Source organism: Ictidomys tridecemlineatus, chromosome 2, assembly GCF_052094955.1.
Source record: "Ictidomys tridecemlineatus isolate mIctTri1 chromosome 2, mIctTri1.hap1, whole genome shotgun sequence".
NCBI lineage: Eukaryota > Metazoa > Chordata > Mammalia > Rodentia > Sciuridae > Ictidomys > Ictidomys tridecemlineatus.
In genome coordinates, this window is record NC_135478.1 from 207625647 (window position 1) to 207769825 (window position 144179).

The following is a 144179-nucleotide window of genomic DNA, read 5'->3' on the forward strand; positions in this document are numbered from 1 at the left end:
GGAACTAGGGGAGAGTGATATTGACCAAATTATATTGTTATATTGTGTATTGTGTGTATGTACAAATATGTAACAACAAATCCTGTCACTATGTACAACTATAATGCACCAATAAAAAATGTGGGAAAGAGAAAAAAAAGACTGGGGATGTAGTTCAGTGGTAGAGGACCCAAAAAAGAAATTTAGTGTTGGAATTTCCAATATTGTCATTAATGCTTTTTCCTCAGTTGATGTGAATCAGGATTCCTATAAGGCCCACTACAGCACTTGGTTGTTATGTTTTTAAGTCTCTTTTTTTTTGACAAGTTTACTTATTAATTTTATTTCTTCTTTTTAAATATACATGATAGAATGTATTTTGACATATTATACACACATGGAATACAACTTATTCTAACAAGGATTCCATTTTTGTGGTTTGTTAGAGTCTGTGAACAAGTCAGGATGGCGCCTGGCATTTTGCCAGGGGGAGTGGTTTGTGAGGTGGTGCCATCCAGCCATTAAGTGTGGAGGTTCCTTATTGGTTGACTGGTTGACTGCTGTATCTAGTTTATGTTAATTAAGATAAGCTGTGTGGAATGTATATATACCCTCCTGTCCTACAATAAATGGCTCCCACTCCTGCTGTATCAATGTACACAAGTTGCTCATCAACCCCCCGCCACTTATTTTGCTGTAGCCGGACTGGGGCAGTGGTTGAACATGATGTGGAGTTTTACTGGTCATGTATAACTCAGTGGATGCGATTGATAAGGAACATAGGATCTTGACAACTTTATTGAGATGTAATTCACATACATAATTCAAGATTTAAAGTGAAATCAATCTTGTTTCATCTATTTTGCCATCCACTTCACCCTTCTCATATTACTTAAAATTTCTTTAAGATATAATTCATATACCATATAATTCATCTTTTTAAAGTGTACATTATTTGGTGGTTTTTAATATATTTACAAAGTTTTTAATATATTTACCATTGTTATTCAGTGATTTTTAGCATATTCACAAGGTGGAACACCCATCAGAAGTCTCTTTAATTTGTAGATTTCCTCCTCTAAATTTCTTTTTTTCTTTCAATTTATTTATTGAAGAAACATGCATGTTGTTGAATTTTTGTAGTCAACTTTGCTGTAGCATCTTTTAACATTCCTTTGTATTTCCTATAAATAGGTGTTGTATCTAGATGTCTTATGAGACTCAGGTTTAATTCTTTTCTGCAAGATTTTCATAGTCATGTTTGTGTTCTTTTTTATTTTTTGGTAAAGGGGATTGAACCAGAGGCACTGAACCACTGATCCACATTTCCAGCCCTTTTTAATATTTTATTTAGAGACAGGGTCTCACTGAGTTGCCTAGGGCTTTGCTGAGTTGCTAGGGCTGGCTTTGAGCTCCCCACCCTCCTGCCACAGCCTCCTGAGCCTCTGAGATCACAGGTGTGTGCCACCACAACCTGCTATGGCTCACCTCTCATTATTACTGTTTGGAATATTCCTATAAAAAGAACAATGTTATTCAGCTACACTTTGGTTATTGAGCGGTATAATTTCTTAATTTTGGTTTTCCTATCTCAGAGCCATAGGTCTATTTCTTTCAGGTCTCAAACATTTTCCTAAGCCGTGCTATGGGGAAATGTTCATGGTAACTTAATGGTTACAGTACCTCTCTTTCCTGCAGACACTGAACGTAGGAAAGTAACTACGCGGCGCCTGAAGGTGGCGATCTAAAACTTGTATATCAGGGTGTAAGGGTATTTGCCCTCAGCTTTGGCAGAGTTTCTCCCTTTTTCTCTGCCACACGTAAGGTTTCCTGATGTGAAACACCACGGGAGAAAAATCCATCAGATCCAAGAACCTCAAAAAGTTTTGTTTGCCTTAAGGAATTTATATGCTTTTTCCTTATTCGAAACATGAGTCTGTGTTTTCCCACTTGGAATTGCGCCCCCTAAATTCAAAGCCAAATTTTCTGTTCAATTTTGGAACAATAGGAATTTCTGATCTGCTTATCTACATCTTTCTTCGATCTTGGTCATCCGTACCTGTTCCTGTCATTTATTTCACATTCTAATTCTTATTGTACACATTCTAAGCCGATTAACATTTTCTGCGAGCAAGAAGGGGTTGATTGAACAAAAACATTTACATGGCCATCAGTCATCTATGAGGATATCTTTTTCTTGGCACAGACCGCCGGGTGTCATTTCAAAAAGCCTTTCCAATGTGATAAACCAGAACATGTTTCTCATCAGGGTTTTAATTGTTTCTATCATTACTGGTAAGACTAAACATTTTCCCATGTTTGTTAAAAGGTTTAAAGCTGTTTGCTTGGGATGTGGCTTATATCGGGATTAGTTCAGCTAGTCCCACGGAAAGACAAGGCAAACGATGAAACCCAGGAATATCTCGTTTTTACATTCAAGCTTCGACTCCGCCCTGAGTTTTCCTCCCTTCCCCAGCGAGCCCTTTGTGTGTGCCAACAGTCATGGGATGGGCTCTTCATCTGAAAACCTGGCAGCAAAGTGTATCGCCCACAAATATGTGCATTATGTGCATTGCCTGCTTCTGAATGCAAGGTTTATGGCAAAGAGTTCCCGAGTCCTAAACATGTCTGGAGTACAGCGGTCTCCGGGAGTCTTTCGGCAGGCGTGGCCTCGTTCATTCGGGCTTCGATTGGCCCGCCTGACCAGCAGGAGTCGAGGCTACGCGGGTTTGCTCAGCGCGGTGGATGCGATTGATAAGTGGCTGCTTCTGTCTTTCTCTCCCCACACTTTTTTTTTAGCCATAGCTATGGTTACCACGTCTCTCTCCGCCTCCCTCCACCTACCAAGAAGACGACTACCCATTGGCGCTCTGTCACCAAGGTCGTTAGTCATTGGTCCCTGGTGAGACCGGGCGCTCCCCCTTTCCCTGTCTCCCCGGTCTCTTGAGGAGCCCAGGAAGAAGGCTCCGCTGGTGCCGCCGGGTCAGGGACTGCCGGGACCAGGCTGCGGCAGTCGTTAGCGGGTCATGTCGGCCGCCCAGGGATGGGACAGGAACCGCCGGAGGGGAGGAGGAGCGGTCGGCGGTGGCGGCGGAGGTAGCGGGGCCGGCGGGGGCAGTGGGGGCAGCGGGGGTCGGGGGACTGGCCAGCTCAACCGCTTCGTGCAACTCTCCGGGCGGCCGCACCTGCCAGGTGAGTCGTGGGACTGGGTCGTGACAGCTTGCGGGTGCGGCGGGAAGGTGACTGCTCCCTTGTCTTTTCCTTGGGAGAAGGAAAGGGAGGCCCCCACGCAAAGCAGAGAGAATGGGAATCAAAGAAAAGCAAAGGTGTCTTTGAGGTCAGGGAGGGAACCGGAGCACCACGAAGAAAAGTATTTTTTGCCCTGTCGAAAGCTTTCTGCGGAGAGTTCTGTCTCCTTCCCAAAGAGAGATCACTGTCTCGTTGACATTCCCAAATGTTTCGCTTACTCGGTTCCCAATCTCTTCCCCTTCCGCAGTTTGATCTTGTGAAAGAAAGACTTTGGCGCCTAGCTGTGGAATATTATGTCAAAAAAGAGTGTTAATTAAGGAAAAGAGACGGAAGAGCATTCCAAGGAGCGGTTTTGTTACACACACACACACAAAAAAAAACAAAAAACCACCCATGTGTGTAAGAGTTGGGTATCTGAAACAGAAGAAAAGAGTATATGTGTGGTGGGGGCGGGAGGGGGCTTGTTGTCTGGGGAATGTATGGGAAAGAGAACCAAGGGGATTAGGGAAAACTAGTTGAATTCTTAATATTTAGAAATGCCCAGAGATAGAACGGATAATAGTGTGTAGATTTTAAAGGAGGAAAACGAAAATCAAGAATATACTTGGTGACAAAATTTTGCTTTGTCTGCGGTATAAAAACAACTGAGAATTGGAAAAATGTACCCAATACAATAATTTCGCGTTCTGGCCTGTAGTGCCTTATCTTTGAATTGAAATGTCTTAAAAAACAAAACCAGATCAAGTTATTGCATGTGTGTAGACAGTTTTAAAGAGATCCATTTGTAAAAGAGTATTCCGCATAATAGTAAGAAGGTATGGAATTGAATAATCACAGACTGTCAAATGTGATATCGGGCAAGCTTATTTTTACCAAGAGAACTGTTAGGAATGATGTTGTTAATCATTCACCATGTTTTTTTGTGAATCATGTTGAAATTTATTATATCAGTGATATGTTTGTTTTGCTGATGAGTTTTGAGAACAGGATGGTTTTTTATTTGTTTGTTACTGTGCCTTGTATTTCAGTGTAGTTAATGATTAATTTGAAGATAACAAAGGAAATTTCACACATTTCAAAAGACAATTGCCGGTGTTTATGATAGTGTTATTGATGTGTTCTAGAAATGTACATTTTTCCATTTCTTTGTGCCATTAAAATTAAATTGAGGCATTGGTAAATAGTCAAATATATAAAATACCAGGAGTTGGGCTGGAAGTGTTAGTATCAGATGGGGCATCCAGAATTGCCACATATGCAATCTTTAACATGGAGAAGAAGAAAGAAGTAATCTTTTTTCTTATTCCAAATTAATAACAAAACCTGAATTTTGAGTGTTGTAGAGAAGAAGATAAATATCGTGGCAAGGACTATTACCAGCTTGCCCTCTACCACTGCAATTTGTATTTCTTGGGTCATGGATTAATTATTATACAGTGGGTTTAATGTGGGCATCAGGACTCTTAGAACCTGGTTGGTGCGCTTCCCCACTGCCACCACCTGAGGGCAGTGGAAGCCATGATTTCAGATAAGGCCTTAGGTGTGGAACTGTTTCTGCATTCTCTTAGCACACAAGGCCAAAAACAGCTATTTGTCTAGAGGTAAAGATAAAACGTGTCTAAACTGTGAAAATTAGGAAAGTGGGGTCATCAGTCTCTTCTTTCTGCTTGCTTTTTCCTAACTGATACTTCATTTCTCCTTCCCTGTGGCCGTTTTTCCTTCATTCTCAAAATTGGGGAAATATCTGATATCTCAATATACACCTTGAAATTCTTTCATATTAATTCTTATTCTCCAAGGTACTACATTTTTCAACCTTCTTACTTTTTCTTTGTATTCTATTTTGAGGTATTTCAAAAGATTTTGGGTGGTGGGGAAGAATAGGAATGTCTAGGCTTATTTTAGGGCCGACCCTGGAGGTATAGCTTTTTTTTTTTTTTTTAAATCACTGTAGGTAACTTTCTGTCTCCTTTAATTTCTAGTCCCATTTGACATTACTCATCCTTCTTTACCAAGATTTGTACACATTGGAGAAACCCTTTCTCTTCTTTTTTGCATCTCTACCCTATATCCAGCTCTCCGTGAAACAAAACAGCATGGTCTTCATGGCGTGTACTTACCCCTTTTCAGTAATACCCTCTTTGTCCATCCAATTATGCAAACCTGAAACTTGGGCAGCCCTGCTAATATTTTCCTCTCCCTCGCATTTCAAGTGTCATTACTCAAATTCCCTCATTTTAGATCTCCCATAAAGTAGATTTCTAAGCAATCTCCCTGCTTTCTACTTTTGCCTTCCAGTTCAAATAGCATATCAATATCTTCACACATACACAAACACACACACACACACACACACACATGCACGCACTCACACACGCGCACGCTTGCGCTATTTATGTAAAAAATACAGTTTTATACATGCAAATACGTCACACTCATATAGATTTAAAAATTCTAAGTACATTGGCATTATATATAAGACATTGGTGACTAGTGAATTTGATCTATTAGTTTGGTTCAGTTCCTATAGCCCCACTAACTCTGGACAAGCAGATAAAGTCAAGTTTTTTAGTGTGTAAAGTTGTGTCGACTCTGCATCCATTGTGAAAGCACAAACAATATTTTGTGAAGCTGATCACCCTCCTTGCCTTTCTGCTCATATATTAAATACAGTGGTTGATGTATTTGCCCCGTAGACTAAGAAATTCATAGCTTCTGGATAATTAGAAATCTCTGTGCACCCAGTAAGGAACAGGGAACAGTGCTTTTGTAGAAGAGTATGCGGAGAACAAGCAAGCTCAGAAGCAAGAAAATCGTGGGCTAATTGAATCCATATTGCTATTATAATTTAACTGTGTGGGTTTGATTAAATGAAATATATTAGTTGAGAAAACAATTAAAAACATAATGGCAAACACAGGAAATGGAATACTAGCAAAGAGGAAGAAAATATAACAATTTGTAAAGCTGTGAGAAAATAACACCAAAATCATAAGTAATGTCTAAAATTCAAATGGTACAAATCAGCATATGGTAAGAGGCAAGTTTCTTTCTACATTTGACCTTAGCTAATTGGCTTCCTTCCCTAGAAACAAGCAATGATAAATTTCCTGTGTATTTTCCGGAATGGATGTGTGTGTGCCCGCGCGCGTAGATAGGAAGACTAAGATTTCTTTGTTTGGATGGGCATTTAAAATGTTAACAGTCTTGCTAAGACAGACAGTGATACAATGAATGTGCCTGTATGTATAGAATTTTGTACATAGTCTGAGTCTATGTTTAGGATAAATTCCTAGAAGTACAATTGCTGGGTCAAAATATAGTGTGTACTTTGATAAGATACCATCAAATTGCCCTCCATATAGGTTGTGCCAGTTTATGTTCCACTGTCAATTTTAAGAATTCTGGTGGCTTCCTTGTTTCCTTGGTAATGGAGTGGTTGTTAAACCTTTCCCTTTTTTAAAAAAAAATAACCAGTTTAATAGTTTTCCTATCCATATTTTCAACAAGTATAAGAGCCATATTTGCCTTTATTTATAACATCTCTTTATATTTTCTTATCCATTTTTCTTTTTTTGTTTTAAATGGGAATTTTACTTATTGTTTGATTGAAATGAGGTCTTGCTGTGTTGCCCAGGCTGTCTCCAACTCATGGACTCAAGTGATCTTCTGCTGTAGCTTCCTGAATAGCTGGTACTGCAGGCGCGTGCCACCATGCCCAGTTTTTTATTCATTTTTTTTTCTTTTACTGAAATGTTTTCTGTTGCTTATAGGAATTCTTATGTTTTGAGGAAATTAGTTCTCAGTTTTTAATATAGGTTGCAGATATTATACACAAGTTTTTTCATTTGTGTTTTAACCTTGTTTGTGTATATTTTCAGCAGAAATTTTAAAATGTAGTTTTTTTTAATATTTATTTTTTAGTTTTAGAGGCACACAATATCTTTATTTTATTTTTATGTAGTGTTGGGGACCGAACCCAGTGCCTCATGCATGCTAGGCAAGCACTCTACCACTGAGCCACAACACTGCCCCAAAATGTAGTTAAATTTATCAGTGTTTTTTACTTTCTAAAGTTTTGTATCATAAGAAAGACTTTTCCTATTCCAATATTATTTCTAAAAATTAAAATGAATATTCTTATTTTTTTCCCTTGGTACTTAGATAATTTTATTTTTAAGTTAGATGTATTATCTGTACAAATATAAGTTAAGTATTGGGATAGGAATCCAATCTTTTTTTCAGGTAGCTACCTAGTTATCCCAGTATCCTGTATTAAATGATCTCACTTTTTCCTACTGATTTGAAATCTTGACTATAGGGGTACTTTATTCCTACATGTAATTTGAAGTTACTATTGGACTTTTATCTACTTCTCAGAATTCTAGAAGTTTTTCTTATTTTCCAGGAAAACAGAATTAGCTAATCATGCCCCTCATATCCTGATTTTTTTATTTCCTTGAGATGGTATCTCACTAGGTTGCTCAGGCTGGATCTGTCTTGTTTGGGCTCAAATAATCTCCCCAAGTGCTGGGACCACAGGCACAAGTTACACTTGGTTACTCTGTGGGTATATTGTTGATGGCACATTATGTTTATAGACTGATTTAGAAATAGTTGATATTGTTTTGAGGTCCAAGTTCAAGGACAGAGTATATATTCATTTTTTTCTCTCCAAGTTTTTAGCATTCCTCAATAACTTTTTTGTTTTTAATTTTAAGAGGCATCTTATTAGGTTGCCCAGGCAGGTCTGGAATCCTCCCAGACTCAAATGAGCCTTTTGCCTCAGCCTCCTGAGTGCTAGGAGTACAGGCCTGTGCACTATACCCGTCTCCTCAATGACATTTAATGTTTCTTTTTTTCTCCACATATTTATACATTTACTTTTCCTCCATACATTTATGCATTTATTCTTTGGTACTTAATCTTTTTTGTTATTATTATTATTATTTGGTGTGTGTGTGTGAGTTGGGGGAACAGGATCTCACCAAGTTGCTGAGGATGGCCTTGAACTAGTGATCCTCAAGTCTTTGAAGTCACTGGGATTACAGGTGTATAGTACCACACTCAGCCTTTTTTGTTGTTGTTATTGTAAGTGGAGTTTCTACTTCTGTTATCTTTTATATGATTGTTGGAATATGGGAAGGCTACCAATTTTTTTTAAGGCTACCAATATCTGAGTATTAATTTTATACAGTTGGAATTCTAATATTATGTGTAATTGTTTTTCTAGATAAAAACAATGACAGTTAAGTAATCATATCATATCAAATAATGATAATTTATGTTTTCCTTTGCAGTTTTTATATTTATTTCCCTTTGTCAAATTGGTTTGGCTATTACATTTCAAATATATTAAATAAGATACTAGTAGACCTTTTTCCTGACTTCAGTAGGATGTTTTTAGTGCTTCTATATTAATATTAGATCTAGCTTTGGATTGAAGTACATGTATTTTATGCATTAAAGTATTCAATTGTTATCATTTAAAAAGTTTTCTTTTTTAAAATAAATGGGAATAAATTTTTCCAGTGCCTTTTCAGAATTTATGGGAATTAATGTATAATTTCTCTCTCTCTTTTTTTTTTTTTTTTGTTTTTGCAATGAATTGTTCTAATGAATTTACTGTTATTGAACTATATCCTTGCATTCCTGAATCAACTGCATTGTCAGGGTGTTTTACTATTTTAAATGTACTGCTGGGTTCCCTTTGCTAAACTTAGAAATTTTATGTCACTCCTTGTAAGCTAAATTGCTATTTTTAGTTTTATTTTTGTTGGGTTATGCTTTTTTCATGGAAATTATTTCAGAGCTTTCTTTTTCTGTGTGTGTGTGTGTGTGTGTGTGTGTGTGTGTGTGTTTTCCCCGTTTGGTTAAATGTTATTAAAGTTAAAGGTTTGGACCTTGCGTTTTTTTGTAGAATGCTGTAGTAGCTGTTGGATAATTATATCTACTTCTATGATAATTTGGCTGCTAACGATTTATATGTTTGGGGGAATCTTTGATAATTTATATTATCCTAGAAAACTGTCCATTCCATTCAAATTTTCAAAATTGTGTGAAGTGAAGCAAGATATTCTTTTATGATTTAAAAAAAAAATGTTTTCCTGGGACTGAGGTTGTAACTCAGTGGTAGAGTGCTTGCCTTGCATGGCTGAGGCACTGGGTTCAATCCTTAGCACCACATAAAAATATTTAAAAAAAAAAATTCTTTCCCGGCAGGGCTCTACTCATTTAAACAATTTTTTCCCATATCTGATATTTACTTATTATCACTTCTTATCTTATATATGTGAGGCTTGGCCCTTTTCTTTCTATAACCAGAGTTCAGATTTCTAAAAATATGTTTTCTTTTATTAATATTTTTCTTTCATTGTTTTAAATCCTTCCTTTAGTTTTTAATAGATTTCTTTTGTGGTGGTTTCCCTTTGTGGTACTAGGTATCTAACCAGGGCCTCATGCGTTCGAGGCAAGCATTCTACCACCAAGCTATATTCCCAACCCTCATTGTGGTTTTTGATTTGTGTTTTTCTTGTGGCTAATGATATTAAGCATTTTTTCATATATTTGCTGGTTATTTGTATGTATGGGTGATTTCCTTTTGGAAAAATATTCATTGAGATCCTGTGTCTTAAGTTTTAATTGGGTTATTTATTTTGTTGTTTATATATTTAGGTACAAGTTCCTTATCATATATATGGTTTGTAAATATTTTCTACAGTTCTGTGGTTGTCTTTTTACAAAGGATTTTAATTTTTGTGAAGTCTAGTATATCATTTTATTCTTTTGTTGCTCATGTTTTTGGTGTCCTATCTAATAGTCCTTTGCCAAATACAAGGTCATGAAGACATCTTTATGTTTTTCTCTAAGAGTTTTATAGTTTTGCTGTTACATTTATGTTTTTGATCCATTTTGGATTAGCTTTTATATTTGGTGTGATGTGTAAGGGTTATCTCAACTGCCTATCTAATTGTCCTAGCAACATTTGTTTAAAAGAGCTTCTTTCTCTTCTAATGGTCTTGCCACCCTTGTGAAAAATCAGTTGACTTTAAAAGCATTTGTTTATTTCTGGATTCTCAATTTTATTCCATTTTCTATATGTATACTCATGTGCCTGTAGCACACTGCCTCAATTATTATTGCTTTGTAGTAAGTTTTAAAATATCAGTCTTACTGTTTTACTCTTCTTTTTTTAAAAAAAAAAAATATATAATTTTTTTTAAGTTGTAGTTGGACATAATACCTTTATTTCATTTATTTATTTTATGTGGTGCTGAGGCTCTAACTCAGCACCTTGCAAATGCTAGGTCAGCGCTCTACCATGAGCCACAATCCCAGCCCCTTTACTCTTCTTTTAAAGCGTCATTTTAGCTATTCTGGGTACTTTGCAATTCCACATAAATTTAAGAATCATGTTGACAGTTTGTACAAAGAAGTCATTTGGGATCCTGATTGAAATTGCATTGAATCTTTAGATCAGTTTGGAAAATATTGCCATTTTGATAATGTTGTCTTCCAATCCATGAACATAAGATAGTTCCCCATTTATTTAGCTCTTCTTTAATTTCTTCAACGATGTTTTGTGGTTTTCAGAGTCCATTGATATTTTGCTTGCTTTTTTCAATCCTACTGTCTGTATCTCTTACTGTTTTCAGCAGTGTCGGTGCTTCCTTTGTGTTATTTCTGATAAAAGATTTCATTTCTGTATTGATTGAAGTTTTACATTTCCTTTCTGTTGCTCTGACTGCTTGTATTTCTTTTCTTTTTTACTTTTTCTTTTTCTTTTTTCCCCCCAAAGGGAAGCCTGGGAATTGAACCCTGGGGTGCTTTACCTCTCAGCTATACCCCCAGTCCCTTTTTTGTTTCTATTTTGAGACATGATCTGACAAAGTTGCTTAGGATCTCATTAAGTTGCTGAGGTTGGCCTCAAATTTGTGATGCTCCTTCCTCAGCCTGGGTCCCTGGGATTAAAACATGCCTAATTTCTTTCTCTTGTCTATCTTCCTTGAGTTAAAATCTCTTTAAGTAATTTCTGCACTTGAGCTATTACTAATTTTGGTGAAGCTTATTGTCTGCCACTTCCTGTCACCACTGTTATAAAAGGAATATAAAATCATTACTAAATCTGAAAAATATAGAAAAATTGAAACCAGTGGAAATCATCCATAGTATATCAACATGTTAATATTTTATTTTCCTTTTAGTTCTTTATTAGTAAATTACTGAATACTATAAATAATTAAATATCACATTAGGAGCTTGAGATTCTCCTAAAACTGTTCAATATATAAATATTTTACTCACGAGGCTTGTTTATGTTTTCTGCTATTTTATTGATGGAATTTGTTTCTTCTCAGTTTTCTGTATGAATGTCCTTTTTTTTTTTTTTTTTTTTTCCGGCCTATTTTACTTCTCTCTTCATAGCCAAGCTTTCAGAAAGAATAGACTTTGATGTGTTTGTTTTTTTTTTTAATTTCTTTGATTTCTTCTCTTCAACAGAGAAGATTATAGGCTTACTTTAAGTCTTCATCTCTCCACTCAGGAACTCTTGTTAAAAATCCAGTAGATGCTTCGTCTTCATCCCAACCAGCTTTTCTAATATTTGATTTTAACTACTTTTTATTCTAGACCCTGGAAGCACATTGTAATTAGACAAAATCCCTACTCATAAAGAGCTCTTAGTTATATTTTTGTTAATTGTGTGGGTTTAATTTAATTTAATTTAATTACATTAATTAAATTTATTTTTGGTACTGGGGATTGAACCCAGGGGCGCTCAACCACTAAGCCACATCCCCAGCCCTTTTTATTATTATTTTACACAGAGTCTCATTAAGTTGCTGAGTGCCTCACTGGATTGGTAGGCACTCAACTTGTGATCCTCCTGCCTCAGCCTTCTGAACTGCTGGGATTACAGGCTTGCATTACTGCACCTAGCTTCTTAGTTACCTTTTTATCTCTTGAACTTCCCAATAGTTTTCCTTTACATATCCCTTCATAATGGTATCCAAGAGTATATCTTTTTCATTTGTTATTTTTGCCTTCTTACTCTTTTATTTTTCCTGATAATGCACAAATGTGTCTCCAACTCAGATTTCTCTTCTGGCTTCTTGGCCAATGGCTACTAGACATTTCCACCAAAAGACTGATAAGTACCTTAAATCCAGCATGTCCAGAAAACAGTTTCATCATCTTTCTTGTCAAACCTGTTCTTCCTGTGCTTCTTATCCTGACTAATGTTTTATGAGAAACCTGGGAATCATATTAGATTCCTTCCTTTTTCTCACCCCTTATCCAGCTTAGCCAAAAAACTTGTTGATTTTTTTCATTCCTACCTTCTTATCTTTGACCTTTCTATCTTTCCAACCTTATCATTTATGTTTTTGTTTTCTGCAATACTGGGGATTGAGCCCTGGACAATACTAGACAAGCACTTACCACTGAGCTACATCCCCCACCCTTTTAATTTTCTTTTTTTCTTTTTTTTTTTTAAGAGAGAGTGAGAGAGGAGAGAGAGAGAGAGAATTTTTAATATTTATTTTTTTAGTTCTCGGCGGACACAACATCTTTGTTGGTATGTGGTGCTGGGGATCGAACCCGGGCCACACGCATTCCAGGCGAGCGCGCTACTGCTTGAGCCACATCCCCAGCCCCATCCACAGACAGCCTTTTAATTTTCATTGAGAGTAGATCTGGCTGTTTCCAAGGTTGGCCTCAAACTTGGGATCCTCTTGTCTTAGCTTTCCAAGTACTTGGAGTTAATAGGTGTGTCACTATACTTGGCCTATGTCTTTCATTTTACATTTCATCTATATAGAAGAACTTGCAATTAGAGTACCATCCTCATAATCGTCCTCCAAGTCTTACCCACATGTCCTTTCAATTAATACATTTTTGGGGGGTCATTTCTCTTTTAGTGCAAATAGTTTATTGAGTGGTTACTCTGGCTCTATTTTAAAGTATTTCATAAAAATTAACTTCCTTAATCCTCATTATTTTGTGAGGTAAATAACTCTTACCTTTTTATGAAGAGGAAACTGAGACTTAGAGAATCTCCCTAACTTGCTCAAAGTCTTTATTGCTGATCTATAGATGTCAGAATCAGGAATCACACCCAGTCCACTAGACTTTAAAGCCCCTGCTAGGAGCTGGGGGAGTAGCTTAGTGGTAGAGCTCTTTTCTAGCATGCACAAGGCCCTGGGTTCAATTCCTGCCACTGCAAAAGAAAAGAAAAGAAAAGAAAGAAAACCCATGTATTCTTCCTCGTTTTGGGCCACCATTTTGTTTTGTTTATAAAAAGGATCACAGTAGTTACCCTGAGTTACAATTATTTGGTTTTGGGCTTGTGTGCTTACTATTTATGGGCTCCTTAAAGGCAAAAAGTAATGTCTTCCTATCTGTGAATACCACCTGACTTGTAGCAGACTTTTATTAATTGTTAATTGGATGAGTTAGTAATTGTCAGTATTTATAGTTATCCCTGCAAGAGAATGGAGCTTAGGTTATTTGACATTACATAAATCTATTTTATTTTTTACCTTGAAATTTAGCACATACAGTGTTTGTATTTTAGGGACTGAGGGTATAACTTAATGGTACAGCATGTGCTTAAAGGGTGTGAGACCCTGAGTTCAATCTCTATCACTAAAAAAAGGTGTGATTTTATGTTGAATATTATCAGAAATGGCTGTACCATTCTTCCATCTTTTTTAAAAAAATATTTTTAGTTGTATATGGATACAATACATTTATTTATTTCTCTTTATGTGGTGCTGAGGAATGAACCAGGGCTGCACACATACTAGGTGAGTGCTCTACCACTGAGCCACAAGCCCAGCCCCCCATCCTTCTATCTTGCCTTGATTTTATCTCCTCCTGCCTTTTCAAAAAATTTATATTATGATGACTTTTCTGTTCTATGTGTTCATCTTCTTTATTTTTATTGAATTTTTCCTATAGCATTTGAACTTGCTTAAGTTTTCTCTCTGATCTCTTTCTTGTGTAGCCGAGTTCAGGAAAGCATTGCCCAGAATTACCGTCTTCATTTGTCATACCCTTCCCATCACTTGTGTGAAAGACTCCCACTAAAGTCACAAATAACTTATGTGTGTCAAATCAAGTGGATGCTTTAACATCTCCATCTGACTTATCTCTCTTCATTTTGTCCTTTCCCTTGGTTTCCCCAGTATCAGGTCTGGTTTTCTTTATATGTGACTGACCTCACCTCCTTGGTCTTCTTTGTTACCTCTTGCTCTTCTACCAGATTTTTATGAATTAGAGTCTCAAATCTTGGTCCTGTGTCCTCACTATTCTCTTTTCAGCTTATTTGAGGTGTTCTCTTCCAAATCCAAAATTTGAAATTTCATTCATATACCATGTCCCTTTTTAACTTCTGCCAAAATCCCTCTTTTGGGCCATGCACTTATTATACCACTTGTGTTCAGTTTGCTGAAACTGAAATGTGTGGTCTTTCTTTATTGTAAGGTTTGTGTCCTTTGATATCTCTTTTGCCTTTCTTGATCCTGTGGTCTGTATCCCTTGCTTTGTTTTCAGCAATGTCTGTGCCTCTATTGAGTTACTTGTCATGAAGTTAGCTATTGGATAATTTTAGGCAGGGGAATGATGCAATATGATTTACATTTTTAAAAACTCCCTCTGGCTGCTAAATGGAGAATTGATTGTAGCAAATGGTGAACATGAAGCATGGAGGCCATTTAGGAGACTGTTGCGGGTTTCTAAAAAGACATGGTCATTTGGATTAAGATACAGTGTATAGGTGGTGAGAAGAGGTTGGATATGAAATATATTTTGAAAGTAGCATTAGCAGGATTTTCTGTGAGATATGAATGAGAAGAATCATGATGATTCCCAAGGTTTGTCGTGAGCAATTAGATGGGTGATAGTGTTCTTGTATGAGATGGAAAAGACTGAATGGAACAGGATTATGGGAGTAAATCAAGATTTTTGTTTTAGTTTTGTTAAGCTTGAGATGTCTACTTGACCTCCAAGTAGAGGATATTGGGTAGCAATTTTCATATAATTTAGACTCAAGGGAAATGTGGAGGCTTGAATGTAAAAATTTGTTATTATTAGCATACAATGATATTTCAAACCATTGGATTGGATGAGATCATCAAAGGTAATTTTTTAGAAAAAATTGTGTAGAAAATTGTAACACTTGAAATTGAGAAGGAAAGGAAAAGCAGCAAAAGAGTTAAATTAAAGATAGGAGGAAGGCCGGAACTCCTTGGTTTCACAGATGATAAGAGAAGAAAGTGTTTCAGGAAGGAGGGAGAGGTTACTTTGTCTGATATTGCCTGAGAACTTGAGGAAGATAAAGTTCTAAAATGGTGGACACTATTACTAATAGTACAGTACTGTAGGCTATTACTATGGGTTTTGTAGGCTTTGTGGATTGACTCAGGAACATTAACTATTTACAGCATGGGAAAATATGTTCAGATTTTCAAAATAACAACTGACATATTAATTTACAATTTAGAAATGCAGCCTAATTTTTAATAGCCTGTATACTTTGCTTTTTTTTTTTTTTAATATTGGGAATTGAATCTAAGGCCTCACGAATGGTAGGCAAGTGTTCTACTACTGAGCTACAGTTCTTTTTAATTTTTATTTATTTATTTATTTATATATTTATTTATTAAAGAGAGAGTGAGAGAGAGAATTTTTTAATATTTATTTTTTAGTTATCGTTGGACACAACATCGTTGTTTGTATGTGGTGCTGAGGATCGAACCCGGGCCGCACGCATGCTAGGCGAGCGTGCTACCGCTTGAGCCACATTCCCAGCCCTTAATTTTTATTTTGAGACAAGGTCTTACTAAATTGCCCAGGCTGGCCTCCTGCGTACCTGGCCTCCCTCATCTTTTTTTTTCTTTTCGGGATACTAGGACGCTTTGAATTCAAAGGTGCTTAACCACTGAGCAATATCCCCAGCCATTTTTATTTTTTATTCTGAGATAGGGTCTTGCTAAGATGCTTAGGGACTTGCTAAATTGCTGAGGCTGGCTTTGAACTTGCTTCTCCTGCCTTAGCCTCCTGAGCCACTGGGATTCCACATGTGCACTACTGCATTCGGCTTCCCTCATCTATTTTTAAGGCCACTTCCCCTTCTTTTTAAAAATGACCTTAATGGTTTTGAAACCTTAGTATCATTAGACTTTTACCTGTATAATGGGCAACTTGTAAAACATAAAGGTAATGCTTTTTTAAACATGTAAATATGACTTCCTGTTATTGAACTCATCTGTTTACACCCTAAAATTTTTTCATTGTTTTTTAAAACTGAAAGACATTGTGTAAACATAGTAAAATCTTATAGTATGTAAGGAGGGATGTGTTCCATTTGAGATCCTTTGTTCTCGGAGTCTTTGTCCCTAGAAGTGTCATCTGTTAGAATCTTTGGTCTGTCTTTCCAAAAATATAATTTATATATGTATTCATATGCATGTGTTACCTTTATTTTTAAACAAATTAGAGTGCAACATTAGGTATTCTTTCTGCATCTATTTTTTTTAAACTTAAAAATGTATTTTGGGAAAATTGTTCTGCATTAGCACATTTATATTTATCACATTCTTCTTCATGGCTGAAAGTATTATGTTGTATGGATGTACTATAATTTACCAGCCACCCAGTTGATAGATATTTAGATTTTTTCTGATTTCTGCTATGTAAAAACATCGCTGCAGTGCAAGGTGATAACTATTGACAACTTGCCCTTTGATATCTGTGTTTTAAAAGTGTACTTTAGATTATAGAGCTTTAAAACATATGCATCCCTTTGTTTTGCACAACCTTTCCCATCCAGCTTCTCTTTTAAGTCCTTATGTTTTATTCCCTTAATAATACTAGTTAGGCACTTTCATATTTACTTATAACCTATTAAGGGCTAGATACTATTTCTGTCCCTGTTGTTTATAGGTAAAGAAGTCTAGGCAAAGGGTAAGTCTTTGTCCAATGACATGTAGCAAGCAAGGGACAGAAACCAGGCAGAATGTGGTTCTAAAATCCTTGCTCTTTACCACTCTGCTGTCCTCTTCTCTGTACCCTTTTCTTTCTTTTTTTTTTCTTTTTGTATTGGGGATTGAATAGGGCACTTTAACACTGAGCTACATCCCCAATATTTTTTTTTTTTTTAAAAGAGAGTGAGAGAGGAGAGAGAGAGAATTTTTTAAATATTTATTTTTTAGTTCTCGGCGGACACAACATCTTTGTTGGTATGTGGTGCTGAGGATCGAACCCGGGCCGCACGCATGCCAGGCGAGCACGCTACCGCTTGAGCCACATCCCCAGCCCCCCCAATATTTTTTTTATGTTTTATTTTGAGAAAAGCTCTCATTAAGTTGCTGGGAGTCACATCAAGTTGCTGAGGCTCTGGCCTTGAACTTAGGGCCTCAGCCTCCTGAGTTGCTGGGATTTCAGGTATGTGCCATCTTGCCTGGTTTTGTTCCCTTTCCTTCTCCGTTCTTTCTGTTACCATCACATTTAGGCTTTTATTACCTTAAACTGAACTATACTGATAATGTTTTTTGCCATTCTCAGGTTTTCTTTCCTGATCCATCTTGTAAGTAAGGGACTGTAGTATTGCTTTCCAGATCAAAATCCTTCAGTGGCTTCCCGCCTCATTTAGAATCCAGCCCAATCTCATTCTCTTCCCTTTTATATTCTCTAGTCCTCATTAAATTTGTGTCTTGCTTTATTTAAGATATAAACATTGAGGTTGGGGGTTTTAGCTCAGTGGAAGAGTGCTTGCCTAGCATGTGTGAGGCCCTGGGTTCAATTCTCAGCACCACACAAAATAACTAAAATAAGGGTCCATCACCAACTAAAAAGTATTTTTAAAAAAGATATAAACATTGACTTCTCTGTAAGACTAGAAAGCAAAGAAAGAGAAGCTTGAAATTATAAATAATCTTTGGAGTTGAATAATGCTGTTTCTTGAGTTGTTTCCCTTTTTACACATAGTAGCTCCTTGCCATATGGTTTCATTAACAAACTGTCAACTCAATTAATTTGAACCAGATGTGTAATTGATCAAATGCTAACCACAAATATTTTGGTGTCACATAAAACAAATTACTTAAAAACATGTACAAACCCGAATATGAAATTTCTAATGTGTACTCTGAACTTGAGGTAAAATATATTTAGCTTTTACACACATATATGAAGCCTTGAAAATCATTCAAGAATATAGCATCTTAAAGTTAAATAAAAATTGGTGGGGGGCAGGTGTGGAGGTATACAACCTGTAAACTTAGTGATTTGCGAGTGGGAGCCAGGAGGCCAGCCTTGCAACTGAGTGAGACACTGTCTCAAAAAATAAAAAGGGCTGGAGATGTGGCTCAGTTGTTAAGCACCCCTGGGTTCAAAACCCAGTACCAACACCAAAAATATCTTTTTGGACTTTCTGGGCATGGTGGAAAATTTTTTTGTACCTAAATTATGATTTTAAGTCAAACTTACCTGTGACTTTATAGAAAAAACACTTCAATGCAGAATAAATAAATAAAATAAATATTTTTAAAAAAAGTAATAAATAACACTTGTAGATACAATCATTTATCTGTTGGAATTTGCAGATTTTCTTTTGCTTAGTTCTGTAGTCTCACTTGCAGAAATAGGGAGGGGGATCCAGTGGCTCTAGAGAGGTAGGCATCTTTGGTGTTCTTTAAAAGGAGGGAGGTTGCAAATTTTTAGTTCAAAAGATATTATCATAATATATCAATTTAAAAATCCAGATTTCCTGTTTAGTATCCTACACCTACACTCCTTAGCACAAAGTCTTTTCTTCAATGATTTTTTTTGGGGGAGAAAGGTGATCCTCTGGACACTCAAGTATCCAGAAGCAACTGAAGACCAAATAATGTATTCTGAACATTTTTGAAATATTTATATTTTTTTAGTTGTAGGTGGACACAGGGTCTTGCTGGATGCTGAGGCTGCCCATGAACTTTCGATCCTCCTGCCTCAGCCTCCTAAGCCAGTAGGATTATAGGTGTGAGCTACCTTGTCCTCTTCGTTTTTTAAAACCTGGGGTCCATCAGTTCATGAGTTTATGGATGTTCTTCAAGAGATTATATTATATGTAAAAATTTATGAATATATCTGCATTTTTCTATGAAGAGAGCTAATGAGAGATACATGTATTTTATATATATACATATACATATATATATATATATATATATATATATATATATATATATACACACACACACATACACACACACACATTTTTTTTTTTTGTATATATACACTTTTATTTTTTAGTTTCAATGGAGACCAATGCCATCCTCCCAAAAGTTAATATACCAGTCCTGCTGGGGTGGGCCTGGCACTTTTTGTTTTTGTTTTTATGTTATATATTTATTTTTAAAAATAAGCTCACAACAAGTCAGCTAATCTGGTGTCTTAGAAACCATTACAAATAGGTAGTTATAAGGATCTTGGTATATTTGTGATTCCTTTAAGGATTATAGAATTTTTAGTGCTTTGGAGACCATCTAGTGTATATATGGTTCATAAGCCATATATAGTTAATTCTTCCTAACAAAAGATTACACTGAGCCAAAGGATGGAGTTTTTATTTCAAAATGTATTTCAAAGCCTTAGCAACCATTCATAAACATTAAGAATGTGATGACACTATTTTAAATCAGAGTGCTCCCAGGAATTTTATGTTTATTAGATTCAGATTTAATATTTTAATCTAGCACAGGTTTATGAATTATAATACTTTCTGATTAATATATGTAAATATGTAAAAGTTCAGCTTGTTTCTTCAGAAGAAGAGTCTGAGAATTCAGTCATTCCTAAAGATAAGTAGTTTCAATATCACATCTGCCTGTGACCCTTTGCTCCCCTAAAGACAAAAACTCAACTAATGAGACTATTTTTTCAGCAAAGGGATATTTGAATAACAAATATTATAAATCAAAATGACAAAGAATAATTTAAGATTTGAAGATATTGCTCAATGTGCTGTGATTGCTTCGTATGTGTAGAAGAAGTTCTATGACAGGCCTACCTTTTTATATAAAAACTGAATAGTGTTGGAGGAGGCAAGAGAATGAAGTGAAAGAAGCAAGATTGCAGCATGATGGGAAGGAGTTCAGTCAGCTGTGAGACTTTTCGTGAACAACAGAAATAAATAGCAAGCAACAGAGAAGGCAAGAACCAGCAGTTTCTATTCATTAATCAATTGGTTTCTCTCTTAAGAATAAAATTTTTTGAGATGATTTATAAACTGATACCTATGAAAATAGAATGTTTAAAATAAATATCTATAGTGTGGCTAAAGGTGGAAGAGATTATAGCATGTCTGATGTCTAGGGGCAAATAGTCACTTTGCCTCAATAACTTCTTCTTTTTTTTTTTTTTAAAGAGTGAGAGAAGAGAGTGAGAGAGAGAGAGAATTTTTAATATTTATTTTTTAGTTCTCGGCGGACACAACATCTTTGTTGGTATGTGGTGCTGAGGATCGAACCTGAGCCGCACGCATGCCAGGCGAGCGTGCTACCGCTTGAGCCACATCCCCAGCCCAACAGTTGTTCTTAATCTATTTTTTAACTTCTAAAAACCCAAGGGATGGGAAATATTACCATTATTCTGTTAGTTACAATGACTTACTATGGTTTTGGTTTTTAATGAGGAAGTGACATAGTATAATGGGGATAATACTAGAATCCTAGAAGAGAAGAGCAACTTCTTTGAGGTTTAGGGAGACTGTACCTACATTCTTGTTGAGAATCGTTGCCTTAATATTCATTATTTAACAAGTATTAAGTGCCTCTATTAGATGTATCTTTTCAGTTCCCCAAATTGCATTAACTAAGAGCGTTATAGTGGTTAAGAGTAATTTAGGTTCAAAATGCATGAGTTTGAATTCCAAATTTTTCATTTGCTACCTAAGTGTACAAAATACTTTAATCTTATTGTGCCTTAGTTTCTTCATATGTAAATTGGGAATTATAACAGTATCTTTCTCATAGAATTAATGGAGAGGTAAGTTCTCTTAACAGTACTATTAAAGTTTGCACTTGTGACTAATCAAATCAGAACACAGGGCAATATAGCTTTCTAATTTGTATTTTAGTTTGCACTTTTTTGGATAGCATTTTGTTTTAAAAATGACTTTGAGATGTAACTGTAGCCTCTAAGGAAGATTATACATGAAAGAAGCTCAACAGAGTTAAGATATGGGTTCAGATTTTCTTGTGTTGAAAGGTGAAAGGTAGAAATTTAAAAATAAGTATATGTAAGTGCTAGGCACAGGTACTCAATAAATGTTGATTCTTCTAAAATTTAAAAGAATGCTACTGGGGCTGGGGTTGTGGTTCAGTGGTAGAGCGTTGCCAATCAAGTGTGAGGCACTGGGTTGTATTCTCAGCACCTTATATAAATAAGTAAAAAATAAAGGTATTGTACCCATCTACAGCTAAAAATATTTTTTTTAAAAAAGAATGCTAGTTATTTAACAGGTAGGTCATGCTAGCCCAAAGTTTGCCATTATTAAATTTTTAAAAAGATGTTTCTTCTCAATAGACCTTGTCCCATGGGTGCACTTGGGTAAAGTGAAGACTGGGTTTTAGACGCGTAGTCTGGAGCTCTTATACAGTGAGCAACCAGTGCAACTCTGCAGTAATTCTGAATGTTATTAATTTATTTCCCTTTTGATTTTTTTTTTTTTTGTGGTGCTGGGGATTGAACCCAGGGACTTGTGCTTGCAAGGCAAGCACTCTACCAGCTGAGCTATATCCCCAGCCCTGCTTTTGAAATTCTTTATAGATGCTGGATTGTATAGTTATACCACATGGCATAGCCTCCTAAGAAAGAATTTCTAGATCGTGTTCTCTATCAATAGTTTAATTATTATAATGTTTATGATGTTTTAGATAAATGATTTTAAACATCATCTATCCTATATCCACTTCAATGCTTTTTAAATTCATATTTGTTTCTACTTGATTTTTATATTTTTTATTTTAAGATAATACAGGTTCCCGTGAAGTTTTAAGAAACAATACTGAGAGATCCTTATATCCTTCATCCAGTTTCCCAGAATAATAGCATTTGTTAGTATTATACATTAATAAAGCAAGCAAATTGAAATTGATACAGCCCACTAACCTAACTCAGATTTCATAGTTTTACATGCACTTCTTTGTGTGTGTTTGTGTTGAGTCTACATTTTTTTCCTGTGTAGATTTGTGTGACCACCACAGTCAAGACATGGAGCAATTCCATCACAAGCCTCCCTCTTGTTACCCTTTTATAGTCATAGCCACTTCCCTTAGCAAACCCTTGGTGACTATTGATCTATTCCCCATCTGTATAATTGTGTTATTTCAAGAATGTTGTATAAATAAAATCATATGATTCTGTAACCTTTTCACATTGACTTTTTTCATTCAGTATATCCACTTAAGAGCCTCCAAGTTATTCACATATCAGTAGTTCAGAGAGGTAGCACAGTTTATTTAATTCATTTGCGGAAGGTCATTGGGTTCTTTTCATATTTTGGTTATTAGGAATAAAGTTGTTATGAACATTTGTATATATATTTTTGTGTGAACATAAATTTTCACTTCTCTGGGATAAGCCTAATAATGTAATTGCTGAGTTGTGTGGTAAGCACATTTAGTTTTGTAGGAAACTGCCATACCCTTTTCAGAGTGGCTATACCATTCTGTTCCTACCAGCAATGTTAAGCCATCCAGTTTCTGTATGCTCACCAACATTTAGTGTTACTACTCTTTTAAAATTTTACCCATTCTGATGAATATATGGTCCCTAATCAGTTTTGATAAAACTGTATTTGGGCAAAAAAGAACAATTTTGCTGGTTTTAAGAAACTCCAGATTAGCTGATGTTTGCGTGCCTTCATGTTACCATAGAATGAAACCTTTTAGTAACTCAGGTCAATTGACTTAGAAATTGGCCCCCCAAAGTGTAGTCCTTTTGAATATTAGCATCACTGTCATCCACAAACCAAAGTCATCTTCATATTTTTATGTCCACAGGCATTTTTGTTTTGCACATAAAAGGCACTTAAGATATATTTACAGAATAAATTTATATTGAGGAATGGATATACTCATCTGTGAACATAGCAGTTACTATAAGGATGTTATAAAGTCCAACTATGTAGGAAGGATGGTTGCCAACTCAGCTAGCCACAGGATTTTAGAGACTGAAAGAATGGTCCTTAAAAGGAAAAGGGCAATCAAAATCTCTCCTCTTCTGTATAGAGGCACCGTTTACTTAGATCTTCAGCTTCTCCAAGCAAGATTTTTAAATTTTCAACTAGGTGCAGTGGCAAAAACCTGTAATCCCAGCAGCTCTGGTGGCTGAGGCAGGCGGATCATAAATTCAAGGCTAACCTCAGCAATTAAGGGATGCCCTAAGCAACTCAGTGAGACCCTTTCTCTAAATAAAAGATAAAATGGGGGACTGGAGTTGTGGCTCAGTGGTAGAGCACTTGCCTTGCACATGTGAGGCACTGGCTTCGATCCTTAGCACCACATATAAATAAATAAAGATATTGTGTTCATTTAAAACTAAAGAAGAAAAGAAAAAAGAAAAAAGAAAAAGGACTGGAGATGTTGCTCAGTGGTTAAGGCCCCTGAGTTCAATCCCCATTCTCGCCCCCCCCTTTAAAAAAAAAAAAGAATTTGTAATTTTCAGTGTAAAGATCTTACACATTATTTGTTAAATATACTCATAGGTATTTTATGGCACTTTTTACTATTTGGTAACTTTTGATGCTATTATAAATAACACTTTAAATTTTTCATTTCATGATTATTTGTTGATAATTTAGAGGAATACACTTTTATCTTTGGATATTAACTTTGTATCCAGCAACTTTCTAAATTTACTTCTTGGTTCTAATTGTTGATTCTTTGGGATTTCTACTTAAGGAACCATGTCATCTATAAATAACAATTTTACTTCTTTCATTTCAGTCTCTAGTCCTTTTATTTTTGCTTTTCTTGTCTTATAACTCTAGCTTGAATTTTCAGTACTTTTTATGGAGAGAACTGAGCATGCTTGTCTGGTTTCTGATGTCCAGTGAAAGTGTTCAGTATTAAGTATAATATCAACTATAGGTTAATGATGTTCTTCTTCTTCTTTTTTTTAATGAGGTTGAAGAAATTTTTTTTCTTATTTTACTTAGTATTGAATTTTATTGAAAGCATTTTCTGAATCCATAGAGATTATCATATGTTTTTTTCTTATTCCATTAAGGTGTTGAATTACGTTGATTCATTTTGGGGTGTTAAATCAACCTTACATTCTTGGAATAAATTTTATTTGCTCATGACATTTTAACCTTTTTATTTAACTTCAGTTTGATTTACTAATTTTTTTTTAGAATTTTTGAGAAATATTTATAAAGATATTGACCTATAATTTTTAATGTTCTTAACAGGTTTTGATATAAGGATTCTAATCTCATAAATGACTTTTTTTTATTCTTTGAAAATGTTTGTGTCTTACTTAAATACTTAGAGGAACTCACCATTGCAATGTTTGATACGATTCTAAAATTTATATCTATCTAAAACCTGTATTATCACTTTCTATATCCTTTTCTGAACACAAAGTCTTTAACATTCTTCTGCTTTCCCTTCTCAAAACTCCTCTTTGTATTCCTGCAGGTACTTCTGTTGATATCATCTGAATCAGAGTTTTTGAATGTTAATAGTAAAGTTTTGTCCTTCTTTTTTCCCCCTTATCTGTGTTTATTTAGACTTGAAGGTTCTTCTGTTTACTCTTTTCTTATGCCTTGTTATTCTTAGATTATTATTTATTATTTTATTCCATATATATATATATATCTTTGAACTCCCCCCAAACCCCCCACAGTACTGGAGATTGAACCCAGGAACCTTCAGCCTTTGAGCTACATCCCCAGCTCTTTATTATATTTTAAGACAAAGTCTCACTAAGTTTCCTAGCCTGGTCTTGAACTTGAGATCCATCTGCCTTGGTGCTCTGCTCCCCTCTATGTAGTTAAGTTACAAATGTGTACTATTGTGACTGGCATTTTTTAGTAAAGATTCTGAGAGAAGCAAACTTTTGTGTACTTGCACATCCATAGTATCTTTTTCTTCTATCTTTGAATAAGAGTTTGGGTAGGTTTAGAATTCTAGATTTAAAAGTGTATTTGATCCCAAGTCCTACAGAAAACACAAACAAAAAATTAAAATAAAACAAAAAAGGAAAATTAAAAATCAATAGCCAAATGCATGGTGCACTCCTGTGATCCCAATTACATAGGGAGGCTAATGCAGGAGGATTGCAAGTTTGAGGCCAGCCTGGGCAATTTAGTAAGACCCAGTCTCAAGATAAAAACTTAAAAAGGGATGGGGAATGTAATCTTGGGTTCAGTCCCTAATACTGGAGGGAAAAACCAATAGACATGGTGTCTGAGTTTACTTCTGAACCCTCATTTCTGTTTTATTGATCTGTATTTCTGCCTTTATGCTATTACTACAGTTTTGAATGCAGTTATCTTTGTAGTAAGTTTGAAATCAGGAAGTACAAGGTCTTCCAACTTCAAAATTGTTTTGGTATTCTGGGTTCCTTGCATTTTCACATGAAGTTGAGGATTAATCTGTTCATTCAGCAAAGAAAAAAAAATAGCATGACAGTGCTCCATTCTCCATTCTCTTTAGTATCTTAACTTTTAAAATATTTTCTACTTTTTCACATTTGGATCTTAGGTTTATGCTCACTCATCCTTATTGGAGAGTCCTTGTTAGCCTTCCTGTGAATGTCACATCTATCTATTGTAACAGGTCCCCACTGATACTGGGAAGAGATGAGAGGGCAATGGCACTGAACGTGTGATGAGATGAAGTGTACCAGTATGCCAGTCCTCTTTAGCATAGCTGTCCTTTATTCTGCCTAATTGTTAATATTCACACTGACAGGGCTCTGTTCTGTCTGTCCAAGTGTTCACACTCATTGTTCCTTCCCACACAGGACTCTTGTTGTCTGTTGCCACTATTCCCATCTGGGAGCAAATACCTCTATTCCACAACTCTTTTGACTTAAACAGGTGAATGGGTGGAAGAGGTTAATCTGCTGTGTAACTTCTTTGTCACCCTCAACTAGTTGTACTGTAAATTTTGTAAATTGTTTCAATTTTTCCTGCTGTCTTCCATCTTTGGGCTTATTTTACCCTGGGAACTTCTACTTGTCCTAGCCCTTTATTCTGGGAGTATAGTACTCTAGTTTCCTCCTTCAGTCTGATTTTATCAGCTTTTCATCTTATAGTGATTCCTCGTAGTATTAGTCTTGCTTTCTTTTCTTTTCTTTTTTTTTTTAACGTGTGTAAAAGCTTTTTTTTTCCCTTGCTTTCTTTTGATTATGGATTTTTTTAATGGCTTTGTGTTATTAATGAGATGTTGGAAGCTGAGTTTGCTTGCAGTGTGTTTAGCTACCACCTTGATCCACTCAGTGACTCTGGATGTTGTCTTTATGGTGAAGTAAACGTACTAAAAGAAGAAAAAAAAATTTGAAAACTTCCAAAAAATATTGATGAAATAATTGAAGAAATTATGTTTTTTATTTTGATGAAGATTGCAAGCAATCACAAATACACTTTGGCAGTTTGAATGCATAAAATGAAAACTTTCATGAACAAAAGTTAAGACTAGGAATGTATATGAAATTTAACAGGCATGTGTTTCTTAAAAAAAAAAAAAGAGTAAATACACGTTTGTTAGTGCTAACCTGCTATTTGCTGGTTTACCTTTTTTCCTGCTTTTTGAGAAAGAAGAAAGGTGGGTTCCGAAGTTAGTGTGCACCTTGCCTGAATAACCTCCATAGAGACAACTTTAGAACTTGCCCATGACGGTCATGTTGGTTGTGAGAGAGAAATATGCCAAAAGTGTTTGAAAGAAACTCTGAGAAAACATTTAAAAAAGGATCTTTTTTTTTTTTTTTCTTTGCAGTGCTGGAGATTGAACTCAGGGTCTTGCACATGCTGGGCAAGAGTTCTACCACTGAGCTACACCCAGCCCAAAAAAGGATCTTTGATTACAGCTTTGGTTCATTAATTTTCAGTGTCATTTCCTCAGTGGTATTCTAAAGTAGTTTTAGATTTCAAATGGCAAATAAAATAATATATTATAAAGCTTTCAGGTAACACATAAGGCGATGATTATCCCAACCCAATCATAACCACTATTAACACTTTTTTGTATGTTTCTTTCCAGTATTTTTTAAATCATACTTTAAAAAAATTACAGTAGTGTTGTATTGTTTTTCTTCTAGTCCAAAATAATGCCTATTCAGTGAGAGAGCTTAGAAAATAAAGACTAGCACAAAGGGGAAAAAATAGAAATCATTCCTAATAACCACCCAAAGATAACCACAATTAAAATTTGATGTATATTCTTCCAGTACTTTTTTTATAAATATACACACTTTTTTTCTGTACTAAAATATCACACTCTAATACAATTTTATAACTTGTTCATTTGCAATAGATTGTGAATGTCTTGTCATGTTAATAAACAGACATATATACTATTTTTAAGTGGTGTATAGAATATGAACATATTTAAGTATGTTTATTTAGCATACTTACGTAACCATCTCCCTATCATTGGACATTGAAAGTGTTTCTAATTTGTTACCATTATAAGTAATACCATAGTTAATATCTTTGTCCATACATCTTTCTATGCATCTATGATTGTTTCTTTAGGAATAGATTCCTAGAAGTGGAATAGCTGGGTCAAAGGGTATGTACATTTTAACACTTTTGATACATAAAATGTCAAATTTTAAGCTGATCACTTGTTAATAATCTGTCTTGTATTGCTACCTAATTGTTTTATGTGTGTCTTGTCTCCCTGATTAGAACATAAGCTTCTAGAGGGTAAGGGAAGTTTCTTACAGTGTGGCTTACAGTGTTGGATTCAGAAGCCATCAACACATATCTTATTGATTGAAAGCAGTGTTTCTCCAGACTTTTGGATGTCATAAACTTATAAACTCAAACATATATTTATTTATTTTAAAGTAGATATAACCTTGCAAGTATTCTATTTTTCTAAGAAAGAGTATTAAAAAACAAAACCAATTACCATTTTATGTCACTATTATCCCATAAAATACAAAATATTGAATAAGAAAAAGTTTCAGATCTGTGAGAAATGGATAGGACTTAAAGCAACATTTTAGCTTTTTGAAAAACTTATTTCCTTGTCCATATTTTTCTCATTTTATGTTGGTTTGGGGATCTTCATCTTAGCCTAGTGGTAGACTGTAGACCAACATTTGGGAACCACTGATTTAAAGATTTAGAGAATTAAAAGATAAACCCTTTGAAAGATAAGTAAGTCTCCCCTTTACCCACAAATCCATTTCTCCACAATATTAAGGGCTTGTATGCAGGTAATGGCATTTCATTACACAGAATTTGTGTATCTCCATGTATAAATTCTTTAGTAAGCAAACTAGACCTCACTGATGGACATTGAAATATACCTCCAATTGCCAAAAACAAAGACTATTCTTTTTCTAGGGAATTTGAGACAGGGTAAGTGTGGTATAGTACAAGAAGGCAGGTTTTAGACTCAGAATGCCTAGGTTTGAGTTGTGATTCTGGCATTCATTTACTTAATTTTTCTTTGGCTTTCTTACTTATAAAATGATGATAATATCTTGCTCAGAGTGTTTTGACAGTTTCCGTTACAGCATTTACTTGATTATAATGTTGTTATTTGCTTATACATCTGCCTTCCTCACCAGAGCCTATGCTCTTAAGGGTAGGAGTCATATCCATCTTTTGCAACCCTGGATTGTAGCACAGGGATCTAGGCTTAGCAGGTGCTTGATAAAATGACTATTGAATCAGTACAGAATTGTTGTGAGAATTATATGAGGAAATATATGTGAAAGTTCTTTTTAGCTTTATTCACGATACAAACATTAATTGTTGTTATTGTCAGTAAGAGCTATCTTTGGGAGCTCTCAACTTTGGGAAGAGAGAAAAATCACCCCATTTAATAGTTTCATAAATGCATTGCATTTTTTTCTGTTCTATAAAAAACAAGTTTTAATTGGGGTTAATAACAAGCTAATGCGTTTCCTGAGAAGGCAGATGAACTTCCTCCACTCCCTGGAAATGCCAAGATAGTAAATGTTTGTTCTGTTTGGTTGCTATCATATAATTTTAATTATAAGATCAACTTACTTTGTGCTTAAAAGATGGTGACCATCGATTTATAACTAATAAAATAAGGGTACCGAGCCGTGAAGACAACAGGAGCCTATGTTATGCCCAGTTAGTGTGGGGTAGGGCTCCTTTTTTGACATTCACTGACTTAGAAAAATATGTTGTTTCTAATCTGTTTGCAAAGCTTCTGGTAAATTTTTGCCACAAGATGGCATTGGTGATTACTGAGTGCACGTACTAACTGAACCAATCCCCCAGAAAGGTGCACACAATTGTTTACATTCTTGTGGGGATAAGAGTTTAAAATTTTCATCACTGCTTATATATTAATTTAATTTTGACTTCCAAAACAGAATTAAATGCTACTGTACATCACTTTCTTTCTGTATTCAAGTATTGTTTTGTTTCCTGTTTTTCTGTCTTTATAACTACAGTAACTGTATTATTTGCCATGTGTTGTATGTGTCTGACTTATTGCTGATAATTGTGGTAACAGGTAAGAAGAAAATACGATGGGACCCAGTTAGGAGGCGCTTCATTCAGTCCTGTCCCATCATAAGGATCCCTAACAGGTTTTTGAGAGGTGGGTGATAACTAGCAAGAGATCTGTGCTTCATATGGGTTAAAGGGGACTTTGAATGAATTTTCTAAATCCAAAACTGTTTTCTTAAAAAATTGTCTTGAATAGCTAAATTTGAAGTAAGACAAGTCTAGAACTTAGTTTTAAACCTGTGCTTCATATTGTTCACTGTTGGAACTGTAATTATAAGTTTTGAGAAGTTAGAATCTCTTAATGTATATTAGATGGTAGAAATAAATCATCTCATTGATTGATATCAGTGGTGTTCCACTGTAACTATATTAGAACTTTGAGTAAATAATCCATAAAATATGAATGTAGGAACAATTTTATAGATATGATTCCAAGGAAAAAATAAAAGATTAATTTATGTGATAGTATAAAATATCCCTTTTATGTTAGATCCCATCAATAAAAAGATAAGGGGGAAATATTTGTATCAAATAGTTAATATCATGAGTATATAAAGAGTTCTTATAAATCAATGTTAAAAGCAAATGCCCACAAGAAAAATAGGTAAAGAAATGTGAATAATTAATTCATAAAAAAGAAATGCCAATATATATTGATATATATCAATATATATATTTATTTTCACTGTTGTAAACGTGACAACTAAAAAAATAAGATGTTTTTATTTGCTAGGGTTGGCATACACTAATTATATGGGAAAACAAAGCTCAGATGGAAGAAGTATAAATTTTATGCAGCCTTTCTGGATTCAGTTTGGCAAAATGTATCAGAAACCTTAAAAATGTTTATACCCTTTGACTTGCAGTTCTTAGATTTACACATGTCACATTCCTTTTACTTTTTATTTTTTCCACCAAAATGTATCCAATAATTATGGAAAAAAAATCTGGGGAGTTGGGGTTGTGGCTCAGGGGTAGAGCATACACCTAACAGGTGTGAGGCACTGGGTTCCATCCTCAGTACCACGTAAAAATAAAATAAAGGGCTGAGGTTGTGGCTCAGTGGTAGATTACTTGCCTAGCATATGTGAGGCACTGGGTTTGATTCTCAGCACTGCATATAACTTAATAAAAAATAAAGGTCCATTGACAACTAAAAAAATTTTTTAAAAAATAAAATAAAAGTATTATCCACCTACAACTAAAAAGTATATTTAATTTTTCTTTTTTTAAAAAAGAAAGAAAATCTCAGGACTGAAAATTCTAGTTCACACTGTTTTTCCAGATATAACAAATTGTCAGACAAGCATGTTGTAATTTAGACTTCATTAAATTATTTATAAACCAGTATATCTAATTTTAACTGAAGAGATTAAAACAAAAACCTAAGAAAAAATCCTGCAGCTGCTATAGAAGTTTCTATATCTAGTGCCTAACCTATTTTTAGCAGCCAAGCTCCAGAGCATGAAAAGAATAAAACCAGGCCTAAATGGATCAAGATATGATTAAATAGTGTAGCATGCCACATTTTAGAGTAAAATAATGTTATTGATAAAAATTAAGAGGTAATTTTAGCAGCATGTGATAGAAAAACCATTGTATACTTGTGGCCAAGCAGGCATCTAATTCTATAAAATATTTTTTTAATTTATAAATTGGAATGCTAATTTATTGATTCACAGTGCGAAATCTAACTTGGGCTGAATGAAGCATAAATTAAACTTTATTATTTAAATATATTATTTATGTTTAATCTTATTATTATAATTATGCTTACTAAATATAAGCATAATCAGTTTAATTAGGATATAGAATTCAGTATAATAATATAAAAACATAAACATAAAAAAAGGGGATAGCGAAATCACTGTTATATTCGGATGGTGGGATTTTATTTTGTATAGTCTCTGTTTTTCCAATTTTTTAATCATGGAAAAAAAGATTGCACAGGTAAGTTTCATATTTTTGGTTATTTGTAATCCCTAAATGCAAACAATGGCTGAGAAAGCTGGTCTTAGACAGTTCTGAGAAGAGTGAGGAGTAGTAAACAGCAGTAGCAGTCAAGATCATCAAGGACCTCCTTTAAATCAGTGGCCTTGTCTTAGTGCTCACTTTCTTTGAGCTGTTTGTAGTATTTGATGCTATGAACCAACTGCACTTTCTTAAATTTTTCTCTTCTTTTGGGTTGCATTGCTATAGGGTCCTAGATGTTTTCTTCTACCCTTTGGTTATTCATTCTGTTTCCTGCACTAGCTTCTTTCTTCCTGCCCACTGAAGGTGGGTATTGGCTCCGTGTTCTGTCCTTTCCATGATCTCCTTTGGTTGTCTCATCAACTTCCTCAGGTTTAACTATCTTCATTTGTTCATTTGTTCATTCTTTCGTTCTTTCTCAGTTGCTTCCTGTATGTCAGGCACTGTCGTAGCTTGATGATGTATAGACGTAGAGAATCAGGTAAACAGACAATTACAAAGGAATTTGAGCATAATTCTTTGTGATAAGTATTGCAGTGAGGCATTGTGGCAAAAGGGTACACAGAAGAGGTTCCTGGCCCAGCTTCAGGGGAGGAGGCGGAGAAAGGAGTGGCCCTCAGGATAACTTTTCAGAATGATTGTGCTTATAGACTGGGTGTTAGCAAGGAAAGGTTGGAGTGTTCCTAACCACTGGGACCAGCAAGTTGCTTGAGTAAAGGCATTTACTCAATTAGCATAGTAGGAAAGGGGTGGGCAGAAGCTGGAGAGGGCCTGGCTCTAGTGAACACCAGTCAAGGAAAGTTCACGATCAGATTTGTTTCTTTAGCCAGAAGAGAGATTTAATTGAAAGCCCAGTTACAAAATTATCACAGTTATCAAGGTGAGAAATGACAAAGACTGATTTAAGGTAGTTATAGTAGGAATGGAGGGTAGGGGATTGATTTTGGGGGGTGAATTAGATAAGATTTAGTGATTAATTGAAGAGGAGGGAAGAATCAAAAAAGACACCATAGTGTCTTCACTAGGTGTTATGTAGGTAGACAAGGGGGTCAGGGTTAGGAAACACATGATAATTCAGGTTCATCTCTGCAAACTAACAGTAGTTTATCATTTAAACATTTAGTTTAAAAGTTTTTTGTTTTTCCCAGAAAAACCTCTTTGGTAGGCCCATTTCCACTTTGATTCTCTAACACTTAGTCTTAAGGATTATTTCCAGGGAAACTTCCCTGGCAAACCTGACCCCTCTTTGTTCTTGTGGTACCCTGTGTACCTACCTGTATTAACATTTATCTCATGGAATTATAGTTATTTCTTGTCTGGGTCTCCCATTAGACTGTAAGCTCTGTAAGGGCAGGGACGGTGGGACAGTGCCTCTCATTTCTTTATCTCTAGTTTGTAGCATAGTGCATGTGTGTTTGAGTTGAATTATTTAAAAGGCTGCTGTCAGGGCATAGGATGGGTCTAAAATTTTAGTATGTTCTCAACTTCTCTCTGGTGGTTGTAACAGTGAACTAATGAACTGCTAAGAATATGAAAATGCTATTGTTTAATTTTTCATTAGGTTTTTTTCTTTTTAACTTATCTACACTTTGGAAATAGCCACTTTTAAGCCTCTCATTTTGGGAATCCTTTACCTTACTTCTTTTGGTGATTGAAGAGTTTCATTTGGCCTACTTTCTGTCACTAAATTTCTTCACTAGATCCCGCATCTTCTCAAAATATATTTCTACCATTAAAAGTGAACAGTTCTGATGGAGTAAAAATGGTGTGTTTCCATCATGAAATAATGAACTGAAAGTACCCATTTACCTCCTCTACTTCTTAGGTATCACTAAAAATGGCAAAACAAATATAAAACAATGAATAAATCACAATTATATTAAACAAAAGTGGGGGGGCTTTAAAGCCAGATTATTTGTGTCTGAATCCAGGCTCTGCTGTTTGCCAATTGTGTGACGTTGGGCAAATTGCTTATTCTTATTTTTTTATTGCCTCCGTTTTCTTATCTATAAAATTAGGATGATGATAGGTGATGATAATAGTTTGTATCTCTTAAAATTATGAAAATCAAGAGAAATAATGTATATAAAACACTTGGAATTTTTTACATTTAGCAAATGTGGAATTGATGTTAGCTGCTATCATTATTTTTATTGTTATAATACCAGGAATTTGGGGGTTAAGGCTGTGGCTCAGTGGTAGAGCACTTGCCTCACACATGTGAAGCACTGGGTTCGATCCTCAGCACCACATAAAAAATAAATGAATGAATAAAGATATTGTGTCCATCTGCAGCTAAAAAAATTTTTTTTTAAATAATACCAGGAATTTTAAGGAATTTCCGGGTAATCAAAAGTAATTGGAATTATTTTGATTAGGAAAACAGCACCAAATAAAATGCAATCCAAAATAGATTCTCCTGCTGCATGATGAAGTCAGAGAATCTCTTAGTAGGTCTCTTTCCCTAAACTCTAAACATAAAGTTAACAAGTTTAAGAAGAGGGATCAGGTTTGGGGATGATAAAACAATAGGGTAAATAAGTAAAGAACTGTCTACAAAACAGCTGCTTCTCCTACTTCCTCTCTCCCTCCTTTGCTATGAAAGAGCTCTAGCGATGGCATTGGTTCCTAAGATGAGGCGTAAGAACAGCTTTTCAAGCAAAGAAGGGGGTTTACCTTGAGGTGGGTTGAGGGTAGACATTCTAAGCAGGATCTGGAACTAGAAAAAGTGCACAACACAGATCTTTAAATAATGAACTTCCACCATAGATTGGGTGAGAAGGGTGGGACCGTACAATATAAATACAGTCTACCTTATTTTGGCAGCAAAAAGGAAAACTGCTTTCTTTTTCTAAACTTCTAAAGGGAAACCTGTCTGTTCACATACTGCTTACCTGCAGAGACCCACAAAAATTTCATTTGCATGTTTTGAAGACAGATAAACATAGCTGTTGAGAAAAAATGCTTATTTCTTATAAGTACTAAGTAGTATATGGTCCTTTCATTTATTAATATGAATAGGTGATCAAGGCTCACCAGAACTTTGGAGGAAAACTAAATTTGGAAGAGGGTGACTAAGATGAACAATTACAACAACCACCTCATGGTACTGTGATGATAATATGATAGTAGAATGTAACTTTAGGAAATCCTAATCACAAAAGATATCCTCACAGAGCCAAGAAGTGAATTGCATCTGTAAATAAAAAGTCAGCTGTTGGGAACTTGGATTGTGGCTCAGTGGCAAAGCGCTTGGCTGGTGCCTGTGAGGCACTGGGTTTGATCCTCAGCACCACATAAAAATAAATAGATAAAATAAAGGTATTGTGTGCATCTACAACATATATATATAAAAGTCAACTGCCATAGATAAGAAGTAAAAGCTGGATGCACTGGTATGTGTGCCTGTGGTCCTAACTACTTGGAAGCCTGAGGCAGGAGGATCACTTGAGCCCCAGAGTTCAAGGCCAGACTGGGCAACGTAGTAAGATCCCATCTCAAACAAAATAGAACAGTTAGTTCTGTATTGAAAAACTGAAATATTTTATTGCTGAAATAAAAATTAGAAGTTAAATAATAGTCATGCTTAAATCCAGTCATTTTCATGAAATTAAAATAAAATATGCAGACCATAAAGTAAGAAAACCAATACATGAGGAAATTTCATGCTTTAAGGATAGATCTAAATGATAATAATCCATTTCATAGGAAATTGAAAGTAAAGATCAGACTCTTGAAGGAAGAAAATACAGAAAAAATATTTTCCTATACTAAAGAAAGACTGAGTTTTCAAGTATGAAGGTTGTACCAAAGTCCAAGCTGGAAAATACAAGAACAAACCAACAAAAAGCACCGTTCTGTATGTTACTGAACTGCTTATGATTCCAGAGGTAGAAAACAAGTTACATAGAAAGATAATCAGACTGGCATTGGTTTTCTTACCTACAGTATCAACTGCTAAAAGATAAGTATCTTAAGTGTTCTAAGTGGAAATTATTTAGGAGATCAATTTTTTACCTAGCCTCACTAATATTTTAGTGCAGGTCAGATCAAAGTAAATAAGAACTCTGAAAGTTTATGACATATACACATTTTGGGAAAAAAATATTTGAAGAGATACAGTAAAGTGAAAAAAAGATGTGGATATAAATAGCACTAGTGGGTATTAAAACAGTACAATTTAGAATTGCATCTGAATAAAGATACCATGAAGCCTAGTACAATAGTTAAAGAGATATCTAAGAATATAGAGGAATAATACAAATGTGTGTGTGTGTGTGTGTGTGTGTGTGTGAGAGAGAGAGAGAGAGAGAGAGAGAGAGAGAGAGAGAGAGAGAGAATATATATGATATTTTGTAACTAAAACAAATTTGGATTATCAATATTAAAGATCTTATACTTGGGGCTGGGGTTGTGGTTCAGCAGTAGAGTGTTTGCCTGACACGTGTAAGGCACTGGGTTCGATCCTCAGCACCACATAAAAATAAATAAAGTAAAAGTATTTTGTCCATCTACAACTAAAAGAATATTTTCTAAAAAAAGATCTTAGACTTTTGGTTTTAAAATATACAAATGGGGCTGGGATTGTAGCTTGGTGGTAGAGCTCTTGCCTAGCACATGTGAGGCACTGGGTTTGATCTTCAGCACTACATAAAAATAAATAAAGGAATTGTGTCCATGTATAACTTTAAAAGTTTTTAAATAAATAGATAAATATACAAGTGTAATATCTACTTATTAAAATTTCAAATAATATGGAAAGAGGGTAAAAGCAGGCATCCTTATTGCAAGTATGTGCGCGCGCACACACACACACACAGACACACACACACACACACAATGAATTTGTACAAATCAGTGGGAAAAAAAAAAAAACTCTTAAGAATACCGAAGAGATTTGAGCAGACAGTTACCCAAAAGGAAAAATCTAAAAGGCCAATAAAAAGACTGCCATGACAATAACAGGTATTGGCATGGGTGTAGAGCAGCAGGAGTAGAACAGCAGGAATTCTCACATGCTACTGCTGGGTGTATAAATTCATACAACCATATTGACCTTATCAAGTAAAATACAGATTTCCATTAAGATTCAATTCTATTTCTAGGTTAATAGCTAAGAGAAATGTGGGCCTATGTACCTGAAAATATGTACAAAAATGTTTATAGCAACATTATAAGCCAAAAACTTAAAATTATCCAAATGTCCATTCACAAAACTTAGACTGAAAAAGTAAATTGTAAAAGATATTCATATTAAGAAATAATATTTGCAATGGAAATTAACAGACCATCTATACTATTCTTAACATTGATGAATCTCAAAAAATTGTGTACCAGGCCTGGTGGTGCTCACCTACAATTTCAGCAACTCAGGAGGCTGAGGCAGGAGGATTGAAAATTTCAGGCCAGCCTCAGCAACTTAGTAAGACCCTGTATCAAAACAAGAAATAAAAGATCTAAGGATATACTCAGTAACGCATCCCTGGGTTCAATCCCTGGTACCCAAATCCCCAAACCCCATAATCACAAATTTAAAAACCCAAAAGAATACATATTCTATCATTCCATTCAAATACACTTCAAAACAAGGCCAAAATAAGAAGTATTATTTAGAGATGCATATCTAGGTTGAATAAAGCTATAAGGAGCTTGACACAGTGATATATGCCTGTAATTCCAGCTACTCAGAAGGCTGAGGCACGAAGATAAAGGGCCAGTTATGGCAATTTAGAAAGATCCTGTATCAAAATGAAAGAGAAAAGGGGCTGGGGATGCAGTTCAGTGGTAGAATCACCAGCACCCCCCTCCCCCCCCACACACAAAGTTTTATGATAAAAATCTCCTTTAAAAGTTACCTCCAGGGCTGGGGATGTGGCTCAAGCGGTAATGCGCTCGCCTGGCATGCGCGGGGCACTGGGTTCAATCCTTAGCACCACATAAAATAAAAAATAAAGATGTTGTGTCCACCGAAAACTGAAAAATAGATATTAAAAAATTCTCTCTCTCTTAAAAAAGTTACCTCTAGTAGTGAAGGGGGTGAGTCAGTGAGTGTTCATATCAAGAAGGGCAGGCAAGGGGTTCCAGGTGCTGTCAGTAGTCTGTTTCTTGATCTCAAGGATGTTTACATGTTCCCTTTTTAGTGATTTATTAAACTCTACATTTATGTGTTTTTCTATTTCTTGACCTAAGTGATGATTACATGTTCCTTTTTAAATAATATGTTAAATACTACATTTATATATATGTACATTTCTATTCATGTGTTATATTTCACAGTAAAAAGGAACTAAATAATAAAAGCAAGGTCTTTTTCCTGTGCGCACAACTTACTCCCCTTTTCAGAGGTAACCACCATTAATAGGCCTGTTTCTTTGCAGACATGGTTTATTCTAAACGTTAATAGAAAATAAAACTTTTGTCTTCCAGAATGCATTAAGATACATATAAGATGTCAAGGATACATTTAAATAAAAAATAAATAAAAATCAAATGGAGTTTATCTGTGGATTATATTTAAAGGAAAAAGTGTGATTTTTCTGATATCAAAAAGGCATTTAATTAAGTTTGATATTCTGTGTTCATTGTTGAAATAAAGCTAGGCCCTTATATATGCACTCTTCAAAACAAATTTTATTTTTATTATATATATATATATATGTATGTGTATATATATATATATGCATACATTATATATATGATACAATACCTTTATTTTATTTATTTACTTTTATGTGGTGCTGAGAATCAACCCAGAGCTTCACATGTGCTAGGCAAGTGCTGTATCACTGAGCTACAACCACAGCACCAAATTTTATTTTATTTATTTTTATTTTTATTTTAAAATATTTTTTAGTTGTAGATGGACACAATTCCTTTCTTTCTTTCTTTCTTTCTTTCTTTCTTTCTTTCTTTCTTTCTTTCTTTCTTTCTTTCTTTCTTTCTTTCTTTCTTTCTTTATTTAATGTGATGCTGAGAATGGAACCCAGTGCCTCACACATGCTAGGCAAGTGCTCTACCATTGAGCCACAACCCCAGCAAAATTTTATTTTTTAAATAACCATACCCTTGGTCTGGCATGGTGGCACACACCTATAATCTAGCTACTGGGGAGCCTAAGGGGGGAGGACCACAAGTTTAAGACCAGCCTCAGCAATGTAAGATCCTGTCTCAAAATAAAAAGAACTGAGGATGTAGCTTACTGGTAAAGTGCCTCTGGATTTAATCCTATGTATGTGTATATAAATTAATTATAAATTGATAATTTAAAATCAGTTTATACATATGTTTGTAAATTGATAAAAATGCTGGGGATGTAGTTCAGTGGTAGACCACTTGCCCTAGCATACATGAGACCCTGGGATCAATCCTCAGTTCTGCAGACAATAACAACAACAAAACAAACATACCTTTTCTGGTAAGGAAAAAAATTCATAGTTATTTAGGTATTGAAAAAAAATATTGTATTGTTAACATGTTTATAAGAAACCAATAGCCAACATCATATCTAACAGTGAAACCTGCCAATATCTATCCTCATTTGAAAAAAGAGACAGAAATGCTCATTGTCATCTCCACTATTCAGCTAGAGGTTTCAGCTAAAATAACAGAAGAAACCAAAAGGGGAAAAAAAAGTAAAAAGGTCCATATATTGGAGAGAAAGGGCTGAAAATCATGATTAATAGTAATCTGATTTGATTTTCTACCTATAAAATTTGAGATAATTAATGATTGCCACTAGAGTTCAGAAAATAAAACATTTTTAATTAATTAATTAATTTATTTTTTTTAAAGAGAGAGTGAGAGGGGGGACAGAGAGAGAGAGAGAGAATTTTAACCTTTATTTTTTCTTAGTTCTCGGCGGACACAACATCTTTGTTGGTATGTGGTGCTGCTGAGGATCGAACCCGGGTCGCACGCATGCTAGGCGAGCGCGCTACCGCTTGAGCCACATCTCCAGCCCCTTTAATTTAATTTTTATTCCATAAATTGTAATAAAAATTACAATTTCAAAATGGAAGAAAGATCAGTGGAGTAGAGAAAAAGGTGGTTGAGGGGGAGGGAGGATGGATGGGATATGGAAGAAGAGTGGAATAAATCTGACCTAACTTGCCTGTGTACATATATGAATATACCACTGTGAATCTCACCATTATGTATATCACTAAGTTTTTAAAAATAGTAAATAGCAGAAGGATCCATAGAGTAGAGGGAAGGGGATGGGGTGGGAGGAGGGAAGTAGTACTAGGGACTGAATTAGAGCAAATGATATTCCATGCTTTTATAATTTAGGTCAAAATGAATTCTAATGTTATATATAACTAAAAAGAACCAATAAAAAACTGCAAGAATCATAAAAAATTTCTGTATCCTTCATCCAGACTTCCCAAATGTTAACATTTTATCTCATTTGCTTTATCCTGTTCCTTCTTTCCCCTTATGCATAACTCATAGGAACATAAACAGGCATATATGTATTGTTTTTCTGTTTAAGCTATTTGGGAGTGAGCTGCAGTTTCTTAGGCTTTGTCTTCATGTGTGTGTGTGTGTGTGTGTGTGTGTGTGTGTGTATGATTGGGGGTTGAACCCAGGGTCTCAAGCATGCTAGGCAAGCACTCTACCACTGAGCTGTATCTCCAGCCTTTTCTTTCTTCCTTCCTATTTTTTCCTCTCTCCTTCTCTTCCTTCCTCTCTCACTTTCTCTCTCTCTCCCTCCCTCTCTCTCTTCTCTTCTCCTTCCTCCCTCTCTCCCTCCCTCTCTCCCTCCCTCTCTCCCTCTCTCCCTCTCTCCCTCTTTCCCTTTCTTTTTCTTGATAAGTTACCCAGCTGGCCTCAAACTTGCCATAGAACTGCCTCAGCCCATTGAGGAGCTGGGATTACAGGTGTAGACAATGTATTGAACTCTGACTTAGTCTTTTTTGACATTGATATTTTTGAACAATTATAGAATAGTCTATATACTGGTTATAGACTCTGTTCCTTAGTTTGGGCTTGTCTGTTTTATCATGATTACATTCTCCTCATGCATTTTGGGCAGGACTACCCCTGAAGTAATGCTGTGCTCATCTTATTGAAGTGATGTTGACTGATTTGTCCCATTACTGGTGATGTTAACTTTGATCACCTGGATAAGATGCTGTCTGCCCAAGGCACTTTTTATAGATTTAACAAACTGAAATTCATTGCAAGAGTAAATGGAGAAAAATAGCCAAGAAGCTTTTGAAAAAAGTAATAGGAAATTTTGTCCTCCCCAGTATTGAAAGATACTTCAAAGATATAATAATTAGAACGGTAGTTTAATGCTATAGGAATAGGTAAATGGACAGTGAAACTGAATAGAGCCCAGAAGCCAATGTATATATATGCATCATTTTAGTAAAGGTGCACCTAGAGCATGACAGCTATCTCAAGGATGCTTTGCTCAGCACTTGAAACTAATTTATCCTAACACTACAGTTTGTGATAGCAAGTTTCTTTTATTGCTGCTGTCATAGACAATAAGATAACCGTATCCTAAGAAGCCAAGAGCTCTTTGTATATGCATCTCATACTGGATGTGGAGCTCCTGTGGTAGGAGATGCTTACATAACTAATAAGTAATATTGTGGGCTAGCATGAATGGATTGCTTTGGTCTTGAGCTGCCTGGGCTCTGGGAGCAGTAAAAAATTCTGCCCACTGATTGAGGCAGGAGTCCACTGGACCAGGCTTTCTTGGCTTTCCTGTGCAGGCTTCCAGGGGCACAACTGAAGACATGTCTTTTATTGGAGAGATAATGGTTATTTTGTATTTGGAAATAAGTGACCAATTATATATCTTTAAGCCATTTTGTATGTATGTATTTATGTATTTATTTATTTATTTTTAATTAGTTGTTGATGGACCTTTATTTTATTTATTTGTAGGTGGTGCTGAGAATCGAACCCAGTGCCTCACACATTCTAGGCAAGCGTGCTACACTGAGCCACAACCCCATCCCAATATTTTGTATTTATAATTAGTACTTTTAGCAACAGAAGTTTTTTTTTATTTTTATTTTTTTAAAATGGCCTCAGCACAAACGGTGAATGGCACATTTGGAGGTGGCTATATCTTTTAAGTAACAGACTTATTAAGCAATAAGTGTTATGTGCTACTTTATCTGTAAGCTTCTACATTTAAGATTGTGATGTGGCCTTATACTCATTATATATATATATATGTGTATTTATATATAATTTAGATTATATATACATGTACATTCTTTAAGAGCAGTGAATTTTGTGCCCATGCTGATTAGACTTGAATATTAGGAGTTTCCTAATTCTACTCTAGAACCGTCAATTTATGTGGGATAGGGATGGCATTTCAAGTGAGTGTAGTAGAGATGGCTATCCTTAAGTTGTTTGAGGACAATAGCCTATCCATTTTTTTGGATAGGGCCCTACCTCATGTAATACTAAAAAAAAGTTCTGAGTGTAAATTTAAATTCTGAATATAAAATCAAAACTATGAAATAACTGGAAATAAATAACTATTTTATAATGGTGCATATATAAATAAAATATTAAAGCAAGGGAGCTATAAAAAATGGAGGGATTCAATGACACAAAACCTCTGTATGCTAAAAAATACCATAAACAAAATTAAAAGACAAGAAGTAAGCTGGAAGAAAAAAAATAATTTCTTAAAATCTGTGAGAAGATGACCTAATAGAAAAAGTGGGCAAAAGATATGATAAGGCAATTCCTAAAAGAAAAAATATAAATGGGCCAATAAACATGTGAACTAGTAAAATCAGGGAAATGCAAATTAACCTGGCATCAATTTGTGCTCATCAGATTGGCACAAATGAAAAGGTTAAAGAGGGCGTGAATAAATAGATATTTCCATACACATTGCTGGGAGTATAAATTGGTCATCTTTTTGAGAGCAGTGTGGCTCTATAACAATATTGTGTCTGTAATAATTTCAAATGAGTATTCCCTTAACCCAGAAATTCGACTTCCAGGAACACTCATGCATTTGCATATGAATATGTAGAGAAAGCTTCGCAATAATGAAAACATTGAGAACAACCTAATCATCTGTCATATTATCTCAGACAGCTAGTTTCATTCTGCCTCTGGGCTAGAAATTAAAACCTATTTCCCTGGTTACCATAAGTTCCTGCTTTCTCCCTGGGGTTAAGAACAGTGCCTGCGAATGGAAAGAGAATATGACTCAGATAACCCAGGTACACAACCCTGCAACTGCCTGGTCTCCTCTAGCTAGTGAGTTTACCTCTGACCCTGGTGTGGTGTCACATGCCTGTAATCCCAGCAACTCAGGAGGCTGAGGCAGGAGGATAGATAGTTCCAGGCCAGCTTCAGCAACTTAATGAGAATCTGTTTCAAAATTAAAAAGGCTAGGGATGTAGCGCAGTGGTAAAGCATCCCTAGGTTCAATCCCCAGTAATCCTCCCAACTAAAAAAAAAGTTTATCTCTGTGTATAGATAATTTTTTTCATTTTGTTGGTGCTGGGTTTGGAACCCAGGGTCTCACACATTCCAGCCAAGTACTCAACCACTAAACCATGTCCCAGCACACACATACCCCCTAGCCTCTGAGGATTGAACTCAGGGGTGCTCTAGTACTGAGCTACTTTCCCACCCTTTTTCCTTTTTTTTTTTTTTTTTTTTAATTTAAAACAGGATCTAAGTTGGTAAGGCTGGCTTTAAACTTGTGATCCTCCTGCCTCAGATTCCTGTGTCACTGAGATTACTGGTATGTGCCACAATACAGGGCTCTAGCCCCATTTTTTTTTTACTTCTGCTTTTTTTTTTTTTTTAATTTTTTAGGTGTAGTTGTACAAAATGACTTTATTTATTTATTTTTGTGTGGTGCTGAGGATTGAACCCAGGTCCACACATGTGCTAGGTGAGTGCTCTACAGCTAAGCCACAGCCCCAGCCCCTACTTCTGCATTTTTTAATAGGCATTCCCAAACCAAGTAACCTAATTCTATGGGTGATTTTATTAGCAGCAAGGTAGTTTTTAAGAAAGGGATTTGTACATGGAGAATTTGGGAGAGCATTCAGAGAGCTACGTTAGACTCTAAAACCCAGTTTCATTTTTGTCAATGTTGAGGAGCATATGCTGTATTCCATATAATGAAAATTAATGCTTAATATCCATGGTATTCACCCTGACAAACATCTTTGATTTATTAAAAATGAAATGGCTCTCTAATATGTTAATCGCTCTTGGCTATAAATATGAGAAAGAAATCTAGTTTCTGACTAGAAAAAGAGGAGTGAGCCACCTGTGTATGCCCAGCTGTGAAACTCCTTGACAGGATGGTTAACATTTATCAAACATAGATCAGATGCTCTTTACTCAGTAGTTTAATTTGCATAGATCATGAAATTATTAACAGAGGCCAATAATAATTGGTTTAGACTTGCACTGTGCAATAGAAATATTATGTGGGTCAAAAAGTTTTGTAAGTAGCCACATGAACAGTAAAAAAGAAAGTGATATATTTTTGAAATATTATTTCAACATGCAATCAACATAAAAACTAGAATTTCATTTTCTTTTTGGAGGTCTTTGAAATCCAGTAGGTTTAACGTAGTCTCAGTTGGACTAGCCACATTTCAAGTGTCTAATAGCCATATGTGGCCAGTGGCTGGCTATGGCATTGACCAACGAAGGGCCAGACTGTAAGCTCTAGAGGACATAGATAGTAATTGGTTTATCATTGTATACCAGGAGCTGGTATACCATAGTACATAGCTGGTGTCCAATAACATTTTTTAAATTATTTTTTATTTGTAGTTGGACACATACCTTTATTTATTTTTATGTGGTGCTAAGGATCGAACCCAGGGCTTCACACATTCTAGATGAGTGCTCTACCTCTGAACCACAACCCCAGCCCCCAATAACATTTTTGACTCAATGAGTGGATGAATGAACAAACATAAAATCATTATCTCATTGACTCAACTGTAATCCATGTGACTGAGTCATGTTTGTTACAGAAATAATTGGTAGTAAACTTATAATACCTTTCTTGCTGAATGGTCATTTAGAGAAAAATCTAGAATGTTGTATTTCTTTTCATATTTGCTCAAAAATAGCTTTAAAAATTATCTACTGGCTGTAGATAATAGAACAAATAACAGAGTTCTTTGAGTTCCTATCTGTGTAATTGTGATTGTCTTGATATTAGTTCTTGGAAGCATTGCTGTCTTTTTTTCCCTGCGAGACTGAGGATTGAACTCAGGGCTTTATACGTGTTAGGCAAGCACTTCATCACTGAGCTACATCCCTAGCCCATTATAAAATTTTATTTTGAGACAGGGTCTCACTAAATTGGCAAGACTGGCCTCAAACTTGCCCTTCTCTTGCCCCGGCCTTCCAAGTAGCTGGGATTATAGGCATGAGCTACTACACCTGATTTGCATTGTGTCTTGAGAAGACCATTTCATAATCCAATACCTATCCCCTAGATCATATCTTTCTCTCCCTTCCCCCTTCTCACCTTCTCTTTCTCCCTCTCTTCCTTTTTGGTTTGGTGGGGGAGATTGACCCTATGGCCTCACACAAACCAAGCACATAATCTACCACTGAGCCCCATCATCTGTCTCTTAAGCGTAATAATATCAAAGTCCACAGAGAGTGGGACACTGTTTTGATGATCCCTGTCACTGTTGACTTTTACCAGAATTGAAGTCAACCAAACTTTGGACCTGTTAATATATCTCCAACTATTTTAGGTGTTGTGGGTGATATAGGATAATTATTACACATGATCTTTGTCTTTGAGCTTATTCTCTATTTGGAGAGGAAAACAAGCTGATTAAATGAGTAGAGTAGAATTAAATGCAAATTAGCTGGCTCCTAACTTTGATCAGTGTTTTTCTTTGTGCCTAGGCTTGGTTATAGGAAGGTGAGTACAGATACTTTCCTCTTCCCTCAAATAGTTCACAGCCTCCTAGAAAGATGCATATTTAAACCAATACACATTTTAACATAAATAAATCTGTGAAGTACAGTAATTATATCCTCACATATAGATGAGGAGGCTGAGGCTCAGTAAAGGTCAGTGACTTGCTCAAGGTAACAGACAGAAAGAACCTGGATTCAGACCTAGATATGAGGAGGGTACTTGGCTCTTTCTTCCATACCACATTCTTCTGTTTTCAGAGCCCTAAAAAGAGAAACTGAATTCTTCATTTAAGGTAAATTGTGGCTCATTGGTAAATACACCAACTGATTTTAGTTTACTGCATGTTATATTAATGTATTTACATGGTTATCATACAATCATCTTTTTAATTGTATACATCTACCTTAGAATATGAGGAGTATGGACCCAAATCAGAAGGGCCCTAGGTTCTTAATGAGAAAGGGCTGCAAGGGATATTTGGAGGCATTTTATCTACTAGGGACTGAAGGGCCAGGCCAGGAATAAGGGAAGGACTCTGGGTTTCCCAAAAAGAGGGGCAAGAGAGAAAAAATAGGCTTTAAAATCCTGGGCCAAGGTCTTGGTCTTTGAGCAGTAAGGAACCATCAAATTTTTAGTTGCTCTAGATCTGTGCAAAATTTCTTTTCAGTTCTTATATAAAAGCATACCATAGAAAGTGGGATTTTGATTTTTAAAAAATAATGTAAGGCCTGTGATGTCTATCAAATGTCTAACAGTACCCTATATATTAATTAATATTATACTAGAATCTATTACTAACACGTGAAAGTATGTTAATCTTTAGGATAATAGACAGCTACAGTAGTGTCTTGTTCTATCCCATATATATTTAAGGATCTTTGTTCTATAGTTCTTTAAGGGTTTATGTGAATTAGTATAAAAATTTGTAAGGGTAATAGAAATAATATAAAGTTTTAGGGTTTTTTTTAACTCTAAAATAACCTTAAAGTATATTTTAGTGAACTAGTTGATATAATTTAAACCTCAGAGAGTTTTCAAATATAAATTATAGAAATATCTTTTCTTAATCTTACTTTTAATAGAATTAAAAATATTATTTGAGATACTTGTAAGGATATTCTTTGTTAAATATCTGGAACTGTATTTAAATTTAAAATTTTTCTTTGACCCCTTGAAAGCCAGTTTTCTTTTAAAGTATATAAGTATATATTGTGGAAAAATCATAGATTTATGTGTGTGTATTTTTATTTATACATGACTCATTCACATTTGTGGTTATATTTATGTAGTTCTCTAATATTCACAGTTTAGTTTTCCTGTGTTTTTTTCTCTAAGGAAATAAGAAATTTATCCTGTTAGTTTTTAGGTTACCAAGCCTCATTTTTTTCTTTTCTTGAAAATTCCAAGTTGTCAGCCATTTTCTTGAGTTTATCATGCTATGCAACCTTCCTTGGGAAATATCTTTTTACAGTTACTAAAATTAAAAAGTAGTCATATGAAATAAAAATGGAGACTAGCTCCTTAAATCTTAAGTAGTATGTGCGAATGTATAAAATAACCTAAACAAATGAAAAGTACATCCACGTTATAAATCTTACCTGATTCCCTTTTAAAGCTCAAATGGTTGTTATCCAGTTTTGTTTGTGCTTTCTATCTGGTGGGACACTTGTGGAAAAGGGTCTTCTTCTCTCCTAGGCCACAGACCTCCACCAGCACGCAGTGGACATCGTTGTGTGGCAGATAATACCAATCTGTATGTGTTTGGAGGTTATAACCCAGACTATGATGAATCAGGAGGGCCAGATAATGAAGACTATCCTCTCTTCAGGGAGCTTTGGAGGTATCATTTTGCAACAGGAGTATGGCACCAGATGGGCACAGATGGCTACATGCCCCGGGAATTGGCATCTATGTCACGTGAGTGCAAACAGTTTTGAATTTTTTATTTTATGAAATATCTGAGAGTCCAGGTTCACTATCTACATGTTCCTTTTTAATAATTTATAACATTGTAATATGTTAAACCTTTTTAATATGCATTTTACTCTGGTAATAATATAGCATGGTGATTTAGAATTAAGTCCTGAGTTTGAATCCATTTATATATCATTTTACTGCCAGATGTTTTAGCTTTAATTTCCTTACCTGTAAAATTGGATTAACAATATCTCAGAGGTTTTAATAAAAAGCATCATAATATGCAAGGCAAAATGTTTTCAGAGATCAATAAATGGGGTTATAATGATGAGAGTAAATAGCTATTGAAATACTTAACACACATTATCTGTTTAATCCTTACAGCATCCCTGTGATGCAGTTACTACAGTGATTGCCATTTGTACAAATGAAGAAACTGAGACTTTTAGAGTCCCTAAGGTTAATGGTTAAGAGTGAAGGTTCTGGAGTCAAACTGCCTGGGATTAAATCCCAGCTTGGCAAGGTTCTTTTTAGGAAACCCTCAACAAGTTATTTGAACTGCTGTCCACCTCTGTTTAATCATCTATAAAAAAGGGAGAGATAATAATAGTTCCTGCCTTGTAAAATTGCTGTGAAAATAAAGTTAAGTTAGGGACGTTAAATATCTTCTGAAAGTCACAGCCAATTCTTGCTGGCTCTAGAGCCCAGCTGTTGACCACTATAGTGTATCAGTTTAAAATATGGTTTTTTAAAATAGCCACTGAAATAATACAGTGGTACTATTTTGAGAGATGGAGAAAACAGGCATGAGAGAGAGAGAGAAAGGAGAACGTGTGTGTTGGTGGGGTGGCAGGAACAGAAGAGAGAGTGTTCCCTATAGGATATTAGTATGCAGTATATTAGTATAGTAGTATTTGATAAGGGATTAAGATGTCAGAAACCACAATTTAAATGTGGAGATCATTTCTCTGACACACACTGAATGATCCTGTACTCTCTTCATCCTGAGTCCCCTGGGGTTTATGATATTTTTGGTTTCCTCTACTTTATCACATACTTGAACTGTCTTGAGCAACAGTGGCATATTATAGTTCATAGAACTCAGCATTGCTGTATACATGGCATTTAATAGATTTCATAGATACATACTGACTGTGTATCATACTCCTAATGGTGAAACTATATGATATAGTCCACACAGTATGAATTATACCTTTTTCTGCAGAGCTTTATAGTAGTTAGATGTTGGGTTGCTAATTAGATAAAATAGCCAATGGTTGGGCTAGCTTATAAGATCACTAGACATTTTTTAGTTTTTCAGCTATTCTGAGTTTGTGTGGGAACACATTCCAGGTAGCCAGTACATAAATGGAATTTGTGCTTCCTTCTCAGTTGTGCTGCATGGAAACAACCTGTTAGTGTTTGGAGGTACAGGCATTCCGTTTGGTGAGAGCAACGGCAATGATGTCCATGTCTGTAATGTGAAGTACAAGAGATGGGCTTTACTCAGCTGTCGGGGAAAGAAACCCAGTCGAATATATGGACAGGTAACAGTCTGTGGCCAGTTACTGTGGTTGTATGTTCATATTTTTCTAGCCGTGTCAGGATATTTATATTGCTACTTTTTTAAGGGGGATGGTTACTGAGGATTGAACCTGGGGTGCTCTACCACGGAGCTACATCCCTAGTCCTTTTTTGTTTTGTTTTTAATTTCCAATTTTGAGACAGGATCATGCTAAATTATTGAGGCTGGCCTTGAACTTGCAATCCTTCTGCTCCAGACTTCCGAGTTTGTAGGATTACAGGCACGAAACATGCTGCTGGTCTTTTTTAAAAATGGAGAATGAATTCAGTGTGATTAATATTTGATTTTTCAGTTCTGATGTGAAACTTTAATTTTATCATTTCTCTCCTTTTTCCTTCACTTTTTGTTTCTAATCCAGTTTAGGGCTATCATCTAGGCCTGTTTAGAAGTTTCTTTAAATGTTAGAACCTCACCTCATCTCCACTCTCCACACCAAATGAGAGACTGGGCTCTAGGACAGTCTACAACCTGTCATTTTTAGAATGATGGGCGAGAAGGCTCTTCATAGAATCCTAAGTAGTACAGTAGATGATCCCTATACTTGGCTAAGAGGCTTTTACATGAGCTTAAACATTGTGCAGGTTAGTTTAGGTTCCAGTGTTTCAACCTTAGATTTGCAAAGTTATATCCAGAAAGATAGGGAGCTGCCCACTCTACACTAGAGACTCTTTGAAAATAATGGACTAAGTTAAAATACCATGGTTTGATTTCTTTATTGACTAACTGGCACTGGTACTGATAAACAGCTTGTGAACTTTAACTTTGAAAGGGGCACATACTGGACCATACTCTCTATCTGACCACAGTGATAACGATAGCTGAATTTATATTGAAGAAGAGATTGATGGATGCTATTGTGTTCCTGAGACTGCCAACTCTAGCCTTCCTATCTACAGAATTCTCATGGCTTATTTTCATCTCTGCTGTTGCTTCTTGAGATCATTTTTCTTCAGATTGCTTAGAAAGAGAAGTAGCTTTCAGTGGAAATGTTCATGTCATGATCGGTACATTCTTGACTAGGACTCTAAGAATCATTTCTCCTTGCCTTTCTAGGTAGAATTCACAAAACTTTACCATTCTAAAGGGAATCTCCAGGCTCTAAAAATATTACCTAGATTCCTCAAAATCTTTCTTTGAGAGTCTGATATTTATTTTTTATTATTCTGAGACAAGGTGTCTTGCTGTATTGCCCAGACTGGCCTCTGTTTCTTGGGCTTAAGCAATTGGCCTGCCTCAGCTTTCTAAGTAACTGGGACTACAGGCATGTACCACCGACCCAGCTTTAGGGTCTGGTATTTTTTTTAAAAATATATTTTTGTTGGAGATGAGCACAATACCTTTATTTATTTTTATGTGGTGCTGAGGATCGAACACAGTGCCTCATAACTGTGAGGCAAGTGCTCTACCCCTGAGCCACAATCCCAGCCCTGGGTCTGATATTTTTAATGGTTAAAAAGTACAAGAGATCTGGGTGCAGCAGCGCACACCTATAATCCCAGGTGCTCCGGAAGCTGAGGCAGGAGGATTGCAAGTTCAAAGCCAGCCTCAGCAACTTAAGGCTGAGCAACTTAGCGAGACCCTGTCTCTAAATAAAAAACAAAACAGACAAACAAAAAAGGGTTAGAGATGTAGCTCAGTGGTTGAGTGCCCCTGGGTTTAATCCCCAGTACACAAACAAACAAAGTTCAAGAGAATTTCATAAAACCTGATTTGGGGCATTTAACAAGTTTACATTTTGTAATCAAGTGTTAAGTCATTCTTGGGCTGGGGTTGTGGCTTAGTAGTAGAGCACTTGCCTCACATGCATGAGTCACTGGGTTCCATCCTCAGCACCACATAAAAATAAAAAAAAGATATTGTGTCCATCTATAACTAAAAAGATATATATATACTTTTAAAAAGTGTTAACAAGTCATTCTTGTCTATTTTTCCTTATTACCCAGGCAATGGCTATCATCAATGGCTCCCTTTATGTCTTTGGAGGGACAACTGGCTATATTTACAGCACAGACCTGCACAAGTTAGATCTCAATACCAGAGAGTGGACACAACTGAAACCAAACAACCTGTCCTGTGACCTGCCGGAAGAGAGGTAAGCTTCTAATATTAAAGCATACTAAGATTGGATCTCTTTTAGAATATTGGTAATGTGAAGAAAATCCAATGATCCTGATTACAATAGCTAATTGGCTGTGAGATCTCAGGTCAGCAGTAAAGAAAGGTATTCTAGTGAGAATATGACATTTCCCCCTGAACTGTAAAATGTTTTCATGTTATTTCCTCTTACACTTTTTAATCTTTCTGTAATACTTTGAAGAAGAAACCAATGGTAGCAAAAGTTCATATTGGTGATCAATGAATGTTGATTGGATGGGTGGATGGGTGAAAAAGATTATTTGTTTTAAATGCTCTGTTAAACATTCCAATGTCACATAGTTCTCTCTAGTGGCTTTCTACTAGTAGTCCTAGACCTTTCACTTTCCTAATAGTAGTTGCCTCTTAGAATTCCTTAAAAAACTTGAAATTATTTCCCCTCAAGTTTAAAAGAAAGACAGCAAATAATTTTTTTATTCATTGTTTAGACTATCCAGTGTCTTTTTCTTTTTTTTTTTTGCTTTTAAACAAAATGGCTATGGATGCTAAGGAAGCACCTATAATATTTACCTTTTGTATGGTATATTAGTGGTCTGATTATCGCAAAACTCTCATGAGAAGACTTGGGAGACAGCCTGATACTGGAATGATTTCAATGAAATTTATTTTATCCGCACTAGATTTTTTAGGGAAAGAAGGAAGTAGATTTCAAAGTAGTTTCACCTGGTTGCCTTCTTTGAATCATTTTATGGACATATTTTAAATTATTTCAGCTTTTAGCTAGACTAGACTGCCTGGATAAAAATCCTGGTAGGTATTTCATATCACAGTTCTATATAGCATAGTTTTCTGCAAAATAAGGGTTCTAATTTGAAAACTCACAGTCTAGGGTCTCTAATTAAATGTAGGTAGATCACTTTTTAAAACTCCATAAAAAGACTGAGCTCAGGGGTGATTGCTTGCCTAGCATATATGAGGCCCTGAGTTCAGTCCTCAGCACTGCAAAAATAAAACTGTAACCATTTCCCCCTTATGCAAAGTTATCACAAAAAGATGTTAGAAAATACAAATAAGCAAAAATGAAAAAAATTTAAAAATTAAATTTAGAGATTACTAGGATTAACATTTTAGGTTATATTTTATAGTCATTTTCTATGTGTATTGCATATCTATACATTTTTAATGAGATTATGGCCTATCTACTTTGGTGTAACTGCTTTTTTTTCCAGTAAATATCATGAAAAGAGGTTGTCAATATAATAATCTCCTTGGTACCTACATTCTTATTGATTGTATATTAACCCATTTCTATGTATTCTATAATTCATTTAACCAGTTTTCACTGTGGTTAAACAATTAGATTATTCCCAGTAATTTTTATTATAAATAATGATGAAATAAAAATATTATAGCTAAACCTTAGTTAGATCATTTTTTACTTAATTATAAATATTTTGGGGGGTATATTTTCAGGTACAGACATGAAATTGCTCATGATGGGCAGAGGATTTACATCTTGGGAGGTGGTACTTCCTGGACAGCTTATTCCTTAAACAAGGTACATTTTAAAAAAAAAAAGAAAAAAAAAAAGGATAGGGAGAAGAGTAGACAGAGGCATGTGTCTTACTAAGCGAAATAATTCTATTGCTTTAGGTATTTTAATTTTCAAGCATCCTCCTCATCAACACCTGCTTTGTGGTAGATGCTTTTTATAATATAAGGCTGAATTCTGCTCCCGATACTCTTCAGTTGACAGTTGCATTTATCATACACTGAGAGTATATTATGAAAATTATCCCTTTATGCTGGATGAGGAAAATGACTAGAAGAGAAGTATAGTAGCTTGAATGGGGCAATGAATTAGAATCAGAATCAGGATTCTCACAATGTCACATCCCTCTCATCGTCGATGCTAAAAAGAATAGACATTTTTAGGAATACACATGACTAATTTTAGAAAGCTGAGTTCTGAAGAGCTTTTATTCACCCATCCTTGTGGCATTTCTGAAATGTCATGGTTACATATCCCAAGGGAAATCTCAATTAGGCAACAGAGTTCTTGGTGTGCTTTGAAACATTATTGAACTTTTCAAATTTTGTCAAAGCTATCTTCCCATATTTCCTTACCAAAGCTTGCTTTAAAATGATACATATTCACTGTAGAAAATGTGGAAGTTACAGAGCAGATAGCACACAGAAGAAAATCAAGTGTCGTGTGCACTTCTACTTTTTATTCCACTTTTTTCCCCTGTGAATTTAAAAAATTATTATCATATATGTGCTTAATTTTCAACTGCCCTATTTTATTTAATATGAAAAGATCAGAAGCTGGGTGTGATGGTACATGCTAGTAATCCTAGCTGCTAGAAAAACTGAGTCAGGAGGATCCCAAATTCAGGGCTAGCCTGGGCAGTTTATCAAGACGTTATCTTAAAATAAAAAATAAGGGCTGGGGCTGTAGCTCAGTGGTAGAGTGCTTGCCTAGCATGCATGAGGCACTGGGTTCCATCCTCAGCACCACATAAAAAAAATTAAATAAAGATATTGTGTCCACCTAAAACTAAAAAATAAATATTAAAAAAAAAAACGCAAAATAAAAGGTGGTGGGAATGTAGTTCAGTGGTAAAGTAGCCCAGGTTTAATCTTCAGTATTATGGGGTGGGGTGGGGTGAGGAGGAAAAAAAAAAAAAAAAGGAAAGACCAGAGAAAAGCAAAGGAAAAGAAGAATTTTTTTCAACCCAGAATATTTGCGCAGGCTATTGTTAAAACTTTAGTATTCTGGGGCTGGAGATTAAATAAACATATTGTGTCTACCTATTGGTAGAGTGTTTGCCTAGCATGTTGTATACAAGGTCCTGGGTTCAATCCTCAGCACCACAAAAAAAAGAAAAAATAATAAGTTATTCTAATGGGAAATCTCTGTTCCTTGTGCTCAGTTTTTTAAAAAACTGCTCTAAAAATTATGTCTTTTTTAAAAAAAAATTTCAGGCTAACTAAAATTGCAAGTTATTTATCTGTATATATGTTCTTTTTTTCCCGCCCAAGATACATGCATACAACCTTGAAACCAATGCATGGGAAGAAATTGCAACAAAACCTCATGAAAAAATAGGTAAATTAAAAGTATTAATTCATTTAACAAATTTATTTTATACTTTTACTTGTGTTTTTTTGGGGGGGAGGGGGGAGGTAATTTTCTTGAGTTACATGGCAAGTAAAATATCTGTTGAACTGATATTAGAAATCACTTCTTCCTTAACACAATAATTCTTAGCAATTGAGCAAAGAATTTTACCAGGGATTATTGAATTCTGTGGCAGAAGTGGGTAAATGTGGGTGGGAAGAGAAATCAAGATCTCCCTAACTCTTTATGAGTAAAAGGGTTGGGGAAAGCCACTAGTAACCCCTGTCCCTGCACCCCACTTTGTTCCCGTGGCATCTTAGCATTGTGCTGCTATAAAGAGAGAAGTTTTGATGGCTTTTGAAATATGGAAGGATTGGAAGGACTAGTCAATGTTTGCTTAATACAAAAAAGGGATTGTTTTGAGTTATTTACAAATATACCTTTCACTGTGTCATATCAACATCATTCCTTATCTTTCTGGGAATAATGGAATTTCTGTTTTTATGTGTGTTTGGCAGGTTTTCCTGCAGCCCGAAGATGTCACAGTTGTGTTCAAATAAAAAATGGTAAGGATTCTAAATAATATTTTGATCCATTTCTGTAATTGTATCTGCCGAGAAGGACTTATTTCCTAATGATAATTTCTCAAAAGAGGTTCATAACTTTGGGAAGAATCTATTTCTGATAGTTTAAACTTAAAGGGAAAACTATAGAGTTGTGCCTCTCTTAGCAATTGTTATGATGTAAACTAAACTAGTGTCTGGATTCCTTCAGTTATCAGAGAACTCAAAAATTGGCAATAAATAAGCTTTTATTGTATACCTAATCTTTCATTTCACAGTCAGATATCTGTGGTTATGTTTATAACACAAATAAGGGTGATTGCTTATATAGTGGAAACCTTGGTAGACATTATATTAAAATGATAGTAACTCCTTCAAAGTATTATTTCATAAAGCTTATCCTGTTCTCTGACTAATGTCAAATAGAACTAGTTCATTCTTTGGCCATATTATAACAAAGGCATTATATGGCTTCAGAAAGCAGTAGCAGCTCCTTTTTCTGAGTGTGATAATGACTCTTTGGGATACTTCCTGTCTTTTCATTTACAGTTTATTTTATTCTTTGATATACTTCCTCAAGTGCTTCCCCCACTCCAGGAAGGTGTGTATAAACGAGCTGGATAGACTGTATCTTTTCAACAACTTAGTTCATATTTAACCAGAATTATTCTACCATTTCTAGTACAGAGGGGCTTTTTTTATGCTCTGCTTTGGGGATAGGATATATAGATACTGTCATTGTTTAGCTTTGCCTCTCTGAGAATGGAGCTGTTCTTAAAAGTTTTCCTTGAATCCTAACCAAAAAAAATTGTGATGTATTTTATAGTTTAATTAATTATTGGCTTAAACTTGATTTAGACCTGAATTAAGATATTTATCCATTTGATTCTTTGAAGCCAAGCACCATACAAATGGAATTCAGCCTTAATTCTGGGCATTTAGTTAGACTATTCACATAGTCTTTATTACAAGTTGACTAACTAGTTAGAACTAACTGGTTTTACAAAAACAAAATTAAAATTCCACCTTTCCTTTGGGGAAAATTGTGTTTCTGACAAAGAGCTGTACAGATCAAATAGAGCTTCAGAATATCTTCTTTCAACTAAAGAAAGCCTAGAAGAACTTCTTTTGTGTCCCCAAGCTGCACATTGCACTGAGTGCTTCTCAGGTTAAATGTCTACAGGGAAACTGAGCGCAGCAGTGTACACCTGTAACCCCAGTGATTACAGAGGCTGAGGGGGGAAGATTGCAAGTTCCAGGCCAGGCTCAGCAACTTAGAGAGACCCTCAACAACTTTACGAGACCCTGTTTCAAAAAATAAAAAGGACTGGAGATGTGGCTCAGAGGTAAACTGCTCCTGGGTTCAATCCCCAGTATGAGAAAGGGGGAATCCATATGGAGGACATTAGTCTCTGTGGGCAAATAAATGTACGTACTTTCCAGAACATTATTTAAAAGAAGAACTTGCAACCGGTGATCTATAGATGTGTTTTGTTTGGCTCCTACATGCATTAAATTTCTTTTGAATTAGTGGCCAATACTTATAATCAAAATACTTCATTAGAAAAAAAAATCCAGTTTTTCATCTTCTCTTGAAAAAATGGAAGATCTGATAGTTACTAATCATAGCCAGCTCTCTTTAGAACATGAGTACGCCTATATATTGTACTGAGACTTCCTGTCATTTATTTTCCCTCAACCCCTTGCCTGGAACTTAGAGGTATTTGAATTTGAAAGGCTTGATATGAAACTTCCTAAAAAGCTTTAGCCCCTGCCCCCCAAAGACTCTTCCAACACAGTTTCCCAATTCTGTTGAAGGACAAGCCAGTAGCGTGACGGACCACACAGCTGAAGTCCTCTCTCTTATGGGGCAATCCCCTTAACTGTCAGCCAGCCTTGTGATCTATTGTAAATCACTCTGTAGCTTTGGCCCTTTTCCTTTGTGTGATATTGGCCTTCTCTTTTTTTGATAGATGTATTCATTTGTGGGGGCTATAATGGAGAAGTGATCCTGGGAGATATCTGGAAGTTGAATCTGCAGACATTTCAATGGGTGAAGCTTCCTGCAACCATGCCAGAGCCAGTTTATTTCCACTGTGCAGCTGTTACACCAGTAAGTTCTTATTTTTGTATCTTCCTTATGTAATTGTAGATGATAAGAAAATCTTTTAGAAAAAAAATGCCGATATTGGCAAACCTTGAATTAAGAATTGTTTTTAAAAGTTCCTTTTGAAGCTAGCCCTTCCTCTGAGAAAAGGGGAGGAAAATATCAACATACCCAAGTTTAAACAAACAACATAAATGTAAAAGAAACACTACATATGGCATTTAGGTCCTGGCAGTGATATCAAAGGTGTTTCCTGAGAGGGTAAAATAACTTTATTCTCCTGTACCATATTATTGAAGATATCACTGCAGGGACCTTTATTTTCAATTTTGTATTCCCAACATTTAGCATTTGGGGTACTTAGAATAGTGAAAATTTAATGGCTGGGGTTGTGGCTTAGTGGTAGAGCGCTTGCCTAGCATGTGTGAGGCACTGGGTTCAATTCTCAACACTTCGTGTAAATAAATGAATAAAATAAAGGTCCATCAACATCTAAAAAACAAAAAGTTTTTAAAAATTTAATGTTAGTTAATAGTGAAGTTTTTTGTTGTTGAAGTAAAACACACACACACACACACACACACACACACACACATACACAACAAACACCTATAGTTTTTTTCTTAGTAACCCATTCATTTTTTTAAACTCTGTTGATTTCTGTATATGTTGGGATCAGTGAAAACTACTTCTTTTTTTTTTTTTTTTTTTTAATTTTTTCTTAGACCTGGGATCCAGCCCAGGGCCTTTTACATGCTAGGCAAGTGCTCTACCATTGAGCTAGCTACATGCACAGCCTGAGAAATTCTGTTTCAACTCATTGGATTTAATTTGCAATGGTTTATTTGTTTTGTTAATTTTTTTCTTGCTGAGTCTTCAGCACTGGTATCTATTTCTCTTCCGTTTGAATTTGTCCTCTTTTGATTGCCATTTGTTCATAGGCTGGTTGCATGTACATTCATGGAGGAGTGGTGAACATCCACGAAAACAAGCGGACTGGGTCTTTGTTTAAGATCTGGCTGGTGGTACCTAGCTTGCTGGAACTGGCATGGGAGAAGCTGCTCGCGGCCTTCCCCAACCTAGCAAACCTCTCCCAAATACAGCTTCTGCACCTTGGACTAACACAGGGACTCATCGAGCGCTTGAAATGAGGATATCTGGACTGTTCATTGATGCTGGAAATGTTAATTTAAAGAGACTCCTTTATTTATGGGCAGTGTAGGATGTGCTACAAAGAGAATTGGTTACCCTGATCAAGGCCTTATTCAGAAAATACATCAGATGCCTTTCTGTAAATTGGTTTTTAAGTTTATGGACATCTCACTTTACCATGTGCTTTCTTCTTTGCTTCTCTTCCTCCTGCCTCAATACATACCCACATACTCACATACTTTCTCTTTCTTGATGGAGTTGAGGGAAAGTTTAAAAGTACTTTAATAATGTCATTGATCAAGATAAGATAAAGAAATTTTTTAAAAGGAATTCTGGGCATAATGACCATGTCAACCAATGCTCTACAGATTAAAACATCATCAACAAAAACAAAAATAAAAACGTAGTAACAGCTACAAGTAGTTTGGGGGATAGATTGAGAAAACTAACCTTGAGAATCTTGCAGGTTATTCTTAAAAACCAGGATGTTTAACTTGGTATTTTCAAGGTGTGTCTGAGTAGTTGGATTGCATGGCAGCAGTGATTGACATCTTGCTGCATGTATACCTAAGCTTAACCTTTGACTTTGGAGGAAAGTTAAGCAGCGCAGCAACTCCTGGTTAAAGATATCTTTTCTCTTCCTTACGGTGCCAGCAGTTGTTAGATTGGTTTGTCCAGGAGACTTCTATGTGAGTTGTGGTCTTTGTTGTTGCTCTTAGAAATTATGGCACCAAGAATATTTTAAATTGAGAAATTTAATGTTGTTCAAGTTCTTCTCTCTAGGCAGTTTTGAAATTCTCCTGTGCTTATCTCTCTGACTTCTTCATGGGGAAGAAATGTGTGGTGTAAATGGCCACAGAACAGGAGAGCAGGCAAAGAGCACCTTCAGATTTGATAACTTGGCTTCTGTTCAGAATGATGGCCTTTGACTGTCACACTGGCCATTTCCTTTTCAAAACTTGCTTCTTTTCTAATCTGTGGACCATGTACCTGCCATTTCCTTAGGCAGTTGGTCCTCAATTTTCCCCAAAGCTTGCTGTCTCCTTTTCTGTCTGCTTTAATGCGCATGGTGCTGAAATTGTGTAATAATTGGATAAGTAGTCTTGAGGGAAAAGCCACAGGTCATCCTTCCTGAAACCCAAGTATCAGATACTTAGCGCAAGGAAGGAATTTGCTTTCTCGTGTGTGAAATTTTAGTTCTGATTTGTTAGTTTTAAAAAGAAAAATGACATGAGTTTTCACTTGTTTTGCCAGCAGGCTGCTAGAGAGGTTGAGCAGTCGCTTGCCATGAGCATTTGGATGTGCACAGATGTTCTCAAAGGTGCTGAAGGCATGCAAGAAGGCACAGTGCTGACCCTCCCACCATCCCCTCACAGAGGGAGATTCATGTGGGAGATGTGGGACACATTTTTCTTTAAGTGCCTCTTTTTCACTTAGCTTTTAAAGTGATTCTTTTTTCCCCCCATTACCCCAGAAGGGATCTCTTTAGCTTATGTGTGGATTTAAAAATCACCTTTAACTTATTATGGCTAAAAAGATACCATCTAGTGTTCAGTTCTGGGGAAGAGACAACTGCGGCCTATAGACTTGGACTCTTAACTTTTAGGCCTTATTGTATCCCATTCTTGTTGGGTTGTGTCAGAGGAACCTGTATTCTGCAGTCTTGTAGTAAGCACTTATCTGTGAATCTGGGTCCTTCCTGGGGAGTGAGGAATGTGAGGGAGAGGCAGGAAAAGGACAGCTCCTCTAGGGATCCCCTGCCCCCACCTCTTGCCATTCCCAATCAGTAAGGCATTTAACCTCTTACCACCCACTGCTAGGCTTGTTCCTCAGAGGAGCTCTCTCCAGAGCTTTGATGCATGACGTCAGCCTGCCTCTGGGCATTTGTTGGGATTACATCCAAAACCAACCAAGTCATGCTGTCTAGGGTGGCCAAAGGATTTTTTCCATTGATTTTTGCAGGGACCAAAGACTGAATGCTTAGCTTCTATGCTTAGACTTCCCTGGTCCTTGGAACATTAGCAGGTCTCTGGCTCTGCTGCACCAGAAAGCTGGAGAGAGAGGGGATCTGAGACAGTCCACACTTGCCAGCATCCTTTTTAAGCCTTCCGAGGGCAGTTTTCTTTGAGATAGATCTTGGAGGCCTGACATTGAAGACCTTGCATGTGACATTTTCATGAAAGTGCACATCCTTGGTCTACGGTGTCTTCTTTGAATATAACACTTGTGAAAATTATGTAGTATGACCAGCTCTGAGTGCTATTCACATGCACAAGTTCTGAATGCCAAATGAGACTGTGTGTATGGTGATTTAAATGAAGATGACTGGACTTTTATGTAACAGTCACCAGGCATTTTAGTATACCTATAACCAGCACTTGGAATTCCCGACACCATTACTTGATGTGGGAAAGCTTGTGCCTGATGCTCCTCTGCCTCTTTGAGGTATTCCCAGTCATCTTCCTACAGTCTGGAAATTGAAGTGCAATATATAGAAACACATATGGATATATACAGATTATATAGAGGATGTGACTATAAAGCAGCTACACTACTTTTTTGTATCTGTCTTGGCGAAGCCAGCTCATTGCTTTAGAGTAAAATTATGCCTAGAATTTTTGATGTGATCAGCTGGCTTAAGCTAAATCTTGGTAAAGCTGGATTTTCAAGTCCATATTTTCTTACTCCAGGTCATAGAGACTTATTGTTCCCTGGGTTTGTTAGAGTTGAGAAATTTTTTCCCCAGTCACCTCTTTATACTATCTCATGTTTGTGTGTTTTGCCCAGGAACAAGGAAGTCACTGGTAAGGTGTTTCCTACATGGGGAATCAAAACCTAATATTTGGCACTATCAGTTTTTTCACGTATACACTATTTATCTGGGAATGTAATACCTTATTAAATGATGAAAAAGATGCTTTTTTTTTTCATTTAATAAAGTATTTTCCACACCCTGGAGAAACTACAGACTGATAAAGGTTAGAATAAAATGTTAACTGTTCTTCAGGAGCCAAATAAAATCCTTTCCATTGGCAGATTCTTCTTTTTTCAGGGTCTTAATGACATGATGTAAAAATTTGCTCTATACCATTCCTGTCCATTACATAACTAGATTTAAAAAGTATAATAATAAACATATTAACATTTCTAAGCAAAAGGTACACTGACAGTGACCTTTGGTTACCCACAGTAGCAAGAGTAAAGCACAGATAATTGAAATCCATAGATAATAATCAATGTTTCAACTTTTCTATCAAACAATTGATTCCTTTGTATTTCTTCTCCCTCCCGTCCCTGTGCCACACGCACCTCCTTTTCAGTGGAATGAGTAGTTAGAAAAGGGAAAGGAAGACCCCCAGAGGGGCTGGCAAGCAGCGTACACAAGAGCAGCCTGGTTAGCTACACTTGGTCCACCTGGCACTGCTGAACACTGAGCGGAGGAGCCACAGGTGCAATCCCGAATTTAGCTGTCACTCTTCAGCATCATCTCCTGCCCTGAGTTCTAGGCTGTCGCTCTTAAATTACCAAAGAACTCAGCACCTGTGGGAAGAAAAAAGCTGTGTATGACAGGAAATTCCATCATTTGAACACATTGCTTTGACTCTTGACGAGTCCTTGCTTTTTTTTGTTGTTGTTTTTTGTTTTCCTTTGGAGATACCTTCTCCAGTTATATCTCCCGATTGCCTGGCATATAGGAAAGGTTGGACTGTCCTTTCCGACTATGTTGGTCTTTATATCCTATAATACCAGTTTATTTTTATGTGGTCTTACAGATGTTTAGAAAGTAGCACAGGTTACTGAATTGTTTATCTGCCAGCATTCTGATGTAGCACAAAAAGCCATTTTTGCTTCTTTTTGGTTTTTTTCGTCCCATTTTTCTGGCATTGAGTTCCGGGGTAGATGAGGGTTTATGGTCTTATGACCATAAGTTCCAAAAACTGGTCACCGTTGGTTTAAATTGCTTTGGTTCCTCAAATATCTTGGGACTCTAGGAGCTTTGGCAGGGCCTGAGGTAGGCTCAGTAGAGTTCTGGAACCTCCATATGTCGCCACCAGATTATATCCAGCAATGAAATTTCCCTTCTATCGTCGTGAAATTTGGTGGAAAGTGACCTCTTCCCTTGTCTGGTGTTATAAACAGAAGTTCTGAGTTGTGCTTCAAAAGTGGTACCATCTTTTGGTGTAATTTTTATGTTTTCAATTTTTACTTTTTGAGATGTTTTTTAAAGGCCCTGCTTAGTCAATGTACAGGGTGAGTCAGAGACAGTTTTCAGAGAAATAGCAAGTTCACCAGGTAGTAGTAATTGCTATTTTACTAGTTACACGTATAGAATACAAAGGAAGCGTCAGGAGACACACTGACTCTCTAAAGCCACTTCCTGGTGCAGAGTCTATGCAGGGAGAGCCCAGGCATCTCCCAGTAAAGATACTTGCCAGTGACAAGTCACTGACTGGAAGAATCCAGGCAAGAAAGGGAAGCCTGTCTCTGAAACTGTCTCTGAGGGGTGAGCCTAGGCTGAGCTCCTCTGCAGGGTATGCTTAGGCCACACACAATGCTTGCCTTACTTTAAAGCTTTTGCCACAGTCTTGTTAAATAGTGTGAAAGTCCTTTTGCAGTCTGGTGTGCATGCCTTATGACCAGGACAGCTTTTCCACCTTCCCTGGTTTCCTACAATCACGTGGGAAATGTAGTGAATTTACCCTGAAATGTCCAATATGTATTTATGTACCTTGTCAGTGTTTTGCTGTTGGTTTTCTAAAACAATCTGATCAATAAATCTTATCCAAATCTATTTGGTTCAAGTCCACCTTGATTGTCTGACAGTCATTTGTATGTATATGGACTCACCTGTTTGACATAAGCATCAATCCCACCATCTCCATCAATCCCCTTACCATCTCCCTGTGGGTTAGCTTTTTTCTGTAATACCTGAGAGTCATCTGCCTCCTGGGGGTCCTTCTGTCTGCTCACCATCTGGAACTCCTGGACATGTAGTAGTTCGCTCAGTAGAAAGTTACTCCCTCCACAAGGACCTCAGCAAAGAAGCACCTGCCCCATCCTGTATTCCCCAAACAACTGCTGGGAAAGTTTGTATGGGTACATCGAGAGTTTTTCGAAGGGTTGGGGGAGATTCAGAGAATTTGAAAGGAAAATGGAAATCTCTACATAGAGAGTCATAGGACTTTATAGTCCAAGAGAAAAGCCATCACAGGAGGAGAGCCCCGTGCAGGGGGCTTTTCAGGGGATGAAACCATAGTTCCTACCTCTGGCCTTAGTCTTCCAGATGCTGCTTCTCCAAAACTTCACCCTCTAACCTTTCTGCCAGCAGTGTGTCACCCCAAATCCACTAAGTCCAGAGTAGGCAAGGACATTCCAAGTCTGGTCACTTTTAAGGTCTCCCTTCCAGAATTGCAAATATACCTCTTAATTTTCAGTGTTTCTATTGGCTAATTATGGATCAAACATACCTTCCAAGGATAAGTAAGCTTAGATACTACAATGTAAATCTACAAGGAAAAAGAAACAATTTCTTCCTATTCACCCACCTTACAGTTAATACTTGATATCTATCACAAGTTGTCTTCTCCCCCACCACCTCTTCAAAAGTGTACTCCCCTCAGATCTACCAGAATTAAGAAGTAAGTCCCCCTGTACCTTTAGATTTCAATCAGTCAGAGCTTTGAAATGGACTCTTATTTGCTTCTGACTGGGTTCTTAGACATCTAGCCCCATCTTGGCCTAGGGGAAGAGGTTTCAGTGGGGTGTTTTTTTTTCTTCCAGTTACATTTATAATTCTAGTTTGTCAGGCTGCTATTACTCAGCTATCATGATTGAACAGTACAACACATTGTCTTGCAGGTAATCTTCCTCAGTTGTTGCTTGAAGGGAGAGGACACTGGCAAAACCACCCAGTTTCTGTAGTGCTTTCAGATGAAAGGCCTAGGTTGTGAACCAGTAGTGCTTTCTGCAGTGATGGAAATGTTCAGTATCTGCACCATCCACTGGGGTGGTGGCCACTAGCCACATGTAACTATTGTGGCTGAGGAACTAAATTTTGAATTTGGTAATTTAAATTTTTTAAAATGTAAATAACCACGTGTGGTTACCTATTAGTGCAATTCTAGAAAGAGATGACCTAGGGATTGGGACACCAAGGCTCTGCTCTTGGCCCAGTTCATAATAGTCCTGTTTTGAATGCAGCTCATTTTACTTTGGGCCTTGATTAACTCATTGGTCAAAGAGGAGGTTTGCTAGATAATTCCCCACATCCCTTTCAGATTCAACATTTTGCCATTAGGATGCTTGGCCAAAGGCCTGGAGCATCCATCTATACAGCGCTAGGCCTGGACTAGAGTTACTTCTGCACCTTGATTTGATACTAAGATAGTTGGTTCCACTGTGGTGCTTGGTGGCCTGCAGCACAGGCCAGGCAGTTCCTTCATGAGTGCTACAGTCTGGATCCCCACTTGTGAGGTGCAGGCTCTGAGTATGAGTGCTGTGGACAGAGTAGGAAATAGAACAAGATATAGCTCCGGTACAGGAAGCCTGGGTTAAATCCCCAGTACCTAACAAAACAGGCCCACCCGTGACCCACTGTTTCCAAAATGTGGTGCATGGTTGTTAAAAATACAGATTCCTGGGCCCAAATCAGAGAGATTCAGTATAGTAGATGTGTTGTTTTAACAAACTCAGTTGATTTGGATTTAGCTGGCTTAAGACATTTGGGAATCCTGTCATAATTTTCCAGCATGGAACTCTAGAGCCAAGAGTGAATATCACCAGCCCTTGCCCTGTCAGAACTCAGCGTCAAGATGACACACTGGCCACACATATTTATCTCTTCCCCTTCTTGGAGAGCCAATGAAATGGCTTTAGTTTCCTCCTAAAATGGAACTAATAATAATAATATCCTATCTCTTGACATTCTTGTGGGGCTTAAATGAGTAGCTGTGTACACATTACATGGTTTTTGACCTACTGCTGCTCTTGGTAGCTGATGAAAGTGAAATATTTACTATAAAGTAGAAAATTAACCAATAAGGAAACTAAACATAGGATGAGGAGGAGAGATGGGGATATAAAGGAGTCAAGTCCTCCATTCCACCCCAAAACGGGATACCTGGAATGTCTCAAATTGAAGCAATGAGTAGGACATGGTTGTACAAGCCTGTGTTCCCAGAGATTTGGGAGACTAAGGCAGGAGGATAGCAAGTTTGAGATCACTGTAGGCAACTTAGTCCCTGTCTGAAAAAATTTTAAAGAAAGTTAAAAGGGGCTGGGAGTGTAGTTTGGTAGAAGAGTGTCTCTAGGTTAAGTCACTGGTACTGTGAAAAGGGGGGGGGTGTTGGGGGGTAGAGGGAAAGAGAAAGAATGAAAGAAACAAATGAGCTGTATGTAATACTATGAATGTGGGTTTCTTCTAAGTGAGACTTTCAGATTGGGTGACTCAAAGAGTATTAGTCTCTCATTATTCAGATTCAGCTCCACTGGCATTTGAGAATCTTTAACTTAATAACCAATCCTGGAGGTTAGTGAGAGGAAAAAACAGAGCAAGGGAGGGGCTTTTTAAAAATACACGGTTAGGGTCACCATGGCACAAGCCTGTAATTCCAGTGCTTGGGAGGCTGAGGCAGGAGAATCACAAGTTTGAGGCCAGCCCCAGCAACTTAGCAAAATCCTGTCTCAAAATAAAAAATAAAATGCCTGGAGATATAGCCCCGGTACAGGGAGCCTGGGTTAAATCCCCAGTACCTAACAAAACAAAAACAAAAATCACAAACTGGCTAGGTGCCGAGGCAGCTCAGGAGCCTGAGGCAGGAGGATCGTGAGTTCAAAGCCAGCCTCAGCAATTTAGTGAGGCCCTAAGCAACTCAATGAGACTGTCTCTAAATAAAGTATAAAAAGAGTGGGGATGTGGCTCAGTGGTTAAGCACCCTGGATTCAATCCCTGGTCTCCCCCTCCCCCCCCAAAAAAAGAAAGAAAAATCACAATTTGTCAGTTTAAGCGTGGTCCTATCCTGTTGCCCAGTCTGTTCCTTACCATCCGTTTATTCAAGAACAAGGGCAGAGTTTTTTTGTTCTTTGATACACTCCATAGCCAGGTAAGAGAAGGACCGTGGGGGATTCTTGAGTGGCATACCAAGCATACCCAGTGATTTGCTCATTTTGCCCAGGGTCCTGCCAATGAAACCTTGAATGCAAAAAGTGAGACAGCTCAACTGGGAGGCGCAGGCAGCCTGGCAGGAAGGCACGGCAAGACCTGAGTCAAAGGGCAAGAAGCCCTGCAGCCCAGCTCCAGCCCCAGGAAAAAGAAGACTAGAGATGACTGGGAGTGTGGCCATTTACTGTTTGGGGACTCCACACTAGGCCGGGATCTTTAGAACAGTCTTTATTGCAAATGGCATCTGTGAGAAGAGAAAACAGCTGTCATTCAGTTTGTCACCTCAGAGGCCCACAGACAGATCTGTTTATCCTTCTTATACTAAAGCTGCTTGGCTTCTGGAGCTGAGGAGGCTCTTACCATGACTGCCAAGGGTGTGTCCCCAAATCTCCTCCACCCCTTGTAAGGAAGCAAACTTACCTAGTGCACAACCCCGAAGAAATACGTTCAGACTATCCAGGCATCTTTTGTGTTTGTGTTTTTTGGTACTGGGGATTGATCCCTGGGACGCTTATCCACTCACTGAGCTACATCTCAATCCCCAACCCTTTTTACAAAATTTGAGACGGGTCTCAAGCTCAATTGCTCTGGCTGGCCTCGAACTTGCAAATCTCCTGCCTCAGGCTTCTGAGTCGCTGGGATTACAGGTGGTCAGCACCACACCCAGCATGCATCTGGCTCTTAATTTATCACCAGAACCAGGTCATCCTGAAGACAACCAAGATCAGAATATGGTTCAGGGTGTCAGCATCTGTCCCTTGCTCATCCTGCACTACCCACAAAGACATGATCCCTAAGAACGATGACCATGGAGGCTGTACAGAGCTACTTGCACAATGGGACGTTCAGGCCTAGATCGTCCACTTTCCATCTGCTTCTGCACCCCACCACACCCGCAAGCTGTGCCTTGGTAGCCCAGCATTCTCTTCTCAGCCAATCTGTAGAGGAACGTATGCCTGGAGATCCTAGCCCCATTTCACAGATTGGTAGGCTAAGGCTAGCCAAGGTAAGTGGTTTGCCAAGGGAGTTCCCTGGCCCTCAAAGCCCAGAGAAAGGATGAGAAGCCTGTGATCCTAAGAAGGCCCATGCTTAAGAAATCGCATCCTTCCTGCACCCTCCCCGCCGGCTTGCCGATTAACCTGCATCGCCACCAACTGGGCTCTTAAAAAGGGACACTTCCCGGGGTGGGCGGAGCTCACGGCGGAGCAGCCTAGCAGCACCGTGAAGCCCGGGACTGGTCGGTGAAGCTGTGCTGCTAGCGGTGCGCGGGGAGTCCCCAAAGCGCCACCTTGCCCGCAGCCGCCCACCTGCCCCCGATCCCTGCCAGCTGGGGCAGGACTCCCGCCGTACACATAGCTGGAGAGCAAAAGTCGCGGTTTTCAGGTCGCAACAAGATGGCCTCGTGCTCGCGCCAAGTGGTCTCCAAAAAGCCTTGCGGGGTGGCTTCTCTGCCGCCCCCTAGCGAGCAGCGGAGCCCGGCGGTGCTCCGCCAGGAGGTGGCCACCGCTTCGGGGAAGCTAAGCAGTGGCCCTCTTTTGGGCCGCTGCTAACTGAGCACATGATACTGCCCTGCCCCGGGCAGGGCTGGATGCACCCGGGACACGGCGCTGCCTTCAGGGAGCTTCCATGGGAGGAGGGGAGGAGGCTGACCAGGAGCTGTGCGGAAAGTTCTCGAAAGCCTCCGAGGACCGAGCCAGCGTACTCGAGAGTGCTGGAAAGTGGCACACTCCATCTGTTTCCAGACACAGTACCCAGCTCCAAGTGCCTTCAGGTGCCGCGTCCCAGGGGAAGCCCAGGAAGGGGCGTGGGAAGTGAGGAAGGAGAGGCAGCGGGCAGCGGTGGCATCGCTGGTCACCTCGCCTAACAGCACGGGAAGCTTTCAGCCCAACAGCCACACCCAAGGGCCCCTCTGGCGCCACAGGGAGCGTGCCAGCAGGAGGCAAGCCCCTGGTCCCGGCCGCTTTAGGCCTGGGCACCCGGGGTGCTCAGTCACCCACCCTGAGCACGGACTCTTGAGTAGTGACATCCTTCAGGACAAACAGCCCACAACCTGGGGCAACTCCTGTAGAAGCTGCCCAGAGCCAGGCCCTGGCAGGAAGGGAGACAAGGACCCTGTGTGGAACTGGGGCAGGGGCTTGGCACGGAAGTCTCCGACCCTCTCCATTAAAGCTGCTCAGGGACCAGAGCCACTCTTCGGAGCTTACGCAGCCCCCGCCACCAGACTGCAGAGGGCGGCTCCCAGTGCGGGAGGGGGAGCCACTCCGAACCGGAATGATCTGGTTTAGGGCGGGCTGGCTCTCCCTCCTCCTCTTTGCCGCCCACCCCTTCTCCCGCGACAGGCTGATTTCTGCCGCAGTCCCTGACCAAGGTAAACAGGGGGGAGGTGGGGAGGAAAGAACGCTCTGTTTCCATGGCAACCCAGAGGGCGGTCGACATGGCTCTCGGATGTGTGCGTGTAATTTCAGGGAAGAAAAAGATTCACTGCAAAAGCCTTTGCCGTTGTCGCGGTGGGAGTCATTCTGGAACACTACATGGGCCTGGTGTTGGGGGAAGAGGGGACCTTGGGCACCCTTAGTGGAGTGGCAGATGAGCCAGGGCCTGGGGACAGAGACACCCCAGGAGTGGGTTTGCACCAAAAATGCAGTCATCCACCCAAGAAACAGAAAACAGATACCAAAGGTCCCAGACCTTCCCACTCCCACCTCACTGCCCTTTTCCAGAAAGCCCTTCCAAGGGGCAGCCACGGAGCTGGGACCAAGAGACCCAGGGACTCAGGCCCGAACAAGAGTCTGTGTGAAACAGAGATCCCTAGTTCCCCGTCTCAGAGAGCTGGCAGGACACTACTCCCCTGGGAGCACCAGGCTGGCCCCATCTTTCTCCTCAAGACCTGTCCTGTTTTTCTGGAGCCTGATCCCTCAGTATGGGATCAATGGCTGCTCAAACAGGTGAACCTCAGGGAACAATGGAATAACTCCTGCTTGGAATTGTGGGTGTGTGTCTCAGGGGTTACCCCCTCCCGTCCTGAAGGCCAAGACTGTCACCATGTCACTCTCCAGTAGTTGAATGAAGTCTCCACTGACGGAAGCCATATCACCAAAGCCCTTCTCTCAGGAGCAACCTGAAGGGGGTCAGAAACCTCTTGAGACTTCCTGTCAGATTCCTCAGAAACTCATTCCATTCCTGGGGTGCCAGCAGCTGGCTTTATCCTTCAGCTCTCACCTCTGTGGGAGAGAGGGAGATGTGGGTGGGTAAGCTTCCTGTCCCAGCAAAGCTGAGTGAACCTGAGTAGCTTCCACCCACTGCCCCTGACGCAGCAGCAGGGATGCTGGCTGGAAGCTGGATTCTTCTGGCTCAGTTTCCCCTGGCTAGCCAACAACCCCCTCTGGCAGTGAGGCTTCTAGGCCCAGGAAATCCAGGCCTCCTCTCTTAACATAAGACCTCAGATGCTTGTGGTCTTCCTGGGAGATACCTTCAGGAAAGAACCAAGGGCAAAGACAAGAAAAGGCAAATAGGCCTGCTTTTCCCTTGCAAAAATCCCGAAATGCCACATCTCAGATCTTTCCATGGCCCACAGATTCCAAACTTCCCTAATTTGAACACCTACCTCGTCCCTTGGCTCACTCCAGCCACAGAGGTGTCCCTGCTGCTCCTTAGTCAGGCACACTCCCTCTTGAGGCCTAGGCACTGGTGGCTGGCTCTGCCTGGAATGCTGTCCTCCATACTAACACCATCAGTTCTTTATTTCCTCAACTTCAGTTCTTTATTCAAATGTCATCTCAGTGAGGCAGAGCCTCGGCTAGGGTATCACCATGAGGCCACCAGACCTTGGTGCCTTGATTTTAAGTTGTATCTATACCCTCTCCTCCCCTAGCCCTGTCCTCTTCCCATCTCACTTTGTGATCATCTTGTTGTCTGACTCCCTCTGTAAAATGGAAGTGCTGTGAGGACCGGAATCATCTGCCTTGTTCTTGTGTTATCTGGAGCCTCGCTCTTGGATGGATGGATGGATGGTGGATTAGTCAACTTTTCATCACAGTGACCAAAATCCCTGACAAGAACAACTTGGAAGAGGAAATGATTATTTTGAGCTGACAATTTCAGAGATTTAGTCCATAGAGGGCCAACTCCGTTGCTCTGGGACCAAGGTAAGAAAGCGCATCATGGTAGAAAGCCTAGCAGTGGAGCACTGCTCACCTTGTGGCAGCAGGAAACCAGAGAAAAGAAGGAGTGGCAGGGAAGATGCACCCTTCCAGGGCACACCCCCAGTGACCACCTCCTCCATCCATGCCTTACCTACCTACAGTTACCACCCGGTTAATCCATTCAAACTAGGATGGGCTAATTAGATCACAGCTCTCATCTGATCATTCCACCTCCACTCCTGTAGTAACAGGAGCTTTGGGGGGAACTTCATATCAAAACTATAACAGTAGATAAATGGGACCACAGGTTCAGCAGGTTTTGTCCTCCAGACAAGTGAGACCTGTGCCTTAAGATAGGCATACACAGAGATGTACAAGGGTTACTACTAAATCAAAAAAGCAGCAAACTAGCTTTAACAAAAAGACTAAAAGTCGATACTGCTACTTCTACCAAGCTTGGTAGCTCCGGCCCGGCTTTAAGGTCCTATGCAACAGTATCTCTAGCACCATTGGAGTGCCAGGGTCCTGTCCACTGGGTTCAGCAGGGTGGAAGACAATAGCTCAGGTATGCTCCTGCCCCATGCCAAAGAATTTTGGGGATTGCACAGAGTTAGTGGCAGTGAGAGAGACCCAGCCCTGTGCATTGGGCGGAGATGCAGGGGTGAGGGAGAAGGGGAGGGGACCATCTCTCAGACTCATGCTGGCTTTCTCTCAGGGATATCTGCAACCAGGGGCTGCCCGTGCTCCTCTGCTTCATGAGGCTCCTATCTAACCAGTAACAGCAGGTTCTAACAGTTCCATCAGTCGAAACTTCCACTTGCAGCATGAGTCACCTTCAATTTCCTGCCTGCCTCCTTCTTTTCTGATTGACCTGATAAATTCAGGACAGCTTTTATTGCTTTTGGCAAAAAAAAAAAAAAAAAAAACTGCCATTAAGATTTACAGAGCCCAAAGCTGGTACAATGTAATCTTCAGAGTAATTTACACAGTGAGTTTCAAAAGATGAAAAGTTAGCATTTCAGAGGTAATTTCATAAAAAGGATTATCAGATTAATCACTATGTCAATTTAATAGTGGTGTCTAAAATAATTAATTAGCTTTTCTTGAAGTCAGCAATGCAAAAATGGACTTAGAAGGAATACAAATGGCCATGCCAAACGTAAGTATGTTTTGGGCAATAGATCTTGAGAAAATTCTTGCTGGAATTGCCTGCTTGGCAGAGTGTCGGGCGTGGGTGCACTGGCACAGAGTAAGAAATTGAAAGCTACTGGAGCATCCGGGTCTCCAGGACAGCCTCTGCATTTGACTGCAGGAGGCTTGTCCCTGCTGCTGAGCGAAGGCTGACCTGCCACATGTTGAATGGTCCTGCGACACCTGGAAATTGTGTCTAACCAAGTCGACAGGCGTGTTGACAGGTTGCTGTGATGGAACATGGAGGTGTGAATTGCATCTGACTTGTGAAATTACCTGTGAGCGCTCCAAGATGGGATACAGTCAACTCTGCCCAGGCTAGTTATCAACGCTGTCCTCAAGGCTCCATGGCGGCCACGTGTCAGGGCAAGTTAGGTCCTTAGTGGTGTGGTGGGCTGAATGATATCCCTTCCAAAACAGATATGTTCGAGTCCTAAACTACAGCACCTTATTTGGAAATAGGGTCTCCGCAAAGATGATCAAATTAAAATGAAGTCATTAGAATGAGCCCTAACCCAACATGAATGTTATCCTTACAAAATGGGTAAATTTGGACACACACACACACACAGGCAGAGCAATATGCAAATGTGAAGGCAGAGTTTGGGGTAATATGTCTACAAGCTGATGAACATCAAAGATTGCCAGCAAACCTCTAGAAGTGAGGAGGGAAGCATGGACCCAGCTGCCCCTCACAAGGAACTAACCCTGCTGACACCTCCATTTTGGACTTCAAGCATCTAGAATATGGGAGAATAAATGTCTCTCGTTTAACTCAGCCAGGGAACTATACAATGGGGCATCATGCAAAGTCAAGACCTGGGTGGTAGTGTTTTTGATGTTTTGGTATTTCTTTAATAAAACTTTCTCATTAAAAAAATTTAAGCACAGATTTTACATAATGGGATGATGTGACAATTCTGGGTGGGAGGTACAAGTGTTGTCTATGCTATTCTCTAGGTTTTCTTTCAAAGAATTAAGTCAAAAAGAGCTTCTGGGGTTGCTGAACTCATAGGCTCTGAGCCTGAAACTGTGGGGGGCCATGTCCTGAGAACAGCCCAGCAGGCAGAAGGGTTCTGATGACCACCTGGGCCCCACTGAAAAGGTTGTGAAGATCAAGTACAAGAATTATAAAAGGGTGACCAGAAAAGTGTTTGGTAGGAGTCTTGTGAGACACTGCTAGGACCACAAAGCCACATTTAAGAGCCTGTGGAACATGTGGTTCCAGCCACATGAGCTGCCCTACACACTCACATGCCTTGAGCCAATGCCAACGTCAGGAGGGCTCTTCCCGGGATCACTACTCACCTTCAGGGAGATATCTTCCTCACCACTTCACACCTCAGATGGATCTCCCCAATCTGAGTGGGCCAGAGTGCTACCCAGGGTGGTAATGGCCAGTTCCTCCAAAAGGGCACCATTGGTCAAGAGGCCTTAGTACTCAACAAGTACCAGGGGGTAGTTTCCACAGCTGGTAAAGAGCCCAGGGTGGAGCAGTGAGATGAAAGGAGAGCCAGCCAAGTGGCTCAGTCTGCAAGAGTATCATTTGGTGGGAAGATTGACCTCAAACTGCTTCCTCAACAGCCCTTTTGGGGAAAGTAGATCCCAAGCTGCCTCCTCACAGTGCTTCCAAGGCCGGCTCCAGTTTCCATCCTGCCTCCCAAAGATTCCCCTTTTTCTCTTTTTCCTGGGGACACAAAAGTTGGGGCACCATTGCCAGAGGAGCATGTGTGGGAATCTTCCACTGTAGGTTGCGCTCCCAGGTCTAGACGTTTAGGCTCCCTCTCTGTGGCTCCTAGAGAAGGGGCAGGCCAGTTTGTGCCACTAGAGTGCTCCCAGACTGTTGGGCAGTTTGCCTCTTCATCTTTCTTCCACAGATTTAGTATGAGGTTCTTCCCCTTGAGAGAAAGGTGGCTTCAGGAAGAGCAGTGGTACGTCCTAGATTCAGGCTTGGGGGAAGAATGAGGTGAACTCTCTTGTTTCATCTACCAAGGTAATTTATTTTCTCCTTTTAGACTTTTCCATACTGTTCCTCTGAGGGCCTTCTTTGAGGGCCTAGAAATGCCAACACTTCCTGACAAGGGCATGTTGGAATTTTTGACCTGGAATAGGAAACTGAAGGGGGCTGGCTTAGGGTGGGTACAGTGGGATGAAGAAAGCCAGTGATGTTTTGGATATAAGTTGTTCAGAGGCATAAATTTTCTGCATTTGGGAAGTCATTTTGGGGTAAATTTGGAACCTGAAATGGTGCCCTTGCTCACTCTTCCCTGAGAGGAAAGGCAGGCCCATGTGGTGCCATTCACTCCCCATCCACTCTGGCAAGGTCACTTTGTAAGGGCCAGCTGGTAGCTTCCTTGTTATTGCAAAGTGATTTAATTCTTTAATGTTCTATGGATTAAAGTCCTCCTTACATTTCAAAAGACCAGATGGGAGCCAAATAATATGGCTGGCTTTGTTTTTCAGTTCTGGGGATGGAACTCAGGGTCTTACACATGCCAGGCAAGCGCTCTGCCACTGAGCTACACCCCCAGCTCCAATATGGCCCTTTTGGTTTTCTTTTAATGAGACCATGAATAGGATAGCACTGAGATGGCAAAGATGGCTGCTGGGTGCCCTGGGACTTGTTGCCCAGAGGGCTTAGTAAGCCCTGAATTACTTTCATCCTCATCCCTGCAGGGAGTGCTGTCAATCCCTATTTTCCAGAAGATTCTTGTAATGATTTCTGCAAGACTTTGCACTTTACAGGTTTTAGTTAAAATCTGATTCACCATGAGGGTAGGGGGAGGTGAAAGGCTTGAGAAACCTTAGATCATGAAAGCCCTCAAGACCTCTTGCTCCCACCAGGGGCTGCTTGGCTTTGAAGACATGCTATCCCTCTCCCAGACCCTGCTCTCTGAAGTCTCATGGTGAGTCGCAGCACCAGGGTCTCTCCCTGCAGAAGGGTGCTCTCACTGCTGCTGGGCTTGACAGGAAGCAGGGGGGTAAGGGCTGGGAGGGCTGAGCACTGAGGCAACGCTAAGTGACCAGACTCATGAGCCCCCATCCACCCACCTAGAAGATGAAGACATGGGTGCTACCTGCTGCTGCCTCTGCTGTGTCTTTTGCTCTGGATCTGCCGGAAGGAGCCTGGCCCTCATCTTACATGGGGAGGGCAGGTGGGCCAGACAAGGCAGGTCACCCCAGGAAGGGGTGGCTGTTGAACAGGCAGCTGAAGGTATGTGGTCCATTGCAAAGAGGGCTTCCTCCACACATGGCTCTGAGGGTCCTCCAGGCCCTCTCTAAGTGACCATTTTGTTTCAGCAAATAGTTTAGCACAGGCTGAGGGCAAAACTCCCATACCAGGGGCTGGGGTGTGGTGTAGTGGTACAGCATATGCTAAGTACATATGAATCTTGGCCCAGCGCGCGTGCACACACACACACACACACACACACACACACACACACACACACTCTATACCCACATTAGATACTGGGAAAAGGAAACAAGAAAAAAAAAACAGGAAATGGGTCTACTCTCAAGGATATAAAATGATTAAGAAACAAATCCACTCACAAAATGGTGCAATGTGATGCAGGCTAATCAGAGACGATGTTAAAAAGTTCAAGAATGGGCCAGGTGCAGTGGCACATGCCTGTAATTTCAGCAGCTTGGGAGACTGAGGCAGGAGGATTGCAAGTTCAAAGCCAGCCTCAGCAAAAGTGAGGTGCTAAGCAACTCAGTGAGACCCTGTCTCTAAATAAAATACAAAATAGGGCTGGGGATGTGGCTCAGTGGTCAAGTGCCCCTGAGTTCAATTCCTGGTTAACCCTCTACCCCACCCTACCCCCCAAAAAGTTCAAGAATGTTAGCACACAAGGATGACAGTAACCCATAGAGGTGACTGCTGCCACCCCTGAAAATACACACTGGCAAGTGGTGACCCACACAGAGTAGGCAGGGGTCTGTGTGAACCCAATCGGCTGCAGCCGTGGTGCTCAGGCCTGAGTGTGCTGAAGAGCTATCGGGATCTTGTGGAAAGGTGCAGGTGGTGAGGCGTCAACCTAGGGGTTCTCAGTCAGTAAACTGAACCTGCACTTTACATAAAACCCACAGATGGGTTCCGCTCTAAGCCAGGCTGCAAACCACACTTTAAGAACCACAATCAGGAATTCAAACCAAAGCCCCTCCCTAGAGCAGTCCCAGGGGGCAAAATAAATGGGGATATTTCCCATGGTTTGACTTCAGCTACCGGGCAGCACCCCCGGTGGCTCAGTACCACACATATACACTTCCTACTACACACACCCACCCCGCACAACCCACCGCACACACCACAAACCACACCCCCCACACCCCACAAACTACACACACCTCACACCACACACACCACAAACCAGAACAGACACACCTTACACACCATAAATACCACACACACACTCACAAACCTCCATACACCTCACAAACCACATGCATACCACACCAATATATTCCCCCCCCACCCCCACCAAATATACCAGGAGCCCATTCACTCCTGGCCTCCAGTGAATCTGTGACTTGAACAGGCCAAGTTTGTCACCCACGCCATGAGGCAGCAAGGAGACAAGGGTCCTGACCATGACTCACTCTCTGCACGTCTTTGCCATTAGAGAGAAACTGCGTCATTGCCTCACACTGGCTCAGGCTGCGCAGAAGAGTGAAGGCCCTTGGCTATTGTTCCTTCACCAGCTCTGCTGTTAAGGGGCCTCGTACCTCAGCACTGAGATTTATTGATCTCATTTTGCAGACGGAGAAAATGGATACAGGGAAAGAAAGTGATCAGCCAAAGGTGAAGCAGACAGGGCCCTGAGCAGATTAACTGTTCAATAAATCCGCAGACTGACGCAGAGGGCAGGGGAGGGATGCTGAGTGCCAGAGGCCAGATCCCCTCCTGCAGTGTCTAGCAGCGGGGAAAGATGGGGCGTGCAGCACCCCTGGCTCTTCCCTGTCCTGGGGCTAGCTGAGGAGAGGGGTGGCCTCCAGCTTCCCAACCCCCTCTCCCCACCCTGTTTCTGGCAGGAGAGGGCAAACATAAGGGATCACCACAAGGGCATGTAAAACTTCCTGGTCCTTTGGGGCTGTTGGCACAACTTGAAAGGCTACACCTGGCATGTGGCACCTGACTTACTGCCCACATCCAAAGGGTACCTCAGAAGAGCCAGCAGCACCTTGCCTGAACAGCAACAAGGGTCAGGATGGCACGATCACTGTGGCCCTTCATCCCTCTCCTTGCCCAGGTCCTATGCAGGGGGTAGCATTAGGAGCAGAAGCTCCTAAGAAATGGCAGCTCCAGGGAAGTGCTGGCTCATCCTGAGGCCTCTTGTGGCAGGTTCCCTCTCTACAGTTGGGGTCTTCTCTGCCCATGGCCACCCTGTCCCCACTCCTACCCTTTCAGGGACCTCTAACTAGAATTCAGTGAAATGTCAACCTGGGTTTCATGTGGGTGAGGAAGAGAGGTCAGTCAGCTCTGGAAAACACTGGCCAGGAGTGCAGCCGCAGGATGAGAGACCTGGCCACCTGAGAACCACTGCAGCTCTCAGCCCATGGTAGGGAATGAAAACCAGCTGTTTCTTTTGCCCACAACTCAACGTATCATGGAAAACTAGTGACCTAAATGTCATCAGAGAGGCAGCATGGCTGTGTTGTCTCTCTGGGTCTCTGTCCTGCCAGATTCTCCCCGTTGCAGTAGGTGGGCCTGGGCCTTGCTGTCCTCCTCAGGGCTGGCCCAGGTGAAAGGAGTGCTGTGGGGGGACACTGGTTGCTCCTGCTTCCCTCACAGCTCAAAGAGCCTAGAAACCAGAAGCCTTCAGTCTATGGAGGTGGCCAGGGCAGTGGGGAGCAATACTGCCTGTTAGCTCAGGGTCTGCTCAGAGCCATGAAAAGAAAAGCAAGCAAGGCCCAGAGGCAGAGCTGCCACGCGACTCTGAATTCAAGCCAGGAGCAGGTGGCCATTAGAAGCCAGGTTCCAGGCTCATCTTCTAGAGGCCCCATGGGAGCCCTGGCCCCCTTTCTGTACCAGCTGTGCAGCCTGGCATGGAGCCATACCCAGGAGGGCGCACAGCGCATGGGGCTGCCAGGGGACTGGATGCGTGACTCACTCTCCACTTGCTAATCACTCCCTTCTCCTCCGCCTCAGTTCTCGCACAACCTGCCTGCCCCTGGAGGAAAGCGTGCCCATCTGACACCTCACCCGCCTGCCCCTGGCTCCCTGTGGCACATTCATCTGTCCTTGTCGCTCTTCTGCTCTATATTAACCCCAGGGCCTAGTCCGTCCCCCCCTGCTCCTGCCTTTCCCAGGATGAAGGTCTGTTGCCTGCCCCCCAGCTCCATCCCAGTGAGCCTGCACCCAGGCTAGGTCCAGCCAGGAAGGCCTCCTGCAGCCTCTCCAGCCATCTTGGGGTAGACTCTGAGTGGTTCAAAGGGAGCTAGAATCAGCACCGTGATCCACTCTCCTTTCTCAGCCACCATGAGGTCTTCCCATCACTTCCACTCAAGAGAGGCAAGGATTGGGCAGCCTCTTGTCTCTTTGACCAGAAGCTGAAAGAACAGTCTGACCCAAGGAGGCAATGGGAGGTCCCAGCAGTGTCAGACCAGATTGGTGACCCGGCACCAGAGAGCAGCATGATGGGGAAGGGAAAGGAGAGGAGAAAAGAGCACAGCAGCCTGGTTCCTCAGATGCCAGGATCAAGCAGGGCGGGGGCACTCCAGGCCTTCTGTGGGCTTCCAGGCCTTTTGTAAAACGACAGTCCAACTGCTTGATCTCTAAAACCACTTCTAAGTTTTCCTGAGCCATGACAAGAAGAAAAAACATCTCAACTAAAAGCTGAAGCAGCAGAAAAGCCAACACTACCTGCTTGTGATACTCCTGCCTCAGCCTTCTGAACTACTGGGACTGCAGGTGTTTGCCACTGTGCCCATATGGGTTGTAATTTTGACCTATAACATAGCAGGAAAAATATAAACCCTTGAACTAAAGGAGTCAGAAAAACATGCTGTTTGTTGCATAAATTCACAGTAGAAATTTGTGGAGTTGCTTTTTGTGTGTGCATGCGTGTGTTTCTGGGGATTGAATCCAGAGGCACTCTAACACTGCGCTATATTCCCAATCCTTTTAATTTCAAGACAAAATTGGTTGATCACAGTGGCTTTGAATTTGTGATCCTCCTGCCTCAGCCTCCTGAATTAGTGGGATTACAAACATCCATCATGGTGTCTGGCTACATAGTTAGTGTTCAGTTCCTCTGACAGGAGGATGAAGTCAGGGTTCCATTCTACAGGGGTTGTTAGTTGGGGCATTTAGGTATGTGCAATGAAGGGTTGGAAAGGGTGAGGTGATGGCATGTCACATGCCATGAAAATGAATGCAGAAGTGATATTTCGACAGAGATCTTTTTGCCCCAGTGCTGGGGATGGAACCCAGGGCCCTCTGCTGGCTAGGCAAGTACTCTACCACTGAATCACACTCCCAGCCCAGAGATTTTTTTTTTTTTTTTTGATAGAGATCTTAATGAAGACAGGAAGGAATTGGTAAAGATAGCCAAAGGAAGAACATTCTGAGGATGGGTTACATCCAAGGTGTTCTGCCTAAGGTAAGGATCTCCTACTTAAGATTCAGATTTCTAACAATCCATTGTCATCTTCACATGGATGTTCCAATAGCAGCTCAAGGGTGACATGGTTAAAATTTCTCTCTGCTCCACTCCTTTTCCTTCCTCATTGCTATTATTTGTGCCACCATCTTTTCAACCACTGAGACTGAAAACTCGAGTTGTGTGCACTGGTTGTGGTCATCCTTCAACTAATGCTCTCTCTTCTTTGCCACCTCAGGAAGCCAGGCCCTGGGTTACTACAGTAGCCTCCTCAAAGAAAGCCCCTCTCTCATCAGCTGTTCTAGCTCTGGTCCACCTGCAGGACTGTGGGCAGAGCCACCCTCCTTCAGCACTGCTTTGAGTTTCTGCTCCACAAGCTTCAGGGTATCTCCTAATAACATTTGTGATCCTTCCTATAGTACTTCAGACCCCGTTTTCCATTCAGTCCCATCATCCCGTGGGCCCCTAAACCCAGCTCAGGTTGGCTTCTCTATAGTTTTCTACAGACATCTTTTCCTGTTTTCATGTCTTGACTCCTACTTCTTCCTTCTACTAAAATCCAGATGCCACCTCTTGCATGAATTCTCTCCCATTAGATTCTCACGAGAACTTTCCCTTCTCTTTATCTATAAAATTTTATTTGTACCCCTTTTCTTCTTATCTAGATTTTTTTTCAATTTTTAAAGGCAATATAACATTGAAAAGTACTTTAGGGGGGAAAAAAACCCTGAAAACAGAAAAACAATCTTCCATATTCCCACTTCAACAAGTGAGTTCACATTTGGATATTTTCTTCTAGTTCTTGGTGATATGCGTGCATATTTTTAAAAAATATTTTATTTTTTATTTATAGGTGGACACAACGTCTTTATTTTACTTTATGTGGTGCTGAGGATTGAACCCAGTGCCTCACACATGCTAGGCACGCACTCTACTTCTGAGCCTCAACCCCAGCCCTGCATGAATATTTTTACATAATTGTTATCATGGTAGACACACAACTTTGATTTTTCATTTCTTTTTTTTTAATATTTATTTTTTAGTTTTAGGTGGACACAATACATTTTAATTTTTGTGTGGTCCTGAGGATCGAACCTAGTGCCTCATGCATGCCAAGGCAAGCGTCCTACCACTGAGCTACAACCCCAGCCCCCCCCCCCCCCCCGTTTTCAGTTCTATCCAACATTTCTACCATCATTCTACATAGTCTTTCAAAGCCATTTTTTTTAAAGATCAAAATAAAAGTCTACTAATGTTTCATTATGTTGTCTCAAGCTTGTATCTCATAGAATTGTGTACTGTGATTTATTAAATCATTTTATCACTGGGCATTAGGATGGGTCGCATTAAACTATTACACACTAGAAGTTTATTTAAGAGGAAAAAGGCTACCTTATGTTCTCTTTGTATTCCTAGCACCTAGCAAGTACTTCAATCAGTATTTACTGGATAGATGGATAAATAATAAATACACACAATAAATACCTTAGGCATAACTATTTTTTTTCTGTTGAATAGAAGAAAATTTCCTGGGATCAATGAATTAAAGCATACAAAAACACATTTTTTGCATTTCATATTGACACTGTATTTTCTAAAAATGGGCATGTATACATATGTGTATATATCCCATGCTACCTTCACACTGGGTGTTGGGGCATTTCTCCATTGAGTAGTGGTGGTGGTGGGAGTCTATGTTTCCTCCCTTTAAGATTGGGCAGTTCTTGGGCTGGGGCCGTGACTCAGCAGTAGAGTACTCGCCTAGCATGTGTAAGGCCCTGGGTTTGATCCTTAGCACCACATAAAAATAAATAACATAAAGGTATTGTGTCCAACTACAACTAAAAAAATAAATATTAAAAAAAATTGGGCAGTTCTTGGGCTTGGGCTGTATGTAGCTCACTGGTAGAGTGCCTGCCTTGCATGTGTGAGGCACTGGGTTTGATCCTCAGCACCACATAAAAATATAAATCTACAACTAAAAAGAAAATATTTTTTAAAAGTATGTTTAAAAAAAAAAAAAAAGATTGGGCAGCTCTTTGTAGCTGCCTTGATTGACAGAAGCAGAAGAAACACTGTGGAACTTCTAAGGATGTTTGTTATTAGCTCCTTCCCTCTTGTTTTCTCTCACTTAGGACATTTGCTCTGGGAACCCAGCCACCATGTTATGAGGAAGCCCAGGTCACACATGGAGGCCAAAGTGCTCTGTTTATATCCTGTTAGGACCCTCATAAACAGAGTATAAATAGGCCTTATGATGATTCAGTCTTCCAGCCAAAGACATTGTGGAGGCAGAAAGGGACCAACCCCTTTTGAGGCCTGTCTGAATTCCTGATCCATAGGAAAATACTAAATGGCTATTTTATTGTTGTTTTGTGATAATTTGTTATGGAGTTGGAGTGATTGGAATACACATGTAGTTTCACTTTACCCTGATGGTTGTACTAGTTTGCACTGACTACAGAAGAGGGATGTGGCAGATTCACCACAATCTCATGCACTGGCTTGGTTTCTTTGGGGATACCTCTCTCACGAGATCTCATCTTTACTTCTAAACTGTCAGTTCCTTGAGGGGGATATATCATTACATTCTTGCTTATAGTCCTTGGGGAGTTCATGGTTGGCAGTTGGTATATGCTTGTACATTTGTTCAAAATATAGGTAAATGAGAGCAAGCATTTGTGAGATTATTCTGACCAGGGGACTCAGCCTATGACTAGATTGGACTGCAGATGGCCGATAAATAGCTCACAACAAACAAACAAAAAACTCACTAGTCCAATTAGAAATGTACTTGGAGGTAATTCTCCAGTGTTTCAAGAAAAAGAATCAGGGTATCCTGTGACTAGGTCAGAATATTTCCAGCCATCAGGAAATATTCAACCTACATTTCAACCTGATCCAGTTCTCAGAGGGCTTTGTAAGATGTCACCAATTTTGCACATTGCAGAGAAACTACCAGTAGATATCTTAAGATGCCTTTTTCTTTCCAGTCAATTATACATCTTTTTTTAAAAAATATTTTTTTAGTTGTTGATGGACACAATATATTTTTTTTTTATTTGTTTTTATGTGGTGCTGAGGATCGAACCCAGGGCCTCATGCGTATGAGACAAGCGCTCTATCACTGAGCCACAACCCCAACCCTAGATCCTGTTTTTTTTTTTTTTTTTAATTATTTACTTTTATGTGGTGCTAAGGATGGAACCTAGTGCATCACACATGCCAGGCAAGTGCTCTACCACTGAGCTACAACCACAGCCCCATTTATAGATCCTTTACTACTGAATCAATTTCCATATAGCCTCATCAATAGGAGGGCATGGAACTGGAGTGGACCCTTTGGTCTTCTTTTCAGAGTTTAGCTCCTACTGCCAATTGTCAGTTCCTTGCTTCTTTTCTCTTCACCCTTCTACCTACTAGGCAGAGAACTCTTCATGGTCTTCAACAGAGAAGACACATTCATCCAAATTCCAGTTCAAGAAAAGGAAAGTTCTGCTTTTCAAGTGAATTGTTTATTTAGCCAAATTATTAACTCAACAAATACTTACTGAGCACCTTGCATGCACTTTCCCTCAAAGACCTCTAGTTTTCTTCAGAGATTTGTTTTTGCAGTGCTCCAACACTGCACTTGCCAGGGGAGGGGCAGGAGGAGCACATCAGAAATGCCTGTATGTTCTCATCAACACAAACTACTAGGAGTGGGGAAGTGGGGAAATAAAGATGGGGTAGGGGGAAGAAGCAATTTTTTCTGATACGGCAACCAAGCAGTTTAAATTCAAGATAATTTTTCTAACCACACAGAAAATATCTAGCGTCTTACTTAAGAGACATCATATTGTAGGATGTAGATTTGCCTCCAAGTTTTTTTTAAATTTTATTTATTCTAATTTATTATATGACAGCAGAATGCAATTCAATTCATATTACATGAATAGAGCACAATTTTTCACATCTCTTGTTGTACACAAAGTAGAGTCACACAATTTGTGTTTTCATATATGTACTTAGGGTAATGATGCCTGTCTCATTCCATTGTCTTTTCTATCCCCGGTCCCCTCCCTTTCCTATGCTTCCCTTTGCCCTATCTAAAGTTCCTCTATTTCTCCCACACACACACCCCCGCCCCCATCCTCATTATGAATCAGCATCCTTATATCAGAGACGACATTCAGCATTTGGTTTTCTGGGATTTGTCTCGGTGTTTGATCAAAGCCACTTGGCCTAAGCAGAGTCTAACCACTACTTTAAGGTCCTTAACTTTCAGAATTTCCAAGATGGGCATAAGAAGAACATGAAGAACTCATGCAGAACACTGAACTGACAGCAGAGCATTGCACTGAATTTTATTTTTAAGGGTTGTCAGCTAATTTGCGATGGAAGCCTTGTAACACCTCCAGCCACCAGGTTTCAGGGCTGATGATTTCAGTATCTCTTACAGGAGGCAGCAGGACCCCTCCAGCCGCAGGCTGTCCTGCCACAACACCCCTCCCTGTCAGAAACACAGGGGCCTTTCTTCAGAGCTGGAGTTCAGTAAACTGGTGCCTGTATTCTGGGCCAAAACCATCACAGGGCTGCCTGATTCCAGTCTACATGCCATGTGTTTGAGGAAGAGTTACACCCGGCTGCTGCTCCTGGAAAAACAAGTTTTGCCCCCACTAGAGTAGATTGTCACCTTCTGACTTTCCTCCTATGGGATGCAGTTCATGAAAGCAGAGTCTGATTCTGAGTTGTTATTTTTTTCCTTCTAGTTTAGAAGTGGGATAGGAAGGAGGCATTTCTTGGTATACCATAAAGTCCAGCCTTCAGGACACAAGGGTGGTTCTGTCTGTGTGGGGCCAAGTCTGAGGTGGGGAGGCAGAGAGGGAGCAGAAGGTAGACACAGCTGGGCTGAGCCAGCTGGGGTGGGGTGTAAGTTTTAAAGTCATGAATATCTCCATCTCAGCACGATCCAAGAATGAGAGTTACTTTCCAATGCCAAAGGGGCCATTCCCTAGATTTACACTAACTTGTTATTTTGAAAAATTTTTCAAAGTAATTTTCTTTACTTGCTTTTAGGCACTATCATTCATTATTATGCCTGTATGTTTTCACCAACACTTCCTGATTATCTCTGAGGTATAGAGTATTTGTATCTCTCTCAGAAATTCCTAACGTGAAAGTTTAGTTCCCTGCCCCAATTAGTGACAGAGCTCAGTCCCTACCTGTCCATTCAGGCCAGCAGCTCTTCTAGGCAGAATAATTTAGGGATATTGACTTTGGCCTGGGGTGGGGGCAGGAATTTCATCCATATCAGTGTCTGGTATAGTCTGGATGTGAACTGTTAAGAAATACCTTTGGGTATTTCTGTCCCTCTGTGGTATACCTGGGCCATCTCCATCCTGCTGTTGGGCTGCTTCTTCCTAACCCTGTCAGAGTGCCCCTTCTGTGGAAGCCATAATCTGTCCCACCCCAGGTCACTGAAGTTCATTCAATGTGGAAATTAAATTACTGATGACTGTCCAGGGATCAAATGAGGGAGGTGGCAAAGAGCTGATACCTAATAATCCTGCAGACATGACAGAAAGTGCTGGCAGACCCAGTGACTTAGGCAGTGTTGCAGGGGCCGAAGAACAGAAGGTGCTGGCTGTGCAAACTGCTCATATTTTACTGGGCAGACAAGGCCCTATATGGATCCTTCCCAGAAGCCTTCTGCCAGAGCCTGCTTATGTTCCAACACTTTTGCCCCAACTCTTAGTCCAGGGGCAGCAATGATTAGTGATATCTAGAGGGATGGGTAGGCTCTCCTGGGACCTCACAGCAATCCCTGTAGTTTCTGGAACAATGTACTGCTGTGAATAGGTGCAGGGACTTCACCCCCATCACTGAGGAAGACATGGCTCAGCTGCATCAATTACCTAACGCTTTACTTTTCAAGCAGTGCTGCTGCTTTCCCTTGCCAGGCCGGGAATGCTTCCTCCTCCTCAGGCCTTGCCTCACCACAAAAGGAAAGATAGCATGCTTGGCTGGCTCACAGGTGTGCTTCAGAAAGGAGGATGCACACCTTTTCCAAAAGGTAGCTTTACCCATCAAGTATTCTCGAACAGCAGCGTTTATAGCTCCAACTAGTAAAAACTCAGTTCTGTGTGAAGAGGAGATGTGATCTGATACCTACTGTTGTACTAAAAGTCATTTTTGAGTCCATTTGTATGGCTGCTGAGTGCCAAAAAAGGGGCACAGATTCTGCCCTTGGGGAGAATGCGTGCCAGCTGGTGCAGTTAGGATGAGGTCCAAACAGCAGGTTTAATCAGAGAGAGTCTCAAGGCAGGGGGAGAGTGTGCAATGGGAGGGAAATCCCCAGAGAGTTGATGAGGATGAGCAGGAGGGAGCAGGCAGAGAACCCAGCAAGCAGGGAGCAGCCTGCACTGGCTGAAGCCAAGGATTTGGTTGCTGAAGGCCAGGTTGGGGCCAGATTGTGGAGGGCTTTAAATGTCAAGCTAAGGAATTTATCAGGGGAATGAAATGATCAAACAGGTGTTTCAGGAAGATAAATTTGAAGAGAATGTGTAGGATGAATTGGAAAATCTGGAAGCATGGCAACAATTAGGAGGCTGTGAGATTAATTAGGCTGTTGCAGTAGTCCTGTGTGAGTTGATAAGTGTGTAAATGAGCAGAGTGGTGGCAGAAATGGAAGGGGACAGCTGCAAGAGACATTGTTAAGAAAGAATGGATGAGGTTTGCTGCCTGATTGGATTGGGGACCCAGGGAGCTCAAGGAATCAAAGATGACACCAGAGTTTTGAGGATGGGCAACTGGTAGTACAAAGAACAGAGAAAGGGATGATAGAAGAGGGAGCGAGTTTTGGCAGATGTGAATTCAGTTCCAGACGTAGACAGTCTACACAATCCCCAACTGGAAATGTCTGACAGGTAACAGGAAATGTAACACCAGAGCTCAGGAGAGATGCGGTGCCTGGTGATGATCTCAGGAATCAGGGAGAGAAATGATAAATGAAGCTGTGGAATGAATGAGATCGCTAAGGAAAAGCATATATAGTGAAACAGTACCAAAGACTGCCCTTTGAGCAATGTTCACATGTAAATGATTTATATTACAAGGCTAAGTTTAGAAAATGTCCCCTTCCATGTTACACGTTTTCACTATCAAAATATCAGTTTAAAGTATGCATGAGCTTGAGAAAGCAAAGCAACATAGTATTGTTATGTCTCAGGAGGAATTGAATTATAAATGAAGTATGCTCAAGAACAAATGTGGTTTAAGTAAAGGCTGGTACTGACAGAGGAAGAAAAGATAAATGACATAGTGCACATAATCTAAATTAGTGGATCTGACCTCACAAGGATTCAAGCAATTAAAAAAACTTGTGACATATATCCTAGAAATAACATTTACTTAGAGATATTAGTAGATACTGATTCATTTTAACACAAGGACCAAAACATTTGCTATCTTTGGGGCTGGGGTTATAGTTCAGGAAGAGAGTGTGTGTTTAGCATGCATGAGGCTCTGGATTCAATCCTCAGTAGCAGCAGCAGCAGTAGCAACAACAATACCACCCACCCACCCAAAAAGAGGAAGGAAACAAGACAAATACAAACTGGCTAAAACATTTGCAAAGAAAAGTTAATATAAGAAAGCTATACCTACAGTCTAGCCACATTGCAGACAAAATACCTTTTTTTTTTTTTTTTTTAAAAACATAGTCTTATGTATTATTAAAAATTTTCTTTGGACTGCTTTTAATAAAGTATACACAACAGCACCGTAGATTAACAGCATAGCAGTTGCTATTCCATGACATCCGGATAACTTTTGAAAACATATTTAAATTTTAACATGTTCTTATATTTAACATAATTAAATATTATTTTCCTTTAAAATGTTATACTAAATATACTGATCATATTGAAAACAGTTAAAAGTTCCTTTCTATTTGAGATCAACTTTTAAAAACAGAAACAGCTTTTTTGAAAAACAATTTACAAATTATACAAAAGGGTACGCATATATAATACTTTAGAAGATATTGGTTTAAGCCACTTTCAGGTTTGCAGAAAGGTCATGGAAGCAGCAGTCTCTAATAAAATGTCAATCAAGAAAAGCATATGCCACTGCTGGCAATGTCATATACACGCAGAAAATAAAGATGGAGAGTCAAGCAAAACTTAAAACTCGGTATCTTCTCATTCTAGATATTCTAAAATATTGTATCTAAATACTTTAAATGAATAGGATATCACTATAATCTTAAAGAACAGAACTAACAGCAAAATACTGTTAAAAACAGTGAAACTGAGTTGCTAAAACCAAAGCAGTCAACAGTTTTCTTAATGTCTCAAACTCTTAACTAAAATCCAAATAGTTAGTTCTACCAACTAAATTTAATCTTAGTGCTGACATTTTAAAATGCCAACACTGTCAAGCCTCTTTTAATAATATTTTGAAAACACACATGGATTAATTAAAACATAACTTAGAAACTAATTTCATTTCTTTGAATACGAGCTTTAGACTGATTTGCAGAACACTGGGAAAACAGATAAAACAAACTACATTAGCAATTTTCTTTTTTAAGTACTTATACTACCAAATAACATAACTAAAAAACATGTTTGTGGTGGAAGAATGAGGTAGATCATTCTTATTACAAAGAAAAAGGGTTCTTAAATTTATTTAATTAAAGGAACTGCTCTACTTTGTGTCAACAAAAATCCAAAGGGTTACAGTTTTATAGTCAATTCAAATTTCTGAAATGCAACATAAAATCGAAGATAATGTTTTTAAAGTAGAAGATATAGAGTATATTTTCACAAGAAAGTTTCACAATACCTATTTTTTTTGGTTAAATCTAAGGAATCTATAACGTACACACATATGTATCTTATTTCAGGAGAGGGAGTGACTCAAAGATGCTTAGATTCAGCTTGGTTCAATAAAATAAAAGTCCAAATGTTTGGAATTAAATAACCAACTACTCGCCAAAAATCCATAAGATATTCACACCAGATAGACCAAGATTAACTCTCCTATAAAGAGAAAAAACAAAACAAGTTTTAGCAGAACTGCTTACCAAGCATTTAAGGTCTTTAACTAACAACAAAAACAAGAATCCTTATAAGGAATATATGTTTAATTGATGACATTTAATGCTACTTGGCAATGAACCATGTCACACATGGCTTATCAGGTAAATTCTAGTAACAGTAATTACTTTCTTAACTGTGCTTAAAACCCAAGTTTACAATAAATAGATTTATGGAGCGTTGCAAATTAATTTTTCAGTGGACTTTGAGAACTATTATACCAGATAATAAAGAGAGCTAACAGAATAACTTCAGTAAATAAGATTAAAGAGTCAATTAAATTTTAAAAAGTGGAGTCTATAGAGATGAAGCCTCTTAGAGACTTTTATTTGCTTGACTTGAATTAGGAATTTACTAATTATTAGGGAGAAATGCTTTGGTAAGTTTGCATGTTTATTATTAATAGACTTTAAAAATTTTTTTTTTTAGATATTGATGAACCTTTATTTTATCCATTTATTTATATGTGGTGCTGAGAATTGAACCCATTGCCTCACACATGCTAGGCAAGCACTCCACCACTGAGCCACAACGCCAGCTCCTATTAATTGATCTTAAACTAAACCATATTTCATATAATACAAATACAAATCTACGATAGAGAGTGATATAAATATATTGGAAGTACAAGGGGAATAGAAAATAGAAGGACTACAAAAGAGATAAATCACTCATCTAACAAAACAAGAAATCAACAGAGAATGTCTAAAAGTGAAGACTGAAGAAAGTGCTGTATACCTTTATTGTTTGGAACTATGAGAGTCATGAACTTTTAGCACTATATGACTTTAGAAATTATGAGAATGTATTAAGTGATAAAAATTAAAAACATAGCTATATTACCAAAAATACCTTTCAAGCTGGGCATAGTGGTGCAAACCTGTAATCCAAACTACAGGAGACTGAGGTAGAAGGATTGTAACTCAGTAAGACTCTGTCCCAAAATACAAATTAAAAGTGGAGATGTAGCTCAGTGGTAGAGCAACACTGAGTTCAAGCCCAAAAAGTAAATAAATACAAAATCAAAATTAAAAATTGGCTTAGAAATGTAGCTCAGTGTTAAAGCACTCCTGGGTTCAATCCCTGGTCTCCCCAGCCCTACTTCACTGCCCACCGACTCCTGGCCAAAAAAAAAAGGGAGGATTGAGGATGTAGTTTACTAGCAGAACATCCCTGGCCTCAATCTCCACTACAGCAAAACAAAACAAAACAATGCTTCAAAATAGGTAATTTGTCAAATGTGATGCCCTATTTTTTCATAACCTGATAATGCAAACAATTAAATTTCATTTGCTAGGAAGAAATATTCTAATTTAGACTTGATTGTTTATGAAGTTAAGCATCTTTTGGTAGTTATTAGGCATGTGCACAATACTTTTCTGCAAAAAAAGTCTTTGATATTGTTGCTATTTTTCTATATTTTAATTTTCTACTTAATTATATGCATTCTTTATATGTGATGGATATTAACTTGGGTTTGCTGTATGTAATGCAGTATGTAATGCCTTGTCTCAGGTTGTCATTTATCACTAAATTTTATTTATGATGTCTTTTGCTAAACAGAACATTTAAGTTACTGTGCAATTTTTTCTCCCTCTTTTGGAAGTAAAACATTTATCTATTTCCAGGAACTGCACAAATATCTGGCACTGAACTGATAATATATTTGGATTATCTGAAGCTTTAAGATCATGATTCCAAATAGACTTTATTTGAGCTATTCAACTGCCTTTAAGTTATAGGATGGTAGTTTTTAACTACTCAAATGATTTAGAAATAATAAAAGATATGTCAAGCACATTAAAAAGTTTTTTTTTTAAATGTTTATTTTTTTAGGTATAGATGGATACAACACAATACCTTTTATTTTTATGTGGTGCTGAGGATGGAACCTGGGCCCCTCCTGTGCTAGGCAAGTGTTCTACTGCTGAGCTACAATCCCAGCCCATAAAAAGGTTTTTAATTTCAAAGTTTTCCCCCCTTTGTTAAAAATAAATAAACAAACAAACAAACAAATTAAAACAAACAGCTAGGCATGGTAGCATATGCCTGTAATCCCAGCAGCTGGAAAAGCTGAGGCAGGAGTATGGTGAGTTCAAAGCTAGCCTTGGCAACTCACCAAGATCCTGTCTCAAAATAATATAAAAAGGGCTGAGGATATGGCTCAGTGGTTAAGTGCCCTATAATCCCTGGTACCCTCCCAAAATAATAATAATAATAATAATAATAATAATAATAAAAAGAATGAAGAAGGTTTGGGTTGTGGCTCAGGGGTACAGTGCTCGCCTAGCATGTGTGAGGCACTGGGTTCGATCCTCAGCACCAGATAAAAATAAATAAATAAAATTATTGTATCCATCTACAACTAAAAAGAATAAAGAAGAATGAAGAGCTGTGTTAGTTTACATGCCCTGCAAAAGTTATTTTCCTGTCTTATACTAAAAATATGTATTTACTTTTATTTTATTGGTTCATTTTTATGTGGTGTTGAAGATCGAAAGTGCCTCACACATGCCAGGCGAGTGCTCTACCACTGGGCCACAACCCCAGTCCTCATATCTGTCTTAAATCTTTTGCATCTAATATATTTAAGGACAGGAGCTTTGCTTCTCTACAGTATTGTTGTTCAACAGAAATGCAATATGATGTAAGCCTCAAATGCAGGCCATAAATAATTTGAAATTCTTGGGCTGGGGATGTGGCTCAAGTGGTAGCACGCTCGCCTGGCATGTGTGCGGCCTGGGTTCGATCCTCAGCACCACACACAACAAAGATGTTGTGTCTGCCGAAAACTAAAAAATAAATATTAAAAAATTTTAAAAAAATTGAAATTCTCTAGTAGAAACCTAAGTAAAAAGAAATTATCATTACCATGGTAGTAGGAATTGAACCCAGGCCTCGTGCATGCTACGGAAGGGCTCTACCACTGAGCTGTATCCCCAGCCCTTTTTACTTTGAGTTTGGGTACTGCTAAGTTGTCCAGGATGGCCCCAAACTTTGATCCTTTTGCCTCAGCCTCCGAACTAGAATTACAGGCATGTACCTCTGTACCTGGCATAATTTTAAGAGTATATTTTATTTAACTCAATACATCCAAAGTTGTATTTCATATAACTACTATACAAAATTACTAAGATGATACTCTCTTTGGTAGTCTTTGAAATCTGGTATACATTTTACACTAGCATCTCAATTTATACCAGCTATGTTCCAAGTGCTCAATGCAGTTTAGTTCTGGAACATGAGTAACCTCTAAATTATGAACAGGATGCTTAAACAAAATCTTTTTAAACAAAGGCATGCCTATCAGAAGCAGAGCTGGCCAGATACCTTTTGGTTGAAGCCCTTCCCTTTACATTTCATCTGCCTTCGATGGCAGAACTAGGCTCAGAATCCAGGTCTTCAGGCTTAATCTTTCGATTCCCAGATCAGCAGGGGTCAACTTATTTCAAATATTGTTTGATATACTAAAATTCTGAATCATTAAAATGCCAATACCACAGTGTAATACTATGTGAGCTCCATTACCAAGCTAAAAACTTTAATGCAGTGGCGGGGAGCCGCGGCACATGCTTATAATCCCAATGGCTTGTGAGGCTGAGTCAGGAGGTTCACAAGTTCAAAGCCAGCTTCAGCAAAAGTAATACACTAAGGAACTCAGTGAGACCCTGACTCTAAATAAAATACCAAACAGGGCTGGGGATGTGGCTCACTGGTTGAGTGTCCCTGAATTCAATCCCCAGTACCCTCCCAAAAAACCCCCCAAAACTTCAATGGACTAGTTTGTCTATCCCAGTTAACAATACTTTGGAGTGGGTACCAACTTAGTTCTCTGCAAGTACAAACATTTTACGGAATACTCTGTGTCTGAGAGGAAATAGCTTGGAAATAATGGACTCCCAAGTTTTTTTTTCCCCCTAGTTTTCAAGTAGCAAAAGCCTGATTCCAACTCCTATCCCCTGTACTGGGGAGAATCCCTGGGGTGCCTTACCACAGAACTACATCCCTCAGCCCTTTAAATTTTTATTTTTTAATTTTTAAAATTCCAAGACCCACTTTGGCCTTGAAACTGTGAGCCTCCTGCCTCCGTCTCCTTAATAGTCACTGTGCTGGCTATAAGCCCAATTTTTATCTATCTCAGAGGTATTCCTCCAGGAGACACAAGTGTAAAGCCAATGATGTGGTCCAGTTGCCTTTCACCAATTAACAAATGGAGGTTCTGAGGAGTTAATGGACTTGCCCAAGATGGGATAGTTTGTGAATGACAGGGCTGAGCTAGTAACAAAAACTGCACTGAAGGTTCAGTTCACTAATCAGGTGATGTTGACGCCTACAGAATCTTAATATAAGAAGAAAAACAGTAAATAAATTAAGTACTTATGTTTAAATACCTACCCAAGCATTCCTGACTCTTTGGTCTTTATGATGTAGAGGAACATTAACAAAGTATGAAACATATTATTTCTGCCCTAGAACCAAGACAAAAAAGAAAATTTAAATTAATCTAAAAAGATTGTCTGGCAGATAAATGCAGATCTTATCAATTCATATCCTACCATTCAGAATTCCACATAATTCAGATTTTCCTTCCTTCATTAAATAAAACGTCTACACTTTGTGTGAGGAAATGGGAATATCTGTGGCAAGTTAAGACAGAAAGGGTACATATAATTCAGGAGCTTTAATATCAAGTAGGAAAAACAGACAGAAAATGAAGAGATACAACAGAGTGTGAGGAAATATTATGAGGGTTGTATGATAGATACTATGGGAACACTAGAAGGCATCTACCCTAGACCAGCAAGGCAGAGACCTCCTTAAGGGAAAGATTTAAAAGCCGAGACCCAAAACATAAACAAAAAGTTGACATTTTGAGAGTTCCATGCATAGTAACAGCACTGAGAGAGGCCTGGAGAGTTACTCTGAAACGGGTGCCCCTGTATGCTACACACAAAAAGTGCTCTATGCCCTAAACTCATACATGAACAAGTGTGAGATTTTAAAAAGCTTTTAGTCATTCTTCAAAACACATTACATCATGCCTTAATATGCAAATAACAGGTTAAATATAAATTTATTTTATCTACAAGGGACTACTAGGCAATTTTGCTAGCTCTAAAAACAAACTATTATTTTGTAATTGTTGGTCTATAAAAATAGTAAATTTACATTTTCAACTTACAGATTAACTTTTTTTATTTACTTTTTATTTTTTAGTTGTAGTTGGACACAATACCTTTATTTCACTCATTTATTTTTTATGTGGTGCTGAGGATCGAACCCAGGGTCTCATGCGTGCAAGATGAGCGCTCTACCGCTGAGCCACAACCCCTGCCCCTACTTTTATCTACTTATCCTGATTTTGGTTGTTTTTACTCAAGAAACTGAAGATGTGTAATCACATCTTTTTTTTTTTTTTGTACTGAGGATTTAACCCACAGGTGTTTTAACATTGAGTCACATCCCAAGCTATTTTTTTTTTGAGACAGGGTTTCACTAAGTTGCTGTAGGTAGCCTCAAACTTGGATCCTCCTGATTCAGTCTCCCAAGTTGCTGGGATTACACATGTGCACCACCATGCTTGGCTAATGTTTTTTATAGCTATTAAGCAGTATTTCTATGGAATAGGAAATTATAATATAAAGTTAATTTTAAAAGCAGAACAATGATTTTTAACCCACAAAAAATACACAAAAAGATCAAAATGAAAATTTCTAAAAGGTAATACACTAAAATGTTAACTATAGCTGCCTCTGAATGAGTAGTTTTTCTTACTTTTATAGTCAAAAAGAAAAGAATAATATAAAGAAACACATTTCCCCTAACTTAAAACTCTTACTGGGGCTGGGGATGTGGCTCAAGCGGTAGCGTGCTTGCCTGGCATGCGCAGGGTGCTGGGTTCAATCTTCAGCACCACATAAAAATAAAGATGTTGTGTCTACTAAAAACTAAAAAATAAATATTAAAAAAATAATTTAAAAAAACTCTTACTATTCTCCAGATACTAATTTTAAAACATTATCAAAATAAGTCACCCATGACCTTCTGTAACAGTGACTTCTCTATATGTAGAAATACCTTTGGAAGATTGTAGACATGACGCTGGTAGATTAGCTCATAATGTGGAGGATTGATAGCACTCTGATAAATGCAAAAAACATTCTCATTTGTAACATCTGTAAAGAAAAATGTTACATTAAAAAACTAAACACCAGACATATTTCATGCGAAAATCTCAACACATTCTTTTAGGAGAGGTCTATACCTGGTTTATTTGGTGTCTGAACAAAGTGCTGAGAAGTAAATGTTTTTCCATCAGGGTACTTGGGATGTGGAGGTAATCTGGAATCAAGGTAGGTGCAAAATACATGCATGATGATCTGAAGATGAGAAAACAATTGTTCAAAGTTAACATGAAATCTAGTATGGATGTATCCCTTACAAAGTTTTCCCTCAAGAGAGAATTAGCAAAATTGCTTTGAAGAAGTTAGGCTTAAGATAAAATTTATAAAATGAAAAGATAAAAAAGTCATAATTCAGGTAGCATATCTACTCTTTAATAAAAGTATTATTTTCAATAAAGATAAGGATTTCACTAATAGAATCATTTCCTCTTTAATCGTACACTATGTTTAAGAAGGGAGGCTAGGCTTAGTTCAAATAATCCACTAAAAATTTAAAATAAAAAATGTATTTACCATCATTAAGTGTAAATTTTGATGTAAAGGTTTCCTTTTCAAATTAAAAAAACATGAAATATTCTAGCCTACAAAGGTACCATTATCTCATTAACTGTGTGTTAGGGAGTGGGGGTCATATAAGGTAGGGACAGTTTAAACACCAAACTTCTCTACCCTAAATATTAAAGTTTTTTTTTTTTAATATTTTTTTTAGCTGTAGGTGGACACATTACCTTTTTATTTTATTTATGTGGTGCTGAGGATCGAACCAAGGGCCTCACACATGCGAGACGAGTGCTCTACCGCTGACCCACAACCCTAGATCCTTTTTTTTTCATAAAACCAAAAGCATCCAGAAAACAAAACAAAATGAAATAAAGCCTCCCAGAAAAGCAGGATATTTCTTGTTTTTTTGTTCAGTGGATCATTCATACTCATTAACTCAGCAAAACCAAAATAAAATGCACATATATCCAATTCTCAACTTGAATATCAACATTTAAAACTTAATTTTCACATATAATTATTAGATAAAAAGAAAAGGAAAAAGGATTTTGATAAACTCTTTTAAGTGTAACAAAAATTTATATGCTCTTCAATCTGGAAAATTTGATGCTAGAAATCTTTCTTAAAGTGTTGATCCCAGGTAAGAAAGAAATAAGCACGATAATATTCCTTGCAACATTAAGATAGAAAAACAAAAATTCTTTCCCCACCACAAGTTTCCTATGACCAAAATAGAACAGTTAAATGACAGTGTGTAAAAACAAAAAAATTCTTACATATTGCAAAAAATGAAAAAAAAAATCAGGCTACATAATTTTATGTACAGGAATGATTACAGTATGATAAAAACATTAAAAAATAGGACCACCTAAGTACATGGGAAAAAAATGTACAAAGTATTAACCATTGGGTTGAGAAACTGGGCCTACCATAATTCATTAAGTTTCAAAATTCTTCTCTTTTTAAACATTTTTTTCAGTTGTTTATGGACTTTTATTTTATTCATTTATTTATATGTGGTGCTGAGAATCAAACCCAGTGCCTTATACATGCTAGGCAAGTGTTCTACCACTGAGCCACAACCCCAGCCCTCAAAATTCTTTTTTTTTTTTTAATATTTATTTTTTACTTTTAGGTGGACACAATATCTTTAATTTTTTTTTATGTGGTGCTGAGGATCGAACCCAGTGCCTCACGCATGCCACGCGAGTGCGCTACCACTTGAGCCACATCCCGAGCCCTCAAAATTCTTTTTAAGTACCTATTTTTACAATGAAAAAACAAAACTACCAGTCTAGTATCCAAAATATTAAACTGAAAAAAAAAATTCAATTAAGGTCTTACAGCAGAATCAGTGGGCAGATCTGTATCCCATTTTCGTCCTTTGAAGTCTCCACCTCTATTCCATCTAAACGAGCTCATACAGCCTCCCTGAGAAAGTTCTGTGTAAACAAAGACAACATTAAAAAAGTTAAAGAGTTCAATTCACAATAGCTAAACTGTGGAACCAACCTAGATGACCTTCAATAGATGAATGGATAGAGAAACTGTGGTATATATATACACAATGGAATATTCAGCCTTAAAGAAGAATGAAATTATGGCATTTGCAAATAAATGAATGGAATTGGAGAATACCATGCCAAGCGAAAATAATAAACCAATCCCCCCAAAACAAAGGCCAAATGTTTTCTATGGTAAGTGGACGGGGACAAGGGAAGAATGGAGGAACTCTGGATTGAGCAGAGGGGAGAGAAAGGAGAGGAGGGGAAAGATGGTGGAATGAGATCGACATTATTACTCTATGTATGGGTATGTTCACACAAATGGTGTGATTCTACATCATATACAACCAGAGAAATGAAAAGCTGTGCTCCATTTGTGTAAAAAAAAAAAAAAAAAAAAAGCTAGAGGATGGAGATATAGCTTAGAGGTATGGTGCTTCCCTAGCATGCCCAACACTTAAAACAAAAGATAAAATTAAAAAGCTAAAGATATGCCAAACAAAAAAGGCTAAAGGATTACAATAAGCACATCATCTTAAAAACCTGAACAAAACATCCAAAATAAACACAGAATATGAAAGATCAAATTAAACATCACTATGAAAAAATCTAAAATGTGGGATAAGAACCCTGGATTCCTCAAAAGTCATTGAACAACTGGGAAATCTAAATATGGACTTTAGATTAGATGGTATTATAGAACTGTTAGTTTTTAAAGTGTGATAACTATTATCATGACTACATAAAAGTTACATTCTTTTATCTATGTAGGTTTTGTGGTGCTGGGGAATGACCCAAGGGCCTTATACTGGAGAGGCAAGTGCTCTTATCACCAAGCTGCACCCACAGCCCTAAAAGCTTATTTTTAGCAAAATGCATGCTGAAAAAGTAAATGTAAAGATATCTGCAATGTTACTTCTAAATGGTACAGGAAAAAAAAATAAAAAGTATATGCACCAGAGAAAGACAATAAGACAATCAAAGGTGGCAAAATGTTTCTAAATGTTCAATCCTGGTGGTACAGTGTTCATCACATTCTTTTAAAATTCTTTGTATATTTGATATGTCATATTGTATATATACACATATATTTACCTTACATGTATATACATATGTGTGTGTCTGTATGAATATATTTACACATTGTTTTTGGATATACAAACACCCTACCATCTATGAGGCAATCTTGCCAAAATCTCTGAACCCAAGTTGACAGGAACCACAGAAAACGGAGAGAGGGTCATGTAAAATTATACCATGGATATGCTCAATAAAACCCAGACCAAGGGCAATTCTATAGGGCAAACAATCTAGTCTTTCAACAAATACACTGCAAGGGGCTTGAGGGGAGAATGAACAGGAACCCTAAAGCCTAAAAGAAATTTTATTTGGGGCTAGGGTTGTGGCTTAGCAGTAGAGCACTCACCTAGCACATGCATGGCCCTGAGTTTGATCCTCAGCACCATATCAAAATAAATAAAATAAAGGTATTGTGTCCAACCAACTACAACTAAAAAATAATATTACAAAAAAGAAATTTTATTTGAACTTATACAGACTGGACAGTTCATGAAATAAAGGAAATGTTAAAAATATTAGGTGTGATAACTATGTTGTACTAGGTGTAGCTGAGTGGTTTTTGGTTTTGTTTTTTAATTTTTATAATACTGGGGATTGAACCCAGGGGTACTTTACACTGAACTACACCCCCATCCCTTCTTATATTTTACTTTGAGATAGGATTTTGCTAATCAGTTGCTCAGGTTGGCCTTGAATTTATGATCCTTCTGCCTTAGCTTCTGGAGTAACTGGGATTAAGACTGTGTCACCATGCCTCCCTGAATGATGGTATTTTAAAGTCTTCATCTTTTAGAGATACATTAGGAAATATTTATAGGTAACTGGTAAGGATATATAGAATTTGCTTTAAAGGCAAAAAGTAGGTGGGGGGAATATGTATGGATGGGGTAAGGGTTGCCCAGAGATTTGTGGATGGTATTAAGGCAGGGTGATGTGTACAAAAGGGCTGTGCAGATTATTCTTCCTAGATTTGTATGACTGAAATTCTTCATATGTGAAAAAGTTCTTACAAAGTCATGAAAAATGCTTATTCCTGAACCCCAAATTCAAATGCAAGGCAAAGGGAAAACACTGCAACATTTTCAAATTAAGATTTATGATAGGGCTGGGATGTGGCTCAAGCGGTAGCATGCTCGCCTGGCATGCGTGTGGCCCGGGTACGATCCTTAGCACCACATTACAAATAAAGATGTTGTATCTGCCGAGAACTAAAAAAAAATAAAAATTAAAAAAAAAAAGATTTATGATAAATATGAATAATAAAATACTATTTTTAATACTTATTTTAGGGATGAGAACATTTTACAAAGTTTATCCAAATTACAAAGAATTCATAAGAATACAACAGAAACATAAGGTAGCAAATATTAAATAGGAATGATAAAAATTAAGAAAGATAAAGGTTAGCTTGTTGATATTATATAAATAATGTTGTAATGGCACCCATTCTTGATATCTAAGAGTAGAAAATAAGTGAAATATTAACTTGACCCCATTTGGCTCATATTTAAGGTTCCTATTCAAAATAAAATTATTATTAACACATTCAAGGCTTTTATTTTGACAATTCTTAGCACATAAGATAAAGGATCCAAGAGTTTTTCAGGCATAAGCCTTCATTTAGCCTTAATTAAATATATATTCAAAACATAAGATCATGGTTGCACTTAATTTTTTCTAAAAAATGTTTCTCTTTATTTTTCTTCATTTATAAAATCCCAATGTCATGAAGAAGCTCTCATTTTTCCCCATTCAAGTTAATAGTTACCTTTGATTCTCTCAAACAAATATTCCTGATTTGGTGTTAGGTCTAGATACTGCACAATTGTATTCAGAGTTGGAATGAGAGGGGCTTTGACCAGGGCAGCCTGTTTCAAGCTGGTGATACTGGCCTCTGTTAAAAACAAAATACAGAGAACACAGATTATTCTTCACGGGCTCTCAAAATGCTCTTCTTCATGTGTTCAAAACAGCTGATTCCTCACTACTTTCAGGTCTTCACACAAGTCAATAATGTCTTCTATGACATTCTATTGCAGGTTTTGACTGTCCTCTGTAAACAATAACAACAGTAATATCCTCCTGTATGGTTTTTCCTTTTTAGCACTAATCATTTTATTTTTATTGCCTGTCTTACCTAATAAAGAAAGTTTAAAGAGGGAAGGGATTTGGGCCGTTTTTTGTCAAATGTATTCCCAGTGCATATGAGTATCAATTACACAAGTACTCAAAAGATGTTGAAGGATAAATAAAAGCAATAATAATTTATCTTAATTTGTGTTATGCACTTTACCTACAATTTATCATTTCAGGCAAAAAGGCCTGGTTAAGGACCCCCCTGCCCCAGCAAAGAAGCAAACAAAATCCATTTTGACAAATCTATAAACAAGTAATATGTAGAAGATTTTCATGGTATATGTATAAATAGACACATGACAGCTTTCAAAATAAACTGCATTAGAAGTTGGTTGTTATGCCAGGATCAGCAGACTTTATGATAATCATTTCTCTTATATAATAAAAGACAACTAAGAAAAGAAATTAAAAAGTCAAAAAAATTCGAAAATGTCCAACCTTACTAGTAATACCTGATGTTGGGAAAAGGCATTCTTATATATATATATATATATATATATATATATATATATATATAAAACACATAAACTGGTATATGCTTTTTGAAAGGAATACTCATTTTGTTAAACAACTCTAAAGAAATTATCTTAAGGAAATGATTTTAAATGTACACCAAAATTTAGGTAAAAGGAAATTCACTACAGTATTACTAATAATAGTAAAACTCTCCTAAATTTTAGATAACAGAGATTTGCTAAATACAATAGATAACGTAAATAAGAAATACAGTCTAGGCATAAAAATAATGCTGGAGAATATTTAACAAAATGGAAAAATATGACAAAACAACATAATCTCTATTTAATTAAAAATATGTTCATATGTATTATACACACATATTTCTCAGTTTCTAAATATATACTTTTCACATTTCTTAAATTATAATACAAATTACAATTGTTATATACAGGTAATATAGTTCCTTCAAACATAATAATTGGTTGTGACATAAAAAAACATTTTTTTATTTTTTGTAGTTATAGATGGACAGAATGCCTTTACTTTGTTTATTTTTATGTGGTGCTGAGGATCGAACCCAGTGCCTCACACATGCTAGGCAAGTGCTCTGCCACTGAGCTACAGCCCCAGGTCCCATATATATCTTTTGTAGTCATCAACCAAAGTATTTTTATTTTTTTAATTTTTTTTTTTTGAGAGAGAGAGAGAGAGAGAGAGAGAGATTTTTAATATTTATTTTTTAGTTTTCAGTGGATACAACATCTTTGTTTGTATGTGGTGCTGAGGATCGAACCCGGGCCGCCAGGCGAGCGTGCTACTGTTTGAGCCACATCTCCGCCCGTAATTTTATTTTTTAACAAGCCCATCACAGTAGTAACATATTGTGATACATATCTATCTTTATAACTCATAAAGAAAGCTCCAGCGGGGCCTGGAGGCAAATATCTGTAATCCTAGCAGCTTAGGAGGCTGAGACAGGAGGATGGCAAGTTCAAAGACAGCCTCAGCAACTTAGTGAGACTCTGAGCAACTCAGCAAGACCCTGTCTCTAAATAAAATATAAAAAAGAGCTGAGGATGTGGCTCAGTGGTTAAGTGCCCCTGGTTTAATCCCCAGTACCTCTGCCCACCCACCAAAAAGGATTAAGCATAGATTCACTAACATTACCAAAACTAAGAAATTATTCAATCTGGCCTTGGAGCCAGAGAGGTCTGACCCCAAATCACTGCTCTGTGTGCTGGGTAATTTATTTAACCTCTCTGGGTCTCAGTAGCCTCATCCAGAAAATGGAGCAATACCAGCTTCCAAGCAATAAGAACATGTGTTAATTACATATGAAATATCTGGATACTGAATAAATACTTCAGGAATGCACATTTCTATTTTTAGTCCAAAGAATAAAGACTGAATAAAAGATGTTCAGTATAAATGAGTGCTAATGCATAATCCTAAATACTATATTTCAAGGAGAAATTTAATCTATAGAAGGAGCTGGCTAAAATATTCATTTTTCATTTTGAAATCTAGTTGCTTAAAGGTAAATAAGTGTAATATATATATATATATATATATATATATATATATATATATATATATATATATATATATATATATATATATATATATATCACAAAGTACCTTAGTTTGTTATCTATTTATTTATTTAGGTACTGGGGATTGGACCCAGGGATGTTTTACCCCTGAGCTACATCCCCAGCCCTTTTTATTTTTTATTTTCAGACAGGGTCTTTCTAAATTGCCGAGGCTGTTCTCAAACTTGTGATCCTCTTGACTAAGCCCTCTGAGTCACTGGGATTACAGGTGTGTGCTATAATACCCAGAGAGTTTTATTTTTTTGGAACTGGGAATCAAACCCAGATGCTTTACCACTGAGCTACATTCCCAGTCACTTTTTATTTTGAGACAGTGTCTCACTAAATTGCTTAGGACCTTACTAAGTTGTTGAGGTTGGTCTTGAATTTGCCACCCTCCTGCCTTAGCCTTCCTAGCTGCTGGGATTACCAGTATGCACCACAGCACTCAGCCTACTTTTTAAGTAGTGACTTATGTCCACATAAACACTTGCACAGGGCTGTTCACAACAGCGTTATTCATAGTAGGCAAAATGGAAACAATCCAAATACCTATCAACTAATGAATGAATAAATAAAATATGGAAGATGCATTTTGAATACCACTTGGCCACATGAAGAAATGAAGTACTGATAAATACAACCACATATATAAACATTGAGAACATAAGAACATATGTGAAAGAAACCAGTCACAAAGAACCACACATTGTATGACACCATTTAAATAAAATATCCCAAACAGGCCTACCCATAGACAGAAAATAGACTGATACTTGCAAAAGGCTGGAGAAAATGTACAAAGTAGGGGTGACTGCTATTGGGGTGTGGAATTTCTTTTTTGGGTAATAAAATGTTCTAAAATTGATAGTGGAGATAGTTGTATAACCCAAACTGCTGGACTGCACATTTAAAATGTGCTAACTATATGGTAGTCAAATTATATAAAGCTGTTACATTTTTAAAAAATCATATTATAGTAATTTAGTTTTCTTCACCTGAAGATAACAAAGGAAGTTTTCAATAGGCCATTATAAGAAGGTAGTTTCCACTTGGCTGATTTATTGAAAGTAAATTAAATGCTGAACTCTACTGCACATACCTCCTATTTGTAGCTCCGGACAACCCATTCGTCTCATCTGGGTGCTGACAGACTCAATCTCTTGTACAAGTGGCACCAATATTGTCTCATTGATCCACTAAGAAGAAATAAGGTATATATTTTTTATACATAATTCAAAAATATTTCTCCAATAATTATTTTCACTTTTACAAGCAAGAATTTTTTATTGGTTTGAATATTAACAGAACCATAAAGTACAGTGAAAAAGAATGAGAGTAGCTGCTACCTGAAGTCTAGAGTTAAATATGCAAATGGATGGGGTTGTGGCTCAGTGGGAGAGTGCTCGCCTAGCATGTGCAAGGCCCTGGGTTCGATCCTCAGCACCACATAAAAATAAATCCATAAAATAAAGGTATTGTGTCCAACTGCAACTAAAAAATAAATATTTAAAAAAAATTACAGTAAGTGAATAAAAACTGAGTACAAGTTATTTTGATATAGTTCGAGAAAATGGAGAGAAGCTGGATGATTGTTTAAAGATGCAGAAGCCGCCGCCACTACTATAAAATATAGTAAAGCTACCTGTAGTGAAGGAGGGGTTAAGGCACCCATAGAACCTGGAACATACAAGTGCTACAGAGAGTGGGGCAAAAGGACAGGGTTGAAAACAGAAACTAATCCCCTCTGGATATAGGAGAATTGACCTACAGGCCAAAGATTAGAGGGCTCTTCTGTACAGAAATCAATGAAATTATATATTCTGAAGTATCTTCAAGGATATGTCATCTAAATGTTAAATTTTCTGAGGACAAGGTTCCTCTTAATTGTTTCCCTCACAATTCTAGGTACATAATAGAATGACAGAAAAGTTTTCTGGAAAATACAACTGAAAAATTAGAAAAGGAAAGAGGATCCTCATGGTTAAATATATTATTTATCTTCTCTAAATGCACTGATGAAAACCAACAGCATAAGGTGAACGTCATATTTATTCTTATGTATGTACCATTCATATTATACTTTTAATAACAATTAATGTTAACATTCTAATAATTGACTCTGATAGACACTTTGCATATGAAGAGACAAATATGTCCTAACAGTAATGTCAGAACTTACATTTCTAAACTTAGCTGTCCAAGAATCCATGTGATCAAGAAGTTGTCTATTCATAGTCACTCTTGCCCAAACCTATTAAAAATATGTTTAAGATAAACAGTGAGGAAAAATCTTGCCAAAAATCATTCTTCTTTCCTGCACCTTCAAAAATATTTGAAGTTTGAAAAAAATCTCCCAAAACATCAATATTCATTTAATTAATATTCCATAATTTAAAACTTATTCTCTCATGGCTATTATTCACACACAAATATATCTTTTAAAGTTCCTTATGTTGGTAAGTTTAAAGAACGCTTTTCTTACTTTTAAGAACAAAATAAAAATCCCATGTTTGGTACTAAACTGATAAAGTTACAGAACGCCAAATGTTCTAATCCAAATGTATTTTGAAACCAAGAGTCTGGTATATGTTAAGTACAATTAGATACCTGAGAGGCTTTCTATAATGTAAGTAAAAAAAAATTTTAGGCAGAGCCTTAATGTCAACTATGTGTCATGAAGAGTAAAAATGTACAACATAATTTAGTTTTTGGTACACAAAGTAAAACAGGAGCCTTTCCACTGTTTAATGAGTGCCAGATTTATAGTTCTATCTAGCAAAAGTGGAGATTATAGAAAAAAAACGATCCAGGAGTAGAAACTTTCTAGCGATCTGGAAATCATAAATACTGTCATTTTAATTTTCCTTTTACCTCTTCTGCAGCTTGTTTAGAACTGAGATCAGCTTCATCTTTGTTAGCACATGGGGCCTGAGACCTACAGGCAAGTTGATACTGAAATTTCTTTAAAGTTTGTGCATAATCCCCCATTGAACGACTATAGTTCCAGAAAGTAGGACTAGTAGAAGGAGACGTAGAATCTGGGCTTCCTACAATAAGAAATTGAAATAATTTAAGTCTGTTGTAATTTTTACATCTGACTGTTATCCTCAAACACTGGGCAGTCATGTAGCTAGGCAATGACAAAGAATTAGAAGACAGACCCTCATAAAGCATTTCTTCTTCCCTGCTCCCCAACATTATCTTCTCTTTAGAGAGCATGCATTTCTTATGTTAAAAATTAAAAAGAACATTTTCTGAGCATTATCAACTTAAGAACCATAATAATTATAAGTGATTGGAAATGTTTATATTTGTTGTAAAATTAAGCTTGTTTCATTCTGTAAGACTTTTAAATGATTCAGTGAGAAACAAATTTCTCCAGCAAATAAACAGGTTAAGCAAGTTTTCCACCTGATTTTTAGAAGCCCCTGCTAAATGGAATGACTACAACCTCCTACTAATAGACTACTCTCTGAGCTATGGGCTAAACTTACTCATTCCTGCACTAACTGTGTTTTATTCACTAGCCTATTTTACTTACCATTCCTGTGTTGATTAAAAGACTATCTGCAGATTACACTTCTATATTTATAACAAAATTTATAAATTTACTTTTAGGAAGTGTCAAAAAATTTACATTTAGGGGCTGGGGTTGTGGCTCAGTGATAGAGCACTTACCTTCACACATGAGCCACTGGGTTCGATCCTCAGCACCACATAAAAATAAATAAATAAAATAAAGATATTGTGCCCATCTACAACTAAAAAAATATTTTAAAAAATCTACATTTAGGAATCTACTCCTTCAGAGGCTTAATTATAGAGTACTCATCACACTTGAGAGTTATAATCAGTCTGATTTCTCAAAGAGAATCTGAGTTCCCTGAGGGCAGGGAGTATTTTTTTCTCCTAGCACCTAGCACAGTGACTGAATAAATAAGCAAGTTTCCAGTGACAAATATACTAGGGCTTTTTTTTTTAGTTTGACAGATATCTGTAACATCAACTAAGAATTTATACTCACACATAAAAATCACAAATAGAAACTTTTTTTTTTTTGCCTTAAAAAAGTTTTAAGACGAGTGACTACAAAACATTAAAATTGGTTTTCCTGTGATGTTTATATACACAAATGATGAGAAATCATGAAAGAGAAATGGGACAACATTTCAATTCACCTTAAGGGCTAGCCAGTTTTGTGCCATGATGAATATAGTGTTTCATGCTGGCATAAAAATTTAGTTATGTGAAGAAATATCATACTTCACGTGTAACTCATTTCCAAGTAGGAAATAGAATAGGAAGGTAAGATATATGGTCATGATGCAGCATAAAAGGTTATCCTGTTTTGATTAATCATTTTGAATATTAACTTTAAAAATGATAATCAAGCTTTCTGTGAAAAACTTGAACTTGAAGGGCTAGGGATGTAATTCATGGTTAAGCACTTGCCTAGCATGGGTAAGATCTTGGCCTCAATCCCCAATACCACACAAATATATACATACACATCTGAATTTCCATCTAGCCTTCTATTAGGCAAAGCACTAATAAAACTACTGAAAATTAAGGTTTTTCTTACCAAAACAAACAAAAACCACACAAATCACTAGGGAACAAGCCTCCAAGCAAAATAGGCAAAAAGACAAAAGTGTCAGTAGTTAACTTCCAAGAACTTTTGAAATAGAGAAACTAAAAACAAGACACTCTATAAAAATCAGACATATTTGAAAAGAACCAAATAAGACTAAAAAATGAAAAACAAAACAAAAACACACCCAACTAAACTTTAAAAATTTTATGACACACGCCTGTAATCCCAGGAGGGAGGCTGAGGCAGGAGGACCTCGAGCTCAAAGCTAGTCTCAGGAACTTAGACTTGTCTCAAACAAAAAATAAAAAGGGCTAGGGATGTGGCTCAGTAGTTAAGTGCCCCTAGATTCAATCTCCAGTATATTAAAAAAAAAAAAAAAGATTCAATGAGTTAAAAAACACACAACCAAAGTAACTAAAATAAGTAAAGTAAGCTCAGAGGCAAAACAGAGTTGTTCTTTAGAGAATGCCAAACTAGTTAACATAAAAGAAAGGAAAATACAGAAATTCTAGTATTTCATTTTGCAACCATCATTGTATTAACCCACTAAGGCAAGCTACAGTCACTAGATGAACAGGAGATAAAAGGATCTAATTTTATATTACCAAGGAAGGGACAAAATGCTATCTTGTATTTTCTGATGGGAAACACTGAAGACATGTCACCACCTAAACTGTATGCCCACCAAAAAATATTTAACCTGAATCTAACAATGAGAAAATGATTATACACCAAATTTGCAAAACAAAGCACGACCTCTTCAAAATACTAATGTCATAGAAGACAAACATATAATTCCAAAGCAAACATACAAATTTCTAGATTAAAGAAGACAAAAGGGCCAGGCATAGTGGTGCATGCCTGTAATACCAGGGACTGAGGAAGCTGAGGCGGGAGGATTACATGTTTTAAAGCAACTTAGTGAGAACTGTCTCAAAATTTTTTTAAAAAAAAGGGGACTGGGGATGTGGCTCAGTGGTTAAGCCCCTCTGGTTTCAATCTGTGTACCAAAAAAAAAAAAAAAAAGGACAAAAGAAACGTGATAACTAAATGTAATGTGATCCTTCATCAGTAAAGAAAAAGTTACAAAAGTCATTATTAAGACAACTGGATTAATGTGTCTATGAGCAAAGAAGTATTTCAAGTATGATAATAATATTATAGTTATAAAGGAAAATATCCATGTTCTTAGAAGATGCATGTGATATATTCAAGAATGAAGTGGCAGGGGCTCACAACTTTTTTTTCAAATGCTTTAGCAGAAAAGTGTATGTGTGTGGGCACATGAGTGAGAGACACTGAGCACCTAGTTTCTCACTAATGGAGAAAGGAGTTATGGATAGGGAAAGGGAGGGACTAGGAGAAACCCTTTGTAGGTGAATTGGAATTAAGGTATAAATATAAGCTATTTTCTAGCTGTATGTTCTAAGGACCTAGAGTACTGATACTCAGTAACAATAGTGGTCACACCAAGAACCTAGCTATTCACTTCTAACTATCATTCTTCACTAAAGAAATTTGGACTTCTGAGGTAAAGAGAATAATTCCAGAACTAGCCAGGGAAAGTAAAGGATGAGTCTGGAATATTTTGTGATACTAGAAACTATCTGAGGGGAAAAAGTACTCAAAGTATGCCATGTCAAAAGATACATAAATGCAGGGCTGGGGATGTGGCTCAAGTGGTAACGCGCTCGCCTGGCAAGCACGGGGCGCTGGGTTCGACCCTCAGCACCACATAAAAATAAAATAAATAAATAAATAAAGATGTTGTGTCCACCGAAAGCTAAAAAATAAATATTAAAAAAAAAAAAGATACATAAATGGGCTGTGGCTGTGGCTCAGTGGCACAGCACTTACCTAGCATGTGTGAGGCACCAGGTTTGATCCTCAGCACCATGTTAAAAATAAACAAATAAATAAAATAAGGTATTTAAGAAAAAAAAATAATACAGAAACTAGTTTAAGAGGACCTCATTAGCCAACCTGGGACAATGCAACTATCAAAATAAATGACTTAATTGATGAGAATAAAAAGCATTATCTTTTCTTTTGAAGTAAAATGCTATTTAGTAACTGAAATGACACAAATAAATTTAAAGGTCATAACATAATAGTGTGACTGTACTTACTATCACTGAATTGCACACTTAAAATGGTTAAGTTTTATGTAAATTTTATCACAGTAAAAAAACATGAGAGAGATGGAATGATGCCATCAGAAAGTCTCTGTAACATTTAACATAGTAATAATTCATTTAGAAAAGAATATTTAAAGTATAGGTATAGACCTAGATATACCAGGAAAATATTAACCAAAAAAATTAATGTTAATTTGTTAATATCAGACAAAACAGATTTTAAGGCAAAGATAAAAATAAAAGACACAATTCACCAGAAAATTAACTGTTCTGAATTTATAGGTACTTAACATAATCTCATACATTTAGCAACCTGACAGAATTATGAATATTTTATTGAAGAAAATCAGTAGGAGGTTTTGATATACTTTCTTAACAAATGATAGATCAAGCAGAAAAAAAATTATAAGATAAAGAGTTTTAAGAATATTATCAAGAACCTTAACCAATAAACACATATAGGAGCCAAAATTAAGAGATTATGCATTCTTTTGAATACACCCAAAAACCATTTACAAAAAATGGCCATGCTACCACATAGCAACCTAAAAGCAAGTCTAAAAGAAAGAGGAAAAGAAAGAAAAAAAGAAAACTCCCAGACATTAATAGATATAGATCAGAATCTCTAGTCACACAGTACAATTAACTTAGGGGGAAATGAAGATAATCAGGCCTCTTCAGGCTTGAAAATTAAAAGTGACACCAATAACACTTGCAAACAACAATAGCACTTCTAAATAAACTTCTACGGGTTGAGGAAAAAAATAAAATGAAGTCTGAAAATCACAAACATGTGTAGAGGTTGTTTTGTATTATACCCTATATCATTTTCAGTAGACTTGAAATACCTCAAAATCTAAAGATGAAAAAAGCATGTATCAAAAGTAATAAGATAATATTGATTTGTTTCTTTGACATTTGTGGCATTCTCAGGCAGAATTAAATTAAAACTCCCTAGAGAGATTTCAAGCGACACAAAGAGCCATGGTCCAATAACTTGGCTTCCTCACCATGGCTGCGCTTTAGCACCTAATGTGCTTTCTGTGAAAGTTCCTGAGGGGGAAAAATCATTACTCAGTTCAATAATCTAATTTGGTTTCAAATAATTGACTTTATAATAATCAAATCCTCTACAAATAGATTAAGATTTGCTAACTTTTCTTTCCTAGGTAAACTACATAGGCTTTAAGAAAATACTAAAAGACAAATTTTTAAACGTTCTGAAAAATAGTAGCATTTTTAGGGTAAATACATACTTCTTCCTCAATCTGCCCTGCCACATCAGCATTCCAAAGGATTACCTCAAAGGAGACAAATATTATTTGAATAAACTTTGCCATGCACTGCTTCAAAACATTATTTTATAGCCTCAACTTTTAATTTTTTTTTTTGCAGTACTGGGGATTAAACTCAGGACCTTGCACAAGCTAGTCAAGCTCTCTATTGCTAAGCTACACCCTCAGTGTCCCCCACCCCAGGATCTTTTGTTTTGTTTTAATTTTGAGATAAGTTCTAAGATGTCCAGGCTGGCCTCAAACTTATGAGCCTCCCGCCTCAGCCTCCTGGGAATTCGGATTATAGGTGTGTTCCAATAAACCCTAGCCTAGCCTCGGCCTGAAATAGAAATTTTAACTTGCATTATACAAAAAGGCTTTTAACCTTACTGTAGATAAAAGGCTCAAGGCATCTCAAGCTATTGTATTTTAACTTCTTAAAATTTGATGGGTGCTAATTCCAAATGCATAAAATTATTACATATAAAGCAATACAAAATGTGTCTGTCTTTTAAACTACACAAATTATATTAGTAAAAGAGACAAAAATACATAGAGGTATCAAAATAATGAAAACAATACATTAAGGATTATGTACAATGACAACAAAAAATATTTGCATTAGAAATAAATTGTGTACCCAGCTTAACTCTATGCTGCTTCTCTTCTTCACTTCTAAGAAAAGTGTCCAAAGTCCGCAAGTCTGTCATGTAGTCCTCTTTGTCAGTAGGTGAGTTATAGACAGTGGGTGAAGAACGGTATCGAGATCTCAAGCCGCTGCTCTCCACTGGGCCAACAGTGGTAGGGTATGGAGAAGAAGGAGAAGGACTAAAGCCTGCCAACTATACAAAATAAAAAAAAAATTAAGTTTATTTTTCCTTAACTGAAATTTATTTTTGTTGTCATTTCTTTTTTATTTATTTATACTGTGGTTTCAACCTAGGGTTTCTTTATCAGTGAGCTATATCCCAATCCCTTTTGGTTTTCCACAGGGTCTCCACAAAGTTGCCAAGGTTGGCCTTATAGACTCCCAAGTCACTGAGTTATAGGCATGCACCACAATACATGGCTTATTTTTAACTTAAAAAATAACACACCTATTCAATGGTCAAAATCTAGAACATTCACAACACCAAATGCTGGTGAGGTTGTAGAACAAGAGGGACTCTCATTCATTGCTGATGGGAATGTAAAATGGTATAGCCACTTTGCAACAGTTGGGTGGTTTCTTACAAAAGTTAAACATCCTCTTACCATACCATCTAATAATTGTACTCTTTCGTATTTACACAAAACTTATGTCCATACAAAAACCTGCATATGGATGTTCATAGCAGCTTTATTCATAATTGCCAAAATTTGGAATCAACCAAGATGTCTTTCAGAAGGTAAATGAGTATGTTACTCAAGAAACAAGCTATCAGGTTATGAAGATATGGAGGAACCTTAAATGCATATTCCTAAGTGAAAGAAGCCAATCTGAAAGGCTACATACGTGTAAGTTCAAATATATAACATTCCAGAAAAGGCAAAAATATGGAGGAAATAAAAAGATCAGTGGTTATAAGAAATCTGGAGGGAAAGAGGGATGAATTAAGTGGACTACAGGGGACTTTCTTCTGTATGATGCTATACTGGTGGATATATATGTTATTATGTATTTGTCCAAACCCATAGAATGTGTCAATTAATGTAGGTTCCTCAATTGTAATAAATATGCCACTCTGATATTGGTGAGGGGTATTTTTACAAAAGGAGTTATGGGACATCTCTGTACCTTCCTACCAATTTTGCTGCAAACAGAAACTTTAAAAAGTAATAGGTATTTCAAAAAGTTTAATGAAGAAAATAGGTAATATCTATAACCTCACTATCCAGAAATAATTTAATCCTTTCTCACTTTTCTTTTCTATTTTGAAATCTTTAAAATGTACATAGCTATTTCTTTTTTTTTTTATTGTTTGTTCACAACATTACAAAGCTCTTGACATATCATACTTCGAACAATAGTTTCAAGTGAGTTATGAACTCCCATTTTTACCCCAAATACAGATTGCAGAATCACATAGGTTACACATTCACATTTTTACATAATGCCATACTAGTGACTGATGTATTCTGCTACCTTTCCTATCCTCTACTATCCCCCTCCCCCCATCTTCTCTTTCTATCCCATCTACTGTAATTCATTTCTCTCCTTATTTTTCTTCCAATTCCCCTCACAACCTCTTTTATGTAGTTTTTTATAACAATGAGGGTCTCTTTCCATTTCCATGCAATTCCACTTTTCTCTCTCTTTCCCTCCCATCTCGTGCCTCTGTTTAATGTCAATCTTTTCTTCCTGCTCTTCCTCCCTACTCTATTCTTAGTTGCTCTCATTATATCAAAGAAGACATTTGGTATTTGTTTTTTAGGGATTGGCTAGCTTCACTGAGCATAATCTGCTCTAATGCCATCCATTTCCCTGCAAATTCCATGATTTTGTCATTTTTTAGTGCTGTGTAATACTCCATAGTGTATAAATGCCACATAAAATGTACATAGCTATTTCAATGTATTTGTATTTACATAATTAAGACAATACTATTTGGCTTTATATACTTTCTAAAAAAGTTACCCAAGTGTTTCCTGTATCTCTTAAAAATATTATTTGTATTACCATATATTTTAATACACAAATATAACAATTTATTATCATATGTTTATTCTGTATATTTGGATTGTCTGCAAGTTTTGGCTATTGTAAATAGTGTTAATATTGAACACTGTTATACATACATCTTTGCTTGAATTTGTGATCATTTTCTTTAGGATAGATTTCTGAAACTAAATTTATTTGGCTAAAGCATATGAATTTTTAAAAATACATATTCCCACCTATTAAATTAAATGTTACCCTAAATCATGTTCCTATCAGAGAATAATAGATAGGAATACCATATAACTATATGTCCATTAGAAGTACTACTTTAGTTTACTTGATATGTAAGAATATTTTGTTATAAATGTACATTTAATTATCATTTCCTTATCCTCACAAAATTAAACACTATAAATACAATTACTGGTCACCTATATTACCTGTTAACTGTTTGCTTAAGTATTGACAATTTTTTCTATTGCATTTCATGATCAATTTGTATTAGTTTATAATAAATTTATTATAGGTCTTATAATTATTTAATGCTGTTCAAAAATAAAAGTGTTAATCCTCTTTCACACTGATATCTCTTTTTTTAAGTTAACATATCAATTCCTTTTATATACTATGATTATATCTGGGGTACTATTTTTCTTTTTTTAGATATACATGACAGTTAAGTGTATTTTGACATATTATACATACATGTAGTATAACTTCCCATTCTTAAGGTTGTACCTGATGTGGAGTTACACTGGTCACTTATTCACATATGAACACAGGAAAGTTATATCTGATTCATTCTGTCTTTCCTATTCCTATCCCCCAACCCTTCCCTTCATTCCCTTTTGTCTAATCCAATGAACTTCTATCCCCCTTCACCCAATTTATTGGGTACTGTTGTATTTAATTGGTCTATTTTTGGTATTTTACTTTAAAAAGTAAAACAGATGTTATAGCTTTAATATCTATAGGGATATACCCTAACTCTTAGTAAAAACTTTCCTGGCTCCCAGAGGAGCAGAGTAACACATGCCTACAATCCTTGTGACTCAGGAGGACTGCAAATTCCAGGCCAGCTTCAGCAACTGAGACCCTCAACCACTTATGGAGACCCTGTCTTAAAATAAAAGTAAAAAAATAAAAGGTACAGGGATATAGCTAAGGGGTGAAGCACTGAGTTCCATCCCCAATACAAAATAAAAAAAAAAAAAACCAAACAAACAAAATCTTTCCTGGCTTCCCCCCCCCATATTAATGTTCTCTATTCATTTAGCATCTTTTATATTTAATAATAATATACATATATTTTCATATAGGACCTATATACTTCTATAGCTCAATCTTGGAATGTTTATATTTTTACACAATTATAGGAATTTTGAAATCCCCTTGGATCTAACTGAATAATGCTTTATATGATTATAAGCTACTGATTTTGGATATTTACCTTATATCCAGCTACTTAATGCAAGGGTTTTTTGTTGTTTTAGTACTGAGCATCGTCTAACATTAGCCACACCCCTAGTTCTTTTTATTTTGTATTTTGAGACAGAGTTTCACTAAGATGCTGAGGCAGGCCTTGAATTTGCAATCATCCTGTCTCAGCCTCCTGAGTTGCTGGGATTATAGGTGTTCACCACCACACGTGGTTTATAACCAAAGTATTTAATATTAAAATGGATGCTTTTAGAAAATAGTTTTTAAAAATTTAGTTTTGGGTTGGAGGTGTAGCTCACTGATAGAAGTGCTTGTCTGTCTATAAAGTGCAAAATCCTGGGTTTAATCCCCAGCACTACAAAAATAAAGAAATAAAGAAAAGAAAAATTTAGTTTTTATACAGATTCTTGAATAGAATATGCTAATAGATTTCTTGCTCTGATAGAATAAACCACCTGGTCATCGATTATCCTTTATTTTAGGAAAAAAATCAGCATCTTAATATTCTATGAATTTAAATGGTTATTTATGATTTTCACAAATAAATTTGTCCTGTTGTATTTTTTGAGCTTTTACAGTATTATTTCTGTCCCTAAAGTTAACAGAAAATACAGTTTTTCTAATTCCATGGACTCTGCAAAAAGAAAGGTTGGCTGGGGATGTGGCTCAAGTGGTAGTGCGCTCGCCAGGCATGCATGCAGCCCAGGTTTGATCCTCAGCACCACATACAAGCAAAGATGTTATGTCTGCCAAAAACTAAAAAATAAATATTAAGGGCTGGGGATGTGGCTCAAGCAGTAGCGCGCTCGCCTGGCACGCATGCAGCCCAGGTTCGATCCTCAGCACCACATACCAACAAAGATGTTGTGTCCACCGAGAACTAAAAAAAAAAAAAATATTAAAAATTCTCTCTCTCTCTCCTCTCACTCTCTTTAAAAAAAAAAAAAAAAAAAAAGAAAGGTGCAGTATTCGATGTATTTATCAAGGTGGTCTTTTTAAACATTGTTCAAATCTTTTGTGTCTTTATTTGTTGCCTACTTTATTGGACATAGGTTGATAATACTAAAGTTTTCTACAATAATTCTGTTTATTAATCTCTTCATATTTCTGCTTTATATATATTATATACAAACATTTATATATAATATACATACATGTATATAATATATATTATAAAATATATATAATATATATATTAAATAAATAAATATTTATTTATTTTTATGTGGTGCTGAGGATTGAACCCAGGGCTTTGCACGTGCTAGGCAAGAGCTCTACCACTGAGCCACAACCTCAGCCCCTTTGCTTTATATTTTATGATGCTATATTATTCAACATATAAAGATTGTGACTATTGTATCTTCCCAATGTATCATTTCCTTCATCAATTTAAAAATGACATTTTGTCCAATATAATGCATTCTCCCTTAAAGTTATACTTTGATAACACTGCCACCTTATTGTTTTTCTGATACGTCATCACAAAAGTCTAACTTTGTCACTTTTACTATGACACTTTCCTGATATACTTCTTAAGATTTTAAAACAAGAAAGATAATAAGGTGAAAAATCTTAATTTATAATTTTTTTCTATCTAATTTGTATATGGTAAAATGTACAACACAGAAAAGAAGACTGCAAAAGATTGTGTAGCAAAAGTGAGCAAGAAAAGACTGCTTCATTAAAAATAAACATTGTATTGATGTTTTGGTAGGAGACATCTCTACTACTTTTTTTGTACAGACAGAATATAAGCTGCAATGTACCTGATTTTGTAGCAACAAAGCAACATTTGACATTTTTGGTCAACTCTCTTAATACAGACAATTCACAGTGAAATTGCTACATAAAGAACCAAAAAGAAGGGCTGGGATTATGGCTCAGTGGTAGAGCGCTTGCCTACCACGTGCAGGGGCCTGGGTTCAATCCTCAGCACCATACAAAAATAAATAAATAAAATAAAGATATTGTGTCCAGCTACAATCTAAAAATAAATATATATATAAAAAATAGAACCAAAGAGACATATGGAAACAGGATGGCCCAGATTACATATAATATAAATGAGAAATCACAAGTCAGTGATAATGAAAATAATGTATGAAAATTGGAGCAACATAAATTTCAGCAAAAACAAAAATAAAGGGCTAGGGATGTGGCTAAAGTGGTAGTATGCTCGCCTGGCATGCGTGAGGTGCGGGATTTGATCCTCAACACCTCATAAAAATAAAATAAAATAAAGATATTGTGTCCACCTAAAACTAAAGAATAAATATTTAAAAAATAAAATCCTCATCTGTGTGTTTGTGTATGTACATGTTTGTGTTTATGTGTGGGGTACTGGGGACTGAACCTTGTAACAGCGTGCATTACCACTGAACTACATCTTAGATCTTTATTTTGAAACGGGTCTTGCTAAGTTGAAAAAGCTGCCCTCAAACTTCTGATCTAACTGCCTCAGTCTCCTCCAGTTACTGGGTTTACATATATACCACCATACCCAGCAAAAACCCTTAATTACACCACTGAAAGGGAGAAAATCAACTGGCAAAGTAAGGGAAATTTCTAAATTTAGGAAAGAAAAAAAACACAAGAGGACAAACAGAATTGACTATTAAAAATTTTTAAATCTCTATATGTATATTTTCGAAAATCCCATAATTAAAATACCAACTTAGGAGGAAAAAATCAGAGGGTACAGATCCAAAAGACAAGTGGGTAAAGAATGAGAACCTTGCAAAAAATATACATTAAGCTACAACAGACTATTTTCATTTTTCTTATCAGCAGAAATTTATAAAAAATTGATTAACTTGATAATCAAAGGTATGATAAAATGAATACTCTTAAACATTCTGTGACAATATAACCTGGTACAATTCTTTTGAGTAGCCACCTATTCCCTTTAAATTATCAGGAACTTTATAGACATTTAGTGCAAATTAATAATAGCATTTGTGATAGTGGGGATAGAATCCAGGGTCTTGTGTATGTAAGGTAAGCACTCTACTACTGATCTATACCACTAGTTCTCTTTCATATTAAGAGATTGTTTAAAAATCTTTTGATTAGGTATCAGGATTAAACCTAGGGGTGCTTTACCACTGAGCTACATCCCTAGTCCTTTTTATTTTGAAACAAGCTTGAAACTCAAGCTTGCAATCCTCCTGCCTCAACTTCCCAAGCAGCTGAGATTATAGGCATGTATCACCATGCTTGGTGGGACTACATTATTTTCAATGTACCTCCCAATTCTAAAATAAAGTGACTGACCAAGAGAAAAGTGTCATTACCTTATTGTAAGTGCTGACAGGTGAGTACGTCACTCCAGGGCTGTAAGAACCACTGCCACCTGAGGACAGACCTTGCAGTTGAGGGCTATATCCAGTCATACAACTGGTGGTGAACTTGGGACTGGTACTAGGTGAACGAGATGGACTATAACTCAATACACTCTGACCCTGAATTGGAGGGGAAGGTGGAGAGGGGGGGATTTGGGGAGATGCCAGATCATGTGGAGGAGTAGTCTGTACAACTAGAAGGAGAAGAAAAAAAAATTTTATACACATGCATATGTACACTTGTGTGCACGCGCTCGCGCGCGCGCGCACACACACACACACACACAAACACATACATATATGTATTTTTAAAAATTTTTTTGTTTTTAATGAAACAGATTTTAAGAAACTCAAACCTCTCTTTCAGAAAAGAAAGAAAGCAACAGAAGAATCTGGTTGTTAAATTATATAAAATATAATTACTAAAGAGCACAGATTAGTTGTTTACCCTTTCCAGAGTTCAAAATAAGAAATTGATTTCAATGCAAGATTTAGTCATTTAATTGTAATTGAACAATGGAACAAACCTCCATGACGTTGCTGAATGCTAGTTCCATTCAATTTATAGAAACGGGAATAATAATCATTGGTCTGAAGACAGTTTACTATAGATCTGCTCAATATAGTTGAACCAGAAGGATTTCTAAGTCCCTTCTAGTTCTGAGTCTATGAAAAGGAAAAATTAACTTACAAAAGATTTATTTCTAACCTTATCCTCACCTCTGCAAGAGATATAATATACTCACCAGCTGTTTTTAGCCCTAAAAGTGTTTGTTGTCCAGGGCTAACTACAAGACTTGTTGGGGCCATAGTATATTTGAAGTATCTCCAAAAATCAAATAAAGCATTAAGGCTGAAGAGAGATGCAAGGGCAAGCTCTGGAAAAGAACAATAATTTATTTTAAAAAGGAGGAGGTATATGTTGATGGGTGGGGTGGACAAAAACCCTCCATATTTTTTAGCACATTAACAACAAAATTGAAAACTAATGGTACCTGACAACAGCTACCATTTAAGGAATATCTAATAGGTATACAGAATTTATCAATGAGTTTCAAACTATCACTAATCCTTACAACCTTGTATAAGAGATAGCTTTACCCTCCTTCTAATCATTAATCAATAGTCTGAGGCCAAATTCTTTTTTTTTTTTTTTTTTTTTTGTGTGGGGGGGATTAGGGATTGAACCTTGAACCCAGGGGTGTTTTACCACTGAGCCATATCCCCAGCCCTTTTTTTATATTTTATTTTGAGTCAGCATCTAACTAAGTTGCTTAGAACCTTGCTAAATTGCTGAGGGTGGCTTTGAACTTGTGATTCTCCTGCTTCAGCCACCAGAAGTGCTGGGATTATATGCATGTGCTACCATGCCCAGCCCAAATGACTTTTATAAGACTATACATCTAGTTAGTGAGCCATGATTCCAAATCCTTTGCTCTTTCACTTTGCATACCAGCTCTCATGGCAGATTGTAGACTAATGAGTCCATACTATGAAATTTACTTTAACATCTATAAGGGACGCTTTATACTCAAGGATTATGGAAAAGCAGACAAAAGAAGAGGAAAGGGTGAGGAAATTAAGGAAAGCATCCAGTGGAGTAGAAATCTGAACTAATTCTTGAAAATGTGGAGACAGCATTTCAGGAGACCAACAAATATAAATTTCAACTTCCCCAAACTTAATATTTTTTCACAGACTCATAATTACCTGAAATTGTATTGTTTATTAGTTTGATTGTTTACTAGAAATTACTTACCAATATACCAGAGGGGCCAGTAAGTCACATTATAATATGAACTAATCAATTTTCCAGTCCTGAAAAAATTAGAAAGTGTTTTCAATTAAAAAAACAAAAACTCCGAAAATCAAAACACATACAAAATACTATGGAACCAACCATTGGCTGCTTAAATTTTCACCTTTTTTGGCTGATTAACTTACATTTCAGTGTATATCATTCCAGCCACTGATACATTTAGGAGTCCCCAGGCTAAAACTACTTTTCTGGCTTCTGTTTCTTTTCTCATCTTGATGGTTCTGTCAATAAGGGAAGCACTAGGGCTTGCCTCTCCTTGCATCTATTCAAAGTAAAATCACAGGAATTAAGTCAAAAGAAACTACTTTTCCATGTAAGAAATAAAAACTTTTGTGTCCTCCATGAAGTAAAAACTGTTCTTTCCTTCATCTTCAAAAATACCTAACCAAAAATGTATCTAGTATCACTGTATGTAAAGAGAACCCTAAATTATATCTTCTTTGGCACCACAGGGAAATCAAGAGAGAACTGACTTGTTCTTTCAGAGAATAATACTTTAGTTAAGAAAAATGTCTTTTTTTTTTTCTAATTTAGGGGTTGGTTATTATGTCTGCAAATATTCCACCTTTTGTTTTTGGGGTATGTCTCAAGTACAGCAAGGGTGTAGTTTTTTAAAAATTATTAAAACTCAATATACCCCAAATTTGGGAGAAAATATTCCGTACACCATGTAAATCACGAAGACTCTTTCTTCATCCTAACGCAGAAGATCTCATTACGTCCCACCTTAAATAACCCTGCACTGGGACTTATATAAGCCAGGGATCTCCATTTTGTGTACTAATGAAGTTCAAGGTTTTACATTAGACGGCGGGTACCTATGGTGTGAAAGGAACCAGAGGAAGAGGAGAGGACAGTGTATTCGGTTTTGTTTCACATGGGGATTTATGTTTCCTTTTTTTGTTTTTCCTGCTAAACTCAAACTTAACAGGCAAGTGGAAAACGTGTTCCAGTTACAGGAGTCGTATCCCATAGAGAATATTACAGTACCCTTCCCGCCCTTCAGTCCTCTTCACAACTCCCCAGCTCCCCAGTGAAAAGTGCTTCCCTCCCAGGATCCCTCAGTACAAACTTCAGTCACCCCTAATGTTTCTTTCCTCCCTTTCACTAAAAGTGATGGGACGCCTAGCAGTATCTTCCCTTGGCTGAAACCCGTGCAGATCAGTAGGCGCGGAACTCCCAAAGCCCCCGTGGACTCCACGTCCAGGAAGCACAAAGACTACCCCGAGAACGCACCATGTTCTTCGCCCGGAAGTCGTGGACTCGCGCCACTCCTTATTGCACATGCGCGAAACCAAGCGCTAAGGCCAAACCGGGAGTCTGGCTGGTCTACAGTTACCGGAAGAACTGCGCCGTCTCTTCTCGCGAGAAGCGGAGGGGGGGAGGTGCGGAGGGACTGGGCTCGTGCGGAGGGACTGGGCTCGTGCGTTACCAGGGAAACAGCTCGGATTGGTAGTTACCACTAAGCTGCAGGGAGAAAGCTGAACAGCAAAATTCAGACCAGGTTCTGAACTCGCAGTAAAAAGTAATAACTATAACAAGATAAATTTTGTATATATTAATATAATTTTAGCTTCCTTAGGGCTTTTATGTACTTACATTTGTAAGCAGATTTTATTTAGTAGGGTGGCTAATTTTCTGGATAGAGTTTGCATGATGGGTCTGGGCATGATGGGTCTGGACACGATGAGCAAAGACAAAGCAATTCTGTTCCTTGTGTTTAAAAAAAAAAATATATATATATATATATATATACACATATATATATATATATACACACACACACATATATATATATATATATATATATCCATATCCATTCCACTTCTGGCCCCACGTATATTCTTTTTTTCTTCTTTCTTTTTTATAAAATTTTTTTAGTTGTAGTTGGACACAATACCTTTTATTTTATTTACTTATTTTTATGTAGTGCAGGCTTGAACCCAGTGCCTCATATGTGCTAGGCAGCGTTCTACCGCTGAGCCACAACCCAGCCCATCCCCCCACATAATTCTTAAATATTTATATAATGAGAATGCAACAGTAACAAGAAACCCCAAAATCTGTTTGATTGAAGTTGTTAAAGATTTTCAATGTTTAAAAAAACAAACACCTATTTCCTTGAAAATTCTTTTTAAGGAACTTATAATTATCAGGAAAAGGTTCATCAAGGAGTAGTTGAGTTTGGTTCTATTCCAAATACATATACTGTGCCACTGAGCTAGGCGAGAAATATAAAAAATGAGAACTCCCTGGTTACTGTCTCAGGAGCTCAGTCTGTAGGCCCAGAGGTGCAGTGAAGGCCAAGTGAGATGAGTGTAGTGAGCCCTAAGATGGCACATGTAGCTCAGCCTTGGCCCAGGACTTAGTCTGGCTCCCAGATCTCTTGGAGATCTTGACACTGGCCTCAGGCCCAGAGAACCAGTGGCCTGGGTGCTTGAAGTCTGGGGACTCATTCGACATAGGGACAAATGTGTCCCACAATGAAAACATTAATCCATGGTCATAATAAACCATCATGTTCATCTAGTAACTAAAATTTTTCCTTAATCGATCCTAAGGTTAAATAGAAGAATATGAAGTTCATGTATTGCATAAGAAAATCTGTGGGTTTGCTATGCTTAAAGATCTAACAGATTTTAAATGAGATTTTAAAATCATTTTTTTTTAAAGAGAGAGAGAGAGAGAATTTTAATATTTATTTTTTTAGTTTTCGGCGGACACAACATCTTTGTTGGTATGTGGTGCTGAGGATCGAACCCGGGCCGCACGCATGCCAGGCAAGCGCATTACCTCTTGAGCCACATCCTCAGCCCCTGAAAATCATTTTTATATTATCTTTGCAGTAATATTGTTTGGCCCTAGTTGTGGATTTAAAAATGAAGTAACATGAAAATTGTTCAAAGAAAAAAAATTGGGTTCAATGTACCGTCAAAATTAGAATGTCAGGATTCTACCTCTTCCATGTCCAACTCTTTGCTAAAAAATAGTCTATAAGCTATTGAGCATTTATTCCAGGCTTAAAAAAGAACACTGCCAATCAAGTTTGATAGACGTTTGCCATTGTATTTGGGCTTCCATAACAAAATATCACAAACCAAATCACAGACAGGGTAGCTTAAACAATAGACATTTATTTCTTCCAGTTGGGAGGCTAGAAGTCCAAGACCAAGGTGTCAGCAGGATTGGTTTCTCTTTTTTTTTTTTTTTAAGAGAGAGTGAGAGAGAGAGAGGAGAGAGAGAGAGAAATTTTTTTTTTAATATTTATTTTTTAGTTTTTGGCGGACACAACATCTTTGTTTGTATGTGGTGGTGAGGATCGAACTCGGGCCACATGCATGCCAGGCGAGCATGCTACCGCTTGAGCCACATCCCGAGCCCAGATTGGTTTCTCTTGAGGCCTGAGTGGCTCATAGATAGTCTCCTTGTCATATGTCCTCATGTGTGCTTTTTCTGTGCCGGGTAAATCCTTAATGTCTCCTTTTTTTATAAGAACACTAGTAGTATTAGATTAGGGTTCCACTTTTATGACTCTCTTAACCTTTGCTACCTCTTTAAAGGTCTTCTCTCCAAATATAATCAAATGTGGGGGGATGAGGGCTTCAACATTTGAATTTGGGGGAACCCAACTCAGTCTTTGATAAATTAGAATTGTGTATATTAATTTATAATGGTATGAAACATATAAAAGAGATTGATAAAAATGAGTGGTACCTTAGACACTTAGATCTAAAGATATGAAAACATATACAATTTTAAGGGAATAAAAGATTAAGGCCAAAAAAACCATATTGAAGTATGAGGGAAAATACCATAAAATTTTGTAGAAGTAATTTAGATAAATCTTCCAAAAATTTAGAAATATAAGAAGCACTTGTCAATCCCTGAAATAGTTCCTTAAATGTATGTCATAATGGGTTACCAAGGAAATTGTCATACGTCATGGAGTGAAATAGTTCCCAGTCATCTTCATCCCTTTGAGCATGTTTTATTTTCTCAGCAAGAATCCATCATGGGAGACCTTTTTTCCTTATTTTGGGAGGTAGATCCTCCCCCCATACCTTTAAGTTTTACCATTCCTAATCAGGATTATGAATGCCGGAAGGATGACTCTTGTGGGGCAATAGGGAACTTCCTGCTTTGGTATTTTGCCATTATATCTGTCCTGATGTTCTTGTCTCGGGCTTCTGTCTGGGTAGGATATCCTTTTTTAATTTTAAATAATATTTTTAGTATATACTAGGGGATTTTTATAAATTTCTTTGCTGAAACTATTTAAAAATTTATTTTTTAGTTATAAAAATAATTCAAAAGTCATTTTAGAGAATCCAAGAATATTGAAAAGAATGGAGGAAAAAAATTTAAAACTATTTCACAGAGATAATCACTGTTAACATTTTTTAGTATCATTCTAGGTTATTTTTCTTCTTCTTTTTTTTTCCTGACCCAGTATATCTTTCCTCTTACATGGCTGACATTATATTGTTTGTATTTTCATATCCTGTTTTTTTAAACTTAATAACATCCCGTAAACACTTGCAAAAGTTATATTCACTCATCAGCACTTTTAATGATTGCTTGATTTTCTGTCTTCAGTTTTATGATATTTAGGTTATTTATCATTTATCCATAAGTTAGGTAATGCTTGGATAAACTTCTGTCCTGGTTAATTCTTTTTGTAGCCATGTCATTCTAGTTGAAGATTAAAAAGTTAGTCATATTGATAAAAACTCATGCAGGATTTGGGAGATTTTAGAATGAAGCAGTATACTTTCTGCATAGGATAAGATGCAGAACTAAACTAAACTAAAGTCACTACCCTTGATCACTTATCAACAGAAGAAAATCCCATGCTCTTAGGAATGACATAGCCCACTTTATCAGGACTGTGATGCCCCAAAATATTATGAGCAACCAAGCTCTTGAAAATTGCTGACATGGAATCCTTGCTGGCCATTAATGCCAGGTTGATGATTAATCAAGCTACCATCATTTAGCATTACAGCCAGAGCCCTGATCTGGCAGTGGTCAACTAGACTGAGTGCTATATCAGCTCTGGATGGAGAAGAGGTTTGCTATGTCTATGCCAGCCAGATTCCATTATAATAATCAAAGATTCTTCCCCCACCAAATCCCAGCCAAGAAGAAGTTTCATCTAAAGTCTAAATGCTTCTTTAAGGTAAATACTTTGCCAAAAGGAGATTTAGAATAGTGATAGCTTATATGTGTCTTAGACTCCCTAGCTAAGTATATTGAATTTGTCTGGCCTGGCAAGAAAAGCTACTTTAGAAAATTAACAAAAAATTGAAATTGATCACTGGCAATTTCATCATGAAGACCACTTAAGAGGTCTCAGCTATTCCTCTGCTCTCTTGCTTGCATCAGCTCTTTGGAGACTCAGAATCCTGAGCTTCAAGGACTCAAGAGAGTATGTGGTCCAGGCTCTGCTTGCAGGCAAACAAGGTATCATTATCCACCTCTTTCTTTAGTTGATAAGGCCCACAGAAATTAAGGGACTTGTCCAATGTCACACAAGTGATTAGTGACAGAGGGGACTAGACCTAGATTTCCTGCCATATTATTTGTTTACTTCAAAGCATAGTTTGAAATGTTGAATTAAATCTATTCAGTGCTGATTAAAACCTTAATTATCTTAGAGGTTTCATCTTTCATTCTGTGACCTTGTGGCAGCTACAATTGGCGGGACTGCTTCTCCTGAAAGGTCCCAGATTGGAAATCTGAGAACCATATGAGAGCTAGTCAAGGAGGATGGAATTTTTCCTTCACTTTGAACTTCTTCATTTTCTCTGTGAAACTATGAGACTTTATTTACAAACCTTGAAGTAATGGTAATAGCGCAATGGAAATGTGGTGGTAATTATCCTCCAACGTGAAGCATGCTGATTTCCTCTGGATTTCCCACTTTTTAGGATGCACTTACCCTTTTGCTTTCAGAGACTATAAATTCTCTATTTAGCTTATTTAGTTGTTTAGGATTTATTCAGATTGCTAGTGCTGGTATTTTTCTGGAAATATTACTCTGAAATCCTTATTCTGCCTATGTGAAACTGAGCTTAGGAGGTGTTAAGTGGCTTGGTAAGATCTCAGAGTTGGTTAGTGGCAGAAAGAAAGAGCACAGCCCACATTTTCTACTCTGCCCTCAGGGCAGGCACTGCTGCTGTTTTCACTCACTAAGTCACACACAAAGACAGTTAATAAAATGCTTTTTGTAACCACAGTCCGTATGATTCCACTTAGCTTAACACAAAATCTTTCTTTTGATTTTGTGGTTTTATTTTTATTTGACATCAAATGTGGAAACTTTCTTTAGAAATGATAGAAAACCAATAAGTGTTTTCAAACATTTTCCTCCCTCTGTTACACAAGTACATGTTATAGACAATGTAGAGATTATAGGAAAATAGACAAACTAAAATAAAAATCACTTCAGATTATGTAGAAATATCCAACAACTATTAACTTTGAGGGTTATAAATTTCCAATTTTTAAATACTTTTCTCTATACATATTACATTTAAAATATTTATGGAGCTCTAAAACATTTTTTTAAAGGTGTCTTCAAAAAGGATTCCACTGTCAAGATTTTCAGAGAATGGTTATTGTAACCCCAAAAGCAAGGAAGTACCTTGTTAGATATTGAGAAAGCATTGGGTCAGGATCTTAGATTGCAGTTATAAATATCCAAGTATTGCATTTTTTCAACCCAAAGGAAGTTTGACTTTCTGCATAAATTTGTTTTTCCCCTAATTGTAGAAAAATTGAAAAAAAAAAGAAACAAAAAGTCACTGTCTTAACCACTTAAAAGCCAACCACTGCTACCCCTTATACACATATTCCTTAAAGTCTCTTTTCATATTTTTAGCAAACTTGTGCTCATACTATTATATATAGTTTTGCATCTTGAATTTTAGCTCAACATTGAAATATTTATTTCCTCTTGTTATGACATACTTTTATTATAAGTTTTACAACTATATCTTATATGATCATACCATAATTTAATTAGCCATTATTTACTTTTGAATTTTGAATTTTATATTATCCTAATTATACAATGATGAATATTTCTGTGGAAAAAGCTCTCTCTTTTGGGAGGCTTATTTCCTGATGACAGAATCCTTGAGAAAAAAAATTATATGTCAAGACATTAATGAATATTTCTAAAGTTTTTGATACATTCTGAAAGTTGTTTTGTATTTGCGTCTTTTGGCAAAATCATCTTCAGCATCAGAAAGTGGGACGCTACTCTGAAATATGGGACAAATATTTATAGTCTTGGGACAGAATATTTGGAATTGGACTATTCAAAGAAATGCATTTCTTCTGAATGTCGTATTAAAAGATAATAAATTATGGTTGCATCTTGGAGGAAACTATCTGAAAGATTAAGGAGGTATTAAGCCTGTGAATTCAGGTAAAGATGTTTGTGTATATAAATGCCTCATATCAGATACTTTATTTAAAAAATAACTTAACCTGATCAATTCTTTAAAAAATAATTTTGAATGAATTGTAGTATTATCCAATGTGTTTTTAAATGAAATGTCTGTGTAATGTAAATGGGTATAAGGAAAACTTTATAACCAGCAGCTCCTCCTCAGCATTATTTTCTCTCCTTTCTCTATTTCATTTTGCTTAGTTTAAAACATTTTGGTAGATTCTGCTGCTGAATGGGCAGCAGAAGTAGAAACATAGTAACAGGAACTTAAGTACTTATGTAACTGCTGAATGTTTAAAATTAGACATGAGGGCTGGGGTTGTTGCTCAGAGGTAGAGCAATTGCCTAGCGTGGGTGAGGCCCTGGGTTCGATCCTCAGCACCACATAAAAATAAAATATTGTGTCTAAAAAATAAATATTAAAAAAAGGTTACTAAAAACTTTTAAAAAATTAGACATCAACACTATTGCCTTGGGCAATAGCATTTCTTAACAAGTATATATTAGTGAAAAACAACCGAGATCACTCTTACTAATATATATTTCTGAAACAGATGTCTGAGACTAAAAAGGATGAAGACGGTGGAACAAGTGCTTCAGTAAGTAAAGGTGAGAGCTGGTGTGTGCTTGGTATTGGACTGTGATGAGAGGCATGTGCTGAGTGTGGAAAGCAAGCAACAGAGGTGAACGGCCAAAACCATTGCAGGGCTTCTCCACCCAACAAAGGCCCACTGGGTGAGCTCCTTGCTTTTCTACTCCCTAGTTCAGGACAGCTCCGCTGCTTGAGCCAAGCCATCAGAAGCAATGAGTTACTGGTAGGTAGAACACAAACTCTCTTTTCTTTCCTTAGCACTCTCCCTTCACATTAACTTGCCTTTTGTACACTTCGTTGTGAGCTGAAGTGACATCTTTTTCAATAACCTATAAACAGTGGTGTGCTGGTAACAATTAACAACTGGTTCTCCCAAAATGTGCATGTTTTTATAATTTAATTTACACAATTTATAAATAATAAAATATATAATGCCCTTTATGGTAAATTCTGTATAGACCACTGATTCTCCTTGTTTTTTTTTTTTTTTTTTTTTTTTTTGGTGGTACTAGGGATTGAACTCAGTGGAGGTCTACCTCTGAGCTATACCCCCCAACAATTTTTTTTTTTTTTTTGCATACCAGGGATTGAACTCAGGGGCACTGAACCATTGAGCTACATCCCCAGCCTATTTTGTGTTTTATTTAGAGACAGGGTCTCACTGCGTTGCTTAATGCCTTGCTGTTGCTGAGGCTGGCTTTGAACTCATGATCCTCTTGCCTCAGCTTCCCCAGCCTCTGAGATTACAAGGTGTGCTACTACCCCCAGCCCTCTTCTTGACTTTTGCCAGACCCTTGCATCCTGAGCATGGCTGCAGTTGATGAACAGGTATAGTTCCAGCATGAATGTTGTTTTCCTCAAATGAAAGTGAAAAAGATATTATGTTGGAACTTGGTCGTCTATGATGTGAGTGGGTTTCTTTGCTGAAATGGCTAATAGCTTTACAGTACTGGAAGAATGTTTCATTTTAGGGAGTTAGTCACAATGTAGTGGCTGCCAGCATGGCACTGCAGTCTGCATTAGTAACATGTTCTCTGTCACTTTCTTAGTCTTAGACATTCAACAAAACCATACATCAAATCCTGGTCTTTTGTGTTTGCTGATTTTCAGAGTAACCCCTCAAAGGTGGTTTCAAGCTACCAGCTTGGTATTTCCAACACCCAGACACAACAGACATAAATCAATAGTTTCAAGAACACACAGCATAATAAACTGCAGTACGATAATTTGGAAATGATGGTTATTAAGTAATTATTACTATTTTTAGTGGATTGATTTAATTGTAAGTTTGTACGATTTTTAGTGATGACTGTGTGTAACCATCTCATGAAATTCTTGAAAATTTATCAGCTCTAGTGAGTTGGTCTAAGCTAATGCCAGCATATCAATGCACAAAGAAAAGAGCCTTAGTTCTTGCTACCCAAATCACCCTCATACACATACACATTCTTGAATGTTTGAGACTTTGAGACAAAGGGAGAAAAAGTCCTTCTCTGACAAAGTTTGGAGTCTTTCTCCCCTTTGTTCTTAATATTCTGGGGTCTGCAAAACTTCAAAAGTGACATATCAAGCATCTGTCTATTACCGTCTGGTCTTGGGAACATAGGGTATGGCACTGTTAAGTGCAGCCAGCTGCCAGCAGAGCAGTTGATTGGGTGAAAGCAGTGACCTGTCATTTGACCCTTACGAGTGAGCCCACACATGCAGTAGGCTTCCTTGGATGATGTGAAGTTAAAGTAAACAACAGTGTTTCTAACTTGTCCATTTGTTTTCTTGGTTAGCAAGCAAAGAAAATTCTTATAAGCGACAAAACAAAGACGGTTCCTGGGCCTTTTCTCAAACAATGAAAAAAACAAAACAGGGTCAACTTTCCCCAGTAACGGACTCAGAAGTGGCCTTGGTCAATGCCTATCTAGAACAAAGACGAGCCAGGCGCCAGTCTCAACTCCATCAGGTGAATCAGACCCAACATGACAGTGACACTACTGAGTGTGACAGTGAAGAATCTAACTCAGGAGCCTCCTCCTGGAAGGAGAGTGAAAGTGAGCAGCATCTATCCCCAACCATTGTTAAGAAGAAAAAAATAGCTCAAAGGCAAAGAAATCTGGGAAATTACCAAATCAGGGAAAGGCCCTGCCTCCACTGCAAAGCCATGAGAACCAATGAGTGGTTGACCCGCCATTTCCTACAGAACACTTCAGTATCAGTCCCCATGAAGGGAGATACTCCAGAGGAAAATGCTATGCCTGACATTAATCCAAAATTCAACAAATTTTGAATTCATCTTACCTTACTTGAAGCCAAGTGAAAGAGATTAATAAAAAATGAGAACTCACCAGAGCCCTAGGTGAGGAGACTTTTATAATAAAGTTTCTCTACTATCAACAAAAACATACTTGGAATCCAAGAGGTAAAATTTCAGACAATTCTTTTTTTTTTCTCAAAAAAAAAGCCAGTGAATTTGTTTTGGGCACCATTGGAACACTGAAGATCTGCATTCACTGTGATTTTTTTCTTTTATTCAAAAGAGCACAGGACAGATACTTCATGCCTTGAGTGTGTGTATTTTGCTTATATCTAAAATGCAAATAAGGAAGCTCTTTGGAAATAAATTTATGTTGAGAAACCATTTACATTTATTCACATATTTTGGTTATCTGACTGATGGAATGAACTAGAGGAAGTTGATTGGAATAGAATTGGCCCATCCTTTCTAGGTTTCTATTTTCAAACAACTTTACCACAGCTGTGCTTCTACATGTATCTACTAGGGGCTTTGACGAAGAGGAGCTCAGGGGCCTGAAAAAAATAACTGATTCCTGGAGTAGACCAGGGAGGGGAGGCAGCATGACTCAGAAGGGTAGATGGACTATGGGCTGTCCACAGCTGTTGTACCAAGGGCATGATAGGTGCTAAAGAAAACATTTTTCTGATACTTGTTAAAACTGTAAGGAAGATTTTATACAAGGCTATGGCAATAGAGGTCAATAGGGAGATAAATGAAGTTCAATTCCTAATATAACAAGGACAAACAGAGATTTATAGCCCAAGGGCAGATGGAGGGGGTCAGTTGATATAAAAAGGATACCTCAAGGATTCCTGCTAAATTGACCTAAACAAGGTTCTTGGCAAAGGCAGACAAAGGACTTATACACCAAAGGTAGAAGCTGAAGAACTGATAGATAGGAAGTGTGATTTGATATTGGGGGATTCTCACTAAACTGACTTAGCAAGATTCTTGCTAAACTGGGCTGGACCATATGTGAGGTCCTGAGTTCAATCCCCAGTACTGCAAAAGAAAACAAAAAACAAACCTGGGCTGGACAGGCCAAAGAGACCAGGACCAAAATTGAGGCCTAGTTAAGAATAGGACTCAGAGGAGCCTGACCAAAGTTTAGCCTTTGTCACAAATTAGCTGAAATTCAGCCATGGTTCCAGTGAAGTGGGGTTGCCAGGCCTTGGTAGATGGGTGGCAGTTCTGGTGCTCATTCTTTGATTGGGTGGTAGGACTGCAGCTGGGATATAAAATAAGGCCCATATCTGAGAGGAGAAGGCTGATGAAGACAAGATAAGCCAGTAGGGACTGGTGATGGGGCCAGAGTTCAAAGAAGGACTTAAGTCTTGGGGAAAGACTTGGGTATTATATGTGGTCGAGACTACAGCCCTCATAACTAAGGGCTGAGCCTTTAATGGGGGTGGAGACAGGGAAGGGACAGGTCAGAAACCAAAGAGCAGATTCCTTAACCCATTACAACCACTGGGACTAGGGTACTAGAAATCAGGACATGGGATGACATTTCTAAGGCAAGTTTGTAGAGCCTTTGTCTAAGTCAGACTGCCTCATTTTGGACTGGGTTTGAAGGCACAGGTGGGAAGCAGGAAGCATCAGGATTTGACTTAGCTGGGTGTGGTGATACACACTTGTAATTGCAGTCACCCCAGAGGCTGAGGCAGGAGAATTGCAAGTTTGAGGCCAGTCTCGGCAACTTAGTGAGACCTTCTGTAGAAGTTAGTTTACAAAAAAGTCGGGGACTGGGGTTGTGGATCAGTGGTAGAGCGCTTGCTTAGCATGTGCTAGGGTTCGATCCTCAGCACCACATAAAAATAAATAAAAGGTATTGTGTCCAACTACAATTAAAATATATATATATATATGTATATATATATATATATGTGTATATATATATATATATATATATATATATATAAAATATAAAGTGGGGGCTGGGAATATAGCTCAATGGTAGAATATCCTTGGGTTCAATCTCAAGTACCACCAAAAAAAAAAAAAAAAAAAACAAGACTGTAAGCCCTGGCCTTTTTCATAAAGACCTTTGTTACCTATTTAGCTCTGTTGCCTAGGCAGAACTCACTGTGTTCTCCCCTGTGTGCCAGTGTGCCTTGGAAAGTTCTCTTAACTCAGCACCCTTAACATTTTGATGAATATGTATGTTAGCACATATCTGTGCCCTGTCTATGTGTGAATATTTATCCACCCTTAAGAATAGAATTTGGGATTTGCACCTTTGCATCTCTGTAGCCTAGCACAGTGCCAGAAAACACGGCACATAAATAATGCAGTTCAGTCAGTGCACAAAGGAATTCACGAATACAAAAGGCAAGACCTGGGGAAACAGAAGCAACAGAATCAGAGCAAGGGCAAGTATCCACAATTGAGTGAATAATTCCAGTAGTTACAGCTTAATGTGATCAAGATCTTAAGCATGAAAGTAGGACCCCAATAAACCTCAAATTAACAAAATAACCAAGTTTAAAATATCATAAGTTGCAGAGGCAGAATTTGGACCCAAGTCATCTGGCTTCAGAATCCAGACTCTTAATTACTATGATATTAATCATTCTTCTCTGAAGATGGCATAGTACTGATTTCCAGGTAAGTTAATCAGCACTTTCTACAGTCATAAATAATGCCCAAACATATACAGCCTCACCAGGGCCTGTCCAAAAAGGAGGACCATAGTTATTTTCAAAATAATAAAATAAGGACTCATTCCCTGGATATTCTACTATAGATCTAGAACATAAACCAATGACACTATTACCAAGTCATTTGTGCCAAAAGCTGATATTTTCCCTGGTTTCATAGATAAGACCTAGGACAGGCCATTGTTGAGGGATAAGAGATGGCTGCCTACAGGAAGAAGGAATAGAGGTTGGTTCAGTATGGCAGGATTATAAATTCTATAAATATGAGAAAATTATCCAAGATAATCTGTAAGAACATTAGACCAAAAATAGAAGCTAACTTGGGTGGGAGGACATCAAAACCAGAGAGAATGGTACTAAATCAAAAGAGTGAGAGACAATTCACAATAGCTAAGCTATGGAAACAACCTAGGTACCCTTCAACGGATGAATAGATAAAGAAACTGTAATATATATACACAATGTAGTACTACTCAGCATTAAAGAAGAATGAAATTATGGTATTTGCTGGTAAATGGATAGAATTGGAGACTATCATACTAATGAAATAAGCCAATCCCCCAAATCAAAGGTCAAATGTTCTCTCTGATATGTGGATGCTAACATTAAATAAATAAGGCGGAGGGAAGAATAGAAGTTTACTGGATTAGACAAAGGGGAATAAAGGAAAGGAAGGGGGATGGGAATAGGAGACAGTAGAAAGAATTGAACATAACTTTGCTATGTTCATATATGAATATATAACCAGTGTAACTCCACATCATGTATAACTATAGGAATGAGAACTTATACTCCATGTATATGTATAATATGTCAAAATACACTCAATTTTGATATATACCTAAAAAGAACAATAACAACAACAACTAAAAAAAAAAAAAAGGATGAGATATGGTAGGATGAGGAGCAAAAGCATGGCCAAGTGGGTTGGGACAGGATTAATAAATGAGATATACAACTGGAGAGTAGGAGCTGACTCATGAAACCCAGGCTGCAGACACTGGCCATGGCTGGATGTTGCCTTGTATGGCCTCTCAGCATGGGGCCTCTGGGCTGTATGACAGTGTCCTTGTAAGTCTCTCCTTGCCTGATGGGATAAACTAAGTCTTCTCTGGTTTTAAAGGCTGAAACCAATCACCTGATTGGATGGCTGCCTTGGGAGGCATGAGATTCCTGGGCCTGCCTTCATCTTTGGCCTATCCACTCAGGTAAGTATCAGAATTGAGCTCTATGACGATGCCCATCTACGTCAAGTATCAGGAACTGGGATGCAGGGAACTGTGGGAATGCGGGGAAGGGTTCAACTAAGATGGATGCAGTAAAGAAAGAGAGTATACCCATAGGAGGTATTTGTAGAGAGGAGAGAATGGGGAGGCTGGGGACACAGGCTCCATGTTAGATTCTTTTAAACTCTGAACAAGTTTGGGTGGGATAGTTTTGGCAGGAGGAGAGAAGAGTTTACAGTAGGTTAAACCTTAATAATAGCAACAATAACAACATTGATATTAGGTAGCACTTAGAGAATGCTAGCCTTATGCCAGACACAGGCAAGCTTTTTAATAAGATTATTTACCCTTCACAAGCCTGCAAGATTGGTATTATCCCAAAGGGATGGGTGATGAAACTGAGGTATGGGAAAATTAATACCATAGTCAGGGTTATACAGCTGGTAAATGTGTGGGGAACTGGGTGGACCACAGACATGTTTTCCCCCATTATACTATATTATTTATGTTCTTAATGAAAAGCAATTAAATTAAAAACTTTAGACACCAAATACCAAACCCAATTCAGATAGACCAGAAAAGGACTGTCAGTGGAAAATACAGCCAAGAGAATACTGCCCTGAGTTGCAGTACAAACAGTTTGAAAGTGAACTAGGGAGCATTCACCCCATTTGGTAGAGAGGCCTTGTAGCATCCACTTGCCTCACCTGCAGTGGTGAAGCCTGACAGAGAAGGGGGAAATGGAGACTGAGCTGGAAGGGTTGGCATGTGGAGAAATGAACTTTGTATGGAACATTGAGAAACTAGAGGCAGCAGAGGCTAGAGTAGTGAGGTCAAAGCCTTCCTTGAGAGAAGGAGAATGAGGACAGGATCTGGGTTCAGAAAGGGCAGTGAGCAGGCTTCCCTGTGGCACCCCAGGCAGGTGTTTACTGCAGGCTCTGCACCAACCTGCATACAATAAAGAACAGTAGATAGCAGTTATGGCCCTCCCTCCTCTACACCTTCTGTCGTGAAGAATCTATTGCCCAACACATTCTGGAGAGGTATTTTCAAAATGGCAACCCATTACAGTGGTCCCCCTTATCCCTGGTTCTCTGGTTATTGGTCTGAGTTACTCCTGGTCAACCTCAGATACCAAACCCTGTATATATAGTATGATATTTTGAAAGAGACCACACCCACATAACTTTCATTATAGTATATTGTTATAATTCTTATATTTTATTGTTGTTAATTTCTTACTGTGCCTGATTTTTGAATTAAATTTTACTATAGGTATAGGAAAATTCATAACATGTGCTTGGTACTATCTGTGATTTCAGGTATTCTTGGAGGGTCTTAGAACATATATATCTCCTGTGGATAAAGGGGTCTACTATAAATAGATCACAAAATCAATTTAGTATGTTATGACTAGTACTTATAAAAAAATTTCTATTTAGAAAATAATAGCATTGTACAAATAAGGGAATTGTTTTGTTTTGGAATAGGGACTTACACGAGGGGCGCTTTACCACTGAGTTACATCCCAGTCCTTTTTTTCTTTTTGTTTATTTTGAGACGGGGTCTCACTAAGTTTCTCAGGGCCTTGGTAATTTGCTGAAGCTAGCCTTGAACTTTCGATACCCCTGCCTCAGTCTCCCAAGCCATTGGGATTACAAGTATGTGCCAGCACACTCAGCAAGGGAATTGTTTTTGCTTCAGTGTGCGTGCCCTGAGTTGCAGTACAAACTGTGTTTCTTACATTGATAAGCTAAAACATAAAAGTCACTGGGGTAGAGTCATTTTCTTTGGAGATTTTCACCTCTTATCCAGCTACACCATTAAATTAGCGAAAGTAATTGTTTCCACGCATTCCTGATTGTCATACACTAGCATTCAGTAAATCCTTACCCATTCTCCAGGATGGACCAGCTTTCTAGGATAGTGAAAAGCTTGAATTAAATTATATTACTTTAAAAGAACTTCGGGTTTATTATTTTCAAATATTGTAAGTGGAAGCAAGCTAACCAACTGTGGCCTGGTACACAGGGGTCGGTTTTGCCTTGGTGAATAGACAAGAGTAATTTGTAATTGACATTTCAAAGAAGCCTAAGAAACAGGCCAGCCTTTGTTTAAATCATAATTACCCTGTTTGTATGTAAAAGGATACTTCTAAAGCTTTTCAAAACAACTGGTTCTTTTAAGTAGATAATTATTCCCCTTCCAATCTTGTTTATACTATTCAGAACTTCAGTGAACTCTTTTTTTTCCATAGATAGTACAAAGGTTAACTTCAGCCAGCCCTTCCTCAAATTATCACAAATTCCCAATTAGTGAATTCTAAACAGGGTTTCCCTGTAACAATACGCCAAAGACTGGTATGATGTGTTCTTTATTGCATTGAATAGCATCTGACAGGTTTCCAAGTACCGGGCCACCTGGATATTCTCTATCTGTCAGGAACATGTGGTCTCAGAAGTGGATGGGAGGGTAAGGGGGAAACTGGAATCAGGCACCCACATTCAGGGAGGTGAAGGAAGACAAAAGGGGGAAAATACCTTTTTTTAAAAGTATCTATTACATATCAACTGAATATTAAATTATAGTCTTTTTTGGTGTAAAGAAGAGCTGCATTTAATATCTAAAATTAACAAAGATACAAATGAAAATAGAAACCTGAGCTTTTAAATTGTAGACTGGAAATTATTAGAGAAGCCCAGGGAAGTTGACAAGAGAAAGCTGAATTGCATATAAAACCATGCTTGTCCTTTCTTGAACAACTTATTCCATTTCTTTCCTTCCCTCCTTGCCTCCTCCCTTCTTCCCTTCCTTCTTTCTTTTCTCTCTTGCTCTTTCTTTCTGTGCTGAGGATCTATCCCAGGGCCATGTGCATGCTAAGTACATGTTCTTCCACTGAGCTACGGCTTCATCTCTGAACAATTTATTCATAAAAAGAAATGCATGAAATACTTTGTTTAAGCAAAAATTTTGTGAACCTGGCCAATGCCATTTTCCAATTCTTATCTCTTATCTTCTAAGGTTGGCCTCTTTCACAGGCAGTTCCTTACACTCCTTATTATGGGGGCCTGCTGTCTATAATCATCTTTGTTTATTAGGGTCCTCTGTCACCATAAAGTTTCATGTGTTCAAACTCTTGATCTAGCAGTGAGAACACCAGGCTGGGAGCCAACTCTGCTACTAATTAGCATAAATCAAAAGGGGAAAACAGGGAGATGAAAACCAGTCTCCAGTGGAAGGGTCTACAGCCAGGGTTACTAAGACTGACTGGCAGGTCCAAGATTTGAGCAAGAGACAAACAGCCTTCAAGAAAAGCTATTTAGGGCCAGAGTACTTGTCTCTTTTCTCTGATTGCACCCCTTCATATTCAGATAGAGTCTGCATACCCCGCCCCGCCCTGGACTGCTTTCCTTTCTTTCATTCTAGGAGGCCCTCATTTTGTGCCATTTCCGCTCCTCTCTTACATGTCTTAGAGTTCGTTTCTTATTGCCCTAAGCCAGTCACGGTAGTACCAATTTCCCTTGTCCATGAGGAGCATGTAATTTCATTCCAGGAAAGAAAGTTTGCTGGTGGGGAAATTCTTTGAAAGGTTTCTTTAGTCTTAAAAAAGACATGCAGTGAGGCACTGGGTTGGATTCCCAGAACCACATATAAATAAGCAAATAAAATAAAGGTCCATCAACAACTAAATATATATATATATTATATATATATATATATATATATATATATATATATATATATATATATATAAAAACATGCACAGAGAAGAAACATTCTGTCTCTTTTTGCTAACTAAGTAACTCCAATTCTGCACACAATGGCTGCAACTGTGACAGCTAGCTTGTATCCTTGAGGGCATTGGTCTGAGTGTGACAGAGTGGTGCTATGAAAAAGACTAGGTCCTGAGCTGCTGAATAACAACTTCCAGAATAATTATGTTTTTGAACTTCTTGTAGGCAAGGTCAAGTCATTCTTCTGTGGTTGAAACATTATCTGTTGGTTTCCTTGTTACCTGCAGCTGGCGCAGGGTCTTGTGATCTTGTCCACTATGATTTCTAGAGCAGGGCTCCATAGCACCAAAGTTGTCAAGACATAAAGTGGACATACAGTTATCTTTCTGTTTCCACAGAGGATTAGTCCCAGGATGCCTTTGGATACCAAAATCCATAGATGGATGCTCAAGGCCCTTGTATAAAATGGCATAGTCTACACACTCCACCCTTATATTTTAAATCATCTTTAGATTACTTGTAATAATTAGTATAATGTAAAAGCTACTAAATCGTTGTTATGCTGTGTTACTTAAGGAATAATGACAAGAAAAAAAGTCTGAACATGTTCACTACAGATACAGTCCCCCCATCCCCCAGTACTTTCTGGGTTGGTTGAATCTGCAGATATGGCACCCATCAACAATTGGCTGACTGTACTCCTTTGATGGTGGCCTGGAGCTTTGACTGTGGTGGTGATAATGGTGAGTTATTCACAGCTGAGAAAGGTCTTTATAAATGTTTTGACATTTTTGTGTCGACTGTTTCATCCCTTTTTTTGTTCAGAGCCTCTTTATCCCCTCATCTTCATGACTTGGGATCCTGCCTACTTCCACCCCACTTTACCTTGACCAGGCATTGACAGCAATAGAACTTTCTCCCAATCTCAGGCCCCTCCTGAGAATTTGAACATTGGACTAGGAAAGAGATTCATTTCTCTTTGACTGACTGGACCTACAGTAGGTCTGGCAGAGGGGCACATTACCCTCCTCGTAGATTAGGAATCAGAGAAAGCTGGTTGTAAGTAAAAGGAAACCATGAAATAGAAAAGGGCAGAGTTTTGGTGGTTTCCAAATTCTGGTTCCAGCTCCTCCCAAAGCCTATCTGTTACCCACTCATAGATGCCATGACACTTCACTAGCATGTTCTAATAATAAATTCCCCCTTTTACTTATGCTAGCTCAATGGTTCTCTATTACTGGAAACCCAAAGAATTCTTAAAGCAGTGGTGTGCTGGTAACTGTTTAACAATCGGCTCTGATTGTTAACAGTTCTGATTTTGTAGCACTTGCTGATTTGCGTGATATAAATACTTCCACTATTGCTGATCTCAAGCTACCAAAGTGGCATCTCTGAATGTGGAGTTGGAAAACGATGAGCCACTGGCTCTGGCGAGCTGATCTGAGCTGGCTGCAGCACACCACAGCCTGAAGAATACAACCCAAAACACACTTCTCTGTTATGTGGGAAGTTCAGGGACATACTGATGACTGCTGAGTTAGGAATTCTGGCATACAAATCTTTTAATTAGTTTCAAATGTGCAGTATCTTAGGGCTTGGGGAGTAGAGGATGTAGGATTAAGCTTTTAAATCATATTGAAAAAATGCTTTTTTGGTATAATAATGCTTTTGTGTGTATTGGGAATTGGAGGAGGTTAGAGGTTTGGGTTGAGGAAGGGAAAGAAGCTGAGAATGCCACTGGGGAGGGGCAGAAGGTGACCACAGTGAATCAGGCTCCAGGCCAGGACAAAAAGAGGGTCACCTTCCAGGTAAGGAGGGTGTTCTGGGGTATCTGGTATCCCAGGTGGCCACACCAAAAGAACTAAATAAAGGTCATTCAGTCATCTCATGTAAAATTGCCTAACCTGGCTTGCTTTGTTTCTTTCAGGAGAAAGAAGCCCTTGATTGTACAATTAGAGATAAGAAGGTATAAAACACAAAACAGAGGTGGAGTAATATTTTTGTTGTGAATGAAGACAGATAATCAGTAAGCAAGAGTCAAGTGGCTGGCAGCAGATCCTTCCTGGTTTTGATGAGAGGAGGTTGGAGGGAATGGGAAAAGATGGTGTCAGAGCCCCTCCTGGTAGGGGTCCCACTGTCACGCATCCACTTCTCTGGTGGAAAGCCTGTCACCGTATCCTCAGATGAACTTCTCAAAGGTCGATGCTCCCTTCAAATTTAAGATCAACCTAAAAGTCAACCTGTAACTTTTTCTTCTCAGGTCGTTCCAAAATTACTTTATCTGAAAAGGGATACAGAACAATAGAAAAATAAGCAATTGGTTAATATCAGGTTACCTTTTTAAAAATTTTTTTATTTGTTCTACTTAGTTCTACATGACAGCAGAACACATTTCAATTCATTGTATACAAATGGAGAGCAACATTTTAATTCTCTGGTTGTGCATGGTGTAGAATGCACCATTAGTGCAATCACACATGGAACTAGGGTAATGATGTCCATTTCATTCCACCATCTTTCCTATCTTCATAACTTTTTCTGTGGCTCTCCCAAGAAAGCTGGCTTCCCACAATTCAGACCCCTGCTCTAGTACAGATTACATTTCAACGCATGGGATGGCAATTCCTCCTCTCACATGTTTGATGTTCAAATGACGGGAGTTTTTGGACATTATACACTGATGCTGTGGAACTTTGAGAATTTGAATTTCTGAACTTGAGCTCATGATCAACTATTTCAAATGACTGCATTCTTTAGTTTCAACTGCACGAATATCTATGTGCATTGGGATTTGTACATCTATTTGAGTACTTAGTACTTGACATTTATACATGGAAAAATAAATGTGTTGATGTTAGTGATAAGAAGAATAGACTTATAAACTTGGTTCAGTTGAGACAAAGCTGGAAATCATTAGACATGCTGGAAGGGTGCATTTTAGCAGCAGTCACATATTTGGACTTAAGCCTGTTGACACTATTCATTTGTGGGAGGAAAAAGGACAAAATTCAAGAACATATTCTGGAAACTATATCTGAAAGATGATGTGCACTAATTTCTTATAAGAAAGTTAATTCCAGGTGGAATAAAAGTGAGAGATAAAATAGGAAAAACATAAATATACTAGGAGAAAAAAAAGCCCACTATTAAAATGTTTCTTATCCTAACTCAAAATTAAGGAAGAGTTTTCCAAACACAATACAAATAAAATCCAGACGCCTTAGAGGAAAAAAATTTAGACTGCATAAAAATATTTAAACTTCAGGAGAGAGAGAGAGAGAGAGAGAGAGAGAGAGAGAGAGAGAGAGAGAGAGAGAAACATTTAGTAAATACAGGAAAAAGCCAAACTGGGAACATTTTTGGAACACAAAATTAGGGCAAGCCCTAATTTCTCTAACATATATATTTTTAAATATCTATTTTTTTAAGTTGTAGTTGGACACAATATTTATTTCACTTATTTTTTTTAAGTTGTAGTTGGACACAATATTTATTTATTTCACTTATTTATTTTACATTGGTGCTGAGGATCAAACCCAGGGTCTCGCATGTGCGAGGCAAGCGCTCTACCGCTGAGCCCCAACCCCAGCCTGTCTCTAACATATTAATAGTTTTAAAAATAAGATAAAACAAAATAACAGTAGAAAAATGGTAGAATATATAAATAGAAAGCTTAGAAGAAAAATTCCAAATGACAAATAAATACATTATAAAGAGCTCAAATTCACCAAAAAAGAAGTCCAGAAAAAACAATGAAACATTTTTCATATTTTAAATAGTTGTAGGTCCAATTTTATATGACAGCAGCATTAGGAAGATGTGGGAAGCAGGCTCTTTGAAAAGCAATGTTGATGGGAAAGAAAATTGCTATTATTTTTTTGGAAGGCAATCTGGAAAGATTAAAAATGTTCACACTCTGTGACCAGAAATTTTATTAAAAAGAATTTGTCCAACAAAAATATCCTGTCAGATGTACAAAAATATAGATACACACTTAAGGATATTTGCTACAGTATTTTCTGTGCTTAGGTTTCCAGTTTTCCAGAATTTGCTTTTCAAAATGATATTTTTATTGTGCTGTTTTCTGATTAGAAGCACCCAAGCATATTCTAAGATATTCAAATAACATTGTTATGTTAAAGTAGAAAGAAAATTCTACCACCCAAGATAATTACTACTAACAATTCCATGTGCATTATTTCCAGACCATTTTTGTGCATAAACACATGTAATAATCAGAACTCTTGCTTTCCAAACCTAGGAACCAAATACATTCAGATAAATATTTTCAGATATATTTTTCCTCATCTAAACCCTTGTTATTTGCTAGGCACTGAGCATGGGGGGAAAATCAAATACCTTTGCTACCTGAATTCACTACCCAAACTTTTAACTCTTGCTTTCTCAACTTGGAAATAAATAGATAATTTTACAAATATGTTTCTTACAAAAGTTCAATTGTAACATGCTATTTTCTTTTTGTTTATAGAGATATTTTAGATATAATCCCCTATTAGTTCACACAGATCTATTTCTATTTTTTTTTTTCAGTGACAGTGATTGATCCAGTACGTGCTAGACAAATGTTCTACTACTGAGTTATCACATCCCTGGTCCCTCATTTCTTATTAATGATTGCATGGTATTGCATCAAACAATTTGAGTGTCCTTATCCTTACATTTTGGATCCAAAGTATTTCAGATTTTGGATTTTCTTTTTCAGATTATGGAATATTTGCATATACATAATAGGATATCTGAAACTAACAGGAAATTTATTTCTTTCGTATTCAATTTATGTACATGAACTGAAGATAATTTTATACATATTTTAAATAATTTTGTGCAATGAAACAGTGTCATGGGGTGGAATTTTCCACTTGAGTCATCATGTTGGTGCTCAAAAAGTTTTGGAATTTAGAATATTTCAGATTTTTGATTTTTGGATAAGGGATGCTCAACCTATATAGCTATATCATAACTTATTAACTAGTTTCTTATAAACAATATTCATTGGTAAGCTAAATTCACAATATTGACACAGAAAGATGTCCAAATAATATTTTAAAGTCAGAAAGTAAGTTGGATAGTATGTATGTCTGCCCAACATTTTATAAAACAAGAAAAAAAAAAAGAAAAAGAAAAGCAAAAGGTGAACTGGGTAACATATATTAAGAAAAAAAGCACTAAAGAAAAGAACTCTATCAGCTGAGCTATGTCCCCAGCCCCCTGAATTACTTTTGTAGTATTTTAATCATTAATAAGCAGCATGAATTACTTTTGAAATTTGGATAAAGGTTGAACTTTTTAAAAATTTTTTCTTTTTGTAGCTCTTGAGAAGCTATCTCACCCTATTGTAGCAGGTAACTATACTGGTCAATTTTTATGCATTAGACTTTTCTACACATTTCCAGGAACTTATTATGTATGATGTTAAAAGACTGTTTATTTAGATATCATTTTTCCACCTCTGAACCAGGGCTGCCCAACAGAAATTTATTGCAAGACACACATGTAATTTAAAAATTTCTAGTAACTATATTAGAGAAGGTAAAAGTAATAATTAAGGTAAAAGGTGCTATTAATAATATATTTTGTTAACCCATTATGTCCCCCAAATTGTCATTTGTCCACGAAGTGGACACAAAAATTATTGAGTTATTTCACATCCTAATTTTCATACTAAGTACTTAAAATCCAGTGTGTATTTTACATGTACAGCATACTTCAATTTGAATGATAAATTTTTAACAGTTAAAATATTTGTTGCCCTCCCAAAACAATAAGGTGTGTCTAAAGGAAAGATATTTTACACTGTTTAAATTTTGAAACTTAAGTTAAAATTAGCTGCGATCAGATTTTTAAAAATTAGTTGCCTAAGGGACTGGGGTTGTGGCTCAGAGGTAGAGCTCTCACTTAGCACGTGTGAGGTGCTGGGTTGGATCCTCAGCACCACATGAAAATAAATAAATAAATAAAATGAAAGTATTGTGTACAACTACAACTAAAAATAAAAAATAAAAAATAAAAAATAAATTAGTTGCCTAATCAGACTAATCACAGTTCAGGAGCTCAATAGCCACACATGCTGTAGTTGGTGTCTACAGCACTCACAGTGCAAATGTAGAACATGTGCATTGAACAGTGCTGTTCTGGATGTTAAGCAGTAGGCAGAAAAAAAACCTGTGTTTGTCCTCTTTGGAGCTCTGGGACTCTTTCTGCCATACAGTAAGAATTCCACAAACGAGGAATCCATTCATGGATCCTGGAAAGGAGTCATCAAGAATGATAAACTGATGAAGAGAAGGGTGAAAAGACAGATCTTCACATCGGGGTAGCGGGTGGCCTTGTTTACTCCTCCTAGCGTAGAACAAATGGCTATTTGTATATAAAATGATCTGTGGAGGGAATCCATTTGTTCTTCCCAACTGACTTATTATAAAAAAGAATTTGTGAAATGGACTTCTTTCCCCATTTTATCTTTAATAATGTGGCAATAATTCAGAATATGAAAAAGTGTTCCCTTTAAAGAGGATGCCACCATGATAGCCTCATACAAGCATAATCAAAGAAAATGAGAAGACTGGATTCCAAAGGGCATGGAGGATAAGAAGGCTTCATGGCTCACAGATTGACGCATTTGGTTCTGGATTCTATGAAACAGAGCAGGAGACAGAAGAGACATGAAATTTAAGGGACCCTGAGAGAATCTTGAAATGTTTCTTGATGGTGATTCGATTAGTACTTGTTGTCTGGGAACAACAGAGCAGGATGACCTGAGCTGGTCTGTGGCCCCAGAGAGTCAAATTTCTTCAGTGTATCTACCTGATTTTCTTGCTCATTGAAGTAATACTGGGGAAACATGACCACGCTTAAACCTGAGGTTCCATCTTCAACTCATTTGTCAATTTCCTTCTTGTAGTGGACTTTTCAGCTTAAGCAATGATAAAGGTTGTCTTT

The 144179-nt window shown here is 37.5% G+C and overlaps 3 protein-coding genes across 8 annotated transcripts; 2 read left to right on the forward strand and 1 right to left on the reverse strand.

Annotated features, from left to right (window-relative positions):
- The first annotated feature begins 2882 nt into the window (after positions 1–2882).
- On the forward strand, positions 2883–63176 carry Klhdc10 (kelch domain containing 10). 4 transcript variants are annotated; one of them, XM_013361075.4, is made up of 10 exons: positions 2883–3171; positions 29952–30038; positions 47523–47744; positions 49137–49291; positions 51273–51421; positions 52897–52981; positions 54469–54535; positions 55066–55113; positions 57084–57223; positions 58159–63176. In XM_013361075.4, the coding sequence occupies exons 1-10, from the start codon at positions 3006–3008 to the stop codon at positions 58366–58368; spliced, it is 1329 nt and encodes a 442-aa protein (XP_013216529.2). In that variant the 5' UTR covers positions 2883–3005; the 3' UTR covers positions 58369–63176. The 4 variants fall into 4 exon arrangements, with proteins under 4 accessions (XP_013216529.2, XP_077896662.1, XP_077896661.1 ...); XM_078040536.1 differs by having other exon boundaries at positions 2883–3075; XM_078040535.1 differs by lacking the exon at positions 29952–30038.
- A 23667-nt stretch (positions 63177–86843) lies between these two features.
- Tmem209 (transmembrane protein 209) lies at positions 86844–120614 on the reverse strand. 3 transcript variants are annotated; one of them, XM_005331107.5, is made up of 15 exons: positions 120498–120614; positions 119387–119523; positions 119202–119260; positions 118189–118320; positions 117395–117636; positions 110661–110862; positions 104886–105061; positions 104194–104265; positions 103114–103210; positions 99593–99718; positions 96584–96681; positions 94819–94933; positions 94632–94729; positions 92949–93022; positions 86844–88496 (listed from the first exon to the last, which is right to left on the reverse strand). In XM_005331107.5, exons 1-15 carry the CDS (start codon positions 120498–120500, stop codon positions 88442–88444), a joined length of 1686 nt encoding a protein of 561 aa, XP_005331164.1. In that variant the 5' UTR covers positions 120501–120614; the 3' UTR covers positions 86844–88441. The 3 variants fall into 3 exon arrangements, with proteins under 3 accessions (XP_005331164.1, XP_040147372.1, XP_040147374.1); XM_040291438.2 differs by lacking the exon at positions 120498–120614 and adding an exon at positions 120343–120474; XM_040291440.2 differs by lacking the exon at positions 119387–119523 and having other exon boundaries at positions 120498–120577.
- A 2654-nt stretch (positions 120615–123268) lies between these two features.
- Positions 123269–129903, forward strand: Ssmem1 (serine rich single-pass membrane protein 1). The gene is made up of 3 exons (XM_005331106.3): positions 123269–123456; positions 127275–127329; positions 129094–129903. Exons 1-3 carry the CDS (start codon positions 123274–123276, stop codon positions 129588–129590), a joined length of 735 nt encoding a protein of 244 aa, XP_005331163.1. The 5' UTR covers positions 123269–123273; the 3' UTR covers positions 129591–129903.
- Positions 129904–144179: the final 14276 nt, after the last annotated feature.

Coding starts and splice junctions, on each gene's coding strand:
- Klhdc10 (XM_013361075.4), top strand. CDS start 3,006: ATGTCGGCCGCCCAGGGATGGGACAGGAACCGCCGGAGGGGAGGAGGA. Junction 3,172..29,951: donor CGGGCGGCCGCACCTGCCAG/GTGAGTCGTGGG, acceptor TTGTGGTAACAG/GTAAGAAGAAAATACGATGG. Junction 51,422..52,896: donor TGTGACCTGCCGGAAGAGAG/GTAAGCTTCTAA, acceptor GTATATTTTCAG/GTACAGACATGAAATTGCTC.
- Tmem209 (XM_005331107.5), bottom strand. Junction 118,321..119,201: donor CTGGCCCCTCTGGTATATTG/GTAAGTAATTTC, acceptor GTTCTTTTCCAG/AGCTTGCCCTTGCATCTCTC. Junction 103,211..104,193: donor GGACAGCTAAGTTTAGAAAT/GTAAGTTCTGAC, acceptor ATTTCTTCTTAG/TGGATCAATGAGACAATATT.
- Ssmem1 (XM_005331106.3), top strand. CDS start 123,274: ATGGGAGACCTTTTTTCCTTATTTTGGGAGGTAGATCCTCCCCCCATA. Junction 123,457..127,274: donor TGTCTCGGGCTTCTGTCTGG/GTAGGATATCCT, acceptor TTTCTGAAACAG/ATGTCTGAGACTAAAAAGGA. Junction 127,330..129,093: donor AAGTGCTTCAGTAAGTAAAG/GTGAGAGCTGGT, acceptor TTTCTTGGTTAG/CAAGCAAAGAAAATTCTTAT.